Below are 144,179 nucleotides of genomic sequence, written 5' to 3'. Positions count from 1 at the left end.
TTCCTTTTACTACACACGCACACACCCCTTCTTATTACCCTTCCTTGTATCACATTAGAAAAAGGGCTCCTTGTTTTTTGGATGTATTGTAATAATTTGAGATTCTTGAAGTCATCCATTAAGGTTTGTTGGGTATCACTGCAATGAAAACCATCCATGCATACAAAAACAGAGGACAGAACTAATACTGCTTGAAGGGTGTATTCATTCTTTATCAGCCTGTTTCCTCCCTCCAGGCATCTGTATACTTTATTCCTATTAGCCTCAATGGAAATTATGTCTCTGCCGGCATGTGAGATGCCATTTCCCCTACTACAAAGTGTCCAAAAAGAATTATGCATGAGGCTGGGTTAGTGGCAGCAAGCTAAGTGTCACTGTAGTTTCAATGAGTTCATCATTATCGTTATCAGTCACTTTAGTCTCTTCCTCTAAAACGTTTTATTCAGGCTTTTTTTACACAAAGTTAAATTAAGTGCCAGGAAATACAACAGTCTTTTTTTGCAAGCTTTCCCTGTGCCCTTTGATTCTCAAATTGGACACTGGGCTATAGATAATTAGATCTCTCTCTGTGTGTGAATTTCAGAGGCATTTTGAATGCAGAAGCAAGTCCAGCTATAACTCCTTCTGATTTATGTGTGCAGAAGGAAAAAAATAAGCTATGGCACTACCAGAGCTTGGAAGTAATTCGTTACAAGTAATGAATTACTTGTAATGCATTACTTTTTTGAGGAAGGAGTGGGTAATTCATTTACTTTTTGATTGTAATAGAACAAGGAGTAATTTTATTACTTTAGTGGAGTAATTGTAATGTTTCCAGCATTACTTTGGGGCATTACTTGAGGGGGGAAGCAGGGGAAGTCGTCTGCTCCTCTGATTTGTGGATGAAAATCATGTGCCTCAAACTGGGTTTCTGTGCAGCTTCGCTCTTCCCTTGTCCTCTGTGGGTGGGTAGGAGGCGACGAGGGAGGAGGTGAAGAGTGAGGCACGGTGGAGTGGAGAAAACAATTGTTTAAAAAAATGGATGGTGGTGGCGAAGAAGAGCAGAGGGGGAAAGGAGCTGGAGGACAAGAACACAGATAAAGGAGGAGAAGGAGGCAGCAGTAGAATGGAGATAAAGAATTGTGGAGGTGACAGATGACAACGTGTGTGTGTGTGTGAATACTGTGTTTGCACTTGGCACACAAAGCGGCCTCCCTGGATACTTTGCTGCATTTGCAGTATTTTAACTTTTTTGCATCTCAGGGGAAAATGTTTGCTTGGGTGAGTGTCCCTTAGTTGGTGGCAGGGCAGGGTCTGGGAGGTGGTAAGTGAGAGAGATTATACCTGCTGGCTGAGGGGTGGTGGTGTTGCACTTGGTTTGACTTGCAAAGATCTGAGTAGTGGCCTCTGCATCCCTCCCCACCTCCCTTACCAGCGGAGAGACCACCATTGCTATCTTATGGATAAAAAGAATTATTCTACTATCTCTGTATGTGTGTGTTTATTTTTAATGTTGGTTTAGGCTATTTAGATGTGCAGCAGCCAAGGCCAGCCCCTTGTAGGCGTTTTTTTAAAAAAGTAACTGAAATTTAATTGTAGTGATTACTTTTGAGAAAAAGTAAAGTAACCAGTTACTTTCAGAGCAATTGTAATTGTAACAGTAATTACTACTTTTTTGGGCCATGTAATTGTAACTGTAATTTATTACTTTTTAAAAGTAATCTTCCAAGCTTTGGGCACTACTAAAAAAAAGACTACAATCTACTTCATCAGTGAGATATATACATATATAGTAATATATATGTTCCTTACTATTGGTGCCTGCTAATACCAGATAAAACCTGGCATCTATCCTCTCTATAGAGGGCAAATATTATTAGTGTTGTTTATGAATATAATCAATGAAAAAAAGCATTCATCAATGTGAAATATTGTTGGAGTGCATGCCATCTCATCTCTCCCTTATTCCAGACAAAATGAGCTTGCGCCCTTCGGTCCTGTAAGAAAAGGACAGTGTGATAAAGTGGTGTAAAAACTTTGGATGTATTCCAAAATGTTTCCATTTCCAAAATACAATTAAGAAATAGGATGGGCCTATAGGATGGAACAGATAAATAACCTGTTCTCAAGGTGGCTTACAATAAAAATAAAAACCATAATTTGGATCCAAAATGTTCATTCCATGAACAGAAAGAGCTTCTGTTTCAGGAGGAAGCGGTTTCCACAGGGTTCTTCCATGAACTGAACTCACTATAAGTTTGTGATGTTCATTGAATCCAGCCTTTTGGACACAACCCCTTAATATCCTGCTTTTAATTTTATGGTGGTTTTATTTATAAAGCATGATCACTATGTAAGTAGTGATTTACAGTGTGGTCCTATGCAAGTATTCAATTTGGATTGGTTAGGATCCAAAGAGCCTCCCATGTGAATTAAACACATGCGCACATGCGCACGACATGCAGATGGGGAGATATTGCTAATCCCCTCCCTAGATGTAGCCCTTGATGCAGAATGCTTCTGAGAAGCCCCCCTGACATTCAGGAGCAGCTTGTGGAGGAGTATAAAGGGCTGCAGGGGAGGAATAGATGGCCCAAACCGCCCCAGTACATTTGCAAGCACATCCTTTGAAACCTGGCCTCAAAATAAAAAGAAAAAATCAGGGTGGTATTAGATTCTAGTCCTACTCAGAGTAGAATCATTAAAATTAATAGACATTATTAACTTAGGTTCATTAATTTCAATGGGCCTACTCTAAATAGGACCTCATTGAATACAACCCTCAGGGTCCTACAAACAGAGTGAGTCAATCACTTTAGGCAGCATGGAAGGCAGCCCCCCAGCTTTTTTTTTTCTCTTGGCCTTTCCTCTGTGTCTGCCCTGTGTCCCCTGAACTAGTCTGCTGCCATCAGGTGCGATGGAGGATGCTGTCCCATCAGCAGTGTTGCAATAAGATTCAATTACCAGCCAGTTGGCTTCTGAAGATGGAATGGCAGGTAGCCACCATTGCTTCTAGCAGAAAAAAGAGGGGAAAGGCCATGCCTCTGTCGTAGAACAGCTGCCTTGCATGCAGAAGGTCCCAGGTTCAGTGCCTGGCATTTCCAGGTAGGACTGGGAAATCTGAAATCCTAGAGAGCTGCTGCTAGGCCCAGTAGTGAATCTATTTATAATCACCTGGCTGATAAGGCATTGAAACCATAGCCTAGGATGGATGCATAACGCTGGTGAAACTTTTGTCACTATATTTAGAAATATGCTAACAGGTGGAAATGGCATGTATCAATGGTGAAATTTTTGCTTTATTTATTATTATTATTGAATTTTGTGACATTTTAATTTTAAATTATTTTTTTGCAGAGATTTTGACTTTTTGCACTCTGTTTTTGTATTTAATCTTGTATAGGGCATTGATTTATTACCACCTGCAGAATTTTATGGCTGTATTCTGTTGTTGTTGTTGTTTTATATTTCATCTTATATGGGCATTGATTCAATACTACATGCAGCATTTTAGTAGTGAGTTTATGTTGGTTCTTTAATATTTGTACATTAAATATTTACAATACTTTATTTTGTGTTGTATATGTGCACCTTAACTCCTTTTGGAGCATGGTGTTTTTTTTGTTAAGGTAGATTTTAACTGTCCAATCCCTGTAGACAAATACTGAGCCAAGTGAATCAATGGTCTGACTTAGTATGCGGCGGCTTCCTACATTCCTGTTTTGTGCCACTTCTGCTAATGTTGAGCTTGTAATTTTGCCTTCTGCTCTTTAGTGATGAAAATGAAAACAATCATTTTAGGAGGTGAAATTTTAATATCCATAGTGAGTAGTCATTTTGGAGGTCCTGGCTTTCAGCATCCTACCTAGGTTGCTAGGTAGGATGCTGAAAGCCAGGACCTCCAAGGTGGTTTCTCTGAAATGCTACCGGTTCCACGCGCAGGACCAGCCAGACAGGCCCAGCTTCGCAGTCTCAATGCGTGGATGAGACGATGGTGTCGGGTGGAAGGGTTTGGATTTGTTAGGCACTGGGGAACATTTTGGGACAAGCCGGGCCTGTACAAAAGGGACGGGCTCCACTTGAACCAGAATGGAACCAGACTGCTGGCACTTAAAATTAAAAAGGTGGCAGAGCAGCTTTTAAACTGACTGAGGGGCGAAACCCAACAGGAGCTGAGAAAGGTCCGGTTCGGAATAAACCTCCCCCCTGGGATAAAAACCAAAGAAATGATGAAATTTTAAAAGGGGTAGGCCTAGAAGTAGGCATTGTGAGAGCAGGGGGACAGGATATAAATTCAGAAGAGCAAAATTACCACAGGCCTAACCACAAGTGCCAAAGACACTTGAAGAGAGACACTGCTTACAAGTGCCTGTACGCTAATGCTAGGAGCCTGCGAACCAAGATGGGAGAACTGGAGTGCTTGGTCTTAGAGGAGAGCATTGATATAGTGAGCATAACGGAGACCTGGTGGAATGGAGAAAACCAGTGGGATACGGTTATCCCTGGATATAAACTATATCGGAAGGACAGGGAAGGACGTATTGGTGGCGGAGTCGCTCTATACGTGAAAGAAGGCATTGAATCCAGCAAGCTTGAAACCCCAAAAGAGGCAGACTCCTCCACAGAATCGTTGTGGGTGGTGATACCATGCCCCAGGAGGGACTTAATACTGGGAACGATCTATCGTCCCCCTGATCAAAATGCTCAGGGAGACCTTGAGATGAGATATGAAATTGAGGAAGCATCCAAACTAGGAAAGGTGGTAGTAATGGGTGACTTCAACTACCCGGACATAGACTGGCTGCATATGTGTTCCAGTCATGACAAAGAAGCAAAGTTTCTAGATATTCTAAATGACTATTCCCTAGACCAGTTGGTCATGGAACCGACCAGAGGGACGGCAACCCTGGACTTAATCCTCAGTGGGGACCGGGACCTGGTGCAAGATGTAAGTGTTGTTGAACCGATTGGGAGCAGTGACCACAGTGCTATTAAATTAAACATACATGTAACTGGCCAATTGCCAAGAAAATCCAACACGGTCACATTTGACTTCAAAAGAGGAAACTTCACAAAAATGAGGGGATTGGTAAAAAGAAAGCTGAAAAACAAAGTCCAGAGGGTCACATCACTCGAAAATGCTTGGAAGTTGTTTAAAAACACTATATTAGAAGCTCAACTGGAGTGCATACCGCAGATCAGAAAAGGTACCGCCAGGGCCAAGAAGATGCCAGCATGGTTAACGAGCAAAATCAAGGAAGCTCTTAGAGGCAAAAAGTCTTCCTTCAAAAAATGGAAGTCTTGTCCAAATGAAGAAAATAAAAAAGAACACAAACTCTGGCAAAAGAAATGCAAGAAGACAATAAGGGATGCTAAAAAAGAATTTGAGGAGCACATTGCTAAGAACATAAAAACCAACAACAAAAAATTCTATAAATACATTCAAAGCAGGAGACCATCTAGGGAGACGATTGGACCCTTGGATGATAAGGGAGTCAAAGGTGTACTAAAGAACGATAAGGAGATTGCAGAGAAGCTAAATGAATTCTTTGCATCTGTCTTCACAGTGGAAGATATAGGGCAGATCCCTGAACCTGAACTAACATTTGCAAGAAGGGATTCTGAGGAACTGAGACAAATCGTGGTAACGAGAGAGGAAGTTCTAAGCTTAATGGACAATATAAAAACTGAGAAATCACCGGGCCCAGATGGCATCCACCCGAGAGTTCTCAAAGAACTCAAAGGTGAAATTGCTGATCTGCTAACTAAAATATGTAACTTGTCCCTTGGGTCCTCCTCCGTGCCTGAGGACTGGAAAGTGGCAAATGTAACGCCAATCTTCAAAAAGGGATCCAGAGGGGATCCCGGAAATTACAGGCCAGTTAGCTTAACTTCTGTCCCTGGAAAACTGGTAGAAAGTATGATTAAAGCTAGATTAACTAAGCACATAGAAGAACAAGCCTTGCTGAAGCAGAGCCAGCATGGCTTCTGCAAGGGAAAGTCCTGTCTCACTAACCTATTAGAATTCTTTGAGAGTGTCAACAAGCATATAGATAGAGGTGATCCAGTGGACATAGTGTACTTAGACTTTCAAAAAGCGTTTGACAAGGTACCTCACCAAAGGCTTCTGAGGAAGCTTAGCAGTCATGGAATAAGAGGAGAGGTCCTCTTGTGGATAAGAAATTGGTTAAGAAGCAGAAAGCAGAGAGTAGGAATAAACGGACAGTTCTCCCAATGGAGGGCTGTAGAAAGTGGAGTCCCTCAAGGATCGGTATTGGGACCTGTACTTTTCAACTTGTTCATTAATGACCTAGAATTAGGAGTGAGCAGTGAAGTGGCCAAGTTTGCTGATGACACTAAATTGTTCAGGGTTGTTAAAACAAAAAGGGATTGTGAAGAGCTCCCAAAAGACCTCTCCAAACTGAGTGGATGGGCAGAAAAATGGCAAATGCAATTCAATATAAACAAGTGTAAAATTATGCATATTGGAGCAAAAAATCTGAATTTCACATATACGCTCATGGGGTCTGAACTGGCGGTGACCGACCAGGAGAGAGACCTCGGGGTTGTAGTGGACAGCACGATGAAAATGTCGACCCAGTGTGCGGCAGCTGTGAAAAAGGCAAATTCCATGCTAGCGATAATTAGGAAAGGTATTGAAAATAAAACAGCCGATATCATAATGCCGTTGTATAAATCTATGGTGCGGCCGCATTTGGAATACTGTGTACAGTTCTGGTCGCCTCATCTCAAAAAGGATATTATAGAGTTGGAAAAGGTTCAGAAGAGGGCAACCAGAATGATCAAGGGGATGGAGCAACTCCCTTACGAGGAAAGGTTGCAGCATTTGGGGCTTTTTAGTTTAGAGAAAAGGTGGGTCAGAGGAGACATGATAGAAGTGTATAAAATTATGCATGGCATTGAGAAAGTGGATAGAGAAAAGTTCTTCTCCCTCTCTCATAATACTAGAACTCGTGGACATTCCAAGAAGCTGAATGTTGGAAGATTCAGGACAGACAAAAGGAAGTACTTCTTTACTCAGCGCATAGTTAAGCTATGGAATTTGCTCCCACAAGATGCAGTAATGGCCACCAGCTTGGACGGCTTTAAAAGAAGATTAGACAAATTCATGGAGGACAGGGCTATCAATGGCTACTAGCTGTGATGGCTGTGCTGTGCCACCCTAGTCAGAGGCAGCATGCTTCTGAAAACTAGTTGCCGGAAGCCTCAGGAGGGGAGAGTGTTCTTGCACTCGGGTCCTGCTTGCGGGCTTCCCCCAGGCACCTGGTTGGCCACTGCGAGAACAGGATGCTGGACTAGATGGGCCACTGGCCTGATCCAGCAGGCTCTTCTTATGTTCTTATGTTCTTATGGTATGGAGAAATAGTGTCCATACACTTACAGTGTATTTATTTTAAATAAATAAACGTTGCTAAGCTCAGCACTGTGGAATATTGAACTGAAACTCTTCATGCCTTTAAACCTCCTGAATGCCTGCAGACTTATTTATTTTTATTTATTATTTGATTTATATCCTGCCCTTCCTCCCGGCAGGAGCCCAGGGTGGCAGCAGCCCAGGGTGACTCCTCATAAACAGGAAGCTTGCCTGATCTAGCTCGATGGTATGCCAGTGGTGGAAATGGTGATAATTCCCAAAGATGTCTACTAAGCAGAATAAGAGGTCATTCTTGAAAGCAGAAAGTTTACCATAATTAATTCTGGCTGTGCCTTATATAGCTACTGTAATTTGGCAAAAGAAGGAAGGTTTTTGTACTTGGTTAATGAGTTCACATTGGCAGAAATGCAAGTTCATAAAAATATTTCTCATCCCAAGCATATTTTACTAATGAGCATTTTCCTCCTGGGATGGCTTCTATTGTGTGAAAAAAAAGGTCCATGAAATTCTGTCAACAATCGGCATCAACTGAACTTCTCCTTGTGCTGGTAATAAAGCATGACTAACCCCATTAGTCGGTGAACTAGGGATGGGTGAGAATTTTAAATGAGTTTGCATTTCAAGCCAAATCTATCAAATTCACACTTTCCAAAACAATATGAGAACTGAAACACAGCCATCCTTCAAAATTCACACTTACTCGAATATTGTGATGCACTTCGCCGACTAAACAATGTTTACAAAAATGCATATGTTAGGGGAAAGTGTGCATGAAAATGAATATATGAGTGAAAATATAAAATGCATTATATGGCAAGAAATGGCTTACAAAATGTGTACATTAGTCAAAACAGCTTACAAAAATGTGTTTATTAGGAGAAATTTATTCTAAAATGCAGGAGAATTTTTATGAGGATTTTTTTTTAAATCACAAACTGATTTGGAAATGTAAACTGAACTTAGAAAAATGAGAAACTGAGACAGCCAAAACTGACAGATCTTTCCATCCCTACTGTGAATTTAAAAACGAGTAAGTTTTGTAACAAATTTAGCAACTCAGATTGTCAACACTTGAACGTTGATCATTCACAGTGAGCTTCATTCTTATTGGAGCTATTCTGAATGTTACCTTTTAATGACATGTGTGCAGAAATGTAATTAAAAGGTGTGCACAGAGTGTGGCCCTATGTGTGTCTGTTCAGAAGTAAGCCTCACTGTGTTAATTAGGTCTTATTCCCAGGTAAGTATGTTTAGAATTGCAGCCTAAGTGTTGCTGCGTACACACCATGCCTTTAAAGCACATTCAAAGCACCCCTCAAGAATCCTGGGAATACCACTATAACTCCTATCCTTAACAAACTACGGTTCCCAGGATTCTTTGTGGGAGGGAAATGTGATTTGAATGTACTCTAAAGGCATAGTGTGTGTACTCAGCCTGTGCACAGCTATCGGAGAGGAAGAGGTTGACAGTGGCTAGATGAAATAATGTTCTGATTTAGAAGAAAGTATATTAAATTTCAATGAATATGCAAGGTTTTCCTGCATGTGTGCATATTGTATTTTTAGGGGGCAAGCTGCATATTTTTCTGCAGTTTCAAAATGTTCAGTAACACAAAGCACAGGCATGTGATTAAACATTTGGGCAAAAGAGTCACATTCTTCTCTTTTCATATCAGTCAACAGAAATCCAGGCCTGGCTTGTTTGGACAGGCAGACTAAACCTCCACCTTAGAGCAGCACCATTTGATTTTGAGGGACACCCATCATCTTGCTGGACACAACTAGCTCTTTACCCAAGCAGAGAGGACCCTCCCTCTGCCACTTTGCAGGAAGTTTCATGGCCATCTCAGTTTGTGCATAGACACATTTGACCTGCTGTTTGACTAGGGAAGCCCAAATAGGCACACAATAATTTCTGGGGTGCAGTGGGGTAGTTTCTTAGTTTCTTGCAACAAGGAATCTATATGTTTATCTAAGAGCATAGCACAGGGACAGCCCTTTTCGATCCAGCAAGGAAACACAAATAACATGTGCAAGTATTTGTAGGGATTGCTTGTCAATATTGTAACAAGCAGTTACTTTTCCATGATTACCACATTCCTTTTATCTCATTTTTTTCTCATTTTATTTTAAAAGCCAAGATATGTATTTAAGCTTTTACTAATAAAACAGCGTGCGTACAAGCCTAGCAAAAAAATACTTTAACTATACAATTCATTGATATAAAGAACTATAAGAAGACCCTGCTTGAGCAGGACAGTGGCCCATCTCGTCCACCATCCTGTTCTCAGAGTGGCCAAGCAGATGCCCATGGGAAGCCCGCAAGTAGAACCTGAGCGCAACAGCACTCTCCCCTCCTGCATTTCCCAGCAAGCAGTGTTCAGAGGCATATTGCCACCAACAGCAGAAGGAAACTATGTATTGTGACTAGTAGCCACTGAAAGCCTTGTCCTCTGTAAATTTGTCTAGTCCTCTTTTAAAACAACTCAGGTTGGCAGGCAACATTATTTATTTATTTAATTTATATACTTCCCCATAGCCGAAGTTCTCTGGGCGGTTTACAATAACTAAAAACATTAAAAACAAATATACAAATTTAAAAATACATCTTTTAAAAACAATTTAAAACACATGCTAAAATGCCTGGGAGAAGAGGAAAGTCTTGACCTGGCGCCGAAAAGATAACAGTGTTGGCGCCAGGGGCACCTCATCAACAAGATCATTTCATAATTTGGGGGGCACCACTGAGAAGGCCCTCTCCCTTGTTGCCAGACTCCCAGCTTCCCACGGAGTAGTCACCCGGAGGAGGGCCTTTGATGTGGAGTGTAGTGTACGGGTGGGTTCATGTCGGGAGAGGCGTTCCATCAGGTATTGTGGTCCCAAGCCATGTAAGGTTTTATAGGTTAAAGCCAGCACCTTGAATCGAGCTTGGAAACATACAGGCAGCCAATGCAAGCGGGCCAGAATCGGTTTTATATGTTCGGACCATCTGGTCCCTGTTACCAATCTGGCCGCTGCATTTTGCACAAGCTGCATTTTCCAAACCGTCTTCAAAGGCAGCCCCACATAGAGTGCATTGCAGTAATCTAACTTGGAGGTTACCAGAGCATGGACAACTGAAGCCAGGTTATCCCTGTCTAGTTAGGGGCATAGCTAGGCCGCCAACCGAAGTTGGTAGAAAGCAGTCCGTGCCACCAAGGCTACCTGAGCCTCAAGTGACAGAGATGGTTCTAGGAGAACCCCCAAGCTACAAACCTGCTCCTTCAGGGGGAGTGCGAACCCATCCAGGAAAGGTTGAACATCCACCATCCAGTCAGAAGAACCACCCACTAGCAGCATCTCAGTCTTGTCTGGATTGAGCCTCAGTTTATTAGCCCTCATCCCGTCCATTGTCGCAGCCAGGCACCGGTTCAGCACATTGACAGCCTCACCTGAAGAAGATGAAAAGGAGAAAAAGAGCTGCGTGTGATCAGCATACTGATGGCAACGCACTCCAAAGCTCCAGATGACCACACCCAACAGTTTCATTTAGATGTTGAACAGCATGGGGGACACAACTGACCCCTGCGGAACCCCATACTGGAGAACCCAGGGTGCCGAGCAATGTTCCCCAAGCACCACCTTCTGGAGGCAACCCTCCAAGTCGGAGCAGAACCACCTCCATGCACTCCCTCCCACTCCCAACTCAGCCAGTCTTCCCAGAAGGATACCATAGTCGATGGTATCGAAAGCCGCAGAGAGATCAAGGAGAATCAACAGAGTCACACTCCCCCTGTCTCTCTCCCGACAGAGGTCATCATACAGGGTGACCAAGGCTGTTTCCATGCCAAAACCAGGCCTGAAACCCGACTGAAATGGATCCAGATAATCGGTCTCATCCAAGAGTGTCTGGAGCTGGCCTGCAACCACTCATTCAAGGATCTTGCCCAGGAGTGGAACATTTGCCACCGGCCTATAGTTATTAAGATTTTCTGGGTCCAGGGAGGGTCTCTTCAGAAGTGGTCTCACTACCGCCTCTTTCAGGCAGCCAGGGACCACCCCCTCTCACAGAGAGGCATTAATCACTTCCCTGGCCCAGCCGGCTGTTCCATCCCTGCTAGCTTTTATTAGTCAAGAAGGGCAAAGATCCAGCACAGAAGTAGTTGCATGAACCTGTTCAAGCACCTTGTGAACGTCCTCAAGCTGTACCAACTGAAACTCATCCAAGAAATCAGGACAAGGCTGTGCTCTGGATACCTCGCTTGATTCACCTGCTATAACACTGGAGTATTAGTCCTGGTGGATGCTAGAGATTTTATCCTGGAAGTGTCTAGCAAATTCATTGCAGCAGGCCTCAGATGGTTCTACCATGTCCTTGGGGCCAGCGTGTAATAGCCCCCAGACAATTCTATAGAGCTCCGCTGGGCGGCAGATTGATGATTTGATAGTGGCAGCAAAATATTGTTTTTTTTGCTGCCCTCACTGCCCCTAATTACAACTTACCATAGGCACTTACCAGTGTGTAATTGCATCCACTAGGAGTTCGTCTCCATCTGCACTCAAGCTGTCTCCTATATTGTTTTATCGCTCTCAGCTCTGGGGTATACCATGGAGCCATACGAGTTCTACACAGGAGATGGCGCTCAGGAGCAATCATGTCAACCTCCCGGGTCATTTCTGTATTCCACAGTTCAACCAGGGTTTCAACAGGAGCGCCAGCCCTATCAGCCGGAAAACTCCTCAGAGCCCTTTGGAAACCATCTGGATCCATTAGTCTCTGGGGGTGGACCAACTTAATAGGTCCCCCACCCTTGCAGAGGGGAAATCTGTTGTAAGTCTAAACTTCGGCAAGCAGTGATCTGTCCATGACAGAGGGACTGATGTAAGGCCCCCCACATTCAGATCACCAACTCCATGTCCAGTTGCAAAAACCAAATCTAGAGTATGCCCTGCTACATGTGTTGGGCCAATGGCATATTGGGACAGTCCCATGGTTGTCATGGAGACCATGAAATCCTGAGCTGCCCCAGATAAGGTGGCCTCTGCATGGATGTTGACATCCCCCAGAACCAACAGTCTGGGGGATCTCAACAGTACACCCGAGACCACCTCCGTCAGCTCAGTTAGGGAGCCTGTTGGGCAGTGGGGTGGGCAGTACACCAACAGAATTCCCAGTCTGTCGCGCTAACCCACCATAAGGTGCAAACACCCCCAGACCAGTAGTCAAATGGACAGGGTGCTTTCAGAGGGAGATGGAGCTCCTATAGACCACAGCAACCCCCCCTCCTCAACCCTCAGGTCTACCCTGATGCTGAACCAGGTACCCTGGTGGACATAGGAGTGACTCCTTCCTGCTCACCCACCCAGGTCTCAGTTATACATGCCAGATCGGCTGCCTCATCCACAATTAAATCGGGAATGAGGGAGATCTTATTATGTACCGATCTGGCGTTTAGGAGCAGCATCCGGAGGTCTGAGAGCTGGCTGATAGGGCAACCAACAAACCTGCGGGTGTGGGGAGGACCAGAACAAGGCACAGCTGTTAACTGCCTGTGCCGTGTTCCCCTTACCTGGCCAGTCCTCCTCACAATGCCATATCTCCCTCTACCCGTCACTACACTAATTGGGGGCCCCTCAAGTCTCCTCACTTGGCTCTGAGTCCTCTCTCCCAGGCACATGACTCAAGACCCGCAAAAAGCCAGGCGATCTGCAAAGCAGGAGCCACCTCAACCCGCCAGCTAGCTTATGTACCCCCACCCCAGAGAAGGGACAGGTTGAAGAAATCAGCAATAGCTCGCTGAGTACCTGGGGCCTGGTCCTGCAAGGCGTGACACCTGCCGAGCAGAAGTCCAACAGGGAGAGGGTGGTGGTGGTGGTAGCCGAGCAGCAGCAGCAGCAAGCAGGCAGGCAGGCAGGCAGACAGCAGCAGCAAATGGCTCTCCTTCCTTGGACGGTGGTGGTCCCCTTCCTCCTGCAGGCACTGGATAGCAGCCAGCAATTGTCTTTTCAAATATGGGGATTCAGCTCTTGTCATATTTATTGTTCCCAGCAGGCCTTGGTGCAAACTGATACCTGATCAGCATCCCAAAAGTGTGCTTTTTTAGATGTCTGCTACAGCCCTTCCTCCCCCCATTCCATCAAGACTGTAGCCAGATGCAGCAGCTGGCTTTAGCTTTAGCAACCACAAACAGGTTTTTTTTAAATGCGTACACATACAGACAAACACACACCCTGCTCTGTTTACCATCTAGCCTAATCAAGAGTTCTGCAGTCTGTAAATTATTTTGGTTGGCCCAATATGGATATTGGAATCTGTCTTTTCCATGGCACATTAGGTGCTTAACCAGTTAAGGAGGGATAGCTGGATGTAACCCAGTTTATTCTCATGAAATTCGGGGTGCCTTCAGGCAGTTGGTATTTTGCGGGAGGGATTAAAATACAAACGGGGAAATTTAGGCTTGCGCAATTAAAGTGGATTAAAGCACTCTGTCACCCTAGCACAACAAATCCACTTTTTAAAAGAAATAGATGTTTTGGGGTGAGGAGAGTGGCACATATGGAACTACTGCCCTCCGGTACATGCTGCCCAAGGCAGTTGCCTCACTTTGCCTAATGGTAGGACCAGCCCTGGGCAGAGATGTTTGGGGCAGTGGCAAATTGGCCCAGTGTCAGCACCTGGGCCATCATGGGCATGCCAGGGCTCACTGGAGCCAACAGTAGTTTCTGAACCATCTTCTCTATTTTAAAAGACGTTTCATAGTTGTTTCATAGTCAAAGGATGACTGGCTGGACATGTACATGGTTATGTTTTATTATTTTTGCTTTAAATATATAATTATCCTTTTCTACATCAAAAAGATCCATGTTCACAAATATATGTGTTCAGCAGCAGGCAGCGGATCTTCCTTTATATTTATTTATTTATTAAATTTATATCCCGCCCTTCCTCCCAGAAGGAGCCCAAGGCAGCAAACGGACGATAAAACATGAAAAAAATATATAAATCATCTTAAAAAAATGTTCAAAACATATTTTAAAAAAACATTTAAAAACATATTTAAAAAGCAATCCCAACACAGATGCAGACCGTGATAAGGTCTCTGCTTAAAAGGCTTGTTGAAAGAGGAAGGTTAGTAGGTGCCAAAAAGACAACACAGACAGCACCTGTCTAATGTTTGAGAGTGAATTTCAGTATTCCTGTAGTCATGATGGGTACAATGATTTAAATGAGTTTTAAATGCAAAACTGCATGTGCTCAGAGTTGTTCTTTTTTTAATAGGGGTTGGCAAACTGTGGTTTTTTGGCACTATTTTCTTCTATATCTTCTCTAAGGAAAAAGGGAGAGTGCTGTTTATGAGACAAAGCCAGGAGACTGGGTGTTCCTAAAAAGGCTGGACTCATTACACTAGAGTAAAACCAGGTTCCTTACCCACTACATGGACCAGTACAATACAGACGGAAATCCCAGGACAAGCACCACGGCTACTCCTGCAGAAGACCACTGGAGGATTGAGTTAGAGGATTAAAACTGGACAGATAAGGAGAGATTTGAGACTTTACTAATTCCAGAATTAGATACTTGGAGTTCAGGGTGGGAATGGAAGGAAACTTGGGTTAGGACCCCGTGCCCACACGTATATCAGGCAGAATATTGCCAAAAGAAACAGCTAATAGTCTTGTGGGGTGAGGGGGACCGAGGATATTGGATAACATATCATAAAGGGCAAAACCTAGTCTTCCCCTTATATAATTTCAGGTGGGGACAAAAAGGTTGGGGTTGGCAGAGCATAGGAAAATTAGGAATAAGGGAACATCGAAATAGTTTAAAGTGTAATCAGTGTGAAAAGGAGTGGAATTTCACAGACAAACTACAAAATAGCTCCTGGACTCCAGAGGAAGAAGGGGGGAGGCAGCCGGCAGAAGCTTGGTGGGAGGTAGAGGGGCGAGATAGGGAGTTCCTGAAAAGATAGGGGGAGTCTAAATTGCAGTTTGATTAGGACGGTCCTATTCCGTGTATTTATATTCAAAATAGAGACAAGATATGGAGAAATAAAATGCCTGGGTAGGATGGGTAAAATATATAGTCGAACTGCTATGCTTGTGCAACAGGCAGGCTAATAGCACAAATAGCTCCCTCCTCTATAGAAGGACCAGACAGTACCACCAAAATAAGTTGCCTGTTGACTCTATACCAGCATGGGAATGCTTGGAACAATGAGACCTGTCAAGAGCTTTCCCACCAGTTCCCAGCATTAAAACCTAGAGACGTAAGGGCACCTCCAGTGTTCGCCAGAGTTTCAAGAAACCACCCAAAAGGTGGGAACTTTGGATGGTTGTACAGGGGATGGGTCAAGTAGTTCTTCTCACCTTCAAGTAGCACAGGCAGACTTATGATGGTATTGTGGAGGTGGAACATTACAGGCTATCATTCTTGAAGACTGGACAGAGACATGTGCTATAGCAAAATTGGCAAAACCATTTTACCCTGGCATTTGAACAAATTAAAATGTTTAGTAGAAGAAATAAAGGAGAGGCAATAGATTCCTCATTTGATAAAGGTATTTATATAGACTCTATCAGGTATAGAACTTACTGGGTGGTTGGAGTCCAAGTTTGGAAAATGGAAGGGATGGATTATATATATTTACCTCATGAATAGTAGTAGCAGGGGTATTGACTGCTGTAGGATGTTGCATCATACCATGTATACATGGGTTAGCACAAAGAGTAATAGGGACAGTTGTAATTAAAAAATGCCTTTGAAACCTCCTCTCTATAATGAAAATATGTTACTTTTAGCAGAACCAGAAGGAAGATTCTCTATCCTTCCAGGAAGCTCGATGTGAGACCATACAGAAACCTGAAGACTTAATGAAAAAGACAACAAAAAGAATGAAGTAAAAAGAGGAGGGATTGTGGGAAATGCATATAATATGTTGCTTTTTCAGAATATTCTAAGGATAAATAAAATATGTGATTTTATTGTTAAGAATAAGTGGTTAATAAATTGATAGACTGTTTGTAATAGATATTCTATAGAGGCTGAAGTTAACATAAGTAGAGAAAAAGGGGCTTTTTCTTAGAATAGGACATCTGTCTGAAGTTCAAATAAAAGCAGCCAGAACAGACAGTTTGTGGTCAAGTTCCACTTCAAAATAGAAAGGGGATTTACACTTGACTAATTCAGCTGATGTTTTTAGTCCTTCATTGCTTTGCTTGATGTAAAGGGAGTTTTTATGCTTAGTTAATGAGGAGGGGAGGGGCGCAATATACCATATATGGGAAATAATAAATAAGGGTATAAGGTAGCCTAAAACTGAGGAGTGGGAGATGTAAACAGGGGAGGAGTTTCATGTGACAGGGACAGGCGACTCTGATAGGCTGTGAACCCTGAAGTACTCTGTCCAATGAGGAAACAGGGGAGGGCATGAAGCGTCGGGCTAGAGGATAAAAGATTTGTACCAATGTCATTTGGGTGTGCCCATCCTGTGGACACCCGCTCTTGCAAGACGTTGCAAGAACGTATAATAAAGCTTTTGAAACTGCTTCACTAAAAATCTTGTCTTGGTCTCTTCAGAACCATTGTTTCTTACACAAGGAACTGCCGCTGGGGCGGGGCTGGCATCGGGCCACACGGAGGCACATTCCTCCTCGAGGGCCAGGCAGAGCTCCTTCAGCTCCAGGTTGTCCTTGGCCAGGTGCTCCTGGAGGCCTTCCAGGCTGGCCAGCTTGTGGAGGCAGGCGACCACCTCGTTGCACAGCACCTGCGCTGCATGGTGCCCAAAAAGCAGCCAGTGGCGCACCAGGCGCTTGGCCTTGAGCCGGTCCTATTACATTCTAGGGTGCCTCCACACTGTCAGTATTTTGTGGGAGGGTTTGACGTGCATACTGGAAATTTAGCTTTGTACAATTAAAGCACTCTGATGACTGAGTGCAAGTAATCCATTTTTTTAAAAAAAGCAGTCTTTTTGCAGTTAGGACAGTGACATGGAAATGCATTGAAAAGTGTGGAATGAACAAATTATTAACAGGAAGACATGTAAATATCCCATAAACAAATCAGAATGAATGCTTAAGAAAGACCAGATATCATCTGACTTCCGTGTAAGCGTGGTGCAAGCAAATCAGGATTCTCCTTGAGTGCTCGAGAAGCCATTACTCCCAGATAAGTATGCATAGTTTTGTTCACCTATATATTAGCACATGAACATCTTGTGCAACTCGGAAGCCTTTCCTCTTTTGGGGTGACAAGTAACAGCTGCCCTAACCTCTGTTCAAACTCCACCCCATCCAACTGCCTTGTTGCTGGCCCCATTTAATCTGGGGCTGGCATTAACCATGTCAAAGTGTGTTGTTTAACCAATGATCTTCCTCCGAGTCCAGTAAAAAGAAAAGAAAAAACTGTCTGTATGTCTGGTAAAGCATTAAAACAGTATATAGTTCTTGGGAGGGGAGAAAGAGGAGGTAAAAATGAGGAAAATCTTCCCAAATTTACACTTATCTTGAGAGGCATCTGGAATTTTCTATACATCCATGTGTCTGTGGGTTTTTCTTTCCTTTGGCAGGATACTATATTTTGAAACTACTTCCTCACTTGGTTTAAGGAAATCTGATACTTTTTGCAAGTACGTAGTTTCTCATCATCTGTCCAAGTTTCAATCATGTCTGCACGAGAGCTTCCTGTATTTAAGAAACCTAGAGATAAGGGAACTATGTCAGATAAATTTCTTCTAATTAAGGCTAGAGAACAGTAAAGAATACTTGAACTCATTAAGACCCTGTTGTGCATTTTCCTTGATTGGGAAATACAGGGAAACATGCTTTCCTTTGCAGCACTGACAAATTAAATTTTTGTGTTAAGCACCAATAAGTTTACAATGGCATTTCTTAATTATTACTTGCTTGCAGTTAGCATTCATTACAGCCTGCTTGTTGGACTTGCTGCAACGGAAGGCAACCAGTCTAGATTTGTGAGGTAATAGCTGTGTGATGGGACTATAAGAGCATAATCAAAAGAATTTGGGTTAGGCATTGCATCAGGTATTAAAGGACTGGCTTGAAATGTTAAAAGTGTGAAGCTAAACTTTGGGGAAATGAAAGTTATGATAGAATTTTTTTGTGAACTATGCAGAAGCTGACATGCACACGTGTAGTGTCTTATCAAAAGTACAACCTGGTTTGTTATGATTCTAGGAAGCACAGAGGGGTGAATATTCTCCAAAGGACCATATATGCCAACTATAGCTCAGCTCTGTATGAAGTTTACTTTAGTATTGCCAGAAGTATTTTATATCAACAAAGTAATTAAGTAATGTATGGGACCTGTGATTGGTAGACTATCTCATGTCTTTTAAACATCTGGAGGAGCACTAGTCATAGCATGTTACATTCAAAATATGGAAGAGACTCTCTTGCTTTTAAACTGCTATCTACATTTGAATTAATTTAAAGTCAAATAATTTGCAGTCATTATAAAACTGGGTGAAGTGTCATATGTATATGTATGTACACGCATACATAGTTTGCATGGTGGACTTTTATTTACAGGTTTTTGGTCAACTTTGCAATCATCCTCGGAGAATTAAGTTCAGGTTCTTCCTGTTTCCAAAAGAAACTAGCTATGGAGGGTGTTGATTGGTTAGCCCTTTTTTAACAACCATGAAGAAGTTTTGCAGAATGCTGATTGGTTGGCCCCTGTGGCAAACAAAAAGTCATTCCTTTGCAAATTTTAAGTAAAAGAAAGAAAGATTGCCTTTAAAATAAAAAATCTTGTGGGAAAAACAGAGCTGGATAAACCAGTCAGGCAAGAGGGGCATATATAAACACTGGATTCAGAGCCAGGGATGTATGTCATCAAAGGAGCAAAGGTGGAAGAAAGCAGAGCTTGCCCTGCAGCAAGACAAAATCCACGGGCTTCTGTAGGTAGGTAGATTATACACACCCATAGTTGTTTTGAGAATTATTTTATCCTCTGATTACTTTAATACCACAGGAAAACCACCTTATTCCACAAAGCCTTAAGAATGATATATCAAAAAGTTGCTGTTGCAATAGTAATCCTAAAAACAGGGTGGTGTTTTTAATTCTAAGGTGAATCTTTACCTGAAGTAGATTGTATTAAGTTTTGCCTTTGGCTGTTGAAAGAAAAGTTTAGTATGATGCTATTCTATTGTTTTCAGTAAACTTAAAGATGATGGGATATCAAGACTCACTTCATGACTCAGTTAAAAAAAATATACACATAAGTGTATTTGGCTCTGAAATTATAGATTTATGGGCCACCACATAGCATCCTGTTTGTAATTCACACAGGCATGTAAGGTAATGAATTGTGCTGGCCACTGTGTTCATGCCAATTGCTACATTTTTTCATTGGTTACTTTTTCTGTGTGACAGTAGCCAACAGGACTGCTTTGCTTGTGAGATATTAGAATGTATGAATGAGGGTGTGTTCTTATCTAGACTGTGGAAAAAATGATTAAAAGTCAACATCTGTAAAACTAATTCTTAATTGGTATATTTTCCGCACTTCAATGTGCACTCGTATTTATAACCCTTTTTCTTCTTCCCCTTCACCACACACTCACTGTCTTGAAAATACGCTGTATTTCAACACCGCCTATCTGCAGGAGACCCAGATTTGGACTTCAATAAGGTAACCAGTTTTTGTCTTTTACAGGACAAATGATTTCATCAGGCACAGAGTAGGAGCCAGCTTTCTGTCTTCACTATCTGATGTATCTACAGACTTCATATAAGAGCAAACAATGGCCAAGTAGTGAAGGTAAAGTGCAAAACTACAGCCATGGAAATAACAAAAGATGTGATTTATGTTTTAAACCTAATTTAGCTCTTCTTCATTAATGTATTGATAATTAATTTAGTTCTCTAGACAGCTGTGCCAAATAAAAATCCTAATGTCGTATCCAAATAAATGTAAATCTACCAGAACAGGTGTTTCAAGGCTGCTCAAGTTGAAGGTTTGCCACCCTGGGCTCCTGCTGGGAGGGCGGGCAGGATATAAATCAAATAATAAATAATAATAAATAAATAAGGTCTGTATATTACATATGGGATGTTTTTGTTGCAGTGTATCCTCACCTCCTAAGGATAGTGCTCCTTTTCTGGGTGCCAGCCAGTCATCTAGCCAAGCTCTCCTCCAGGACACTCCATTTCATTCCCTTTCCCCAGCTGTCCATTTTTTTTCTTTTGCAACTGACACTCAACATTCTGTAACTACTAAGCATGTTCAGTTGTCACTGAGTGTGTTTATTTTTGTTGTGGGGGGGATAGGATACCATAGGTATCCTAGTGCAAAGGAATTTGTTCTCAAATTACCATCTCCAAGGACATAAACCATCTTCAATTTTTGGGACATTATTGCAAGAGGCCTTATATAGCAACTGCTCACCAATATGTGTATTCAGCAGCAGAAATCACCTACTGCAGTCTTTCCCAACCTTTGGGTCCTCAGATGTTGCTGGACTACATATCCCATTATTCCTGACCACTGGCCATGCTGGCTGGAGCTGATGGGAGTTGTTATCCAACAACATCTGGGGACTCAAAGGTTGGGAAAGCTGATCTAGTGTGCTACCATCCATAAATTAAAATTAATCCCTGTGTTAGAGAACGTTTCCCTTGATAAACTTAATTAGAATAAATTTAATTGCCCTGATCCACCAAGGGAGAACTATGGGAACAGCTGGTTCATACATGTTGTGCAGGAATTAAACGATTCAACCATTATATGTTTGTTTTCAGTTAAAATAGTTGCTTTCTGTTGAGAGGCCTGCCAGGGAGTTCAGAAGGTCATAGATGGTACAACAGCATCTTCAGACTAAATCCTAAGGGGTGAGGAAACAATAAACCTAGTTTACTAACATAACTACTGCCTACAGTAATACAGTAGAACTACTGCAATTCTACTGCCCTTCTGATTAGCAAAGAGGCTGGGAGGGGGAGTTGGAAGAGCGTACAAATGGAAATCAGTAAAAAGTCAGGACAGAGCATATTAAGGAAGAACCAGGGCCCAGGGTAAAAAGAAGCTGAGTGGAAAGTAATGAGGTTAGAAGCTGCACTGCAAATGAACTAGAAACATGCATAAGGTTGTCTTGGCTAATATAGAGAAATACCAGGCTAGGCACATGAAGCCAGCACCCTGCAAGCAGGGTTAGGTCTGGTCAGTGCCTGGATGGGAGACTGCCTGGGAACCATCTGTAAGCTGCCTTGGGTTTCTATGATGAAAAGAAAGGCAGAGTATAAATGTAATCAATCAATACTTCACCTTAGTTGGCCTTGATTTTTGCCCCATGTCTGATTGTCTTACCGCACAATCCAGTGCTGAAGGTTGGCTGGGCCAGTAAGGAAGTCCACAAGAGACAATAAAACGATACAGGACAAAGGGAGCCCGATGGTAGAGGCTGCCAGGAAAACAAAAAGATGTTCCCTTGGCGGTAATCATGGCTGGGCTAAGCTAGCTGGTTTCCTCCCCTCCCTCCCATAAGTTCTGACACTGTAGGAGGGATCCCATGCCATCACACCTGCACTGCATTGAAGCTGGATGTGTCTGCTGCAGTTGGGGATGCACATTTCCATCCAGGGTATCCAGCCGCATACAGGAAAGCACAACTAGAGCTTCATAATCTAGTTGCACTCCTTTTATGCCAAATACATTGCTATGAGTTAATTTTGTCTGATCTAAGATGTAGTTGGTGTGTTGGCCTTAACGCAAATCCACATTCCCTTTGCTGGCATGACATAGTGGCTTTTTGCACTAACCGTGCCTGTAAGTTTGTGAGCTGCAATGCAGGTATCTCTCTTCTTCAAGAAATGGCTGTCATTGCTGTTTAGTTACTGGTGTCATGAGCCCCATGGAGCAATCCTGGAGTGATAAAGAAGATGAAGATACAGAATGGGATCCAGGGGAGGGTCCTAGCAATTTGCAACCAGGAAATGCTGAGACAGTAGGCTTCAGTCCTTTTGACAGTGACAGCTCCCCCCTCTTCACTCCAATTACAACAGAAGGAATGCTGGCTGATCCAGGGGCCCGTCCCTTCTCCTCTCCTCCACCCCCTCTTCTCCCAAGGTGCTGCTGCCCCCCCACTTCCTCTAGAGGAGGAGGATCTCAGTGTGGTGCCGCCACCCCCATCACTCCAGACACCGCAGACAACTGTGACAGCAGGCTCAACTGGCCCCCACTTTCCCACCTAGGAGGAGTGCTTGCATGCCCATGAGCACTGTGACACCTTCCTCATGCAAATAGGAAGAGCCCACCCAAACCTACTTAAGAGTTGTAAGGGGGGTGTCTAATTGCTGCAACAACTTCTTGGCTTTGAGTAGTCATGCCTGGTTATCCTGTGTAGAGAGATGCAGAAGTTTGTGTGACCTGTAAGCTGATCCATGAAGTGCTCTACACTGAATTTTTTCATTAAACATACTGGAGAAAAATAGAGTCTGAGAATGAGTCCAGTGGGCTTGGTCAGGACAACTGGGAGGCCCTCAATCTTCCTGCGCTGACCTTCTCAATGTGAAGTAACTGTCGTTTAGTGCATTCAGTATTACCCTCTTCCCTCGCGGTGTCATCTCAGATGTTCTCAGTCCACTTGTGGGCCCTCCAGACATGATTATTTATTTATTTTAATTCTGCAACATATCATTGATGTAACAATAGTACATTAGTGGTGGATTTATATTGTGCCATCCACACATCATTCCCCTTTGTTAGTTGTTCTGTAACGATCCCCTAATTTACCACATTATTGCTGGAGGGGCACTGTTGTGAAACATAATTGGGACAAAAGAATCTGGAATATTTGTGGTAAGTTATAGGATTTCAGCAGGAAGTTATGAGACTTGCACCAAGTGGAAACGAAACAGTATGTCCACCCCAAAACGTCTGCAGGCACAAACACTGTTGAAAGTGGGATTGCGTGTGACCGCCCCAATACCATCATAAGCACAAATAATCATGAATGCACACTAAAAAGGATATCTGGAGGAGCCCTGAATTCTACCCTCCTATTGCAGAACTGTTGCTAGACATGTTTTGCCTTTCATTGCTTAGCTATATATATGTGCTAAAAAAAAAACCCTGGAAGATAGGGTGTTTGGCTGATGGAAACATTAAGTACATATAAAGCAGGAATCCAGCATGTCTATTCTTGGCCAGGGAAACATAACTGAAACATTGCCTAAATAATAATTAATTTTAAAAAACAGAAACATATAAAAATTGGACAACAGATGGTTGGAGGCTTCCATGCTAGTTTCAATCCAGTGTTTTGTCCCCAGGCTCCTCTGCTGGTGTTTTATGGAGCCCCATGGAGCGATGGACTGGATAAAAGAGAGACTCTTGACCGAGCTTGAGACAACTAATGTGTGCCTTTTGGCAATGATTTTGTGAATAAATATTTGTAATTACAGAATGAAAAGCTGCAAACTTTTAATGATGCCCCTTATAAAAACCTCTGTTCTAAGAGCCGTTTCAGACATGACAAAAGTTCAGCATGAAAGCATTTCTGTGGCAGGAATTAAGCAAATTTATGGGGGGTTTCTTTTTGTTAAAAAAATACTGCTTAATATAATAAAAATCACTAAGTAATTCAATAAAATGTTCTAAAAACTAAGTACAAACGTAAGTTCCTTTATGGAAGAGCCTTATAAACTGACGGCAAATACATATGATGATCTCACACATGCTGGAAAGCCTTGCTTGCCCTTACCTTACCAATGCCATGGACCCTGTCTCCCTGATCCAGCTGGTACCTTACAGACCTCCTGGGGTTGTGCACTCCTTTATAAAAGGTAAAATCCTACCTGTCAGCTCTTTGGCAGGAAGCAGCCAATAGCTGGAGATTTAACACTTTTTTAAGAAGGACATTGGACATGCAATCCTGCCTGCTAGAATCAGAAATGAGGAGCCTCAGGCCCAGGGCCAAATGCAGCCCTCTCTGTCTGATCCTCAGGACTCTCCCTGGCCACACCCCTCACTGCTTTGTACCCTCCGTGAGTATTTGTGCCTGCCTGGAATGTATCCTTGAACTCCGATGTTGCCTCTCGCTTGCCCAGATGAAGGCCAGAGAGGTGTGTGTGTAAAAACTAGCTTACTGTTCACAGCTCCATCCGCTTCCGAATCTGACCCTGCCCACCACTGGCATGTGGCCGCTGGAATGTTACCCAGGAGGGAATGGTGTCCATGGGCTCAAAACCTCTGTGCTGGATCAGAGAGGGGAACCATATGTGCAGCACCTGATTGTACCATCCTGTTCACTATCTAGCTAGTGATATGCACATAGGAATCTCCTTTAGGTGTAGTGCCCGTAGCTAGATGGGGGTGAATGCACATATGCAGAGAAATATATTGGCATATGTGAATGATGGCTACTTGCGGTCATCCACATGTTGGCTATATGCTGTTTTTAGGGTTGCCAAGTTCAGGGCCTCTTACTCATAAGTCATATTCATGATCATCCAACATTTGTATGCAAGGTCAGCTGCACAAATAAGAAGAAATGCATTTATCCATTCTCCCATTTATGGTTGCCACCTAGGGTTGCCAGGTTCCTGGCCTGAGACTGATCCTGTATCTTTAGGAGAAAAGAAAGTCAGCCAAGTGCAGGTGTTCTTGCAACATTGTAATGAGAAAAACCACATGGTGGAATTCTCCCTTCCCCCTGCACAACTTTTAAAGATACAGAAGACCTCTTGGAGGCTGGGCCTGACAGTTTCATGGAGATGATGTTCATCAGGACCACCGCAGGGTGTGTGTGTGTGTGTGCATGTGTGTGCGTGTGTGTGTGAGAGAGAGAGAGAGAGAGAGAGAGAGAGTTAAACTCTCCTCCATCCCCTGTGGTCCCATTGCTACTTGCCCCCTCCCCGCATTTGCTATTCACGTTTTTTAAACAAACAAACATGCATATTAACTGGCATTCATGAAATTAACATTGCATCTAGCTTGGCCTTGAGATGTCTTTCACAACTGACATTGCAAAGTACTTTTTGGCTGTGGCACTCCACTGTGTTTTTCACATTAGAAAACAGACGAACACAGGAAGCAACCTCACACCTCATCTGACCGAATTGGCCCTTCCAGGTCAGCACTGTCTACATCCCCTGGCAGCGGCAATCCAGGCTTTCTGACAGGAAGTCTTCCCGACCCTACATGGAGATGTCAGGACCTGGGACCTTCTGTATACAAGGCAGATGCTCTACCACGGAGCTATGTTCCTTCTGGAACAACTGAACAGAAGCAGAATAGCCACTAGTAAAGTTTGAAGGATGGCCCCTAGTCAAGTGGGTACTTAATTTTAAGGGAACTGGTGTTCACGTATTGTCCTGCACCAGTGAACAGATGTGTTACTTATCTAGGTACATTCTCGTTCATTCTTCATTTTTTATCTGTCTGTCACTTTCCACACTGGTTTGGACTTGCCTGCCGGAGGCACATTATTTCCTACAATAAAATAGTGGGCCTGGCATTTCAAAGCATGCTCATTTAAGCATGAATTTTAAAAGCAGTGTCATGAAAATCAGTGTGATGTCATAGTGCACATATGGGAAATGAAATTAGTTTGTGCCTTTTGTGAAAGAGTCTTACGTTGCCCCTGGAACTGGCAAGAAAAGAAAAGAAAACAAACCCAACCCCCATCCTCTGCGAAAGGTGCAGTGCTTCTACCCACCATTTCCCATGCAGGCAATGCTGTCAGTGCACCAGCAAGGCATGTAACCCCCCCTGCAAATGTTAATATTTTTTGTTTTAATATATGTTAGATACATAGAACAAAATTAAATTGAAAATGGCATTTTAAATGTGTGTAATAAACCTTTTCAGAACCTTTCTCTTGACTGATTTCACTTCCTCAGTGTTTATTCATACAGAGAGCTCAAACATCTAACTCTAGCACATATAAATATATGTCATTATATAGCATTTACCGTCTCTATGAGCAGTACAACAATGGACCCAGTGACCTAGGGAGGTGGTGGGCTCTCCAACACTGGAGGCATTCAAGAGGCAGCTGGACAGCTATCTATCAGGTATACTTTAAGTTTTCTTGCATGGAGCCAGGGGGCTGGATTCAGTGGCCTTATCCCCCTCCCAACTCTGCTATTCTATGTTTCTGTGGTCCAACTTGGCATCCCATGTACAATATAGCTGTTCATTCTCCCCCCCACTATGCTCTGAAAGGGTGCCTGCAGAATAACGTGCAAGATTATGCGTATATTATATTTTCACCATTCAGAATAACCCCTAAAGCTACTGTTTTCTGAGAGAAGAGTCTGAGACTGCCACTCCTGCTGGTTTTCCCTCCTATGTATTGCATGCTGCTGCAGACTGCTATCTACTGGCTTCGAATCCTTGTCACCGTGTTACTACAGTAGCGTCCTGCTCATACAGCGGGTTACGTTCTGGACCCCCGTTGTAAAACGAAAACTCCTGTAAAGCGGATCCCATTGACTTACATTGACCCAAAATGGCACCTAGTGGCAAAAAAATGCCGTAAAAGCGGAACAAGCGCTGTAAAGCGGGGCCTTTCTACAATTCACAACCACTGTATTAGCGGAACGCTGTAAAGCGAAGCGCTGTAAAGCGGGGCCCTACTGTATGCATGCGTGAATGAATAAAAGGGGTCAAATTTGTACTTTAAAGAATTACACTGTGCCTAGCTGGAGCTGATGGGAGTTGTACTCCAAAAACTCTGGAAGGCACCAAGTAGGCCAAGGCTGCTAAACACTAGCCACTTGTTTATGTAAAGGCAATAATAAAAAAAATTCTGCTATTTCAGTGAAATGTATCTCACTGTACATTCAGCTGCCCTTTGAATGAGCACTTATTTATTTATTAATAAATGTCTATCTGAAAAAGACAAATAATTGGGTGTTAGAACAAATTAAACCAGAAATATCACTAGAAGCTAAAATGATGAAACTGAGGCTATCATACTTTGGTCACATAATGAGAAGACATGATTCATTAGAAAAGACCACAATGCTGGGAAAACCAGAAGGGAGTAGAAAAAGAGGAAGGCCAAACAAGAGAAAAGAAGCCACAGACCTGAACTTACAAGATCTGAACAGGGTGGTGCATGACAGTTGCTATTGGAGGTCGCCGATTCATAGGGTCACCATAAGTTGTAATTGACTTGAAGGCACATAAAAACAACAACAAATCCTGCCCTTCAAATAATAAATAATAATAATAACAACAACAACAATCTTCAGAATGGTTTATAATAGCATTCAATTAAAATAATATGCAACTTTGAAAAACTAAAATTAAAAACATACATTATTTATGGTTCTATTTTTATTTATTTATTATTAATTTTTTTACACAGACATCACACCTTTCCTCTGTCACAGAAGCCAAGGTGGCATACATGTGATTCTCTGGTAGCCACCACTCCAGACATTGAGCAGATCCAGATCCACCCAGCTTCAGCAAGGCGGTGGACTGATGTGCCTTCATATCATACACTGATACAGGGCAAAACCAGCTCAGATTCAGTATTTTTTTAAAAATACAAATCAAACTAAGCAAAGCAAACTAAAAACTAAAATAACTTCCATGCCAAGTAACTTGACCGTTTTTGTGTTTCTGTCTGTCATCAATCAGTATGTTCAAACCCATCATTATGCCTGTATTCTCGTGAAGCATCTTTGGAATTTTTCTGGCCTTAGGCGGGCTATCTCTGAGCTCCCTTAATTGACCTTTAACCCTTGCTTGCCATTCTGGGATTGAAAGTGCATTTTGTTTGAATATAATACAAATGGATAACTTTCAATGGTACCAAAGACAGTCAAATTACGGGTTACCTGAAGTGAGGGGAGCCATGAGATCTCTCCGGAAAATAACAATTAATCATGGAAATGAGGTAATTGTTTGATCAATGAAAAAGCAAGGGCTCCTCAGCCACCCTCCTTTTCCAGCTTTTGGATCCATCCAAGCTGTGAGGCCACAATACAATCTTGTGCTGGCCTAATAATACTCTGCCAAATAGGAATTTGTATTAGCTGGCATAGAGCTCTAATTTATTTATTTATTTATTAGATTTATATCCTGCCCTTTCTCCCAGTAGGAGCCCAGGGCAGCAAACAAAAGCACTAAGAACACTTTAAAACATCATAAAAATAGACTGTAAAATATATTAAAACAAAACAACCATTAAAATATATGTTTTAAAAAATCTTTTAAAACCTTTTAAAAAAAGCTTTAAAAACATTATTTTAAAAAAAGAAAAGAAAAGAAGGTTTAATATATATTAAAAAGCAATTCCAACACAGACTGGGACAAAGTCTCAAAAGGCTTGTTGAAAGAGGAACGTCTTCAGTAGCGCCGAAAAGAAACAGAGATGGCGCCTGTCTAATATTTAAGGGGAGGGAATTCCAAAGGGTAGGTACCACTACACTAAAGTTCCTTCTCCTATGTTGAGAATGGACCTCCTGATAACATGATATCTGCGGGAGGCCCTCAGCTGCAGAGCTCAGTGATCCACAGGGTATATAAAGGATAAGATAGTCTTTCAAGTATCCTGGTCCCACGCTATATAGGACTTTGTACACCAACATTGGAACCTTGGACTTAGCCCGGTAGCTAATAGGCAGCCATTGCAATTCTTTCAGCAGCAGGGTGACATGTTGGTGATACCCTGCCCCAGTGAGCAGTCTCACCACTGCATTTTGCACCAGCTGCAGCTTCCGGAGCAACCTCAAGGGTAGCCCTACATTGAGCACATTAGAGTAATCCAGCCTGGAGGTTATCAGTGCATTATTTATTTATTTGTTCCATTTTTAAACCGCCCATAGCGAATAGCTCTCTGGGCGGTGTACAAAAGATTAAAATACAAAATATCATAATAAAAACAGCCGAACAATAATAAACACAAACAGAAACCACAGAAATATAAAAGTAAACACATTAAAATGCCTGGGAGCATAGCCAGGTCTTAACCTGGCGCCGAAAAGATAGCAGCGTAGGCGCCAGGCGTATTTCTTCGGGGAGGCTATTCCACAATTCAGGGGCCACTACAGAAAAGGCCCTAGATCGTGTAACTGTCCTCCGGGCTTCCTGATGTGTTGGTACCCGGAGGAGGGCCTTAGCTGCTGAGCGAAGTGACCGGGTAGGTTCATAGTGGGACAGGCATTCCACAAGATATTGCGGTCCCACGCCGTGTAAGGCTTTATAGGTCATGACCAGCACCTTGAATCTGGCTCGGAAACAGATGGGTAGCCAGTGCAAATGGGCCAGAACAGGTGTTATATGTGCTGACCGGCTGGTCCTTGTCAGCAGTCTGGCTGCTGCATTTTGTACTAGCTGAAGTTTCCGAACTGTCTTCAGGGGCAGCCCAACATAGAGCGCATTACAGTAATCCAACCTAGAAGTTACCAGAGCATGAACAACTGAGGCGAGGTCATCTTTGTCAAGATAGGGGCGTAGCTGGGCTACCAACTGAAGGTGGTAGAACGCATTCCTTGCCACCGAGGCCACTTGCGCCTCAAGAGACAAGGAAGGATCGAAAAGCACCCCCAGACTACGAACCTGTTCCTTCAAGGGGAGTGTAACCCCATCTAGAACAGGGTAAACATCCACCATCTGAACAGGGAAGGCATTAACAACAGTGGTCATGCTATCCTGGTCCAGAAATGGCCACAGCCATCTTACCAACCAAAGCTGGTAAAAAGCATTCCTAGCCAAGGAGGTCACCTGGGCCTCTAGTGACAAAGATGGATCCAGGAGCACCCCCAGACTATGGACCTGCTCTTTCAGAGGTAGTACGACCCCATCCAAAGTAGGCAATTGACCAATTATCCAAACTCGGGAACCACCAACCCACAGCATCTCTGTCTTGCTAGGATTCAGCCCTCATCCAGCCCACCACCACATCCAGGCACCAGTCCAGGGTTTGCATGACCTCTTCCAATTCAGATGTTACACAGAAATAGAGATGGATATCATCAGTGTACTACTGTGTTGAGCCCCAGCTCTCCCAGGAGGATCAGGAAGGGGAGATGGTCGACCCCCAGCTTTTCCAGTTAGAGCAGGAAGAGGAATCAGAGGCAGATGAGGCTTTCGAGGACAATGGAGGGGGTGTAGAGACCGACGAGGACAATGAAAGAGAGGTTGTAGTTGACAGGCTGCCAGTTCCCACAGACGGTTCTCCCACTGAAGCCGACCTAGCTCCACCTACAGATGCCCCAACAGAGCCGTTGGGGGATGCCCTGGAGCACGCGCCAACTCCACCTCTTCAGGATTCCCCACCTGGCACTTCCAATGCTTCCCAGCCTCCAGATGCCAAGCCGGCACCTCTCGAGCCTGTGCTGTCAGATGAGCCGGTGGAGGCTCACCCCCCCTCACCCAGCATGAGACGCCACAAGAAGCGGGTCAGTCAGAAGGTGGAACTTCAGAGGAGTCAGAGATTACGGGCGAAGACCTTCCCTAATTAAGGCGGCACCCCCCTGATTGGGGTGCTGAGTCAACTTTCTTCACACGCTGCAGAGTATGCCTAGAAAGCTTAGTTAGGGCCAGTAGTGAATTAGCATAGTTAAGTCTATGAAGCGCACTGCCTTTGATGTAACCGTTACTTTAATAAAACAAGAATTAATTCCAGTCTCGCCTCCATCTCGTGTCTCGCACTCTGGGCAGGACAATTTGACTCAGCCACCATCCCTCTTCTCCGAGGACTCCATGACCGAGAACATGGAGGCTAGTGGCGGTGCCGAAGGGGGAATCCCAGTGACCCTCGAGACCTTGTACACTGAGCTCCAGAACCTCCATGCCGTGACCCAGAACCTCCAGCTTGAGAACCAGAACCTCTGCGCCTTGATTGCCCAGGGAGGCGCGGTGCCGCCAGCCACGGCACCCGCCAGAATCAAGTCTCCTGTGGGGATTCCCTCCCGCTACAGTGGCCAGTGACCAGTTTACCAAGTTCCGTGCCCAGTGTGAATTGTATATGCGTGTGCGAGACGCTGAGTTTCTGACGGAAGATTCAAAGGTGGCATTTCTCATCAGCCTAGAAGGAGAGGTGGCCAAGTGGGCCACCCCGTACCTGATCCGGAATGACCCTGCCCTGCGCCAATACTCTGCTTTTGTCGCTGCCATGGAAGAGATGTTTCAAGATCCACAACAGAAGGAGACGGTGGCCCGCCAGCTTGGAACCCTAAAGCAAGGAAGGGGGTCTGTGGGGGTCTACACTAACACCTTCCATGTCTTGGCCCAAGAGACTGAATACAATGACCCAGCACTGAGGTACCTTTATTGAAATGGTTTGAACCCCAAGGTGTTGGATGAACTGGCACGCACCTCCCCGCCAGGCACCTTGACCGAGCGAATCCAGTTGTGTCTGCAGATCAACCGTCGGCTCGAGGGCCGATGGTTAGAGTGCAGAGTAGAGCCGATCCGTTCCCAGGCACCTCTTCCTCTCCCCCGCATCTGTCAACCGCCTAGCGTGGGAACCTCGACCTTGTCAGGGGTGGAGCCCATGCAATTTGGTGGAGCCTGACCACGCTTGTCAGAGGAGGAGGAGGAGAATTGCAGGAGGGAGGGGCTATGCCTATACTGCGGGAAAGGTGGACATCTAGTCCAGGGATGCCCCTCCAAGACCAAGAAGACCCGGTGTCAGAAAACTCCAAATCCCAGCTCTCGTAGAGGCCGAAGAGCTGGGAGTCAAGCCAACAAAGTAGTCTCATCGACAGCCCCTGCCATCGCAACCTGCCTTGCTCATGCTGGTCCGATTGAACCTGCCCACAGGACAGAGCGTTCAAGTGAAGGCCATGATTGACAGCGGGGTGTCATCGAGTTTCATGGACTGTAATTTTGCTCACAAGCATGGCATCCCTATTCAGATGCTGGAGCAACCCTTGTCTGTCGAGACCATCGATGGGCAGCTGCTAAAGTTGGGAACTGTGACCAGAGTGACCAAGTTGCTGGGAATGGAGGTCCCGGGGCACGTGCTGGTGTTGCACCGAGTATCCAGGTGGGCAAAGCTGGGTCAGATCAACACCCCCCTTCTCACCAACCCAGGTCTCAGTAATGCACACTAAATCAGCATTTTTATCCATGATCAAATCACGGATGAGTGTGGTCTTATTGTGTACCAATCTGGCGTTAAACAACAGCACACACAGGCCAGTGGGCAAAGCAGATGAGCAACGAGGAACCCATCCATGAGAGGAGTGGGAGCGAAGAACAAGGCATAGATAGCCTTGTCCTTGTCTTCTATGGTAGTTTACCACCTACCCGTGGCTATACTTTCTTCTACTCATGATCACTGAAATTGGGGTGGCATCACCCATGTTCCTCCTTCCTAAGATTCCTTCTAAACACCTAATATGGACCCAACAACAGCCCACCAACAAACCTACCTGAACCAATTATTCCAGTGGACCTCTGAGAGAATTGGGAACAGTCAGATCCACCCAATACCTTTCACACAGGGCACATCTACTCCCCCCCTCATCTCACACCTAGGGAAGGCCAGCCTTCTGCCAGTTACAGTCTCACTCTGAAGGCATCTGGTGACTTTCTTTTATCGTTCAGTTCACTGCAGAGGCTCTCACTGCACAGGAACTACACATGCGCCATACACTCTCCCCACTACCAATCTCCTCTAGATTGGTTTTAAAAAAATAGAAGGGGGTAGCTCCCTTGGGACTTCCAGTTTGGCGTATTGGTTATTGTGTTGGACTATGACCTGGGAGACCTGGGTTCGAATCCCCACACAGCCATGAAGCTCACTGGGTGACCTTGGGCCAGTCACGGCCTCTCTGCCTCAGAGGAAGGCAATGGTAAACCACCTCTGAATACCGCTTACCCTGAAAACCCTATTCATAGGGTCGCCATAAGTCAGAATCGACTTGAAGGCAGTCCATTTCCATTTTCCATTTCAAAGGGCTCCCCAAGGGCAGCTGGGCTTTTATGCCCCCTGACCCAGCCGGAAGCTGATGCAAGAGGCTGCAAGATTGATAGCAGCCTCTTTCTGGAGTCAGGGTCAGGTAGGGAGTCCCAGTCCTTGCAGCACTTACCAAGGACTTCAGCTGTCTCAAGAGACAGCAACCCAGAGGATTGAGCAAGCAAGCACCCAGATGCTCAGACACTCACTCCCAGGGCAAGTCTTCTCCACTAACTCAGTGCTGCAGCTGTAGCTGCTGTTGTGCAGACAAAGAAGTTAATAGATCAGGTTTGCTTGTAAAGATGTGGATGCCTATGTCTGGATTGCTTTGCTACTTTCTAGGGTAAATTTCTCCTGTGTGAGGGGAGTGTACTGAGAATGTGCAGCTTGCGTGATATTTACAAATATTGCAATATTTACAAATATACACACTGAGCCTAGGGGAGCAACAGGGATAGGGAGAGATTCAATTCAGTTGGCATTTAAAGGCAAACTTCCCCAATTTGCACTTTCTGAATCTATATGTTAACTGAAACACAGCTATTCTTCAAAATATATACTACTCTGAATTTTGCAATGCAGTTCTCTGACCAAGTGTGCAAAATGCGTACACATTAGTGAAATTAACATACATATATTAGGGAAAATTGCACTGCGAAAATGTATATATTATTTATTTATTTGTTATTTTATTATTTGATTTATATCGTGCCCTTCCTCCCAGCAGGAGCCCAGGGCATATTAGGAGAAATTCATACTAAAATACTTCAGAATTTTCATGAGAACTTAAATAAAAAAATAAATCTCAAACTGAAGTGGAAATGTGGAGAACTGAATTTAAAAATGGAAAAATTAGAAACTTAAGAAAACTTAAATTGATAGATTTGCCTATCCCTAGGGATCAGGCAGATACCTATATATGTAATACTGTTCTGTAAAGCAGCAAGAGTTCACCAAAAGCCCTTCTTCTTTTCATCCAGCTTTAAAAGTCAGATTTCGCTTACACTATTTATTTATTAGAATGTTGATAGCCTGCCTTGCATCTCTTAGATGCCAGGGCGTGAATTCAAAATGCAACATACAAAATCACATAAAACACACTAATAAATCACACACACACCAAGAGAGAGTTTAATTAACAAGAGCATCTAAAACCAGAGAGCCGAATAACATATCACCAGTGAACTAGCACCCAGGTAATATCCTAAAAATGCCCGAGCAGCTCTTGCCAGCTACATCCCAATCTGGCAAAGCATTTCCTTCAGTCCCCAATCCATGCAGGTAAGGTTCCATATATCCAATAGGCAGCAATCACCCACATCGATTTTAATTTAGGCAAGCGATGGCCCACTCAATGGGGAGAAAAATATGGATTGTCATTTCATTGTTAATCCATGGTTCCTATTTACTTCTGTACCAAACCAAAACTGTTTTTAATGAAGGGAAATGAACTAAAACTATATATTTAATCTCATCCAGGAATAAAAACCCCACAAAGACAAATCAGAATTTCTTATACTCTAATCTGTCATTTGGAGAGGCAGGTTCTGTAAGGAGCACATGTGGACGGGATACATGGAATGACTGCATCTAACCTCCCCCAGCCCGATTTCTTTTGTTTGCTGGGTTTTTTAAAAAAACCTGATCTATTAAAAAACCCCAACAAAAAACAAAAGAGGTGAGGTTTTGCTGGATGATGATTAATGGAAGGTTCAATGCATGCTTGTTTCATGGTTTGTACAATAAGTATATTGAAATGTAGTTTCTTCTTCTGGAAGCTTTAAGAGCATCGCAATTACATTAAATTTGCTTGGCTCTGCCAGTAGCCTTTGAAGTGGAAATGAAAAGGAAGGTAGCAGTAGACATTGAAGTTGATAGAATCTGCGATATACCAGACAGCTCAATAGCTCTGTGGTCTGTCTTTTGGATGTTTTCAATATTCCCATTGTTACATTAGTGGTGGTAAATGCAAGAGGATAAAACAAATGGAAGACTACATTTCTAAAAACACAAACCCAAAACCATGGAGATATGATATGACCTTGCATCTGGCCATGACCAACAAAAGACATAATTCTGTATCATGAGTGATGGAATGATTTCTTCCTAAAAGAATACATTCTGCATAGCAGATGCATGATTATATGACATTATAGATTAAAATAAAACAGTATTTCTGTTGCCTTCTGCAACCTGGTGCCTTCCAGATGTTGCTGGACTACAACTCCCATCCTCCCTGAACATTGGCTGTGTTAGCCGGGGCTGGAGGGAGTTGGAATCCCACAACATCTGGAGGGTCACAGGTTGGGGAAGGTTAGGCCATAGCCTGCACTATGCAAGGGAAGAGAGGTGAGCACACCTGCTTCCTGAGCCTCCTATTTGCCCTTCCCCTCCTGTGGTCCCCACTGTTGCCACCACCAAGTGTTTTTGCTTTTCTGTCTGTCTCCACTAACACAGCCCATTATCCTTTTGTTGTCTCCTGTGGACTGATGTAGGGTGCTTCCAGACCATCACTATTTTCAGATGAGATGCAATCATATTGCCAAATTAAATTTGCACTTTTTCAGTCAGTTGGGAGGTCTTGCACAACAAACCCGGTTCCCCAAAAGATCAGACGTTTTGTGATATAGAAAGTGAGGGGAAATGCACTGGAAAGTATGGGATAACCCTTGTTTTGCCGCAGCTTCATCTAACTTCCCTTAGGTAGTTGACATGGGCTAATCTCTCTGCTCAATAAAAAAGTTGTCTGGAAGTGCTTTTCCTGTCCCAGCCAACTCACTGTGTCGTGTAGACTGGGAAGGCAATTGGGCATGGGATGAAAATCAAGGCATCAGACAAAGGTTAAACCAACAACAACAACAAAGGTTTTATTTGAAAAACAGCAATTAAATAATGCATGTGATATTTCTAAGGACCCCCCCCCCCAGAATTTTAAATTTGTTTAGGTATGAAGATAGCATGGGAAAATGCATCCGTGGAAACCTAGACAACAGTTTTCTTCCTTTAGCCAAGACCTTGAAATGGATTTATTGCTGTCAGGTCATCCTCCTAGCTGGAACATAAGAACATAGAAAGCTGCCTTATACCAAGTCAGACCAACATCTAGCTAAGTATTGCCTACACTGACTGGCAGTGGCTCTCCAGGGTTCCAGTCTGGGTTCTCTTCCAGCCCTACCTGGAGATGCTGGGGATTGAAGCTGGGACCTTCTGCAAACAAGGCAGATGCTCTCCCACTGAGCTGATCAACAAGCAGTGCAGTGTCCAGCCTTTTTGCTGTTCGCCCAGCCTCTTTTGTCCGTAGAGCAGAGGTTGGGAACATGTAGTCTTTCAGATGTTGTTTGACTCTAGCTCCCACCAGCCGCAGCCAGGGTAGCTAATTGTTGGAAATGATGTTGTATAACAACATCTGGAGGGCCACAGGTCCCCCACCACCACCACCATAAGAACATAACATATATTCTTCTTTAACATTCTTTGCCCTGATGTCTGTGGGTTGTATCCAATGCTGTCTGTGTGCAAGCAGAACAGACTTCCACTTGCACAATGGGCCTTCACCCTTTCTACTTCCCCCCAGAGTCTCCACACACTCTCACAATTTGCTCTAGAGGGTTAGAAGCCCTTCCAGAGGGCAACTGGGGGGCTACAGTGGGAGGAGAAAAGTCTCACACAATGTTGGATCCTGACCATTATCTGTTCAGGAGTAGAAGGGGATATCCTCAAACCCTACTGTGCTCACAGTTCCATGGAGAAAAAAATATGGCTTAATTTTTTTTTTAAATGGAGTCTTAAATGTATTTCTGTATATCAATGAGATTCACACACACTGCCAGTTTTCCACTTTAACAGTCAACAGAGTTTACACAATGCTTTCTTGATGCTATGAATATTCCATACTTTCTGACCTTGCAGTGACACATCCCTAACATGCATGGCCTCCATCCAACAATCCTTGTGTCAAACACATTATCCCAGTGCAATTTTTGTGTCTTTCTAGTGGCTAGTACGCACAAAAGCAGTTAGTGAGGCTGCATCTGCTGCTAGACAAGCAATCTGGCCTTCAGTCCAGGTAAGCATGTGAGTACATTTAAGCACATGAGCAGACCAGAGAATCCATGTGGCAACTGCAGATGTAGCTTTTGCATTTTTGTGTATGTGAAAGATGTGTAATATATGGTTACTCTGTGTCTTAATTTAATGTGTTTATTATTTTTCTGATTATTTAACCCACTGCCAAAACACAGGTTCTGTTAGTTTGCCTTACAATTAACTTCCCTTAAATGTATTGTTATGCTCACCGCAATTCACCATGTGGTGAGAACTCCAGGGCCACTATGTGTACCCAAGTTCCTTTAGAGGCTTGTGGCATTTTGGTGATAGATGTTCTATTTAAGAATACCGGGAAGGTTCACAGTATTAGTACTCCAACAGATCCTGGTTCCCCATTAGATTTCTAGGGGTGCCATCAGCACCATAGGATTCGCTCAGAGCAACTCAGTTTTTTGTGCCTCTTCTCACAGCTTGACTCAATCTGGTGGCTCCTCCAGATGATCCGTTTACTGAGCATTCATCCTAATTTGCTTGTACAAAACTTGTGCAGAGGTTAGACTGTGTCTGATTTCTATTGAGCATTCATTCTGATTTGTTTGCAGGCTGGTTATATGACAGGCATTCACCCTGCATTCATCCTGATTTGTTTGCACAGTGTTTATATGTGTTCCCATTAATAATCCACCCATCCAACAATCTTCAGAGCATTTCCCAGTCACTTTCCAAACTACAAAAAGTCCAGTTCTTTTTTAAAGTAGATTTGTTGCACATGCGTGAAAGAGCACTTTAATCCATTTTACCGTCTCTACCTAAACTTAAAGTTCTGATAGGCACTTGAATTCCTCCCATAAAATACTGGCAGTCTAGAGGCAACCTGAAGCACAACTGCAGGCTTAGCTTACCCTCTCCCCCTCGCCAGGATGAGTCATTCGCTTGCCTTTCTTACCTATTCACAAACGTAGCATCTGAGCTGATAACCATGCTTGGGCAAGATCTGACCAAACCAGTTCCCATACCCTTGCTCAGAGGTAGCAAACATAATGCCATCCAGATGTTGGACTACGACTCCCATCTTCCCTGACAATTGACCATGGTGAGGATGATGGCAGTTGGAGTCCAATAACATCTGGAGGGCACCACGCCCTGATAATGCTAAACCTGGATCTTTCAAAGTCAAAGTCACTGTATTTTGGGGTCTTGAGAGATCATTCAGACCAACCCCAATCTCATCAGTATAATCAGGTCTTTAATTATGGTTTAATTATAACTGCAAGGAATTTCCAACTAACAAAAGAGTCAGTTAAAACAAATAGCTGCTGTCAAGTACACCATGTCGATGAAGAGGCAATTTATTTATTGTGATACTTGATGAAATGGATAGAAAAAGCACTAGAACTATGATCTAAAAGAAATATGAGAAGTTGCTTTTCCTGCTCAACAGTAATAAATCTTTCCAAACATTTTTGATGAGAGAGATGAGATTAAAGGTAATAGGTTGCTATATGATTTCTTCCTGGAGCTCTAAAACCCAAAACATATTAATCACAATTAAGGATTTGCACTCATAATTATAACATCATTCATCCCAGGTTGTGAGAGCATATCATGAACAATAATTAGAAAATTAATTAACGAAATGTGCCCAGCAATGTCTAGCAGCCTTGGTTCTCTATGCTATTGCATGAGTTTATTTGCACATAGAAGTATTCTTCCAAGATGGGCATAGTGATTAGGACCTGACAGGTAGCATGGACTGTTGAGCTGTCACTCATGGATGCTGGAGCTGTAATGTGATTTAATGTTACAGTGCTCTTTCTTCTAAGGCATTCTGGGGGTGATAAATATTTCTATGACCTTATACATTCCTTGATTGCTATGACCGACCCTTTGGATTGAAAATTGAAATGCCAATCATAAAGTGTGTCACATTTGTAAACTTCCTTCCCCCTCGTCCATTTCAACCAAACCCTTCTTAACAGGAATTTTACTATTCCTCCTCTAGATGTGTAATGTACTCATGAATCCATCTCATTCTAGCTTCTGGCCTGGTTTGGACACAGAACCTGCTTTGATTGCCCTGGTAGACTACTTACTGAAGAAAGCCAGGGGGTCTTTTTTCTGTTGATTTTCTGTTTACACAGACAGAAGACCTGGGGGAGCAGCCAGAGTCTCCTGGAACCGACAATGAGGATCCTGTTGAGGAATCTTTCACAGGATAACCCACTGAATAACTCTTGGTGCTGTCAAAGACGTGGAGTCACCCCCAGCCCAGAAGAACACGGATGCCAAAAGGCCTGGGTCTGGGCTGAACAGCAATGACACCGTATGTATCTACAGATGCAGCCTGAGAGTAAGAGTACTCCTTGAGGGCAAGCAATCCCTGAAACACCAACAGCTGCTAAGTTGTGATCTAGAAGACCAGAGTACATCAGGCCTCCCTCCCTCTTGAGCTTTTCAGTTGCTGGCAACAACACAGTTCTCTGGTTCCATGCTTGACCATGGACTGGTGACTGACCTTGCCTCTGGACTGATTCCCTGTGCTTAACCTTGGTTTGTTTGGACTGTGATATACCATCTAAGCCTCCTACCCAGAATACTTTCCTTAGTGAGTGCTTTGGGTAGGAGGCTTAGATCTCCTGGGACTAAGATCCTAGCCCCTGTGGACACTTGCTAGAGTCTGGCACAGAATCCAAGTTGTATTTTTTTTTATTCTGAAGTTTTATTATAATATTGTATTGTGTGTTTATACCTATATTTCATTGCCTTGGCCTAGAAAGGCAGCTTGGGAACACTTAAAACAACATATCTTCCAGAACATAGAATAATAGAATCTCTACAATCCCATGCCTATAACACCCAACCCCAGAACCAGGCCACAAAGATGCCATAGCAACAGTAATGAAAGCCTCTGAAAGGTCTGGAACAGTGGTAGGAAAGCCTGTGACCCTCCAGATATGGTTGGACTACAACTCATAACCCTGAGTGTTGGCCAGGCTGGCTGCGGGAGGTGCTAGAGGTATAGCCTTTTCAGTGGTGGGCCCTTAGGCTTTTACTGACCACCGCTAAGGGCCTAACTTACACATTGCCTGGAAACACATGTAACAATGGTTCAAGAGCTATTTTTCCTAGTGGAAACAGTGTTGGGCTTTTAATTACATTTGTATTTCATTACATTCATGTAGCTCCGTGCTGAATACATAATCTAGTTGGTTTTTCAGCCTCAAAAAAGGGTCCTTTTTCAATGCTTTGTGTTGGTAGTAGAGCTATCACATGATCAAAGAAATCTTTGTTGAATAATTGCACATGTTTTAGTTGGTTGATTAATGTCTGTGTGAAGGCTTCCATGTGACTTGAAACTCTGTGTGATCTGGGGTTCCAAGTTGCATGGAGGACATCACATTTGTCGTACAGTACACCCAAAGGCCCCCTATTTGCAGATGTTAGCCACTGTGTGCATGGGAGGAACTACCTGGCATGTGCAATGTTGGGGGGAACTATCATCATGGCCCTGCTCCCTCTCACATGTTGATCTTTGCATGTGAGTATAATAAACAAACAAACAAACAAACACCTGAATAGGGCTGCTGCCAACACAACAACGAATAATGTTTGGCTGAGAGCTGAGCATTTGAGACATGAACAGTTATGAGGTGGGGTGGGGCTGGGATGGAGGAAAATGGAGATTGGGCAAAAAAGAGGGAACTTGCCTATTCTCCTGAATTTCATTTTTCATCCCCTGCTAAAGAGCTATAAACAGCTATAAAATTCTCAGGTTTGGAGCTAACATCCCTCTAATGCTACACAATACTAGCATTTCCCCCCTTGGTGGGGTGGAAAAAGTACAGTTGTTGTGGTGGTGGTGGTTGCTTAATAAATATTAATTTATATCCTACCTTTCTTCCAAGGAAGGTGGTGTACATAGTACTTCCCCCTTTTATCCTCACAACAGTCCTGGGAGGTAGGTTAGACCAAGTGATAGTGACTGGCCCAGAGTTACCCAATGAGCTTCATGGATGAGTGGGGATTTGCACTCTCGTCTCCTGGGCCCTCCTCATCCAACTACACCACACTGGCTACTTTATTCTCTCCCCACTCCCTGCCCAACTTTGTACCTGGAGCCCTAAACAAAAGCATTGCTTTTAGGGGTTGGAAGTGCACTACCATATTTTGTTGTAGGTAGGTCCCACATGTTGTTAGTATTAATTGCTTTATACGCTTTTTAATCATCATTATGTAGACTTTTTACCGTTTTATTAGCCTCAGCAGCAACAAAAATACTTCATTTTACCACTGAAAATAAAATGGGTTTAATAAGTTCTTCACTGTGATTGGACTGGCTAGTGTTTTCTTTTTCTGTTGAAACCTTTTTAGACACCCAAATGAGGATTGGGAACATTTTGATGTGATTCATATAACCAACCCCATATGCCACTGAAGCAACTGAACAATAATTTGTGCATACTTGGTGTGTGAACCTCTTACTGGCAATTGTTAATCAAAGCTAACTAGTGGGTCCTTTGGCATGATTGCTGTTCTGGATGGAAATCAGATAGGGTGAGCTAGAGTTTCATATGTGGGGCAGGAGGACGAGAGTGGCAAAATTTGTACCAGATATTTATTTTCCATTAATTACACGAGTGCTGGTCCCAATCCAGTCAGCGTCAGGAAGGATTAGCTCATGTGATAGAAAGATGGTGCTGTTTACCAGTTTGCTGTAGGCATTCTGGAGCCAGCGATAGACGCACTCCATTTCTCCTGCCTAAATTAACATAGGAAATGGGTGAAGTGTAAACTATTGAGCTGTAAAATATGATTCAGCACTGCCCATCCCTTTCTGTCTCATGGAGTAATTATTCGTCTTTCTATTTAACAATCATTTAAAGGTGAAATCAAGAAAACAAAGATGTAATCCTTGACCGACACCGTCTAATGAGATCTTTACATCGCTTCTGAAACTTCTCATTAATTTGCACCAATCACAGATTCTAGTTCTGCAAAAGACTTTCCTCCCACGGACTGCAGTGATCCTCGCTTAGAAATATTTTGCATTGTCTCCGTGTTTTCTGGCATGTTCCCAGAGCTGCTTCTTTTTGTGTGTGCTACAATCAATGGAAGAAAATAGAAGGAATTAAGTGCATTTCCCAAAAACAAAATAAGTCCTGTGTGGGCATTGAGAACTCACAAAATAAACCTTTTTTTTTTTTTTTTAAATAGGTTTAATGCATTAAAGAGATGGAAGAATATTGTTTTCTTTTTTAATTACTTTCTTAGTAGAAGGCTCTTTGGGATGAGTTTAGCTAAGTCATTGAGTCATACGGTTGTGGCCCAGCTTATCTGAAGGAGCGCCTCCAGCATCGACAGGGATGCCGCTCAACAAGATCAGCCTCAGAAGACCTTCTCTGGATCCCACCAGTCAAAACAGCTAGACTGGTGAGGACTCGAGAGAGGGCCTTCTCAATAATAGCCCCCACCCTATAGAATCTTCTCCCTAATGATCTACGCCACACCCCGTCTATCATGAGCTTCCGCCGGACCCTGAAGACCTGGTTTTTTAGGCAAGCTTTTGGGACGGATTAGTTTTTACTGTTTTTTTTAAATTTTTAACTGTTTATGTACTGTTTTATCTTGTACGTCGCCCAGAGTGGCTGGACAACCAGCCAGATGGGTGACTAATAAATTTAATAATAATAATAATAATAATAATAAGTGAGGCTACAATCCTAACTATGTCTACTCAGATGTAAGCTCTATTGGGCTCAGTGGGACTTACTTCCAGGTAATGTGTATTGGATTGCAGCCTAAGTGAGGTTAATCATGTCCATTCATTAACTTACCTGGATACAACCCTTTGTCTTTTAAAGTCAGTAACATCACAAGAGCCATATAGACCTTAATTCACATTCATTGTAGATGAGAGATTTCCAGCCAGTGGTGCGCTTAAATAATTTTAGATAGCAATATTATTACTTACTTGACATGGTTCTACACTAGGGGTGATCACCAGCCAAAAGATTCAACTTATATCTGTAGCTTTGGGAAGCAGTCCAATCTGTTTCTCAGGCACTCTGTTTCTTTCCAGTTTGAATTGTTGTTTGGGACTGAATTAAATCTGTTAAAAACAAAGCTCTGTTTCTCTATCCCCAAAACAGAATCTAAAAACAGCTATCACTTTTTTCCCTTTTCACAGAAGTGGATGAAATTTGCAGACATAGGAGCCCCTCCAGAATGGATTAAGCCTTCCACATTGATGGCAGTTATATCCAGGGGTTTCACGTCGGTCCCCTTTTAAAGTTTGATTTTTTAAAAAAGTCTCTTTTATTTTCTGCCAGAATTAGATGCAATCTGCCTGTCAAATTTCAGAATGATAGCTGCAGTGGTTCTCCCACAAGGACAGGCTTTACCATTTGGAGGTGCATATAATAGGAATCTTAGGTGTGACAGTGGAAAAAACAGCATGGATCCCCAGCAAAGACTGGGGTGGGGAAAATGTTGCCCCAAGAGGCATTGATGGGTGTGGGCTTCTGCCACCCATCATGAATGTTTGCGGGGGATACAGCCTCCTCTCTTCTGAGAAGAGAGATCTCACTATTGACTTGCATAGGGGAAGGAATGGTGCCATCGATCCACATGAAAAAAATAATTTAATATTTACTTCAACATCCCTTCCACAGATCACTGTGATGGGCATATCCTTGAAAAATAATTCACTGTGATTAAAACCTAGACATGTCTATCAAAATCAAAGTTTCCTCCCCCCTCTAGATTCCTCCCAATTGTACTCAGAGTGTTTCTCTAGTTGGCTTGGTTTTGCTTTTTAAAAAAATGCAGTGGGTGCCTTACAAATGCAGCATTTCAGGGTACCCAAGTCAACAGAGCAACTCAGGATTTCAGGGAGCCCTGATCTACTAAGTACTCTTAACTGTACAATCTGACTTAATCTGAATCACCCCTATTTGTGTCATAATACATGAAATACACAGAGCTGATGTACACCCGTCTTGCATTATCATCTGAAGGAGAGGGTGTAAGTGTCAAGTTCCCCTCCCCATGGCAGCTGATAATGTTTTGGTTTTTAAAAAAAAGTAGGAAGCTCAGAGAGTTTCTGAGAGTTGTTAGGAGACCCCTATTCTCCTCACAGAGTTCCCTGGGAAGAGGGATTGACTGTTAAACCACTCTGAGAACAGTAGCCCTGTGAGGGGAACAGGAATCTCCTAATAACTCTCCACACCCTTAATAAACAGCAACTCCCAGAATTCTTTGTGGGAAGCCATAACTGTTTAAAGTGGTATGCTTCTGCTTTAAATGTATAGTGCAGATGGGTCCAAAATGTGCTTTAGAGTTGGAGGCTTATATAATGCTAGCACCATGAAAAATGCAGAGTTGGGAGTAAAGAGGAAAAGATTAAGAAACCTCAGATTGCCAGGATTTGACTTGTCTAAAATATGATTTTCATTGCATATTGTGAGTGAATACTATTACCTGTTTGCATTGTGTTACAACCCCTGGAGATAGTGTTTTGGGGTTTATTTCTGGCTGTTCCAGGAGGCTGTAATGAAAAAACACAATGCCTCAAATCAAATTTCTCATTAGTTATTCTATTAGTTCTCATGCTAGTAAAAAGGCTCGTTAATGGCAGGCCAGCAGGGATTTGAGGGGGTGTGTGCTGTTAATTCTCTGCTGTCTGCTACAAACTGCATCTGGATAAAATGTCAAACCAAGAAAAGGGGGGCAAAACGACCCCAAGAATCATAAACGTGGTGTTCTGCTAAATCTTTTGAATCCTGACCTTCATGGTGGGAATGTTTTGTAGCTGATCCAGAACAGATTTTCTCTGTGGCGTGTTTCATTTTTGTGGAAAGGCTGTCTGGTTCAGGAATGGTTTCTGCCTCCAGCATTTTCATTTTTCTGGTGGTGATGGTCTCTCTTGATTGTGGACAATTGCATCTCAGTGGAAAATCTGAACCACAAATTACCATGGTCACTTTGCAGTTGTTGCAATAGTGATATTCTGCATACACACAAACAAATAAAAACAAATAAATTTAATAATAAATAAATACACATAAGCATGGAACAAAAGCAACAAAAAGTCTTGTGACACCTTCTAAATATACCTTTATTATGACATAAGAGCTTTCATGGGCCAGAGTCAATTTCATGAGATGCAGGTCCACTCTGGTCCATGAAAGCTGCCACCATAAAGGTGCCACATGTCTCTATTGCTGTTTTTGCTGCAACAGATTAACACACCTACTCCTAGGGAAATTAGCAGGTTCTACAACAAGCAAATCTCAGAAGGCAATGGAGAGCCAAAACCTGCCCTAGCATTGCTAAACATACAAGACATCATAAATGGGGAGCAGGTGATGAAAATCAAATTGTAAATGCAATGCAAACCAATATTGCACAACATACAACTGGAAAATTTTACAGTGCAGAGATAACATTAAACAGTTAATTGCACTTCAAGGAATTAGGAATGGAGCATCCAGATTTGTCCTGCCCTAATCTAAGTTGACTCAGAAGCAAGTCCCCTAGTGTCCTGTTGGTCTTACTCCCAAGGGAAGGCACATAGGCTGACCACTGTGGTGCAGCCCATTCCCTGTGCATAGTTGCAAGCAAAGAAAGGGATGTGACAGAGGTTTATAAAGCACTGCAAGATGTGGATAAATGGGAAGAGAGGGAAGCATTTCAATGAAAAATGCTTTAACCACAGATTGTAGAACAATTCAGTTTGTGTGGTGGTGGAAGCACAGAAAAAATGATTTCCCCTAAAGAATCCTGGCAATTGTAGTTTACCTCTCACAGAGCTATACTTCCCAGGACCCTTGACAAACTACATTTCCCAGGATTCTTTGGGGAAAATAATGTCTTTTAAGTGCGCTTTAAGTGTATATAGGAATACCCCGCATTAACGTACACAATGGGTCCAGAGCGAGTACGTAAACCGAAAATGTACTTAAAGTGAAGCACTACCTTTTTTCACTTATCAATGCATATACTGCACTGCAATCATCATATACGGACATAACTGATGTAAATAACTCATTTATAACTAAAATAAACACAGTGGGCCTTCCAAGTTTGTAGCTGGAAACTGATCAGGCGGTGGCATCATGCCGTTAAGTGTCCTTTCTTGCAAAGCGAGTGTACGTAAACAGGGGAATGGTGCTACTGTAAATATGTCGTACTCGTGAGTGTCCGTAAAGTGAAGGTCCGTATAAGTGGGGTATTCCTGTAGTGTGTAGGCAGTCACTGAGTCCTGTTGGCAGCTGGTATTCAGTGGGATTGTGAAAATCAAATGCTTTTGACTTGCAAGCCAAAGGATGGATGCACACACAGAGATGCATGCTAGGCTGTATGAAATGTGCCCAGCTGCACAAATGACTTTCTTGGTCACTCCACATTTTTTTCCAATTGGAAAAAGGAATCTTAATGAAGGAGGAGGAAGTAAAGAGAAAATGAGTTTTTAAAAAAGATGGATGCAAGATTTCTGTTTAGGGATTTCTGCTGAAATACGAAGTAGTATCTAAGTTAAATGAAGTTTGAAAGACGAGGATTAAAATACTGGGCAGTACAGAATAACACTTTGAATGGTAATAAACATTGTATGTTAAGCTAAGTAGAAAAAGAGTTACTGATAATTTTAACAAAAGTATTTCTCTATAAAACAGAAAGGAAACTAAGTTTTGGGTCAGTCTCAGTCCGTTGTCATTACTGGGCATCCTTCTTCTACAGCTGCTGCTGCCTGAGTTGATTTAAACTATTCTTTGTTTAGCAGCCACCATAGCCTTGAGGATTTTACAAAGGACATTTCATTAAAAACTTCAAACAGAATGAATAGAGTTGCCGCTCTCACCTAATAGGAAAAAGGCAGTTTAGCCAACAGAACTTTGCTTTTTTCCCATTGGCATGCAATGATGCTGTGTCCCTGTTTGATGGGAAATTAATCCAATTGTCCATTTGAGAAAACTTAGACAAAATTTGAAGCATTTCAAAGTCAGAACAACAAATGCAGGCAATAAAATAAGTTTAAATAAATGTTGCACAAGTATTAAAGCTGAAGTAAATAGTAGTTCCTGTTGATAATGGTTTGATTCACCGTTGTGCAAGTGAAATTCTGCTTTTGCATTGGGGGCACTGAAGCCCCCTGGAAAAACCTCTAGTGAGGGAAGGGATAGGAGGACTGCTGTGGACATAATATATCTCGACTTCAGCAAAGCTTTTGACAAAGTGCCCTATGATATTCTGATTAGCAAGCTAGCTAAATGTGGGCTGGATGGAACAACTATCAGGTGGATCCACAGTTGGCTCCAGAGTCGTACTCAAAGAGAGCTTATCAATGGTTCCTTCTCAAACTGGGCGGAAGTAACGAGTGGGGTACCACAGGGCTTGGTCCTAGGCCCAGTGCTCTTCAACATTTTTATTAATGACTTGGATGAGGAGGTACAGAGCATGCTTAATTGGGGGGCACAGCTAATACCGTGGAAGACAGAAACAAAATTCAAAAGGACCTTGATAGGCTGGAGCATTGGGCTGAAAACAACAGAATGAAATTCAACAGGGATAAATGTAAAGTTCTACACATAGGAAAAAGAAACCAAATGCAGAGTTATAAGATGGGGGACACTTGGCTCAGCCATACGATATGTGAGAAGGATCTTGGAATTGTCGTTGATCACAAGCTCAATATGAGCCAAGTGTGATGTGGTTGCAAAAAAGGCAAATGCTATATTAGGCTGCATTAACAGAAGTATAGTTTCCAAATCATGTGAAGTGTAGGTTCCCTTCTATTCAGCACTGGTTAGGCCTCATCTTGAATACTGCATCCAGTTCTGGTCTCCGCACTTCAAGAAGGATGCTGACAAACTGGAACAGGTTCAGAGTAGGGCAACAAGGATGATCAGGGGACTGGAAACAAAGCCCTGTGAGGAGAGACTGAAAGAACTGGGCATGTTTAGCCTGGAGAAGAGAAGACTGAGGGGAGATATGATAGCACTCTTCAAGTACATGAAAGGTTGTCACACAGTGAAGGGCCGGAATCTCTTCTCGATGGTCCCAGAGTGCAGGACACGGAATAATGGGCTCAAGCTGCAGGAAGCCAGATTTCGACTGAACGTCAGGAAAAACTTCCTAACTGTTAGAGCCATACGACAATGTAACCAATTCCCTAGAGAGGTAGTGGGCTCTCAGACACTGGAGGCATTCAAGAGGCAGCTGGACAGCCATCTGTCTGGAATGCTTTGATTTGGATTCCTGCATTGAGCAGGGGGTTGGACTTGATGGCCTTATAGGCCCCTTCCAACTCTAGTGTTCTATAATTCTATGATTCTATGAAGTCCTGGGGTGTGTGGCATGTGACTGTAATGGGATAACAGGGAAGGTTCTAAGCATGTTTAGCACAGATGGGGGTATTAAGGCTGGGCTGGTGTGCACACCCTCTCTCCACTTTGACATCTATGTTCTCTTTGAACATCTGAAAAGGGATAGTGTTAGAGAGGATTGGAGCCATAACACAGAAAATACTTTGTTGGTTATTTAGTAGCAGTGGATGTGGTGCAGTAGCGCTGCCCCCCCCAGTGTCTCTGCTTACCTGGCTGGGGCTGGGTGGTGGCAAGTTTGGGGCTGTGCAGATGCACTAGCTAGAAAGTGCCAATCTGGCGGTCCCACTGCTTCACCCACATGACATCAGCTTCAGCAATGACCCTCCCCAGCCAGTTGAGCAGCAGCAACACTGGGGTCAGGAGGGTGGCTCCGCCACACCGCACATGACTCTGACATTCTGTGATTTGGGCATCACGCTGGTGGGACTTTTATGATAAGGAAGAGTAGTTTGGTCTTGATTTTGTGACTTACAGGTGAACCCATGGCATGCGACTATTTACCAGCTGGTTTTCTGTAGGATCTACCCATGTGATCAGAACTTTAACCTGCCCTTGACCAGAAGAAGATGTCTGGTGAAATTCTTACAAGCAGTTGGCACAGATGACCATTTTGCCAAATGGTGTAGGGCACACTACTTGGCAAATAGTTGCCCACCTTCACCCCAAGCTTTTAAAGCAGTGGATCTTTCTACTACGAAGATTATATCTTAAATTTAGAGACACAGAGTTGTGTCCAATGTTGATCCTACTCAGAGTAGGCACATTGAAATGAGTCAACAATTCATGTAAGTCTATTAATTTCAATGGGCTTACTCTTGAGTAGAACTATTAGATACAACTTACACAAAATACTCCTATGTTAAGTCAAGCTTTAAGAGCAGTGTACATTGTGTCAGAAAAGAAAGGAAACCGACAGATTTATAAAAGTGCTGTGTTTATTGACCTGTGCTATAAAGAATTGCATGTCAGGGTGTGGCTCTGGTTGTTTATCATGTTTTAAAAAAGTAACTGAGTTTTTCATAAAGTATGTGTGTAGGGAGGAGGAACAGGCAACTATTATTAAAATCTTATATTCTGTATTCATTTGTTTACAGAATAATACATCTGATTCATGTTATTCATAAACAATTTCATATCACTTTCCTATCTACAAAGATAATCAAAGGAGATACCAATATTAAAAATCCCAGTAATAAAACCCAGTCCAAACACAAGATAAAACTGATTAACAGTGCAATGCTACCTTAAAACATGTCAATAAAAAAGCAAAAAGCTCACTGGGGGAAAATAGGCCCATATTCAAATAAATGGTTGCGTCAGTTAACATTGCCTGCTGGAAAGCAAGTAAAAATGGTGGATTTCCCTTGGAAGGGTATTCTGGCATCAGAATAGAAAAGGCACTGGCTCTCTTGTGAACAGAAAAGGCACTAGACTTCAGATGGTGAAAGAACGCAGAGCAAGGCCTCAGGTTTCGATCTCAAGTGCTTGGGGACGTTCATATGGGAGAAGTATTCTGGTTCCAGATTATTTAGGGCAGAGGTTGGGAACCTCAGGCCCAGTGGCTAAATATTTATTTATTCAATTTATATCCCACCCTTCTTCGCAAAAGAGCCCAGGTCAGCAAAAGCATAAATAATAAAACAAAATTTTTAAAAGCATTTAAAAAACCTTCTCTCAACCAGTGATCTCCGGGTTGCCAGGAACAGTGTATTTTAGCCATCAAATGTCTGGGTAAACAAGAATGGTTTTTAAATTCATCCTGAAAGTCAATAATGAGGAAGGCACACACCTCATCAGGGAGGGCATTCCACAAATGGGGAACCACCACTGAAAAGGCCTGGTCACAGGCCAATGCCAACTGGGCAGCCCCCAGTGGTGACTAGGGTTGCCAGGTTCAATCCCTGAGACTGATCCTGTATCTTTAGGAGAAGAGAAAGTCAGCCAAGTGCAGGTGTTCTTGCAACACTGTAATGAGAAAAACCACAAGGTGGAATTCTCCCTTCCCCCTACACAATTTTTAAAGATATAGAAAACCTCTGGGAGGCTGGGCCTGGCAACCAAGAGGTCTTCTGTATCTTTAAAAGTTGTGCAGGGGGAAGGGAGAATTCCACCTTGTGGTTTTTCCCATTACCGGGTTGCAAGAAGACCTGCACTTGGCTGACTTTCTTTTCTCCTAAAGATACAGGATCAGTCTCAGGGATTAAACCTGGCAGCCCTAGTGGTGACACCACTACCAAGATTTTCAGATTCAGCAGGCACCTTCTGTTCTGACCTTTAAATGGCTGCTGACATAAAAACACATTTTCTATGCCACCAGGCCTATTCAGACAATTGAGAACATATATTTCTGCAGTAGTTAGTTAATGATTTCTGATTTTAAATTTTTATATGGCTTGATCTTGTGTTTATATGTTGTAAACTGCTTTGATTTTTTAATGACTAGCAGCATATAGTTTTACAAATAAATAAATAAATAAATAAAGCCTTACTAGTATGACCTGGGAGACCAGGGTTTGAATCCCCACATAGCCATGAAGCTCGCTGGGTGACCTGGGGCCAGTCACTGCCTCTCAGCCTCATGAAAACCCTCTTCATAGGGTCGCCATAAGTCAGAATTGACCTGAAGGCAGTACATTTACATTTAGCCAATCATAGGTTTTTAAATGGCTCTCAGTTCCTCTCTATTCAGCCCTCAGGACTCTTCCCCAGGCCACACTCCTCTCTGGCCCTGCTCTGTGCCCTCCTTGACTGCTGGCTGGAATGAGTCCTTGATGCTTACCTGGATGGAGAGGTGTATGTGTGGAAACCTCTGACTCTTGCAAACCTGGAATGTAGCCTACTGTCAAACCTAAGTGTCACATCCATTGCTCTACCCACTTTTTGCTGCTGGATCCATCCTCCTTTGCCTCTTGCCATGCCCACAACTGGCATGTGGCCCCTGGAAAGTTGCGTACAAAGGAATGGGCCCTTGGGCTGAAAAAGGCTCCTCATCCTGATTTATGGCTTTGAGAGATATAATCATCACTTGAATTGAACCCCAAAATAAACCAGAAGCGAATGAAGATGAACCTACTGGCCCTATGTGAAACCAAGTGAAATATATATACAGTAGGGCCCCACTCATACAGCGGGTTACATTCCGGACCCCTGCTGTAAAGCGAAAACCGCTGTAAAGCAGAACGCATTGAAGGTAATGGTGCGCATTGCGCGAAAATGACACAAAAATGGCGCACGATGAGCAAAAACAGCCGTAAAAGCGGAAGAAGCGCCGTAGGAGAGGGGCCTTTCTGCAATTGACAACCGCTGTATTAGCGGAATGCTGTAAAGCGAAGCGCTGTAAAGAGGGGCCCCACTGTATAGGAAAACTCTGAATATAACAGACTTTTCCTTCAGGTGAACCAAGACTGAACAACAAGCACTCTGCCAAAGACCTCGTCTCATTTTGTGTCCAATTTAATTAATATTTATGGAAGTACGAAGTAAAGTAAACAATGAGCAAGACTTTATCCTAATTTCCTCTTACTTGTCGGCTCCACATTCTGCAACATGCTGGAGATCTGTGACTTCATTTGTGGGAGGAAACTAGAGAAATCCCTCTGGCCTAGTGAAAACTGGCTAGCTTCCTGTCTTGATTTATTCAACATGAATTGTTCACACTCTGACCCACTGTCTGGATTGAATTATATATACTGCTAAATATACATAGCCGAACATTCTGGTTATTTAGGGTTGCTTCTTGTGAGTTATCTATCAGTTTTTGGAGACTTAAATATTTCAGTCATGATAAATGTGAAAATATAGCTGTCAGGGCTATAAGTTGTTCCATGAGATGGCCCCAGATATTTTGATGTTCAAGGCAAAAAAGTCCAAATGCTCCCCCTCCTGTACCAGTGGTGGTAAAATATAATACCATGCCAAAATAATTGAAAGCCTTTAGTGGCCTGTTGCTTCAGCCCACCTTCATCACAGGAACTCAGGAAGCTGCCTTATACTGAGTCAGACCATTGGTCCATCTAGCTTGGTATTGTCTACATTGATAGGCAGAAGCTCGCCAGGATTTCAGCTCAGAATATCTCCCAACCCTACCTTGAGATGCCGGGAATTGAACCAATGGAAACTCCCTTCCCAGAACTAATAGCAGCCATGATATTTTTTTTTTGTCAGGACTGTGACGGTACAGTAAAGAATTAACCATATCTCCCTGTGACCTACAGTTCCAAGGAAAACCACCCCTCCATGCATCTGTTATTGTTAAGAACAAAAAAGATGCAGTAACAAGCATTGGAATTAGTGTCATGTTTAGCTTGGCCCAACAAACCACTCCTTCATAGGTTGCAGTCCTCTGGCCCCAGGGAAGGTGGTGTTTATGACTCTTATAAGTCCTTGAATTTGGCTGGGTAGCAAATTTGCATCCAGTGCAATTCTTTCAAAATCAGTGTAATATCACCCCAGGGAGCTGAAATACTAACAGTATGGCTGCTGTATTTTGCACTAGCTGCAGCTTCTGAACCTCCTTGGTGACAGTCCCACAGAGTGCACTATAGTCATCCCATCAGGAAGTTACCAGCAAATGGGTCACAGTGACCATCATGCTGTTCCTGTCCAGGAATGGCTGCAGATAGCAAGCCAGCTGGAGCTGGGAAAAAGCACTCCTAGGTGGTGAGCCAACTTGTGCCTCCAGCGCCAATGCTGGATCAAGGAGTATCTCCCGACTACACTCCTATTCTTTCAAGGGGAGTGCAACCCCATCAAGAACAGGTTGTTTGCCTGTTTCCCAGACATGGGAATTATCAACCTAGAAAACTTATTTCTTGCCAGGATTCACCTTCAGAATCTTGGCCCTCATCCAGCCTAATATCAGGGCCAGACATTGACCCAGGGCTTGTTCATTACCTGGTCCAGATGTCAAAGGGAACAGAGCTGGTGTCATCTGCATATTGGTGACACTTTGCTCCAAAGCCCCTGATGGTGTCTTCCAGAGGCTTCACATAGTTATTGAACAGCATGTTCCTAATGGGAGGGAGTCATTAGTATTAATAATGATCATAATAATAATGGTCTGAAAAAGGACAAAGGTGTAAAAGAAGTATACAAATCCTCTAAATAAATAAATAAATACTCTTGCAGACATTGGCATTTGGACAACTGGTGCTATTGTTGCTGCCACTAATGAGGTGGGGGGCAGAACTTCCCAGGGGCCCCTTGTCTGGTGAGGGTGGTGACTCCTTCTTCTGAGGAAAAGCTGGTAGAGGGTGGGACTGCTGGGTTTTCCTGAGGCACTGGGGCCTTGACAATGACCAGATGGTTCTGAGACCTAACACTAGCCCTGTTTTGAAGAATTGCAGCATTCTTTTTAGGTTGTGTAGGTGCTATCTGTTCTTCATGTCACTGGTATATCATAGAAGCATCTCTTAGGATCTGCAGGTGGATGGTGCACCATCCTAGGGATGGTATGAGCAAGGGAAGGAATTTGACTTCTTATGATGGAAAAAAAAGGAGAAGGGGGAAATACTTAGAATGGGGAAGACCCTAAAGTAGTGTTTCTCAACCTGTGTGCCTCCAGATGTTGTTGGACCACAATTCCCATCTTTCCTGACCATTGGCAATGCTGTCTGAGGCTGATGGGAGTTGTGGTCCAACAACATCTGTAGGCACACCAGTTGAGAAACACTGCCCTAGAAACAACAGGTGAAGCTGCCCATGGGGCAGCATCAGAAGATAGGAATGAAGGCAGCGGCAAGAAATGATGCCAAGAAGGATGCCCACTTATTTCTTGAGATCCGTTGGCTGTAGGATCCCATGGTTTGTCACCGTTGGCCCGTCAGATAAGGGGCTCTTGCCTCTCATTTTGCCACAGTTTGAGGTGGTGGCAGCGGCTTCTTTTCTCAACCAGTGGAGAAGTAGACTAGCATTGGGGTTAGGCGCGCCTCCTGCATTCAAACTACATTGTCCACCATGGTGGCGTCGGGAGAGGGTTTGGGCCGTCGTTCTAGTCTGGAGTGGGAGGTGGGGGGAAGAGAAAAAGGCTTCAGCGACTGGGAAAGTCTGGGAAGGGGGGCTCCGCAGCTTTTGGGCTGGATAGAGGCCACAAACCCGCAGGAATGTAAGGAGGGGAACACTTCCATGGATTCTGTGAAGCGGAACGCCAGAGTGGGTATTAGATATAACGGGGTGATATCTTTAGCCCCAGTTAACTATGAAGGAGCCCACAGTCCTGGAAGCGGGTCATGCGCCGTCTCCCGAAGCCATTCCATGCAGAGACCAGCTCTGCTTTCTCTCTCTCTGTTTAAACACGGGCGACAAGCCCTGCAGCTTGTCTCAACACTCAGATCAGCCATGCCATGCTAATTGACTGGCCAATGGCGAAGCAACCCAAGAATTTAGCGCGTCTTTCCGCGTCCTCATTGGCTGGCTGGAGTGTCTGGGAGGCTGAGCGTTCCATAGGAGGACTGCAGTGCACGCCGCCAGCCTCGGTCACTGCATTGTGAGCTTGTGGGATGGGGCGGGTGGCCGGAGGCAGGGGTCTGGTCACTGAACCGGTGAGTAAAGGCTTCTGTCCGGGGTTTTTTTTTTAAGCGAGCACAAAAGGGAAAGGAGGGTCAAGTGTAGAGGATGAGGCAAAAAGCTGTCTGAGAGAGCGAGCGGAGCCTCAGATGAGGCTTTTGTTGCCTGCCTGGTTCCAAACGCTGTGATCTGCAGCAACAGATGAAATGTTTGGGGAATTGATTGGCGCGTTCAAGTGTACGCTCAAGAGCGCGATCGTTTCCCCGTTCTATGTCTGATGGTATTTACTTAATCGACTTGGAGGCACATAACAACAACAACAAGCAACAGTGTCATTGTCAGTCAATGGCCCAAGGTGTTGATCAAAAGCAGGCGAGCTTTAAAGAGCAGGAATGGAAATAGCTCTCTGGGGGAAGTTTGAAGTTGGCGATATACAAACGAATTCGAGAGGCAATTCCACCCATGAAAGATTGTTTGGTTTCATGTTAAATAAAGTGAGATTTCTTTTTCTTTTAAAACTTTTCCCCAGTGATGGCAAAATATTTTGCAGCCTGATGGTTAACTAATTCAGAGCAAAAGCTTAAAAGAATTATAAACGTGGGTCTTTGTGGTATTTAAATTCAAGCTACATCCTAGTTTTGAGTATTATAGCAGACACTCTAATGAGGAACAAACCAGGTCTGTGGCTGAATGTGTTAAATGTAAGATTTGAAATTCATTGGGTGATAGGTAAGGATGCAAAGCTGTATAAACTCTTTTTTATACATAAGAGACACTTTTGGGCCCAATTTTTTTTTTAGTAATGTGATGTTTGCCCAAAGTTAATGTGCCTCTCTCAAATATTCAGATGATATGTGTACTGTATGTATATCTTTCTGTGAATTCCTCAAGTTGCTCCCCACAGTTCAGTTTGAAGCTTAGGGTGATGCTGTTTTCATTGAAAAATAGACTTATGTCCAAGATGCTGAGAACTGATAGATAAAACCAGTACTTACTGAAAAGTGATTCTTTAAGGAAAGATGAGAGTCTAAACACAGTGTAATCTTATGCATGTTTACTCATTAAGTGTGTTTAGAATTGCAGTCTCTAGTTGTAATATTCTGCACACTTACTGCACAGTGGGACTTACTTCTGAGTAAGCATATGCAGGATTGTTCTCTTAGACTTTGATCATATCTACATCTACTAGTGGTTTGTATTGGTAATGCAAGTGGAGTGATTTCACACTTTTTTTTCTAATGTGGAAGTCTAGATAATATTGTACGTTCTGTCCTGAATAGTATCTTGACATGTAAAAATGATTAACTGTTTCAGTCCTGAGGGATTTTTAAAATGATTGTGAACTTCAAAAGTCTCTGCATAAATTTTCCTTTGGAACTGTTTGCTTGCCACAAAACCTGGTTACTGATAGATAAATGAATAAAATAAATTGCCATTTTTCTTCGAAGTGTGTCATTTTACACATTTGGTAGTATAACTTTTTTTGAAGTAACTTTTTGATTTCAAAATTGGTCTCATTGAAGTCTATTTAGAACAATGGTGTTGGAGTGGGAGTTAGGTTATAAAGTGGGGATTTAGTGTGATATAAAAGGAGATCAGTGAGGTGTGTTAGCACAATATTGTTTGACACTCTGCATTCAATTAGGCTTTCTTAAAAGTGTGCCCTGGATCGCAGCCTTAAGACTGCTTTGAGTAAATATCAAGGTGATAAAATGGGTTGCAGTAGTGGTTCAGGAGAGCCCACTGACTGACTTCAAAGTTAACATGCATAGCATCAGGATGCACGGATGATTTCATCTAGGCGTGTTCATCACTTGATGAGTACAACATCAAATAATTGACACATGGGAATGAAAAGAGGTGAGGATTTACCTTAAACTGGTTTCTCACAAATACATTGATGCTTATAAATTGTCCGATGTTTCAGTAAAATATTGGGGCAAATAATATTGATGTGTCTTTGGCAAAGTAACTAGAACAACTTCCTCAGGGTTATTTCTTCAGGAAATATTTTCAATTGTTCTCTCTCTCTTATTTAAATCTCTCTCTCTCTCTGCTGCTCTCCCTCTCATTTGAATGAGCTATTACAAATCTGTTATTACAAATAAAAGGTCTTATCTTGTAACAGCATCTCAGGTTATAATATTCAGTGACGGCAATACACATGTCAGATTTGAAGTCATGCAATGAGATACGAATTTAAGCATATGTACGAGATGAATCTATCTTAAATTCACCTTAAGTCCAAGTAGTATGGCCTTACAGAGCTTTCTTGAAGAAATAAATGTATAGTCCAGTTCTAGTAAACAAGATTTAGTTCCCAGAACTGCTTTGGTATTTTAGATTTTATTATCATGCTGATGGAAAACCATTAATCGGATGTCAGAAGTCCAGAAACCCAGACTGTTGTAGTCTCAGGTGTGGTCTTTTTGGCAATATTTATTGTTACTGAATATGTGTGGTATTGAATATGATTATGCTTCTGATAGAATTGGCTATTCTTTGAGAATATGTTTAAGCAACTACACTTCAATGATTAAAAAACAAAACAAATAAAAGTGTTTTATGTTTACTGTTGCCATAGCTTACATTGCAGCTCATTCATCAAACAGTCTAGACCTGTTGTGAATCAAGTTTTTTTGTGTGTATGTGAATCTGAGATATAGATTGTATCTAGTGGTGGCCTTGTACTAGCGGAAAGCACTTCCACTTGGGCTAGGCAGGGCACCCAATGTTTGCCAACCTCCCCAATCATTGCATCCCCCCCTGAACCCCTTAAAAGCTGCTCTTGAGGGTTGGGGACCCTCTGAAAAAGTATGGAATATAGCAATTATTAATTAGAAGGGACTGGTGTAAATTGAGTGCCTCATCTTGTGCAAGCAGATGTGCTTTCTGCTATCACAAAGACAACATTGGGGCATAATCTGTGGATTGTAAATGTAACCCCAGACTGATTTCTGCTCCACATAATTGATTTCAATAACCAATAATCTACTAATTTTAAAAGAGGTAGTATTGTGGGATATTTATGAACCATGTTGACAAAGCCAACATTCCTCAAGCTTCAGTATCTATAATTTAAATGGGAAATGCTACAGGGTTCTTTTGGAGTTGATAAGCTATGGCTTGCACAAATAGGATGCTCAGTTGTCCTGTTAGTTTGTACATTTTTTCCCTTGAATAATTAAATGTTTCGGCTTTTAAGAGGGAAATACTTAACTCATGTAATTTTGAGCATGTGTACAACTATTGTGCATCTATTAAATTCAAACTATTCATTTAGTATGTGTTTCTGTAGCAAATCTGTGATTATATTCACTAATAGGCAAAAAACCTTGAGGTTTAAGAATGTACCTATAGCCAAGACATATTTCTATCAAACTTTAAAAAGCAGGGAAATTGGGCAGCTATAGCGAGTGCACCGGGGAGCAGGAGACCAGACCTCCTCTCTGAGATATTGTATTGCCCTACAAATTTGTCAAACTGCAAACACAATTTGGGTTTGTCTTTCACAGTTCAATCCACTTGCTGTGTAGCTTGGAAGAATTTGGTAACATGGAGAAGGGGGAGGGTGGGTTTGATCAGTTGCGTACTTTTTGAGTTCAGTGGGATTTATTTCTGTGCAATCATGTTTGAAAATGGAAATGGACTGTCTTCAAGTTGATCCAGACTTATGACGACCCTATGAATAGGGTTTTCATGGTAAATGGTATTCAGAGGTGGTTTTACCATTGCCTTCCTCTGAGGTTGAGAGACAGTGACTGGCCCAAGGTCTTCCTAATATCTAATCCTAATCTTCATGGAATGAGCAGATGCAACCATGGCAGCACTCCTGTTTTCAATGAGAGGTGCAGTACCATCATGAGTGTTTCTCATACAAGTCTCTCATTTAGACTTTTGTTGAGCAGCTGGGCAAGGCCCTGGCAATCACATTGGCCTGGTAACATTAACTGGCTCTCCTGTGTACCATAAGCAGTATGCAGTTTTGTTTTGAGAGTTGAAATATAAATGGGCAGTGCTTAGCACTCTGATACAATAAAATCAGTGGGAGTATCTGCAAGCTAAAGAATTTGTGCTAGTTGCATTTTGGTTCACTTTCATTTATTTGATTGGTAAATTATGCAAACTAATATACCTGAGCACTGTGAATTATAAGGCTTTGGCAATGGTCACAACTATTCATAGGTAGTCAACCGTTATATCACATAAAAGAATACAGCAACTAGAGAGATGTGAATAACCTGTTCCTTCATTTCTGCAGATATTTCTTTGTTGTAGTCTGGTATTGTTTTCTAGGATGCTATCTAGAAATAGCATTGCATACTCTATTTTTGCAGTACAGATCTAAATCATTTGCTTTTTATATGCATCCACTTGCTGCTCTCCACCCCCACCCCACAGCCTACTGATGATATTTTCAGATTTGTTACTTTTAGTGCATATTCTCCGTAAAAGTAAATCTGCAATTTTTGCATTGGAAGTGGAAAATCAGATTTGTGGCATCCCCAATGCAAACTGATTTAAGAAGAACAATTTTGTATGTCGTCTGAGAACAGTTGAATTGTACTATAATAAAATATAAGATTCTGTGCTTTCTTACAACCAGGGTTTTTTTTGTGACAGTACTCACTGGTACAGACTACTAGCACCTCATCTAAATATACCTCGTTAAACTTTTAATGTGTTAACATCTATCACTAACTGCTCTTTCTTTCTTTCTTTTGTATACAACCCCATAGCCGATGCTCTCTGGGCGGTTTGCAACAGTTAAAAACATTAAAAACAAATATACAAATTTAAAAGCACATTTTTAAAAAGCAATTTAAAAACACATGCTAAAATTCTTGATTGTTCTGTGGCTGTGAGTTCTTGGTTTTAATTCTGTGGCTTATAACTACTTCTCATAGGCATCTGGTTGGCCACTGTGTGAACAGGATCCTGGACTAGATGGACCTTTGGCCTGATGCAGTATGCGGGGGTTCTTATATTATTAATTTTGTGAGCTGCCTGGTAAGGAAAATTTTCCTAAAAAGTAGGGGTATAAATCCATTAGAAAAGTAAACAGTTCACAGCATTTCTTTCTTTTTTTAACTGCATCTGGAATCTTAACATAATTGCAAGATGATAATGATGATAATGATGATAATAATAATGATAATAATGATAATAATAATGTTTTTAGTGCAGAATGGTTTAAGGGTAGCTTAAACATATCTCCTGACTGAAACTCATTTACACTCTATAGCCTTTTGTTGTTTAGCCTGAGGCAATGGTACACACACAGCACTATGTTCGTGAAACTCCTGAAGTCCCCAAGGGTTTGTTTGTTTTAAATCAGAATTAAACTTTGTCTGGACTAGCAGCTGAAAGGAAACCAAGGCAGCTCTTGGAGTGCTTTAAAGTCCCACTGAAGAGAGCCTGGGAGCAAGACAGAGATGTGCAAATCATTTTTGCCCTATTTTCCACCTGCATGCTGTCCAGCACAGGCAGAGGTGGGCCATAGAGGCCCTCCATGTTTTACAAATTGAGCCCCAAATTCATCCATTATCTCCTGTGGTGCAGCTGCCATTGCAGAAACATTTATCTGTGTCTGCCTTAAGTAATATTATCCACTTAAATGGGGTCCCCACTTCCAGACAGTCTTCCATCCAGACACTGACAAGGCAGTGTTCTGCTTAGCTTTAATAGGAGACAGCATCTTGGTCCAGATCACATGACCAGCACCATGTAGTTACTTACCCTGTAAACAGACCTAAAGTTTAGATAATTTATAGTTGTATAAAGTTAATAGGCGTTGTATTGGATAAGGCACAGATGGCTATTCAGGTATCTGTTTCAAGATAAATTGACTTTTTTTTGTAAGTAATGTGCCTTGCTATTTGGCTGTTGCATCTTGGAAGAACAGCTTCTTTTTAAACCTCTGCAAGTCAAATTTGTCTGAATGTATCTTCATTTCTCTTTATCAGAAATTTGACATCTTGGAGTTATTTATGGATTGTGAATAGTTTTTGTAAACAGTTGCTTTGAGTGACTTACAAAACTTGGTCACAGCACCTTTTAAAAAATAAAGTAAGAAATCATAGGATTGTATCCAGCATTATACAATATACTGACAGGCCATCTGTTTTGGGTACTATTAAGGCCTGCGTTTAACTGAAGTGGAATTTCTTATGGTTGCTTACTGTAGCTTTAGGATATTCTAAAGCTTTCTTTTTTGGCAAGAATATACAGTTTGCTTGTTATAACTCTTAGAAATGGCCAGCTTGTGTACTCTACACATTTATTCTAAAACTCATACAATGCCATATTAATATTTATTTGCTGCTGCTGAAAATGTAACTTCAGGACAAGTTGACAACCATTCTGCTTTGTGGCTCATATGTGATAAGTATCATAATCATTCCATGGGGATGCACTTGGCACCACAATGGATGTGTGTGTGTGTGTGTATGTGTGTGTGTGTGAAAAGAGGACTTCTAAGAGGGTTCCTTTCCTTGCAGAAAAGTGTTTGTGGACCAGACTATCCTCTTCTTTCCTTTCCAAATCCAGTAGGAGAAAGCTGTGTATGTGCATGACTGTGTGCAGTTTTCTGGAGCATAGCTATAATTGTACATTTTCACTCCTTCCTTCAGCACCCTTGCCAAAAAACCAAAATGTGCAATTGATTTGTTTTCTTCCCCCTGCCCCATCAACAGCTTCAAACTGTTGACTGAAGCTGTTTTTACCCAATGAGATCACTTATGCCAAGGTATGCATACAGGCCAATGATCCTTTTTATGGGAGGCAGGGGATTCTTGATACATAGTGGGACTTCTGTCCACATTTTTGAAACAGCCGTTCACTTGGGTGGGGGGGGGGAGTTCTTAGCTGTTCCTGGTGTGGGATGAGGGTATAGTTCGGTTTGGAAACAGACGGTTAATTTTCAAAATGGCAATGATCATATTGGCACATGCCTCATAAATATAAAAACTGATATGCTATCAGATAGCATAACAACCTTCTGCGACACAAGATTCCCTGCAAGATTCTCAGACCTCTATAAGAAATGTAAGATCCTGTGCCTTGGGATGTCCTGATGAGTTTTTTTAACTTTAAATTGAGCTCTGGCTTTAAGTCTGGGATCCAAAGAGTCTGGTGCATGCTTGCCTTGATTGCCTATGCTCACATTTGGATGGGGTGGTTGATTTCCTGTTCTGCCTGCAGCCTTGTGCCATATTGAACTGCTTTTTAGTGCTCTATGATGGACATGATGGGTCTGAAAAGTCCTGGTGTGAATGTGGAATACCTGTTGGGTCTCTATCTATTTGAGGTGCTGTTCACAACAGTAATACATTTAATGTAATTTATGTAGTGGAACGTTTTCATTTCTCCTCTTTTTATTCTTAACACATTTTTCTAGCTGGAATTTTAAAGAATAACTAATGAGGAAACGTTAAAATCAGTGCAGAATGCTTTGTCTGCTTTAGACTCTGATAGCTCTTTCTGATAAAGCTTAATTCTCTTTGTTTTTACTATTCATGCATAGTACCATTGGAGCTTATGGTACTTTGTAGACAAATAGAAAAACACACATAAGAATAATCAATTATAGGCTTGGCCAAGGACCAGGCCGCTTAGGAACATACCATAATTGTCGACAAACTACAGTCTTCTTCAGGTGCTACAAAGAGGGCTATGTAAACACCTGAGGAGGGCAATGGGGATGAGATCACTAGCTCTGTTCTCCCACCCTGTCACAGATTTTAGAACTCAAATATTATCTCCACTAATATAAGATCCCCTTCTTTAGACTGTCATGTTCCACAAGTTGGAAGGTGAGAAACAATAAGTGTGTTGGAGGAGGGGGTCAAAGCTTGTGTGCTTTGTCTTCTACATGTGTTTACCTTCAGCTTGTTTTCAGTTCAGATCTCAGTAAATTAGAATGTACCCAGAATTTGCTGGGCAAATTGGAGACTGGGGTGGTTTATTGCCTTAGAAATTGAAACTGAAAATTTATCTTTGTGTTACATTGAAGTGTTAAATTATATTTTGATAGAGCAGGTAGCTCAACCAAAACTTCAACGAATGGGGATTGCCCAAAACTTTAGATTTGATAAGCCCAAGTTTAGCATAGTTTTGGGGTATGCCGTGTTGTTTTTCTTACAGCAAGAAAAAGTACTGTAATGTTTGTGTTTTGATTCTTATATCGTGAAAATTATGTGCATTTTAGTACTTCTGTTGTGGATCTATAGGGAGCTTTTTAAGTATGGCTAAACCAGTAAGATTTTTATCATAACATTGAGGGTAAATAGATGGGGACCATAATTGTTCTATTTAGAATGCATTCTTAGTACTATTGTTCAGATCCTTGGCATGGGTGCAGAATAAAGCTTTGATTGTATTTAACAAGTTTACATATGTCGTTCTCTTTCATGTGGCAAACACTTAGAATCAGTTGAGTAAGCTTATAGTTGTGTTTCAGAGCACATTAGAGAATATGTATCCCATCCTGCTGAATAAATGCTTGAGCTAAAACAGCATTAATGTAATGGTTAGATATTCTATTATGTTTCCAGAACACCTTGCTTCACCCAAAGAGTTCTAATGTTTTATGAAATCTTGGGATACCTAAACAAAAACATTGTACTGTCCCCACAACCCAGCTGAAATATTATTAGATCATTTAAGACCGTGACAAATACCTGAATATATAATATTCCACAGCCTTGAGCTATTTGAGATGAGAATGGAAGTGGGTGGCCTGAATTTGTTTGGACGGGGAGAAAATAAGGAACAAGTTTGACCTATATCAGGAATGGGTTATCCTTGAAGCTGTTTACAGACACCAAAAAGTTGACCTGGACAACCCTTGTGTGGGACCTGCACTGGTCTATAAAATTTGTAGATGAAAGCTGTACATACTTTTAAAGCATCAAAGTCATAAAATCATGGAATAGTAGAGTTTGAAGGGGGCTATAAGGCCATCAAGTCCAACCCCCTGCTCAATGCAGGAATCCAAATCAAAGCATTCCTGACAGATGGCTGTCCAGCTGCCTCTTGAATGCCTCCTGTGCTGGAGAGCCCACTACCTCTCTAGGTAATTGGTTCCATTGTCGTATGGCTCTAACAGTTAGGAAGTTTTTCCTGACATTCAGTTGAAATCTGGCTTCCTGCAACTTAAGCCCATTATTCCATATCCTGCACTCTGGCACGATTGAGAAGAGATCCTGGCCCTCCTCTGTGTGACAGCCTTTCATGTCCTTGAAGAGTGCCATCATATCTCCCCTCAGTCTTCTCTTCTCCAGGCTAAAAATGCCCAGTTCTTCCAGTCTCTCCTCATAGGGCTTTGTTTCCAGTCACCTGATCATCCTTGTGTTCCAGTTTATCTGCATCCTTCTTGAAGTGTGGAGACAGCACTCAGGATGAGGTCTAACCAGTGCTGAATAGAGGGGAACTAATACTTCACGCGATTTGGAAACTATGCTTCTTTTAATGCAGCCTAATATAGCATTTGCCTTTTTTGCAGCCACATCCCACTGTTGGCTCATATTCAGCTTGTGATCAACGACAATTCCAAGATCCTTCTCACATGTCGTATGGCTGAGCCAAGTGTCCTCCATCTTGTAACTGTGCATTTGGTTTCTTTTTCCTAAATGTAGAACATTGCATTTATCCCTGTTGAATTTCATTCTGTTGTTTTCAGCCCAGTGCTCCAGCCTATCAAGGTCCCTTTGTATTTTGTTTCTGTCTTCCACAGTATTAGCTGTGCCCCCCAATTAAACATGCTCTGTACCTCCTCATCCAAGTCGTTAATAAAAATGTTGAAGAGCACTGGGTCCAGGACCAAGCCCTGTGGTACCCCACTCGTTACTTCCACCCAGTTTGAGAAGGAACCATTGATAAGCACTCTTTGAGTATGATTCTGGAGCCAGCTGTGGATCCACCTGATAGTTCCATCCAGCCCACATTTAGCTAGCTTGCTAATCAGAATATCATAGGGCACCTTGTCAAAAGCTTTGCAGAAGCCAAGATATATTATGTCAACAGCATTCCCACAGTCTACAAGGGAGGTTACCCCCCCCAAAAATGAGATAAAATTAGTTTGGCAGGATTTGTTCTTCATAAATCCATGTTGGCTCCTAGTAATCATTGCATTGTTTGCAAGGTGCTTACGGATTGACTGCTTTAAAATCTGCTCCAGAGTTTTTCCAGGGATTGATCTTAGGCTGACTGGTCTGTAGTTCCCTGGTTCCTCCTTTTTGCCTTTTTTGAAGATAGGGACAACATTAGCTCTCCTCCAGTCATCTGGCACTTCACCAGTCCTCCATGATTTCACAAAGATAATGGACAGTGGTTCTGAGAGTTCTTCAGCCAGTTCCTTCAATACTCTATATGCAATTTATCGGGTCCTGCCGATTTGAACTTGTTCAAAGTGATTAGGTATTCCTTGAAATTGATTAGGTATTCCTTCGTATTCCTCCTTGGCTATACTGTATTTGTAAAGAGAGCAAAGGTGATTGATTGCAAAAGAGAAAAGTGTGATAAACAAAGGTACTGCTTTTTTATTGTTCGGGGGAAAAATTATTTCATAAAGTTACCTTTCTTATAAATTCCCTTTTCAAACATAATCTTATTATGCTGGGGACATGTTATTGCTCCCCCCTCCTCATGTCCATACAGAGCAACTGTTTTGTTGCATATCTTCTGAGAGCTTCACTTATCCTGTCTTGCACCTCACTGGCTTTCTGGGACATTCAATTTCCTAAATGAACATTATCAAGTACTTTATATTTTCAGCCAATTAGCTTCAGTTGTAAGCAACACAATTAACAGCTTTATTGCTTAAACAGTAAACCAGCACAGAATTTCAATCTTGCTCAAAAAAGGATGAATAAGTAATAGGAAAATGAGATTTTTAAGGATACCTTTTTTATCATTGGCTTTTAAAAATTATTTGAAATTCAGGGTGCCTTGTCAAAAAGCTTTTCAGTTCTGTATTCTTCAGTCAAGAGTTCATTATGGGGCAAACACACACTAGTTCATGGAGTTGTAATGTACTTTCTCTGGTCTTGAATTGGCAGGATATGTAACACCTTAATCCTGAATATAATGATGTGGAAGTAAGTGTCTCTAGTTACAAAAGAACTTAATTTTAAAATCTTACAGATCACAGTACGTTAGTCTAGGCACCATATTTATTATGGATCTAGGGCTAATTTGAATTATCTATAGATATCCATCATTGCGGAAAACATCTTGGTTGCTTAGAAACAGTATAATCCTATGTCTCTGGTTCCAAGATCAGGAACTTGAAGGCTGTGGGAACCTATAAAAGTTATTAAGCTGCAGGTGCTGGAGCCAGTAATGACACATGGCTGAAGTGGGGCTGGGATTAAGGGAGTTTAGCACCAAAATGTCAGTCCAGAAGAAAAGGCCATAGGTGAAATTCAAACGTTTGGTAACCAGTGTCCTACATGCCTTCTCACGGCTCAAAGGACAATTTTTATTTATGTTCCCTTTATCTGAGCTGGGGCTGGGGAACCTGTGGTCTTCCAGATGTGGCTGAACTACAACATCCATTGGCCCAGCCAGCATGGTCAGTGGTCAGGAATTATGGGAACTGTAGTCCAACAGCATCTGGAGGGCCACAGGCTCCCCTGCCCTGATTTAAGTTACATTTTGGAAGAGAAGTTTCTGTTAGGGGATTTGCAAGATACCATTATTTTGTCACTAGTTTTTTGCTTCAGGCCTGTGTATTATTACACTGCAATAACAGCATACAGAGAGTAGTGCTGAATACATACACTTTGCAGGTGTCACTGGAAACACAGCTACTTTTGCTCATCAGAGACAATTTTGTACTGGCATTGACTTCAAGGGCAGCACTTAAAATGGAATGAAATCCTCCACTTGGATCAGGAGGCTCATTATGTTTTAGGCTTGCACTCCTGAAACTGGCATAGAATTTATACGACATCAAATAGCTGGCAAAATAATAACTCTGCTCCAGGCTTAATGGAAACAAAACCCATTTATAAATAACTAATGTAAAGCCCCCCTTTTAGTTGAATAAGAGGAATATTAACTTTTATCAATGGGTAGTAAGTGGTCATCCTGGAAAATAATTAGCTTCATACATTTTCCTGTAGCCCTTTTCCATTTGTGGAGTAAGCTTTTTCCTTTGCAGAGAATGAAATTTCTATCTCTTTCATTTTCAAAATAGTGCTGCTGCTCCAGGAGTAATAAGTGGAAAGTGGTTTTGAGAACTGTACCATTGGTAGGCCTTTTCAGATGAGGAATGTGAGTAATGGTTTTTTTTGTCCCTGATCTAAATGAATTTACCTCAGTGTCTGAAGAGACCTTTCAGTAAATCAATAGGAGTGTTGTCATAGATATCAGTTGTGATAAACCTCTATCAGGCCATGAATTAGACCCTTAAGATATGAGCTACAACTATTTTCTTGGAGCAATAAAATTTGTCCTCTTTTAATCTAGAACAGCCTTTCCCAACCAGTGTGCCTCCAGATGTTGTTGGATGACGATTCCCATCTTTCCTGACCATTGGCAATGCTGTCTGAGGCTGATGGGAGTTGTGGTCCAACAACATCTGGAGGCACACTGGTTGGGAAAGGCTGATCTAGAGGGCAAAAAGTGATAGGCAGCAAATAAGGCTCTCGTCACTTATCTTAGAGCTAAGACAGATTGAAGATCACTTGACTCTGGCTTTTCTGGTCTCGGTTCATCAATTCTTGTTTAAATCTCGGTGTTGCTATTTGTATTTTTTACCATATTTTCCTTCTACAGCTACAATCCTTGGGTGAACTGGGTTCAAATCCCCACTCAACCATGAAGTTCACTGGGTGAACTTGGGCCAGTCACTATCTCTCAGCTTTACCTACTTTGCAGAGTTGGTATATAGAACCGTAACCACCATCTTTAGTTCAGACAAAACAGTAGTACTGTTGGTGGATGGGCCATCTGACTCAGGTTTGAATTTACTGTTTGTCCTGGATGGGGTTGCATTCCCCCTGAAAGACCAGGTTTGTCGCTTGGGGGTGTTCCTTGACATGGCACTCCTGCTAAGATGCATTTGTGGTGATGGATTCCTTTTCCCAGCTTCAGCTGGTTCACTAAGAACCTTCCTTACCACTGTCATTTATGCCCTAGAGACCTCCAGATTAGATTACTGGAACATGCTCTGTGTAGGGCTGCCCTCCTTTACATAGTTCAGAAATGGCAGCTGGTGTGAAGAGCAGTTAGGATCCTGGCAGGTGTTATGTACTTTAAGTCTGTTATGCCAGTTTTGCGAGATCTATCTTGGCTGCTAGTCTGTGTGTGGGATCGACTCAAAGTGCTGGCGTTAAACCTTTTAAAAGCCTTAAGTACCTTGGGATCTGCATACCTTGAGGACCACTTCCTTCTATATGAGCCTCCCCATATCATTCAGTGATTCTCTGATGCCCTTCTCTAGGTCCTTTAATCCTATTAAACCTGTTTGTTGGTGGTGAGGGCTATGACCTATTATCTAGTGGCACCCACCCTGTGCAATGCCTTGCCAAGTGAGTTGCATTGGGCTCCATCACTGGATATGCGTGTTTTAAGATGCCAGTCAGAATAATTCCTCTTTCTGGAATTTTGATATTTTAATTCTGATAGCTGTCTTGGCATTGTTTTCTTAGGTATTATACTAATCTTTTGCTTTCTTATTTGCCTGAACTATTGATTGTTTTATAATTGTTTGTGTTTTTTTTTGCTGGTCGCATTGAATTCCATCTGGAAAAAGGGCAGGATGTACTCTTTTTAATGTAAAAAACAACAACAACAAAACCGATCCTGAGCTCCTTGGAAGAAGAATAGAGTAAAAATGGAATAAATAAAATTTAAGCACAGTTAGTGGAAAATATAAATCCAATGAACTAAATGGATCCTTACTCTGAGTAAATATGCACAAGAAAACACTGTTAGGTTGCAATCCTAAACACACTTACTAGTGAGCAAGCCCCATTGCACATGAGTAAATATGCATAGAGTTGTGTTAAGCATTCATGTCTGTATTGCTATGGTTTTTGTTTAATCCTTCTATATGTGAACTTGGGAGTCTGTTTATCACCAGATTTTTTCATATCCTTAGTTTTCTGTGCAGTGTTCTTATTCCACATCCATAGCATTTGCCTTGCTACCTCACTCTTTGCTTGCTGTGGTTTTTAATTTTTTTAAAATAAACATTTCAGTGCACCATAAAGACCAGTTCCGTACAGCAGAACAGACACATTCAAGTATATGTTTTCTCTGCTGTTTTGCAAACGGTGCTGTAGCAGAAGGAGGGGACATGATAAGCCTTAGAACAACTGCACAGAAAGCTGCACTCTAATTAATCCCTGGCACCTTTAACACTGTGGTCTAATTTGGTAAGAAGTTCAAAGGGATACGGTTTCACCTCTAGGCTCCTGGGCTGTCACTATATAGCCCTATAGATGACATTGTTGAAACCCGTATCTTGTGTCAACTGAAGGGAGCTCAAGACCACAACTTAACAGTGGGGAACTTCTTCTGTGCTGAGGGACCATGCCAACATTAAGACATTTCGGCACCACTTCAAATTTGGTCCTGGTCTTTACATAAACAATATAAAATGTGTCTTCTAGAATCCATCTGCTGATACTAGAATAAAGCTTGTTCTTTGGACAGCTATTTTGTAGAAAAGGTTATGTTTTGCTTGAAATTATGTTGGGACTCCTCTATAAATACTTTTGTACATAGTTATGGGTTTTTCTTGTTTCCACTTTGTATCTCCTTCTACCAGTGTTAAATGCCAGATCTGCTTTGTTTATGCACAGTGCCAAAAAGTGTTTGAATATCTTTTTTTCTGTACAACTCTCTAGTGGGCTTCACTCTGCAGCCTTCCTGCGTGTCCAGGTTTCCTGAAGAACCCATGATGTCCTCAGGTGAGCTTTTCTGTAAGCACAGGAAGCTGGGGAGGTTGCCTACTGTGTGCCTGACAGCTGTTAATTGTTTTTATTTTTAAAGAAATCAGTGGAGAAATACACCCACCAAAATTCTGAATAAATTCAAAAGCTTCCTGAGAATGCAGGAGAACAGAAGCTTCCTTTGCAGGGGTATTTTGTGTGTGTGGAGAACAGTTTTCACCATTACAGTCTCTAAGGCAGGGGTGAGGGAACTCTAGCTTGCAAGTCTAATTAGGCCCAACACAGGTCCCAATTTGGCCTGTGAGGCCATTCCGCACAAACTATACTCACCTGCCCTGCACCAGACATGGGGCAGGTATGGCTGTTCTGAGATCGTGTGTCTGTGAAAAGATCTAGCAGATATTCTTCAACTGCAATTCTAAATATATTTATTGGGGAGTATACCCACTGAACACAGTAGGACTTGCTTCCAAGTAAGCATGATAGAATTGTGCTGCTAAGCGTGGTTAATCAAATAAACTTTGTGAAACACATTGACATGATCACTAGAAACAACTTTTGTGTTACAGGTAAATTGAAAGTGGCAGGCAATAATAAACTGTTTGAGACAAGTTTGATATTTGAGGCTTGGTGGTGATACCTGAACTATGGACCATTGCTGAACAATCATAGTCCTGGGTTTCTGATAATCCTTGTATGCATAGGCACTAGAAATGGTTTTAATATAGAACTAATAGTGCCTATATTACTTGATGCGGCTTATTGGGGTCCCTTTAAGGCCTGTTCAACAGTACTGAAAAATTACCATATAGAAAATGAAATAATCCTTTACTCAAATATTCTGTATGATATTGTGGGAATTCTTGAGGATTTGGAAGTTGGGCTCATGTCAACAATGTCTGTGAGAGTTCTGAAAGCTCTTGATGTGTGTCTTGTTGAAATGCTTTTAACGTCGCAAGGAATATTTTTTTTTGTAGATGCCAAAGATGCATAGTTGAGAGATTTCTATTTTGTCAGCATTTACAGTGAATATCCAAAATATGATATTGCCAATTCTGCATGCATATAGTTAAAATACACAGAAAATATAATAGAACTGTGAATGCTGACTGGACAAATCCTCTCATTGTCATTGTTGGCATTCACTAATTTAAGGGAGCAATTCTAACTCTGGGAAGCCAACATAATTTATACCGGCTTAAATACACCAGATCCAACCTCATTCAGGAGTGAGGCTATTGCTGGCTAAGCTGGCCAAAACCTGGCTGAAGGAAAATGAGCCTTTAAAATAGTTGGACTTACACCATCCTTTTTGCTGGTGTAAGTTCGCCAGGTTGCTAGGTCATGTGACTGAGCGGAATGGAGTTAGGATATAGCTTAACCCCCCCCCGCCATGCTCCTGAAACATCCCTTTTGGGGGGACTTATGCTGGCTTTGGTTGAGCTGGGATGAGGGACTTAAGGTCAGTGTATCTCCAACTGAGCAGGGGTAAGGGACTTAAGCCAGCTGAGGTGAAGATCTGCCAGATCCTCACACTCATCCTGGCAGTTTGGATTGCTCCCTTACTCCGTAATTTTTAGGCATTCACCAGATATGCTCTCTTGTGGCTATCAATAGTCTCTGCATTTTTGAAATTCATTGCAACTTAAATGAAATATGTCCATATTTTAAACCTTTCAACTATGAGCGAGAGTATATAGTCGAAGGTATCAAGGCTCTGCCAATAATGTGCTTTCATTTTTAGGATACGGCCATGGAACATGTTAAGTAAAAAAACACCACTCTGTAAAACCTCATTTTTCTCATCATTGTATTAACCATAATCAAACTCCACACATTTGGAATTGGGTAATGTAGAATAGTGGAATGGGATACATCCAGTCCAAGTATCGATATTGTGGGTGTCCTTGGGCAAGGTACCATAATGGGCCCTCTTAACCTTACAGCGATAGGGTGGTGGAATTTGAGAATTCTCTGATGGTGTGTCTGGCCTTGCTTAATGGCCTTTGCAAAGTGAGAATTGGGGGGGGTTACTTGGCAGTTTCCTGGTGTTGGGAGGAGAAGCAAATACCTTCTTGACATCTTCCACAACTGGTTCAGTGTATCTATCTACATTACAGACTCAATAATAATTCCCTCCTCCCAGTAAACCATAGCCAGGGAGGCAGGATGCAGTAGGCATCTCTACCAGAGAGAATTCTCAAAATGGAAATGGACTGCCTTCAAGTCGATTCCATCTTATGGCAACCCTATTAATCGGGTTTTCAAGGTAAACAGTATTCAGAGGTGGTTTGCCATTGCCATCCTCTGAGGCTGAGAGGCAGTGACTGGCCCAAGGTAACCCCATGCGCTTTGTGGCTGTGTCGGGATTCATACCCTGGTCTCCCAGGTCGTAGTCTCAACACACTCACTAAGCTTTCAGTTCTCAGAATTCATTCTGGTTAGTCTGTGATGGTTGAACTTCTGAGCAGGTTTTCTTGGCAACTCACCTGTCTTGAAACAATCCAGCTGGCTTTGTGAATTTTCTGAACATAGAGGGAGCATAGTTGCCCCCAGGAGACACACACTGTATATTTGTTGAGCCTTTACAACATGGGCAAAAAAAAACTCATAATGTTTCATATTGGTTGATTATTTCTTGGCACCCTTCCTCTTCAAATACCTTTTTGAATTTTAATGAATAATCACAGAAAGAGGTATTTATTATTGCCATGCAACACATGGGATTCTGAAGAGGAGACACTGATTTACTACATTAATTGTTTTCACCAGACTACTAACGATAATCAGGATTAGATTTGAGACGTTGACATCTTGTCAGACTTCCCTACCACCACCACCACCACCATAAAAGGTGTGGCTACTTATCCTTGCTCTTTACTAGAGCTCATTCTGGCTAATGGGGGTTTTCTGTTTGGGGTGAAGATACTTTTATTGTGATGGATGGGACTATAAATTAACTTTGCTCTCATTTACAAATTAATGGCTTAGGTCCCAGAATAAAAGTGGAACGTCAAATTAAGTGGAGTTGGTCATCACTGTTGCCAAGACCTGTTCAACTTCTTTGCTTCTTTTCCATTCCTCTTTCTTTCCCTTCTTCCAAGTCCAATGTGCCTCTGCAAGTGTTGCAAAGTAAGGAGACAGGTCAGTTTGTGAAATCAGAGGCAGGGGGATGGTGGCAAAACTGCTCTCAATTCCAGGGTTCTTTTAGTGAAGAAGTGATCTTCTGGATTCTGGGGGCCTTATGGGAATCAAACAAAAAGCCAACCACCGATTATCTTTTAAAACAATTGCTGAATTTAAAGCCCTCTTTGTGTGTAGTAGTAGGAAATGAAGGAAATGAAAATTCAGCACCTAGTATGGTGGCCCACTTACGCATTGGCAAAAAAATAAAATAATAAAACCTCACAAAAGAGGGCTTGTATAAAATGTACATACATTAATTTTTATGCATAGATGCACATTTACGAAGAATTACTAAAATTTAAATAGAAATGCCATAGTGGAGAACACTAACCAGATGGCCTGCTTGCCTGTTCAGTCTGCTGTAGGTACTAATTGTGGATAGACAACTTGAAGGCAGATCTCGCTCCTTAAGGTTCTTCTATCTTTTAAACCAGACTTGGACTGGACAGCCCTTCAAATAGAGGACTGGAAAGTAGACACAGCCATCTTGGCACCTTCTTAAACTTATGTTTCCTTCAGTGAACTTCCTTAAGTTTTCCTGTCTCTCTTCCCCACTTCCCTCCCCAAAGCTTCCCTGGAGGCTAAGGCTCTACTGAACAGTGTGGGATGGAGTGGGGGGAGTCTTCTTCCATAAACTGCCTTAACCTCCCCTAGGATCTAAAACATTATTTTGAACTTTACATGTTCCAGGCCTTAGACCTGGCATTAAAAACAGCCCCGTCCTCAAACAGGATTGCTAGTTTCTATGTTGAAATGGTTTGAGGCATGAAGCTGCCTGCTGCCTTGGTTCCCCATCATTCCTCTCACATACTATTGTCTCCCTCACTAGCGATCCCTCCCTGCTCATGTGCTGCGGGGTGAAATGTGAAGTCCTACACTTCACTTTACATCAAGGAGGAGAGGGTGGTGCGTGAGGAAGTGGATGGAGGAAGGGACAGCAGCTCCATTCTCTCAAAGCCTTTTCTTGGCACTTTTAAAAGGTAGAAGCACTGCCTCTCTGTCAGTCCCTGGCAACCACACTTATTTATTTATATCCCACCCTTCCTCCCAGCAGGAGCCCAGGGCGGAAAACAAAAGCACTAAAAACATAAAAACAGACCTTAAAATAGATTAAAACAAAACAACTTTAAAAAACATTTTTTTAAAAAAGCTTTAAAAACATCTTAAATAAAAAGGGTTAAAAAAACATATTGTTTAGAAAAAAAAGTTTTAAAAAATGTATTAAAAAGCAATTCCAACACAGACGCAGACTGGGATAGGTCTTAACTTAAAAGGCTTGTTGAAAGAGGAAAGTCTTCAAAAGGTGCCGAAAAGATAACAGAGATGGCGCCTGCCTAATATTTAAGGGGAGGGAATTCCACAGGGTAGGTGCTGCTACACAAAAGGTCCGTTTCCTATGTTGTGCAGAACAGACCTCCTGATAAGATGATATCTGCAGGAGGCCCTCACCTGCAGAGCGCAGTGATCGACTGGGTATATAAGGGGTAAGACGGTCTTTCAGGTATCCTGGTCCCGAGCTGTATAGGGCTTTCTACACCAAAACTAGAACCTTGAACTTTGCCCGGTAGCAAATGGGCATCCAGTGCAATTCTTTCAGCAGTGGGGTGACATGTTGGTGATACCCTGCCCCAGTAAGCAGTCTTGCCGCCACATTTTGCACCAGCTGCAACTTCTGGACCAACCTCAAGGGCAGCCTCACATAGAGCGCATTACAGTAATCCAGCCTGGAGGTTACCAGTGCATGGACAACAGTGGTCAGGCTATCCTGGTCCAGAAACGGCCACAGCTGTCTTACCAGCCGAAGCAGGTAAAAGGCACTCCTATCCACTGAGGTCACCTGGGCCTCTAGCGACAAATATGGATCCAGGAGCACCCCCTCTTTCAGAGGGAGTACAACCCCATCCAAAGCAGGCAACTGGCCAATTATCCAAACTCGGGAACCACCAACCCACAGTGCCTCCGTCTTGCTAGGATTCAGGCTCAGTTTATTGGCCCTCATCCAGCCCACCACCGAGTCCAGGCAGCAGTCCAGGTCTTGCACAGCCTCTCCCAACTCAGATGTCATGGAGAAATAGAGCTGGGTATCATCAGCATACTGCTGACATCTTACCCCAAATCTCCTGATGACTGTTCCCAAGGGCTTCATATAAATGTTAAACAGCATTGGGGACAAGATGGTACCCTGCAGCACTCCACAGCACAACTGCCAGGAGGCCTAAAGACAGTCACCCAATGCTATTCTCTGAGAGCAACCTTGAAGATAAGATCGGAACCACTGTAAAACAGTGCCTCCAATACCCAGCTCACCAAGTCAGTCAAGAAGGATACCATGATCAATGGTATCAAAATCTGCTGAGAGATCAAGTAAGAATAACAGGGTCGCACTCCCCCTGTCCTTCTCCCGATAAAGGTCATCCATCAGGCAACCAAGGCCGATTCAGTCCCATAACCAGGCCTGAACCCAGACTGGTATGGGTCAAGAGTACTTGCAATTGCTGCACCACAATCCTCTCAATCACTTTCCCTAAGAAGGGGGTATTTGCAACCGGTCGGTAGTTGTCACAAACCAATGGGTCCAGGGTGGGCCTCTTTCAAGGTGGCTGGAACCAATGATGCTTTGACCACACCCTGGAACCACTCGGTGAAACCCCCTCGGCAAGCTTTAATAAGCCAAGAAGGGCAAGGGTGGAGAGGACATGTTGTTGGCCGCATCATCGCAAGCACCTTCTGAATGTGTAAAGACCTTGCTACTTTAAGGGTTGTGGAGCAGGAAAACATTCTACTAACTTGACCCCTTTCATGGAGGAGCTTTTAAATCATTGATTTAAATCACCAAGAGAAAGCCTTGATTTAAATCAAGATAAAGTTTCTAAACTTCTTTGGCTCCGGCTCTGTATGATGTTGCTGCCTTGGTGGTGGGGACCACCTAGAGCTGGGATGGGAAACCTGTGGCCCCTTATATGTCGCTGGACTCCAACTCTTATTGTCCCTGCCCATGTGGCCCTGCTAGCTGGGAGTTACAATATTTGGAGAGCCACAGTTCCCAACCACTGTCCAAGAGGCAGTGCCTTGGATTATCTAGGATATTGGATATTCTGTCCTTTGCCTTTCCTCTGCAAACCTTTTCTAGTCTCTGTCACAGTGCAATGAAGCAGAAATATGCACAGCTCCTTCTGTGTACAAAATTCTGTAGCCTTTGCAATGTTAACTGGAGTTATTAATCTGACCACCTGAAATGTCATTCTTGCTTTTAACTGTACACATCTGTTTCACTCATTTCTCAGAATTTTTCAGAAACAAAATAGCCCCCAGTTTTCTTAGTTTTAAAAAACCATCATTGATTTTTTGAAAGATATTAAATATTTCCTACGTTGTCTACAAATAATACTGTTAAAGTATTTCTTCCAGATTTTATTCTGCAGAATGTGGTATAAGTAATTTTTAGTACTGCTGATATTGAGTGCTTATTGTTGGGCAACACATCAAGTAATGTAGGGGCCAGAGAATCTTGTCGTTCAACCAGAGCTGCACAGTGACCCATTGGATGAAATGTCTTCATTTGGGCACCCTGTTGCGCACTCCAAACAGCAGGGCTTCCACCAAAACAAACAAGCTTTTCATAATAGTAAAAGGTTCTAGTGTTTTGACAGCTTTGTTCAGACATCACATTACACTATACTGAAAATGGAAGCATTTGAACTGATGAGAGGGCAGGAATATGGTGTTCAGTTATTGACCCAGAGCTTCATGGTTTACATTTCAGTTAGGTGAATCCCTGAACTCTTTCTGACTCAATCTCCTCTGTCATTGTTTGATGTGCATAGTATATTATGCAAATCCTTTAGCACTTAATGGTTCCCTGCTAGGCATCTTACAGAATCTCTGAGGTTTTAAAGTGAAGTACCAATTGCAGGTGGGATCTTTGTTCTGCTTCGCTGCAGTAAAAAACAAGACACAAGTATGTGTCATGGAACAGACCCTTAATACCTTTTGAATCATTGGAAGAATAACACACTATGGAGAACTGAAGGTGTGAGAAAAGGATAAGACTGTGAGTTCTCTTTTCTTGTTTCTCCCTTTCTGTCCTCCCCCCACAAGTTAAACAACTTTTTTTAAAAAAGGATGTATAGCCCACCTTTTAACTGATTGATTTTTAATAGTTACTAATGACAAATAATAATCATAAAAAAGATATACAAAAACAGTGAAGAATAAAAATGACCTAGACCAGAAACGAACATATCAGCTGACCTTTTTTTCCTAACCCAGATCACTGGATCTCCCAAAGTCACTTTAAAAAGAAAAAATGGATTTTGGTTCTGCTCCAGAAAGCGGATTAGGCTGCAATCTAATACATGTCTGCTCAGAAGTAGGCTCCATTGGGTTCAATTGGACTTACTCCCAGGTAAGTGTGTATTAGATTGCAGCCTAAAGCTGCGGTCCTAAGTCCCATTGAATTCAATAGGACTGACTTCTGAGTAGACAAGGTAACTAATAGATATTTTTCACTCTTTGGAATTAGTGTGTCATGCCTCGGCTCTGTCTTAAGTCCTTAGACATGCTACCTTTGATGGCGTTCTTACTATGGAGCACGGTCATTGTTGATGCATTGGTTTGGGTGATAAATCACAATTTTGTATTCTACAGGGCTGCTTCGTTATCGAAACAAATGTCCAAATGCAAGCTTTGGTGCAGCACAAGCAGCAACCCACTCCTAGAGCCTTACTTTAGGCCGCCATTCCTAAATTCTTCTGTATCTGGTAGGAGTGTGCCAAGTTTCAACCTGCTTGATTGTGGCCTCCAAGCTGAGTGGGGCTGAAGTACAAGCGTGCAAGCTTGGAACATCTTCATGTGTTTGGGGGTGGGGAGGGAAGCTTGGACTTTCTTATTAGCAGCAAGTTATGCCAGCTGGCAGAAATTCCCACAATCCACATGAAATGGGGTTAGGCTTGCTGCAGATAAGGCAAAGAGCTGACTTGCTGCACTGTAAAAGCCTGTTTTACTGCTTCAGTTAAGGAGTAATCCAGGAGATGTGCACACTTGCACTGGAGGGAAAGAGCACACATTCTTCTGGGACAATAAGTAAAGCATGTGGAGACCTGTGAAAATATATAAGGGGGATTGACTTGGAGGGTCCATTTCCTCTGAGCTCAATTCCTCCTTTCATCCCATCTTTTTGGTAAGAGACAGCCTCCCTCTCAAAGAACTTAAGGGGAACTGCTTAAAGGACCATGGGAAGTTGGTGCTTTATCCCAGGCTCTCTCAGGATGTAGGGATGACCTCTTCTGGTGTTCCACCTGATAGTGTGTTGGTGCCCTGTTTGATGGAGAATGTGAGCACTTACCTTGATCTATCTGTTTCACCCCATCTACTACTGGAAACAAACCTTTGTGGAAAAAGTGAGAATACATGTTAATAATAAAATGTCTTAGCATAAGGGATTTGTGCATGCACAACTCTCATTAAAGGCTGGTTTGAGAGCTGGGGGCTGTTCACCCTCTGATACTTTTCTTGGTAGACAGCCCACCCTGCAGACTGTTTCTGTCCACAATCTGTCCACTTGCAGATACTGCGGTGCATATGTGAAATTAAGACTCTCAGAATAGTGTGTTCTTGTGAACAGGTCCTTCTGTTATGGTGCGAGGTACCCAATATTTCTTCCAGCAAAAGTGGAGTAACAGAGGACAAAAATCTAATTAAGAATGTGACATATTTGCACAGTCAGTTAATTGTTCAGAGGATATGAAGGTTGGGTATTTTTTAGAAAAGTTTTCATTTAAACAGCTTTTGTTAGTGACAAATCTGTTTCCTGAAGTTTTTTGTATTTGTTTAATGGGAAAATAATGCTTCTAATTTATCAGTAATGTCCTGGGGACCTAAAATACTTTCTGTAAATGTTTATTTGCAGTATATTAATGTTTGTTTATGAGAAGGTCACACTGCTCTGTAACTTGTTCTGATTGTTTCCAGCTTTCTGTGATGGAATAAATTGTACATTACAGTGAACCAAATGTGGGTTTTTTTCCTGAATATAGAGTCTGATCCAGTTCAGTCATTTGAGCACCCCTAAAGTATCCACTTTAAGATGCTTTTAAAAGTTTCATTTCTTCTAGTGTACTACTAGTGTACAAATCAAGTGTATTCAATGTGCCAGATTGCAATAAACGTACCATGGGTGGGGAACCTGTGGCCCTCCAAATGTTGCTATAAGTCCATGGTCGAAGTCAGTATGCTTCTGAATATCAGTTGCTGGAAACTGTAGGAGGGGAGTGTTATTGTGCTCAGGTCCGGCTTTCCATAGGCATCTGCTTGGCCACTGTGAAAACAGGGTGCAGGACTAGATGGGCCAGTGGCCTGATCCAGTAGGATCTTCTTATGTTCTTAATTCCCATCAGACCTAGCAGTATGGCCTGTAGTCAGGGGTGATGGGAATTGTACTCCAGTAACATCTGTAGGGCTCAGGTTCCCCATCCCTGAAATATACCAAAAAAAATCTTGGCAAAGGGGTTCCTTATTTTTTGTAATGTAACTGTGGGGTACTCCAAGTTGGCTAATAATTAGATTTTTGTCACTTTCCTCAGGGCTATTGTAATGACTGGTTACATCAGTAGATAATGGGTGGGAGAATATTTAAGGTATTTTATCTTGCCAGAAATGACAATAAGGAGCAACTGTACAGTAAAAATAAAGTTTTGCTTAATATCAGCAGGTGTAATTAAGAAAACTAGGTTCAATAGTAGTAAACATCCTACAAAACTTTGTTGTTATGGCAATTACTCTGGAAGTGCTAATTTTAAATTTCATGAAGGACTGAACTCTTGCTCCCCCTCCCCACCCCTAGCAAGGGAACTGTGGTTAGTCCAAGCAGGTTATCTTTTGTGAAGTTTATCTTCTTCTGCTGCTATTTTTATTTAAGTAGGATTGATCAAGAGATTGGTCTGAATTGAAATGTTTGAGGAAGTACTTCTGATTAAACTTACTTGGAGGGGAACCCCCCCAAAACTAGGAGATGATAGGGAAGGTTGGAAAGGGTGTAAAGCAGGGATGGGAGAACCTCAGGGCCTCAGAGATTTGGGCTAGGTTTTTGTGGGGCCTTGTCATTCATTTCTCTGCCCACGTGCCTTGGAGCACAGGCCTTTCTGCAGGTTGTGGTCATTCACCTGGAAGGGAATGACCTTGGTTTGCTTAAGGGCAAGTCCCTCAGTTTTGCATGCATGTGAGGACATACAGTTGGTGAGGCAATGTTGGCCTATGATTTGTCTGATGTGGTCAGACATGATCCCTCGCGATATGCAGTTTGTGAGGCAGCATTGGCCTATGGTTCGTCAGATGGGTCAGACATTCTCCTACGCAGGGTCTGGTGTGGTTTGGGGGACCTGAGGGTGATAGATGGGGCACATAAGGTTAATCGGCAGATTCGGTTGGCTTTTCTGGCACACGGAAGGTTGGCTTTACATCACCTCCATATTCAGCACTCTAGGGTTGAACTTTATAGGGCTGATGGAGTTCACCTGACAGATGCAGGGAACAACATCTTTCTACAGGACCTGCAGAGGTGTCTGCAAGAGGTGCTTCTTGGCAGTGGGGTAAAGGGGGACTAAATAGAGATTTGTCCCCCTTTTGTGGTGGCAAGGTGTGGGAAGGGAAGTAGGTAAGGACAGCTAGGTGGCCCCCTTAGGCACCTTTGGAGGTGATTGGTGGCTCTGGAGGCCTGCAAGTCAGGGCTTTATGGCCCGAGGGCAGGATATGGGCTGCCTTTGGGGCCAACTTACTTCATCTACCTGGAGTTGTATGGCCCCGGGGGGTGGTGATATAAGAAGGCCCCTCTGGTCACCTACATGGTGTGGCGGGGATAAGGGGTAAGCAGAATGGCTTGCCCTTGCCCCAGTAGGGATTGGTCGTCCAAGAGCTGTATAGCAATCTGCCTGCTTATAGACTGTTCCCACACCTAGGTTTCCCCTCTGCAGGTTAATTTAAGGGGTTTTGTTATAACGTTGGCCCTTGGTTAAACCAAACTTGCTGTGTCCATGTCTTATTTTGACTCTCAGCTGCAAGTCCATACTTCCAGGAACAGCACTAGAAAGATCAGCTCAGCTGAAGTTGCTGTTGCTTGCTGCCTGTGTGAACCTGTTGTTTCAAAGGTTTCTGAATCAGGGGGCATGGCCTGTTCTCTCTCCTCCCCTTTTTGCTCCAGGGCTATGTTAACAAGTATAAAATATACATTGGATTCCTGCTTTCTGGTTATTAAGCTCTGAAATTATTAATGTGATAGGAACAGAATCAAGTAAGAAAAAGAAAGAAAATGTAGGCTCAGGAAAACCCCTGGACACAATATTGTCTTGTAAATGTTTTTTTATCCCAATATTTGTGTACACTAAACACGTCTCTGAGGCCCCATGCACATGTTAAAGCTTGCCATGTGGAGATCTTAATTCACTGTTGTTGTTGTTTTAGCTATCAAGGAGATTATTTTATAATTGCAAAGACATAATAAATTTAGAGCAGCATTGGGGAAGTCTGTGATGCCTCTGTAAACATAATACTGTAAATATGGTAAGTGTGGGTTTATTAGAGTATATGTGGTAAGTAGACTGAGTGAAAGGGGGGGTACATGGGTTGGAATGTTGAAGAATGTTGTGTGATGATTGGCTGAGCGTCTGGGTGTCTGAAAGTATAAATGAGAGGATGACAGTTGTTCTGGGTTAGAGTTCTGAGGGGTTTTTGGAGAGGGTTGTTGGGCGGATTGGATTTAGGTGGGTAGTGAGGCAGGTTATCTATGACTAAGAAATATAAAGAGTAACACATCTTATGAAACCACACACTTGTTGACTGAACCTTTAAGTAATCTTGTTATTCCCTGTGTAAATAAATAAATAGTTCTTGGTTTACCAAAACGCCTGATCCTTGGCCGGGTTTCACAGACCAGAAGGGTGGGGAAACTATCAATGGTAGCAGTGGTGAAGAGATAGTGTAACATCAGGAGGTATCCAGGGCTGTAATCTTTAGAGGCACAAAGATACAGGGGGGGGTTGTGGGCTGCAAGTGCACCCAGACACAACGTAGCAATAGGCCAGGAGGATACTAAGGCACAGTCTCAAGGCAATGTTGTTTATAGAGAATGTCAGGTGGTGGTGCCTAGCAGTGGGGTCTTGAGAGATCTGTGCTAGGGCCTGTGAAAGAACTGTTTTGAGAGCAGGACCCTGAGGTGGGACTGTGACAGGGTGGTGACCACAGGAGGGGTCCTGACAAACTCTGCCCTGAAAGATGTTGTTATAGCCGGCCCTTCAACATCAGAAATTTATTGTACTAGCCATTGGCCTTGACAATGTTAAAATATACTCCAATGTATATTTAATTTTATTATTGTATTATGTAAAACCTTTGATACAATACAGTAAAACCCAATTTAAGCTGAAATTCACTGGGTACCCTCTTAAAACTCTTGAAAGTGATCAGCTACTTTTCACTAGTTCTTTTTGCTCAGAGTTCCCTTGCAGCTAAAGCACATAGTGCTGTTCTATGTTAAATCATTTGGGAGAATCCTGTCTTTGGATTTGGTTGCCCCAACCCATTATTGGCTTGCATTGTGGGAATATTCTTTCTGACCTAGTAAATATTTTGATATGGGGATGATTTTCAGATGTTTTTGTGTGTGTTCCCCAAACAGTGCCTACTCTTGATTTTGGTTCAGTTACATCTCTGTCCTATAATGGTTAGCCTTGTGATCCTCCCTCCTTGCACATTTCCCATCCTTTTCACTTTCAGAACCCAACCATGGTTATTATCACATCTGCCCCAGACACTTTTGCTATCTGGTGGATTTGCAGGCTTTGTTAAATTTGTGGAAATGCCAGGGACGTTGTAGTATACCTTTCTGTGTTTTAGGCTCCAAAAAATGAAAGGGGGGGATTTATGTGTTGCTGGATGATCAGGCAGTGTATCCACACTGTTCTGTAGTCTCTGTATGATAGCTGTACTGCCTCATTATTCAAGTTCTTGTTGAGTTTTATGTACTTGGAAATATATTCAGATGAACTCTTGAGTTAATTGTGCTCTCATGATGAATCAGTAGCAAATGGCATTGTTCTTAACTGCCACATTAAGAAAGTATTAAATTGCCGTGGAATGGTCCTTCCTGGTGGCTTATATGTATGTCTTGGGATACCATTTTAATGTTGTTGCAAATAGTGCATTGCAATATCAATCTGCAATCAGCTCAGCCATTTAATTCTTGTTTCAGATTACCACCAGCTGCAACAGATTTGATATTGTGGTTCCATATCTTTCTTTGTTCTGCTATTTTGCTTTCCCTCTCAGAAAACTGTGTCTATCCCAAGGATGAATATTGCTTGTAAAGAGATTTACTTCCAAGTAGGAGAGCTGTAGCTTATAGCCTGCCATGTTGTGACAAGTTGGATTACTCGTTATTTGTAGGTCGCTTGGCAGTGAAAAGCTCCGGTGTTCACATGGTAGGCTGTGAATGCTATTAACAAGTAGATTCACTTGGAAGGGAAAGGCAGCAGTCTCCTCTCCTCCCAGTGGAATCATTTGCAGCCTGGAACTCCTCCCAGCAGCACATCTACTTGGGAGAAACTGCCCCAGTTTCCTTCTGTGGGTATCACTTTCCCTCTTCCCATTTCCCAAAACCTGAAGATATTCTGTACAAAGTCACAGGGAGCAAAAGGTCTCTTAAATGGCAGGAGAAATTATTGATCGAAAAATAACCATCCCTAGGGATGGACGAGAGCCAGTGTGGTGTAGTGGTTAGTGTGCTGGACTACGACCTGGGAGACCAGGGTTCGAATCCCCACACAGCCATGAAGCTCACTGGGTGACCTTGGGCCAGTCACTGCCTCTCAGCCTCAGAGGAAGGCAATGGTAAACCCTCTCTGAATACCGCTTACCGTGAAAACCCTATTCATAGGGTCGCCATGAGTCAGAATCGACTTAAAGGTAGTCCATTTCATTACAGGGCTGGACAGATCAGTCTTTCTCCAGTCCATGCCAGTTTTGTAGGCATTCATCCATAAATCCATCACATCCCATTTCCACAATTATCTGTGATTTGTTTTTTTAAAAAATAAACATGAAAATGCTTGTTGAAATTTATGCATTTTAATATAAATGGCATAGTGAAAGCTGCATTTTCACTCAATTAACACCTTTCTAAGTGTCTTTCATCATAAAATAGACATTTTATGCCCTTTGGTATACTTTTTGAGTGAGGAACTGCATCGCAAAATTCAGAGAAGTGCAAAATCTGAAAAATAATTATGGTTCAATCCACACATTAGTCTGTATAGTGCGAATTGGGTCAATTCCCATCAGAAATTTGCAGCAACTAAATTCTTCAAGTATCTCTCTACCCATAACAAAACAAGACAGGAGTGGGGAACCTCAGGCCTGGGGGCCAAATGCAGCCCTCCAAGCATCTCTGTTTGGCCCTCAGGACTTTGTGGCAAGACTTTCCTTGCGCTACAACCTCCCTATGCCACTCCACTTCTCCTAGGGTCAGGCAATGTCCTTCATAGATCCTGCTTCACACACCCCTTGAGTGCATTTCCTACCTGGAATGTGTTCTTGAACTCTGATCATGTTGCTTCCTTTGATGGAGGAGAGAGTCTGAGAGTGTGTGTAGAAACCCACCTACTGTAAAGATGTAACATCTAAATTTGTTGCTTTGCCCACGTTTGTCTCTGGCCCCACCCAGCATGGGCATGTGGACTCTGGAGGAGCCTCCAGAGGGAAAGACAGCCCTCAGATTGAAAAAGCTTCCCCACTACCCCTAATAAAAGAAGAGCCCTGCTGGATCTTCACCCCTGATGAAGAGCCCTGAAACTTTGAATTGGGCTCTAGATCTTGGTGGGAGCAGAGGAATTAAGTTTCTAGAAGCCAGTACTTGGAACTCTTCGAGTTGGTGACTTTAAAGAGGCCGTTCTACTTGAAGTTAAGTCTTGTAATTATTAAAATTTGTATTTGCTTTCATATATTTGGATTACAAAAAGGTGTTATGTTGGTGAATGTTGGAGTTCTGCAAAAGCTACACACAAATCTTTTGGAGGATGTTAATAACACATAAGTGGTTGATTATGCAAATAGGACTCATCACTTCGTTTTGACAGACTAATCTGGACCAGATTACCTGAAAACCTGTCTTCCCTTCCACTGCCTGGCAAGGGCATTAAGGTCAACAAATGGAACCTGGTTAGTTTTGCCACAGTCTGATATCGACTTGTTACCACAAGGAGGTGGGATTTTCACAGTTAGCACTAGTGTTCAGGACTGGCGCCAGGCATGACTTGGCCCTTGAGCACCAGCCTGCCCAGCCTGCAGAGCTGTACAACCAACATTCCCTCCCGATACAGGCAGCGTGGGGCACACCACGCACACCTGCCATCAACCAAGATGACAGTGGGGACGTCAACTCTTTAGGGATGCCCCTACCAACATCTTGGGTGATGGCAGGAATGTGTGTGGAGTGCATGAGGCATGCTAACTCATGCTAAAGTGACAGATAGGTGGGACAGACAGTTTTATTGATGCTCACACTGCCTGTATTATGTGTATGTGTGTGCGTGGGAGCTCCTGGTCTGCAGCAGCATCGGGTCACTTGACTCTGTACTGCTGAAGGTTGCAGAGCAGGAACACCACTTTCCTGTCTTAAGGAGGACACCCTCAGGGGCCCCTCTGGGTTGCAGTGGCCCTCAGCCAGGGCCCAACCTGGCCACACACTGGCACCAGGCCTGCCAGTGTTGTAGAATGTTTTTTTTATTGAAATATAAGAGGCCCTATCTGTATTGGCATTCTGCTGTCTCTTGAAGACACATCTGTTTAGGCAAGCATTCCCCTGAACTTGAACTTCTAGTCCAACTGTTTTAATTGCTTTTTAAACTTTTTAATGGTTATGCTTGTTTTGTTGTACATTTTAAATATGGGTGTTTTTAATGTTTTGATGGCATTGTTTTATTGTGCATTTTAATAATGTATGGATTTTATAATTTTATGCTGGTAAACAGTTTAGAAGCCATTACAGCATGTAAGTGTATACAAATCTAATAATGAAAATAATAATGATAATAATAATTACTACTACTACTATATTAATAACCATAACCAAACACACACCTGGCTATCAAGTTAAACTGGGAACAAGGCTTTTTCTGTGGTGATGCTACGTCTCTAGAGAGAGGTCTGCTTGGTTCTGTTGTTGCTCAGGTACCGATGGAATGCCATGTTATTTTGGGGGGCCTTAAAAGACCCACTTTAACCAATTATTATTATTACAACTCCTGTTTTTACTTTTTGCTGCTGATTTATTGATGATGGCTCTTATAAAAAAATACACATCATGAAATAAGTTGCTTTGAATCACTAAAGGAGGAAATATGACATTGTAAGGAGAACTTGCCAGGTAAGGGGAACGCAGCCCAGGCAGTTAATGACTGTGCCTTGTTCCGGTCCTCCCCACACCTGAAGGTTTGTTGGTTGCCCTATCAGCCAGCTCTCAGACCTCCGGATGCTGCTCCTAAATGCCAGATTGGTGCACAATAAGGTCCCTCATTCACGATTTAATTGTGGATGAGGCAGCCGATCTGGCATGTATAACCGAGACCTGGGTGGGTGAACAGGGAGGAGTCAGCCTCTCCCAGCTGTGCCCACCAGGGCACCAGGTTCAGCATCAGGGTAGACCTGAGGGCCAGGGAGAGGGGTTTGCTGTGGTCTGTAGGAACTCCATCTCCCTCTGCAAGCACCCTGTCCATGTGACTACTGTCTGGAGTGTTAGCACCTTGTGTTGGGTCAGCGGGACAGACTGGGTATTCTCTTCAGAGCACAGCCTTGTCCTGATTTCTTGGATGAGTTTCAGTTGGTACAGCTTGAGGACGTTGACAAGGTGTTTGAACAGGTTCATGCAACCACTTCTGTGCTGGATCCTTGCCCTTCTTGGCTAATAAAAGCTAGCAGGGATGGAACAGCCCCAGGGAAGTGATTAATGCCTCTCTGCGAGAGGGGGTGGTCCCTGGCTGCCTGAAGGAGGCAGTAGTGAGACCACTTCTGAAGAGACCCTCCCTGGACTCAGGAAATCGTAATAATTATAGGCCGGTGGCAAATGTTCCATTCCTGGGCAAGGTCTTTGAACGAGTGGTGGCAGGCCAGCTCCAGACACTCTTGGATGAGACCGATTATCTGGATCCATTTCAGTCGGGTTTCAGGCCTGGTTTTGGCATGGAAACAGCCTTGGTCGCCCTGTATGATGACCTCTGTCGGGAGAGACACAGGGAGAGTGTGACTCTGTTGATTCTCCTTGATCTCTCTGTGGCTTTTGATACCATCGACTATGGTATCCTTCTGGAAAGACTGGCTGAGTTGGGAGTGGGAGGGTTTGCATGGCTGTGGTTCCGCTCCTAATTGGTGGGTCGGCTCTGGAAGGTGGTGCTTGGGGAGCATTGCTTGGCTCCCTGGACTCTCCAGTATGGGGTTCCGCAGGGATCAGTTCTGTCCCCCATGCTGTTCAACATCTACATGAAACCATTGGGTGTGGTCAGTATGCTGATGATACACAGCTCTATTTCTCCTTTTCATCTTCTTCAAGTGAGGCTGTCAATGTGCTGAACCAGTGCCTGGCTGCGACAATGGACTGGATAAGGGCTAATTCACTGAGAATCCAGACAAGACTGAGATGCTGCTAGTGGGTGGTTCTTCTGACCAGATGGTGGATGTTCAACCTGTCCTGGATGGGGTTGCACTCCCCCTGAAGGAGCAGATTTGTATTTTGGGGGTTCTCCTAGAACTATCTCTGTCACTTGAGGCTCAGGTAGCCTTGGTGGTACAGTGTGCTTTCTACCAACTTTGGTTGGTGGCCCAGCTATGCCCCTATCAGGACAGGGATAACCTGGCTTCAGTTGTCCATGCTCCGGTAACCTCCAGATTAGATTACTGCAATGCACGCTACGTGGGGCTGCCTTTGAAGACGGTTTGGAAAATGCAGTTTGTGCAAAATGCAGCGGCCAGATTGGTAAAAGGGACCAGACGGTTTGAACATATAGAACCGATTCTGGCCTGCTTGCATTGGCTGCCTGTGTTTCTGAGCTGGATTCAAAGTGCTGGTTTTTAACCTATAAAGCCTTATATGGCTTGGGAGCACAATACCTGATGGAACTCCTCTCCCGACATGAACCCACCCGTACACTACGCTCCACATCAAAGGCCCTCTTCTGGGTGCCTACTCCGAGGGAAGCACAGAGGATAGCAACAAGGGATAGGGCTTTCTCAGTGGTGGCCCCCAAATTATGGAATGATCTTTCTGATGAGGTGTGCCTGGCACCAACACTGTCATCTTTTCGGTGCCAGGTCAAGACTTGCCTCTTCTCCCAGGCATTTTAGCATGTGTTTTAAATTGTTTTTTTTTAAAGTGTTTTTAAATTTGTATATTTGTATGTATGTTTTTAATGTTTTTAATTGTAAACCACCCAGAGAGCTTCGGCTATGGGGCGGTATACAAATGTAATTAATTAATTAATAATAAAAAGTGGAATATAAATATAAACTTGTTTAGGTTTTAAAGAGAGACCGCATTCATGTGGCACTTTAAAATGTCCTGGCTTTTCTAGCTCCATGAACTCCTCTTGTAACTTGTTAATTAGCAGCAAGACTAGGTGGTCTGTTTTTTTCCAGAGAGTAATTAGTACACTAATTGTTTTTGACGGTTTGACCATACTTGCCTGCTGTAATTGAGGTAGGATGGTGAACTTCACCATGTCTGCTCCAGGTCTTAACCAATGACTATGTGAGATAATGAAGCTTGCATAGACGTCACACCTAGCTAGAATGTATTTGATGTTTCCCAAGGCTTGGAAAAGAGAAGCAAAATTGGAAAATAAAAAATGAATGGAAGTGTTGGTGAGGGAGACTTGTAGATGAGAGCGAGAGAGAGAGAGACTGACTTGAAACATAGAACAAATTTTGGCTGTTGGTTTAAAATGTCTGTCGGCCAGCCAGGCCTGGAGACAAAGTGAGAATGTGCTTGAACACTAAGAGCATATAATGGACCCCCCACACACCCATAATAGTGCAGTGCTACACATGTTTACTAACACGTAAGCCCCACTGAATTCAGTTGGGCATAATCCTAAGTAAGTGTGCAACCTTAAGCTTCAGGAGAGCTGTGGGATCTAACATCACTATTGGGATATTCTATCAATCCCTTGGTTTTCAAAGAGTAGCTTGGAAGTCATAAGTGGGCCGCACCCTAACCGAAGTTGAGTCACAGCAGTAGTATTGCTGTCCCCCTTTAATGAAAGGCAAAGGGAAGGTGACCAGGGACAAAAGGTGATGCACTTCCAGTATATTTTCAATAAGTATGTAGGAAAGGGAATTTCAGCAGACATACCCCTATTGCATCAAGTTGGTATGATAAGCTGGTTTGACGTCTTATGGGAGGGCCATAGCTCAGTGGTAGAGCGTCTGCTTTGAATTCAGGGCTAGGAGAGACTCCTGCTTGAAACCCTGGAGATTTGCTGCCAGTCTGTGTAGACAGTACTGAGGAAGATGGTCTGATGGTCTGACTCTGTATAAGGCAGCTTATGTTCCTAAGATGTACCAGCATTCCATCTCTTGCACAGCAATTAAGGTACAGTAGGGGTGGATAACCTTTTTGGCTCTATCAGCTAATTCCTTACCAGGATCTGCCTCTAGGCCAAATTTGATTGGTGGGTAGGGTTGCTTACCTGTCAATCACATGGTGTCACTATGACATCACATGATTGGCAGGCAGGTGAGGGCACCACCTTTCAAAATCCCTTGTGCTTTCCTTACATTTCTTCACTTGGTAGCATGGGAAGACTTGGAAAAGACTTTAAGACAGCCTTCTGTACTCCTGTTTGAGAAAACAGGATCACAGGAACTGTCTTAAAGCCTCTTTGAATTGGCTCGTCTGACATCTTGCTATGTGAGATCTAGGCAGATAGACATATATGGTTAAAACTCCTTGTTTTGTTTGTTTTAGAAGATTTATAAACTACTTGATCAAAAACAGCTGTTCAAGTGCTATACAAGTAAAATTGGAGGTAAAACTTAGCTAAAATCCACAGCCAATTAAAAATATACAAAAACCCATCATAATTAAAAACAAAACATCCACTAAGGATGCTAAGTATGATTGGTACTTCAAATATTTCTGTATTAAACATCTGGAAAAGCTCTCCCTATTCAAGTGCTGTACAAATAAAATTGGAGATAAAACATAGCTAAAATCCACAGCCAATTAAAAACAAATATACATAAAACCAACATAATTAAAAACAAATATGTTGTAGTTGAAAGCTAGCTATCAACAATGACCCCTTGCATCCTTTTTTTGTACTACTGGTTGGCAGGTGGACATTTTTCAAGTAATTATTATGGTTTGGTGGTTTTTACGCAATGGGATTCAGGGCCTTGCCTTTATCTCTATAAAATTTCATCCAATTTATTCCTGGCTGTTGCTCTGTAATTTGTTCATGCTTGCCCTTAACGTTGGGGAAAATAAAATGAAACCCTTCCAAATACAACAGTAACAGGAAAAGTCTTAGTACTGCATTATGAGAAACTGCACCATGTGATTATTATGGAGCTTTTTTGTCTCACTGTTTTCTCTAGTTATGGTGATTATGCAACAGGGTGAAATGAAAAGTGAGATCGTGAGAAATGATAAGGGAGCATGAATGTTGAATTATTGTTTGGGGAACAGTTGCTTCCATTGCATTGCAGCACTCCATCACAGCAATTTGTGGCTCCTGCACACAAAATCAAATTTGAATCTGGATCGGTACATCCAAAATAATGTTGGCTGTTGCCTAACAGGAGTGAAGCAGAGATTACAAACCCTCTTCTTAAATTCTTTACTGTTAATATCCATAGTTGTTGCATGACAGGTGACAGTGATGAAGGGAAAGTATTCTGCACTATGCTTGGATGCCTTGTCATTGCTCCATAATGCTTTGTTATTGTAAACATGTTTTATTTATTTATTTATTTAATTTAATTTTTATACTGCCCATAGCAAGGCTCTCTGGGCGGTGTACATCAAATATAATATATACAATCAATTTTAAAACCACCTAATCATCAAGACAGCAATTTAGACATACTACAAAGACAAAATCAGTATGCCGGGCAGCTTGGGGTCAACTACGTCTCATCCGGAGGCTGCAACCCTACCTTCCTGTCCACCAGCTCCCACTCGTAGTACATGAGCTGGTCACCTCTCGTTTAGACTATTGCAATGCGCTCTACGTGGGGTTACCCTTGAAAACAGTCCGGAGATTACAACTGGTACAAAACACGGCGGCCCGTTTACTTACGAATAGCCGCCGTTATGATCATATTACCCCAGTGTTATACAATCTTCACTGGCTTCCAGTTGTATTCCGGGCTCAATTCAAGGTGTTGGTATTAACCTTTAAATCCCTATACGGTTCCGGCCCAGTATACCTGAAGGAGCGCCTCCAACGTCATAAAGTATGCCGCCCTACAAGATCTGCCACTCAGGGCCTTCTCTCAGTTCCGCCGACTAAGGTAGTTAGGTTGGTGAGGACTCGGGAGAGGGCTTTTTCTGTGGCGGCCCCCACGATTTGGAACTCCCTCCCAATAGATCTTCGACATGCCCCTTCCCTAGACATATTTCGCCGGGGCCTGAAAACGTGGCTTTTTCATCAGGCCTTTACGATCCTTGAGACTTCCAAGATGAATTAATTCTGGAACTGTAATACGAACAATCTACTAAATACTGTAATTCTTACTGTACTGTACTGGCTATATTGTTATTGTATTTTATTACGTTTTATTGTACGCCGCCTAGAGTGGCCATTGACTAGATAGGCGGCCTATAAATTAAAGTTTATTATTATTATTATTATAAAATAACATAATAACCCATATTAAATACAAATCAAATTTAGATTAAAAAAAAAGATAAAACATATAACTATCATTTACAACATTAATACAAATACTCAAATACTAAAAGATTAAAATATTAAAATGCCTGGGAAAAGAGGAAGGTTTTCACCTGGCACCGAAAAGATAGTAAAGTAGGCACCAGGCGTACCTCGTCAGGAAGGGTGTTCCATAGTTCGGGGGCCACTACCGAGAAGGCCCTCTTTCTTGTAGTCGCCTTCCGGGCGTCTTTCTGAGTAGGCACCCAGAGGAGGGCCTTCGATGTTGAGCGTAGTGTACGGGTAGGTTCATATCGGGAGAGACGCTCCATCAGGTATTGTGGGCCCGTGCCGTGTAAGGCTTTATAGGTTAAAACCAGCACCTTGAATCGGGTCCAGAAACATATAGGCAGCTAGTGCAAGCGGGCCAAACTGTTCCAGGGCAAAACTGGCTGAAGCTTGATTATACAGCCACAAGAGTGGCTGTATACTATAGTTGCATGGATTTTTCTCTTTCCACAATGTTAAATTGAAAATAAACCCCATGCCATTCTGATGCTTCCTGTAAGCTCATTTCCAAACAAAACCTTACAAAACTTATAGTCCTGAACTTAGAAACGCTTAACAACCCCCTAAATTTTCATGGTGAAACACAATACTGTCAGAGAGAATTGAGAGTTCAAAGTGTAAAAAGAGAGGGAGAAAAACCAGGCCCCTTTTGGACTTTTTTCTGTCAGAGTTCTCATAATCTGTTGAAATTAATTAAAAATCAGCCATGTTCACAGAGTACTTGTAATCCTGTTACTGACCTTGCCCCATACTCTGACCTTCATCTTCTGCAGTTTAAAAGTTACAAAACATGCCTGGGCAATTTTTAATTAATTTAAGAAATTTAGCACTGAAATCAGTGATAAGCCAGGGCATGCTCAGTAAGAACTAACTGTCAAGTGTTCTAAAAGCCAGACACAGCTGCTGGGCTTGGCTAATCAGAGGGCCACACCCATGCCAGACCTTTATTTCACTTTAGACAGTCATGGCTTCCCCCAAAGAATCACCATATACTCAGAGGCACATGTTACCAAATTCTTCCAAGCTACACAGGAAGTAGATTGGATTGTGAAACACCAACCCAAATTGTGTTTGCGTTTTTACAAATTTGTAGGGCAGTACAATATCTCAGAGAGGTCAGGTCTCTTGCTCCCCTGGTGCATTCACTATAGCTGCCCACTTTCCCTGCTTTTTAAAGTTTGATAGGAATATCTGTTGTCTATGGATACATTCTTAAACCGCAAGGTTTTTTGCTTATTAGTGTACATCCAAATGGCATAGCAGTGGTGGTGAGAAATTTGACCTACCTGGAGCCTGTTCCGCTTGACAAAGTGTGTGTCATATAGTTTGCCTGGTGGCTTTGGTTCACTACCCCATACCTAAAACAATATTTTTCAAAGGTTTATGGAAAAAGCTCCACTATAAGTGATTAGTATTCTAGTGTTGCAGATTATGCCCTCATTGGAACTAAACTATTTGGGGAAAATGAATAGTGGGATGCAAAATAGTTGTACACAAGATCCCAAGACATTTAAATATACCCAAAATGGTTAAGGCAATAACATGAATAATGTCGCTTGATCTTCAGGCTTGGGAGGGGGGGGGCTCTGAGACTGCTCTCCATATTGGATTGTAAAGTCTGATGTATATGGTATGTCTGCCATGTAAAGAAGGCTGGGCAATTAAAGCAAGGCACCAGCTAAGAATTAGAGTGAGTGTTAAAACTTGGGCAAATCATCCAAATACGTTATTTTCTTTTCTTTTTTTTATCATTAATTTTATTCAAATTTTCAAACACAAAACAAAATAAAACAAAAAAGAAACAGATTAAACAATAAAATAAAATGTTGACTTCCGATTTGTCGCAGATCAGTTATAGGTCTATGATATATAACAAACCTGTCTCTTAATATATTACAAAATCACTTTCCTCCAGTAGTTATCTTAATTAATCATCAAATCTCATTAACATCACTTTATTCTTTCCTCAAAAAGTCAAAGAGAGGTTTCCACTCCTTGAGAAATATATCCATCGATTTTTCTCCAAATAAACATGTCAATCCATCTCATCAAGTCTGCTAGGTCCAGTAATTTCAATAGCCATTTTTCCATTATCAGTGTTAATTCCATCTTCCAACTTCCATCCTTGCACCCATAATAATCTTGCTGTCATAGTCATAGTCATATAGTAAGAGTCTGATGGGAATTTCCTTCATCACAAATATTTCCTTGCCGTCAATTCTGAATGTGTTGCTGAAATATTGTTGTAAAGTCATATCTCTGTTCCTCTTTTTTACAAAATGCACTAGCACATCTCTTGAGAGTTTTTCCATTGTCACATATCTGGAATTAATTCTATAAATTTTCTCTTTTTCAAGTTCCATCAAATCATTCCAGTCCAGAAATTCCATCGAAGCATTGATAACTTTATCTCTGATATCTTCATCAATTTCTCCAGGGACAACGCCGAATTCCAAACAGTAATCTTTATCTCCAGGATCCACAAACTCCAAATATTTTTCCAGTTCCACACTTGATATATCTGTTCCAATCTCCAGGACTTGCATCCTCCCTTTAATTTTTGCCATAAAGTCCAAATCTTTTTCCAATTCCACATTTAATATATCTGATCCAATCTCCAGAATTTGCTCCTTCCCTTTAATTTCTTTTTCATCTTCTATTGCTTGTCCATCTGCTCCTTTTCTCATATAATCCTTTATTTCTTTCAACTCCTGTTTCACTTTACCAAATTCAGTTGCCATCTCTCGTCTACTCTGTCCCAGTTCTTGTTTCGTTATCTTAATCTCATCCATTATCTTCTGAAACATATCCAGAGGGGAGAACCCTTCCAGGGATACATCCAGGGTCTCTGCCACTTCTTTGATTGTCATTCTTAAAGCCGAAGAAAAAACCCTTCAAATTTCCAATATAGCCACAATTCCCAAGCAAAGAGTAATTTGCTTCTTTTTCCAGCAATAAGGGGGTTAATATTCCAGGCCTGTTGACATCATCTGGCCAGCACAGTTCTTATCTCCCGCACGTCCAAGAATGCAAAACAAATTTGGTTCACAACGCCGAACAATTAGTAACATACACAAACAGCAGATTCGTCTAAAGAAAGTAGTCCAAGAAAAAGTAGTCCCAGACATATATCAATCAAATAATCATCTAGATCAGGTTTTCTCTTCGGGTAAGTTGCCCCTCATCCGTTTTAATCTTTATAGTTTCCAAATTCAGGCCAGCTTTTTGCCATAAAAAATAAGATAAGCTTTTTAAATTTTCTTTCCTCCTCCTTAATTCCTTGTATAAAAGAGAGAAGTGTAACTCACCCAGGTATCTTGATTTCTGATTCTTAAACAAATCTCTTTTACTGTAGTAATTTAAGCCAAATGATAAGATTAGACAGAAGGAAGCTTGCCCGTTGTGGATCGTTTAAAAGAAAAAAAGTCTCGCTTTTTTCAGCCCAGCTTGCTGGAAGTCCTAACTCCGTCCTCGGCTGCTAGGTATGCCTTCTTTTCCCAGGGAATTCCTGATCGATTCCAGCCACCGACAGCCTAACGAAGTTTCTGTGGATAATCTTCGATTCACCCTTGCCTGGGAGAACATTTATACCAGTCAAAGTTCCCTTTTGACTGATTTTAAACTGAAAAAAGCTTCCTCTGAGACAGAGCTTATCTCAGAGGCAGCCACAGGCGGAGCAATCCTTCCGGGAAGTCCAAATATGTTATTTTCCAGCATTTCAGAATGTAGCAACTTGTGACTTGGTTACTTGAGGATCCTTTCACAATACCACATGATTGGTTTTCTTGACTTCCTTTTTAAAAGGATATCCTCCTACTTACGCTTCTTGTGAAAGGGTTAGTTTTAACTTTTTTAATAGGTTGAAATTGAATGTTTGAGAGTTCCTTGCAAACCAGGTACCTTGGCTGTGCTTGAATATATAATGCTAAGCCCAGGGGCAGCCAACATGATGTCCTCTAGATATTGTTTGACTCTAGCTCTCATTAGTTCCGGTCAGCACGGCCAATGATCAGGGCTTTTCATGTTAGTTATTCAAAACCGCCCTTGCATGAAAAATATATCAAGGCAGTGTACAGCAGTGTATACAAATACAAAAGGGCATAAAATACCATAAAATGATACAAATACAAATGATGGGAATTGTAGACCAATATTACCAGGATGGCTTCATGTTGGCTACTCTTATGCTAAACCATGATTAGCATTACAAGGAAAAACCAAGTGGGCTTGTGTGCTTGCCCCCCTTCTCGCATGGCTGCAAGATGGTGTTTGAAAGCCTTTACTTTATTTTCGATCATAGCTTGTTGTGATATCTGAATCCAGACAAAATGTAATTAGTCTTAACTATGGTTTACTAAAATAAGCCAACTTCAAACTGTGGTTTATGAATCTGGCTTGCTACAATAAACAGTAGTTAAGATTAATGGCAGTTTTAGTTCAGATGTGATGCTAAACTGTGGTAAATTGAAAATGGAAGCTTCCGATCATCTTGCTGGAGGAGTGGGAAGGGGGAGCATGCAAGCCTTCGGATCCTCTTCATAATGGTTTAGCATTACATGTTTATTATTGTTTGTTTCATTTATAAATCTCTTCCTAGGAGGCAACCCGTAGCAATTTATAATATGACATATAAAACAGTTACATATATAAAAAGTTACAGTGGCTATACTGTATTCATATTTTTTTATTTCACTTTGATAAAATGGTTTTGTATCATAATACTTTATACAAAGCCTTGGCTTTTGTTTTTATAAATGAATTGCAGTTTCTGGACCCAACTATGTGTTGAAAACAAAGGATGTAACTGAGTCCTAAATGTATTTTTTTTTTTAAGAAAGAATTTGAGTGAAGAAGCAGTAGATAATGAGAAGAAACTGCTTAAATTGGATGAAGAATTTCTGGCCTTCCAGATGACGTTGGAGGACTCCAGTTCCCAACAGGCCCAGCTAGCAAGATCAGTGGTCAGGGATGATGGGAGTTGTTTAACCCACAGCTTCAATCTTCTATCCACCTACTCTTTTTCCACTTGAGATTGCCTTCCCCACTTCCCCCTCCCCCCAGTGGGGTTTGAAATGCATGTTTACAAACAAGATGTTGCTACTTTGGCGTATATTTCTTATCTTTTGTGTCCTGCTGCTTTGATAACCCAGCAGTCATGGACCATAGAAATGTTATTAAATCACCAAAACATATGGAAAATAAACCACATAGGAATGATAATGTCAATATAGGTCTGACATCAGCGGATTGATGGATTAATGTTGTTTAGTTTAAATAACTATTGCAGCATCTTGATGCACCTTTTTTATTTTGAGGATGCTAAATGAGCTGGTTCTGTCAAATAAAAATATTTTTCCCCCATACAAAAAGTCATATGTTTACCTGGAAATCTGCTTGCACCATGCACAGCACTGCCACTAGCAAGAAATGTTCTTTCACAGGCTTAAAGATGCACATTTTATGTGATTAATTATTGGATTGGATAAACTAATTATTACCTTAAAGCCTAAAATGAGGTATTTTTAGGCAGACTGAGGTAATTGCTGATCGGAAAGGTGTTGCTTATATACATTGGAACCTTTTCTTGCAATCCTGAAATCCTTAATGCATTTTGTGGAAAGTGACTCCGTATGTAAAATAAATGTAAGTCGTGGAAACGGAGCAATCCAATACTTAATCATGACACTACATGTCTCCATGTAATGTGAGTGAAGTATGCTTGGGATGGGACAACAATATAGTTTAAAATGGAAACTTATTCAAGTTGGATATGTACTTGCTAATTACATCTGCCCTTAAACTTTCAAATAGGGGTCCCCAGCCTTTTTTGGGCCTGGGGTCACATTTGTAAATCTAAAACTGGACACCACAACATACCCATTTAACAAAAGGAAAACTGCCATTTCTCAGAACTACTCCCTCACCCCCATAAAAAAAGCCAAGAGGCGAAACAGCTTACACCCTCACACAAAACATACAAAAGCAGGCAGGACCCTCCAAAAACATGGACCTCCCAACCAAGCAAAAAATATCTGTTTTTTAAAAAGAAAACTGGGCAGGGTGGCTTGTTGGAGGCCAAGGGAGCTGCCTGAAAGCACTGTGTGCTAGAATGCTCCCATTTCTGCAAGTGGTACTCCATTTAGCTAGCTTGTGGGCCTGAGTTATCAGCAAACGGCCATTTGAGTGTAACAGATCAAAGGCCGGTGCTGGGGATGGGACAGAGAAAGTGCCACGATAGGATACTCAGTTAATCCTGTCCAACGTTCAAGAGGATTAAAAGCTTCATTGCAGTGGATGGTGTTACTGCAGTTTATGAAGAAGTCCGTGCTACAGTTTATTATCCCCAGCCTATTGTTTCCTGGACTGTGGATAGCAAAGACAACATGTCGCCATCTTAATCAGATGTGACAAATGGACAATTGTGTTGCTGCTTGGCAAATTTGTTGGGTAACTTCAGTAACTCCATTTTGGAGCAAAAGGCCAGGGAGGGGAACAGCCCTGCTGAAGTTACGAAAGGTGTGTTGCTGCTTGCTGTAAGCTGGATAAGACTGAGGGAATTTCAGGTTTGCCAGGATTTTGTGCCATGAGTGTATAGGCTGAATGAGCTAAACACTTTTTTGTTTTCTTTTTAAAACTACTCAAGGTGAATTGATAATCTCTCCCTAAGATACCTCACTTACTAGAACCATTTGATTATATAATGATTGATTGACTTAAAAACTTGTATAAACCACTTAATATTTTATAAATCTTGTAAAGTGTTGTAAAGTATAAAAGAAAAATATCATTAAAAAATATGATGCAATCATAAACCAGTAGAATAAAACAAATGAAACAGGAGTTCAGGGAATTCAAACATATAAAACAGTGTCTGACATGATGGGTCAGGGAAAGTCTACAACTAAATGGATTCTTTGTGATGAAGATACCATTGGCTTGGTGTATTTTTGTATGCCCCAATGGACTAAGGATGTATAAACATAAGCATTTTGGCTCTCTAGATGGAAGGCTAGATGACCTTCCTTTCCTGTTTAGCTACAAAGTCACCCTTAATGATGCTGTACAATGGGGTAGCTAACCTGTGGTTCTCCAGATGTTGATGAATTCCCATTAGTCCTAGCCATGGACAAATGTTGTAGTCCAACAATGTGGAAGGCTGAGCTGTCAAAGGGGAGGGGGCTGGGAAGCCCTGTTTGTCCACCCTGCTGCCTGCCCCCTCACCGGGCTCCCAGTCCATCTCCTCATCATTTGTTTTGCCCTCGTCTATCTGCCCCCTCCCTGCAAGGCTCATGAAACTCTCCTTCCCCTCCCCCCATCTTTGGAGATGTAGTCCTGATTGCAGGTGTTGCCACCACTTACTATATGTTCAGAGGCACATGTTACCAAATTCTTCCAAGCTACACAGGAAGTGGATTGGACTGTGAAAGACCAACCCAAATGGTGTTTGCATTTTGACAAATTTGTAGGGCAGTACAATATCTCAGAGAGGAGGTCAGGTCTCCTGCAGTCCTGGCGCATTTGTTATAGCTGCCCAATTGCCCTGCTTTCTAAAGTTTGATAAAAATATCTGTTGGCTATAGGTACATTTTTAAACCTCAGGGTTTTTTCTTGCCTATTAGTGAATTTCTCTGCTTTTTAATTTGGGAGGTAAGAAATGTGATCCTGTGCATGTTTGCTGAGAATGGATTGATCATTTGCATGCTTATTCCTGTGCATGTTTGCTGAGAATGGATTGATCATTTGCGTGCTTATTGAGTTCAATGGGATTTACTTCTCTGCAATCATGCTTAGGATAGGTGAAACTGGCCACAGAGGAGGGGAGGGAGGGAGGGCTGAAGTGGGCAGGGGAGGAGGAGGGGAGAGGAGAGATTTTGTTGGGGGGAGGGGAAGGAGAATGTCATGATCCATGCAGGGAGGGGGCGGATAGATGAAGGCGAAACAGATGATGGGGACTTGGACTGGGAGCCTGGGGAGGGGGCAGGCAGTGGGGTGGACTCACAGGGCTTCCTAGCCCCCCCTTTGACAGCTGAGCCCCCTCAGCTCCTTAACCCCCCTGTGGAAGCATCACCTGACTTGTCAGACACTCTCCAATTGGACATGCCACTGCTGCCTGCACCAGAGACTCAGCCTTGCACATTTCCCAGCTGAGTGCTGCCCAGCTTCCCATGCCCGAACTGACAGTTAGCAGCCCTCCTCTGTCGGAGAGGGAAGTTGAGATCAAACCACCTTCATCCAGTGCTTGGAGGTGCTTGAGGTGGGAGTTCCACAGTCAGAGCTGAGGTGGAGTCTTCGTTTGTGTGCGCAATCCAAGCCTACTTTAGCTGACTCGGGGGAGGGAACCCAGTTGCTGATTCAATGTCTTAGAGTCACAAAGTCATGCTTAAGTCAGTGCTAGAGCAGAGCTGAGTTACTAGAAAGAGTAGCTAGGTTAATGATGCGAACTGCTTTGGATGTAACTATTACTTTAATAAAAAGAGAAAAAGCCACAGCTGAGTCCGAGTCTGAATCCCTTGACTTCAGGCAGGACGGAGAGAAAGGGAAGGAGAGAGGGGGAAGAAGAGGAGAGGGGGGAGGGGAAAGGCAGGTCTGATCATTTGCATGCTTATTGAGTCCAGTGGGATTTACTCCTGTGCAATCATGCTTAGGATATGTGAAACTGACCACGGGGGAGGAGGAGAAGGGGGAGGAGGAGAAGGGGGAGGGGGGAGAAGGGGAAAAGGGATTAGAAGGGGGAGGGGGGAGGAGGCGGGAGGGTGAAGGAAGGGGGAGGGAAGGGGCAAGAAAGAAGGGAGGGCAGGTTTGATCATTTGCATGCTTTTTGAGTTGAGTGGGATTTATTCCTGTGCAATCATGCTTAGGATAGGTGAAACTGACCTGGAGGAAGGAGAAGGGGAGAAAAGGGGATGAAGGGTAGGGATAGGGAGGGAGGGAGGGGAGGGGATTGGGTGCATGGGTACTAGGCAGAGGGAAAGCCCCTTTCCTTTCCAAAAGGAAAACATTGTGAACAATATCATTGTTTCTCAGGGTTTCCCCCACCTTTCTGTTCTACTGCAGGCACCTGTAGTCTCCCACCCAAATTTAAACCAAAGTTGTTCCTAGCCACATCCACACCAGGCTGTTATTTTACTTTAGACTCTTCCCCCAAAGAATCCTGGGAAGAGTAGTTCCCTATTCCCTTCACAGAGCTACAATCCCCAGAAGAGGAGCTGACTGTTAAATCTCTCTGGCCACTGGAGTTCTGTCAGGGTAATAGGAGTCTTCACAAGCACCCTTCACAAACTACACTTCCCAGGATTCTTTGGGAGAAGCCATGACTGTCTAAAGTGAAAAAAAGGTCTGGTGTGGGTGTGGACCCCTGATTAGCAAAGCCGAACGACTGTGAGTCTGGCTTTTAGAATCCTGACAGTTGGTTCTTACTGAGCATGCCCGGGCTTATCATTGATGTCAATGTTAACTTTCTTAAATTAATTAAAAATCAGCCATGCATTTTTTTTAACTTTTAAACTGTAGAAGATGGTCAGAGTATGGGGCAAGGTCAGTAATAGGATTACAGGTACTCTGTGAACATGGCTGATTTTTAATTAATTTCAACAATTTATTTATTTATTTATTGCATTTCTATACCACCTCATATTATGAGACCACTGACAGAAAAAAAGTCCAACAGGAGTCTGGATTTGTGTATTTTGTGTAACGCCATGAAAACCTGGAGGATTAAGCAATTGTTTCTGAGTTCAGGACTATTAAGTTTTGTAAGGTTTTGTTTTGAAATGAGCTTATGGGAAGCAGCAGAATGACATGAAGGGTATTTTCAATTTAACATTGCGGAATGTGAAATATCCATCCTGGCTATAGTACACAGCCACTCTCATGGCTGTATAATAATAAGCAGCACTTTAGGCTGGTAGGAGAGGCTTAAGCATAAAAGGAAAAAAAGAGTAAAAGTTTGTTAGAGAAGTGATTCTAGCTATAGTGATCAACTGAAAATGGCAAGACTTGACAAGAATGTGAATATACGGAGGGGGGAAGAATGATAGTAAATATGAATTTGAGCAGTCTCAGCTAATTGAAAAGAGTGAAAAACAGGTTGGAGAGGATCAATAACAGAATTGTTAGAAAAGCAAATGAGACACAGAGAATACCACACCCAAGAACTTTTGGACAGAAAAGAAAGGAACGACAAGAGATGAGGACAAAGGATCAGAAGACAAGTTTGTAAAAACAGAATAGGTGTTACATAAGGGAGCACACAACAAAGGAAGAAGGGAAAGAACCAGGAAATGGTTACAAATATGGAATAAAGGAGGAAGAATTCAAGGGGCTCTAGATCTCCAAAAATCTGTGCTGGTTGGGGCTGATGGGAGCTGTAGTCCAAAACACCTGGAGGGCACCAGGCTGCCCTAGTGTAATACCTGTGTGACTAGTGGAAATGTAAGGTTGATTGTAAGAAGTGTTATGCCAGGGTTTTGGATGACTAGAAAAATGTAAACACTCAGAGTTCTGAAGAGTCCACCTCTTCCCTCAGTCTGGCTATTGGCTGCAATGGGCACCCGTTGAAAACACAGTCTGAGCTTTTAAAATTCTTAATGGTTAACTTGGGGTTGGTCTGGAATGGGTACAAGCTCGTTTAGGACAGGACAGGCTGTCCACACACCTATCTTTTTGCCTACCATTTTCTTGATAAACCATTATTTCAGCAAACACTATTATTGAAGCACTGGTGGTGTGCTTATGCTTATGGCACTGCATAAGACGACATGCGCTTTCCAGCAACACTTTACCTCAACAAAATATCTGAATCGTATCCAATGAAAAGCTGGCATTTCCTAGCCTGTTCTTTTTCTTTTGTCTGCTTTGTTGACTTCATCAAAGGAACCATCTCACAAATATGAATTGCAAATAGATAACCCTCCAAAGTTAAGTATGTAAATGTGCTTTCCACTATGAAAGCAGCTGTGACTAAGACCCAAATGACTTGTCTGCTTAGGCTTCCGGAGTTGATGGCAATATGCATACAGTATCTTAGAGTAGCTGTGCCCTAGGGCAGTTTTAGTGTATTCACAGTTTCCTATTCTCTCCCTTGAGAGGTTGTAGCTTGCTCTTTTGATCTGTCTTTTATCTCTCCAGTTTAAGGATTAGGGACTTTCAAGCTTTCTACAACAGAGCTGTAAAGAGGGACTTGGTGGCCAAGGTGCTAGTCATATCCATTTGACATACACATGCACACACCAGCTTTGATGGGTCAGAGATATCCCAGAACAGAGACATGTTTTGCATCAGATAATGTAAGAATTAACTTCAACAGTTAAAATTAACTTCAGCAATAAAGTTAGGGAGTAGGATTGTCAGCTGGCCACGCCCTAATGCTGATTTATGTGGCTTCTCCATATGAGTTGGAACTCTGCATCAGTGTAGCCACCAGGGAACTTTGCCCACGGCTACGTGAGATGGGATGTTTTGATGATTTTGAGGTGTGACTATAATGATGTCAATTGTACAATAGTAATCCCGGCTGCATTTTCTCGTAAGAGACTGGGGCACTGCAAGGTACTTAAAGAATCCAAAGCACAAGCCCACAATGCAGATTTGCATAAAAATAAAGAACATCTCTGAACAAGATTGTGGGTGGCTGGGATCTCACTGGCACTGCATATTGCGGCATATCTAGGTACCCTGTAAGCAACTTTAAAAAAAAAATTTAAAAGGAGGAAGTGGCAAGATCTGGGGCTCTACCCTCCCCCAGATCACCTCATAATAATGCCCATGCAAGAGACATTAGACATAGATTTAAGCACTTCATATTGTTTCAGAAATTACTGTTGAGAATTGCTTTGATATCACAGTAACACTAAATGTAATAATACATAGGATGCTTTAAAAATTTTGTGTGTGTGTGTGTAAATCTACACCTAGCATTACTTCACTCTCTTGAACGCATGATGAGGAATGTGCAGAGTTTGGAAAAAATGGTGGGAGCGGTGAAATAATTTCATTATCAAAATGAGTATTCAGGGATCACCATTTAGACCAACTATTTATTTCATTTTATTTTCAAAATTGCCTAAACATAATTGCTTGCAACACCTATAAGTGATGGCATCCCACCCAATCATAATAGCAAATTATTTCATTTTACAGTGAAGGGTGACTTGGGATAACAAAGTGATCTCACCCATCCTGTGTTTGTTTTAAAAGTTGGTAGGATAATGTGCCTGTAATATATGGAAGGCATCTTTCACTGAATTACTTTTGCTTGTTTTGAAGAATATACAAGCAACAAGTTACACATTTATTTAATAAGGAACTGGAACAACTTTCTAAATACACCACCTCACAAATTGACCTGAGCATATGCTTACTTGATGATATTTTCTTCAGTTCACTTTAAATAAAAATGTGAATATTTACTATTGAATAACCTCTGCAGAGCTTTTAATATAGCATAGCTTCGTGATCATCAGTGCTTGAGTAACATCTGAATATTGCTGTTTTCATGTTCAACGTGATAGGGGTGATTTTAGAGAGCTACTCTGTGTCTTTTCAGGAATAAAAATTGGGTGGGAAATATGTTGCTAAAATTGCCTGCTACAGATAATCTAAACAGCAGTAGCTGTACCAAAATATTTGCTCCTGTTATGTCTGTGGTCAAGCTAGATTTTTTTGACTTTACAAAAAGCTTACACAAGTGGACATACCTAGACGCCATCTCTTATGTGTGGCACCTCTTCAAGCCACCTCATCCCCTTTAATTAATGCAAAAGCAATTGGTTTGTTGGTTCAGGGGAAAAGGATGGACATAACTATCTCAGTTTGAAAATCTGTTTCACACTACAAAATTTGTGAGGTGAATCAGGTCATGTACTTCAACATAACTGCATAGGGAGAGCATTCGGATGGTTTCGTACTGTCCTGAGGAGCTCTACCGGAACCCACTTATGAATTGAGGTGAAGTGTATTAAGATTTTTGATAAATCACTTTAAAAAACAAACAAAGGTGTTTAACTCTTAATGGGACTTGGTGACAGTGAACCTGAAGGGGCACATATTTTGTTGTAAACTTCTAGGGCTGTATTCAACTAACTCATTGTGCTAGTGGAAGCCATTGCAAAATTCCTGCTAGTGCAATGGGACTTCCCCCATCTCCTCCCCCCACATGCCCTCTGTGCCCTCCCCACATCTGCTCTGGAGGGTTGGGAGAGCCCCCAAATTGGCAGGAGCAGAGGGAAGATCTTTCCGTCAGGCAAGCAGAAGTGCTTGCACTGACAGAATGATCATCTCAGCAGCTGAATACAACCCCTGGTTGTTACAGCATATTAAGCATCTTGGTATGCTGAACCTTACAGTTTCAAAAGGTGTCTGAGACCACACACTGTTAATAATAATGCAGGATTTAATCTTCATCTTCCTTAGCTTTCACCGGCAGCTGCCCAGTACTCTCATGATAGGATCTCACTATAACAATTCCTCTTATTTTTTAAAAAATAAATTGTCGCTAGTATTTTAAAGGTGATAGCTCTCAGTGGACTCAGAATCCTGCTTAATAAATAAAAGGTCATATGAAATTTAACCAAGTGTTCTAAGCTTACATCTTTTTGCCACTTTCCCAGTGCTAAGTTTTTGGATTCAGTCCAGTTCCAAGTCCTGAGTCAGGCTTGTGCTTTGAGCATTTGGGGGCATTGTTTTTATATAACTGCATGGCCAGAACATAGGTAGTCATACTGATTTTATTCTAATGAAATAAAAGTGTCCCAATTTCATTGAAGCCCAGATAGCCCTTGTGTTACCTTCCAAGATTTCCCTTAGATGCATGTACATGGGTACCGGGGCAGGGGAACCTTGCACATACTATTACTGCATGTATATGCAGTATCTACTGCAAATGGCAGCTTCCCACTAGATGTTCATATGGTAAAATGAATCTACACAGTCATCAGATGTGAAGACATATACATAATGATGTACACGGGGAAAACGTATGGTGGCTTGAATCAGAGCAATGGTCCGTCACTTCTAGTACTGTGTCTACCCTTTCTGAGTAGCAGCTCAGGATCTTGGGCATAAAGCCTTAACTGAAGAAGCAAGGGATTGGATCTGGGAAAGCCACATGCCTCCTCTCTATCTTTTAAGAAATAAATTTGGGCCATAGTCCCAATGTGTCTTGGCAGTCCAGTTCTGGAGTACAAGGTATGGCAGAGATCCAAAATTCTTAGTGTTCTGATATGGTTAGCAGTCCTTGCCTGGGAATAACAACTTTTACATTTTAATCTTGCAGATGTGTAGTTTTGTTGGGCTTATTCACCCATGTTGTGTGTCTTTTCTTCCTGTGCTTCCAGGTGCCTATCTCTTCCAGATACAAGAAGAACTTACTCCCGAGAAATCCGCATGTTTGAGGTGCCCCCTCTGCAATGGCATCTTGGCCTGTGCTGGCCTGGGTCCTGCTCATGAGCTTCGTTGCTGACTGCCTGAAAGGAATTCAAGCCCGAGACTTTACAGTGAAAGATATTGTCTATCTTCATCCTTCAAGTAAGACTTGTAGACCAGCTTATTATATTAAGATGCTCAAGGTCTGTGAAAAGGGGAAACAAGCTAACACTTCAGAGAGCAGAAGTAGAAGATGGTATGAATAGGCTAGCCTTTTGTAGAGAACGATTGACTTCCTAAAAATGAAAAGTGTTTAGGGGGCTGACTTTTTGTTAGGTCAGTGATGGCTGGGATTCTCCAAAAATGTGGATGCTCAAAGATCTATCCTATGCAGTGCCCACACATTCAAAGATAACTGAAATGAATTTTGATGGAGCTTAGCTGTGCCATCAGCACAGAATCCAGTATCCAAAATGATAAGGCAAGGTATGAGCAAGGTTTTTGTCTGCACAAGGAGGCTCTTCACTCCACCCTTTGTGGAGTGCAGCAGTAGTTTATGTGTACTGGTTTCAGGACAGGCTGATAGGAAAAAGCACACTCTCTTATTTAATTATTTATTTAAAAGTTTCTGAATTGCATTTTCATCCACACTTGGATTTACTTATAATTGCATTTATATCCCGCCTTTCCTCCAAGGAGCTCAAGGTGGCATACATAGTTCTCCTCTTCATTTGGAAAGGCAGTGTATATAAAAATACAAATGTCCTATACAATATTAAAACAAACAAAAGCAACATAATAAAATCTAAAATAATAAATCAGAAACTATTCAATGAGCTAAAATAAAGTTTTAGGAGAGTTAAAAGTCTGAGCAAATTAAAAACATTTTAACCAGGCACTGAAAAGAGTGCAATTTCACCACTGGCTTTGCTTCCTTTGGGCACCCCTGCCACGAAGGTCATGGCACGACCAAAGCTGGTAACCACAGTTTCTCAGTTTGGACAAAATTTGAAATTGTAGCAAATTAGAGATTACCTTGTGTAATTGTGGCTTGTGCAAAAGGATTGCATGCATAGGGAAAAGGCCAAAATATATATAATCACCCAAACACAGCCAGTACCTTTGATCTGATCTAGTCAGACAGTTCTTATATTCCTAGTGGACATTTACAACAGAAAATGCTGGCACAGTATCTCTTGACTTTCAGCCTTCCCATTTCTCTCCACTAGAAAAAATAAAATAAAATAGACCTTTTTAAAAAATAGGAAAAAAATAAAGAAGCCACAACTAAAAATGCAATACTAACTATATTTGCTGACATTTAAATGTCTTATATGAACAAATAAAATGCTTCCTGTCTAGGCTTCTCTCTCCCAAACGAAATAGACCATATCCAAAACAACTTTTAAAAACATCCTGTAAATAACAATTAAATAGATCTTGTAAACAAAAAATGTTTGTGCTAGAATTGCTCTAATATAGCCTCCTCTACCCCCTCCCTTCTGCATGGCCTGGTTCAGACATAAAGCCGAACCATGATGTAGAGTTATGGTGCAGCAAACTCCACTTTCCTTCTCTTGCATGTCCGCTTTCAATGAGATGTTTGGAAGCATCTGTTTTACTTTAAACTAACCCATGTTTCCAGTTCAGAGGTATAAACAAGCCATGACTTGACCGTGACTTGTTACAATAAATACATAGTTTAAGCTAACTACAGTCTGTCTTTTTGGAAGTAACTATAAACTGTGGTTCATTAAAAACAGTCTATTTATTTATTTATCACACTTTCCCTAGATACATGCATTCAAAGCAGCTTACAGAAAGTAAACAGCTGAAATACAACCATACAATAACCATAAGGCTTCTGCTGGAAGGGCGGGATATAAATAAATAAATAAATATAATCGAAATTATCGTATCACTATAACACTAACAAATCCTGGTTAACGATTCATGTAAAATGTGTGTTTTAAAAACTTGAGAGCATAAAGCTTACCAATCAGTTAAGAATATCCTAGCAGCCCCCCCTTTTATACCTACTCAAAAGACCAGAAACATATGTCTGACATGTCTGAGTCCTTTTGTTAGCAGCTCTCTTATGAAGGCTCCTGAAGCAGGAAGTGGATGTTTCCAATGTCCTCCCTGCAGCCCTGTTGAGGAAGATAGCAGAGAGCAAAGTGTGCGATCCTAGCCTGAGGCTCATTCATGTAGTGCTAAATTATGATTTAGTATTGTGTCCAAATATTCCTGTATGTGAATTGGGGAAGTGGGAAATTTGGCTGTGGCTTGTGTCCTTCTGCCCTCTTCCCCCCCCTCCGATTTTTCTTTAGTTTTCCTAATTGCATAAATCCATTGCTTGAGCTCAGTCTGCATATTGCAGAAATAATAAATAAGAAGTCCAGAAGTGCTTCTTTAAAGCGAGTCATAGAAGAGCACACTGGGGGAAATCAAAACCTTGGGAGTAAATGTCCAACCTTATCCATATTCTTGGGAGCGGGGAGCATGCCATAAATGGGCAGAATGAACTTCTAATCCAGGAGGAACAGTCAAAGCAAATTGCTGGGCCACTATTACAAATGCTGTAGTGTATGTAATACTGCTGCCACCTGTGGTGTCTTGTCTTTCCTTCTTGTCTCTATCTGCACTCACCTTGCCCTTCTACCTATTCTTCTCTGGTCACGTGTCTTCATCCTGCTTTTACAGGTATCCTAAACTCTTCCATGTGACTCCAGATATTTTTTCCTACCATTTCTGATTTGGCAACCTAGGTAGTTGCTCTGTTCTAACTGTGTTAAATTGCTTTTATAGTATTGCATTGTTTGCATTGTTTGCTCTGCATTCTGTTGTACGCTGCTTATGACTAAGTGGACTAGAACTATCATAAATAAATAAAATGCACACTTTAAGGGAGTTTTCATCTTCAGGTGGTTTTTAAAATATAGTTTGCACAACTTCAATCAGTTTCTTTCCCCCCACCTCCTTTTTTTAGTTGTGACTTGATGATTTAAAAACAAAGACACAAAGGAGAAAAGATTTTTTTCTGCTATTTTCTTACACTCTGGCGTTATCAGGTGCATTACTGTTGACCAAGAGAGTTAATTGCAAGATATCGTTACAGGCAAATTCTGGGCACTGGGCAGTTGCTTTTCATTTCCTTTAGAATAGTCCTCTTAAGGGACTGGGGCTTTTTGCTCTGAACCGCAGTCTATCAGGCTTATTAACTTCTCTGATCGTGAGCCAAAGAAGAGTCTCTCACACAGCTGTGGCTACCATTTTTTGAAGTTCTTTCAGTACAAGAAACTTAAAAAAATATATAGCAGTGAAGAAAGTACCAGGCACCTCCTGGGAGGTTTTGCAATCTCTCAGCTTTAGTGTGTCTCTTGCCTGTAGTGGATAGGAGGTGTAGCATCAAGGAGTCATAACAGTGAAGATTATCTTGCTTGTGAATACAGGAGAGGTATAGTCCCCTTTCTGCCTCTGAGTGGAATTAAGTTAGCTCTCCTTAACATGCACCTGGCATAATTCAAATATAATTGAAAAGCTGAAGACTGCAGAAGCTGTGCTGTCAGACTGGGTCCTTGAATAGGGTTTCTGCATTCCAGGTGCATTAGTGCACTTGCTATTATTTTTTATATAGATATGAGATTGAGACCACATCACACTATACATTTAAAGCAGTGTCATATCACTTTAAATAGGCATGGCTTCCCTCAAAGAATCTTGGGAACTGCAGTTTGGTGAGGATGCTGAGAGTTTTTAGGAGACCCTATTCCCCTCACAGAGCTACAAATCAATCCCTCGACCCAGGGAATTCTGGGAATTGTAACTCTCTAAGGTTTGCATAGTGGTTAGAGTGTTGGACTATGACCTGGGAGACCAGGGTTCGAATCCCCACACAGCCATGAAGCTCACTGGGTGACCTTGGGCCAGTCACTGCCTCTCAGCCTCATGAAAACCCTATTCATAGGGTCGCCATAAGTCGGAATCGACTTGAAGGCAGTACATTTACATTTAAGGTTTGATTTCAATAGGAGATCTTTACAAACATGGGATACTTGGGATTCCAGTGCTACCTCTTCCGCTGTGATGGGGGAAGGAGACTGAAACCTCTGCTGCCCACCGCTTCCATGGTTCTTGTGATCAAATATTGTAAGACATCTTATTCCGTTCCTCTGGATGAATGGAGAATTCACCGTATCCAGAGTATCCTGTTACTTCATTCAGAAGGGGAAAAATATGATAACCTGGGGAACCAAATTATACAGAGCTGGTATAAAAAGGGTTTCAACTATCCTGGCACTAAAATCCTAGTCCTTGGCATCATACCTGTAGGTGCTTGGGCATTGGGGACTTTTTTCAGCCCTCGTGTAACTCATAAAGGCTTCTTTTCTTTCTTTTGTAAAATATTGGTTCATTTTCGAAATGGGACTGAACTGTAGGAGTGTGAGTGTTCCAAAGCCCAAGGCACCTTTTGTGAGCCAGCAATGGTAGTATGATACATTAAGTTGATATAGGCTGCTTGCCAGTGTACAATTCACTATAACAAGTTTTCATTTTTCCCAGAAGGAAGAAAGTAATTTCTCTTGTGACAGCTTCCAGAGAATACAGCAGCGAAAGTCCTAAGTTTTCATTCAGGCCCTTTTGGGAGAGGGGGCATAATATGCCAATGGCTATATAGTGAACAGTGTTCCTGAAAAGCCGAGATTAACTTTGATGCTTGTGTTGATCAAGATGTTGACAAGATGTTGAGAAGCAAATTTTATATTTTGCTATATCACCCTTTTTTTTGAAATCAAACATAGCTCACATCTGCACAACAATTTCTTCTCCAAATCCCAGTCCCGAAATCTCTATTCGCTATTACAAATGTTACAGTAATAAGTTTATATTTCTCTTTTTTGTTCCTTGGAATGCTGTTTATTTGCCTCAGTTGAGCTGAAGCGAGAGTTTTGCAGGGTTAATGCAGAGGATTCACTGTAGATATATCCTTAGCACCAAGAAGGCATTCATTAACAACATATATCTTTTATATCAGTTTTAACTTGTCTGTCATCTTTCCCAAAGACTCCTGGCGCTGTGAGAACAGAATCCTGAAGCAGATGGGCCTGATGCAGTGCTGCTCTGATGTTTTTAATTGGAGATGGTGAAGGCGTTGATGATTTTATTCCCATGGAGAAGAAGTTACTATTGAACCAGTGTAAGGCTGCGCTCCTATGCACATCTGCTTGGGAGCAAGCCTCTTTGAGTTCTCAGCCTGCACAGGATTATGCTGCATGTCTGTAAGGTAGATATGCGCAGAGAGTGAAATTTCGCTTTTTGTTTAAAAGGGCTGGTCAGAGTCAGGAACAAGATGTGTTGATCCTACAGATAGGCACTAGCATTCATTTCAGCTGCACTGTTCTTTTGCTTAATCCAGGGACTCCTCAAGTGTGTTGCATTGAGGAGAGGTATTCTGATCTGCTGCTTTTTTGTGTAGATCATTACATTTGCTATCATTAAGTCCATCATGTCAGTGGATATTTGAAAGGTTCTAAATCCAAAAGATTGGATCTACACAAGCGGAATTCCACTCACAGAACATTCCTGCTGAAGAAAGGGTGGGGAAGGCAATTTTTGACTATTCCCCCTGTGCTTTCTGGAAATCTGTTCTGGAGGTCAGGAGGTGCTCAGGAAAAGCATGAGAAGGAGACTGCAGGGGAAGGAGGGAATTGCCTCTTGTCTTTCACCAGTGAGAGTCTCTGCTGGATCTCAGTCCCTTTTGCAAACAAAAGAAAGGAGTTCTGGACCTAACCAACCCTCACTCGCTTATATAACTTAGGTGGGGATGAGACCATAGTGTATCGGGGAGAACCATGCCCACAGCTCAGGACCTCTTTAATGTTTCTACTAGAGTTGCTTATGCTTATGTTGATTTAAATGTTGCCGTTTGAGGTTCTGGTTTGAAAAAGTTCAAGACTACTCTGATAAGCTATTTGAAGTTAGAGAAGTAGTGATCATAAGTGACGCATTTTGGGATAAACACTGTTTGTTGTGTTCAGTCTTTCTCTTCACCCTTGTTTCTTTGTTGGTTTCTTTACAAACAAAGGAAACAGAAGGTGGTGCTACTGGTGTGATCCTACTTAGTTAAATCTGTCTTGAAATATTTGGGCTGGTTTTGATGTTACCTGGAAGGGCCAGTCCAGCTCTATATCTTGAGTGAGATCAGAACTTTCTGGCTTTCTGAAGCACAACCCCTCTATGCAGGGATAGCCAATATGTTGCCATCCATGTGGTAGTATTCACAGCTCCCATCATTTCTGAGTCCCCTGCCCATGCTAACTGGGGCAAATGAGAAGGCACCATGTTGGCTACCCTGATAGCATTTCAGTTTGTTTTAAGTTCTTCTTGTTTTGGTAGATGTTTTCTTTCATCTTAAGTCTTTGAGTTTAAATGGAGAGAGAAAACCTAACACTCCAGCTCACATCTCCAATAATGTTCAACTTTTGTCTAAATCCTGTACAAACAGTTTATCCTATCTCTTTCTATCCATTTATTCCTCCCACTTTTTTAAAAAAACTTAAATGTTCCAGTTGGATTAACTATGTTAATGTAATTGCTGTTTTTTCGTTGTTCAGCCACTCCATACCCTGGGGGATTCAAATGTTTCACCTGTGAAGAAGCAGAAGACAACTATGACTGCAACCAGTGGGCTCCAGACATCTATTGTCCAAGAGGTAAATGTGCTGTATGTTTCCAGTAAAGTCGCTTTCAGAATGTGTATCCATTTCAGAGGTGGTTGAAACTACTGTATAACTTCTTTTAATAGAGTTGGCCTTCCTACTCCCCCAAGGAATCATTTAGAGGACAGGAGATTGCCCACCTGTCAGTCACCTGACCTCATGATGAGATCAGGTGACCCACTTTTGCTTGCAGCAGAGAAAGGCACAGCCCACAAGCCTGACATTCAGCTCATTGTCATGTCTTTCAGAGCACTATGTAAGGCTCCATAGATCAGCTGATCATCAGAGCTTGTACAGGTGCACAGGGCTTTGCAGGCACTGCCAATCAGCTGATCAACAGTTCCTGCAAAACCATTTTAGGCTCAGCTGTGTTGTTATCTGCCCCATTCCTGACATCATATACGAGGTAGGTGGATGTGGCTTGCTGAAATGGCCTGGCAGGCCTAGTAAGGCCCACAGACCAGAGTTTCCCATCCCTGCATTAGGAGGGACCTTTTTGGAAGCTGACCCCCTAAGATCATTTTTGGGGCCTTTTATGGTGCTGGATGAAGACCTTTCCATCCAACTGGGCCTTTTAAATAATGTATTTTTTGTAGTCTGGACTACTTGTGTCTCTGTTTGTTTAAATTAATTTGTCATATTTATTTATATTTGTTATATGACTTTTTGTTTTGTTTTGCTTTGAGAGCTGCCCAGAAGTCCTGTTATGGACTGGCTAACTATGTGCATTAAATAAATGGATTAAATCTGAGGGGAGTTCTCCCTTCAATCTTCTTTAGTCTTCTGGAACTTGGCCAGCAGCATCTACAGTCAATTCTGGACTGGTGTAGAACTTTAATATAGATCCTTCCAGCATGTATGTGAAGACCGTACAAAACGTGGTACTGCTGACTATGATGACACTATAGTGAAGAAGATAGTTTATGGGCTTCTGGAGCATTTCATTTCAATTGAATATAAATGCATAGGCCTGTCTCATATACAGTGACCTGGTACAGACAGAGCAATTAAAACAATGTCAGATATGTTTGGTCAGATAAATGTCAATTCCCAATGGTTTATTTCGGTCCTGCTCAGAGTGTGGCTAGAACCAGTTGGGACCAACTGGAACCAGGCCAATGCCCTGGGAACCTTGTTGGAAGAGAGAAAGGGAAAGTAGGCACCATGGTTTGCTTCAGCTGTGAAGGAAGCATGGAAGAAGGATGTGCTCTGCCAGGTTGCTTGAAAACGAAGCTGCCCAAGAGAAGTTAGATTGGATGCTCTAAGCGTCCAGCTCACTTTACTGGGCAGAGTGAGGAGGCAAAGGGGTTGAAGTGAGCAGAGACTGGGATGGGGAGGGAGTTGACAATGAAGATGGAAGAGAGTTGAAGGACTGGAGTCCTCCCCCGCCCCCAAACTGAATATCCTGTGCATGGCACTTAACTGAGCCTTTACTTAAGATTGCAGCCAATTTACATTATTCTGCTGGGGGGGAGGGAACAATAATTTGTAGGTAGCAGCAATACTCTGATGAAAGCCATATTACAAGGTGCTTTTCAATAAAATACAACAAAGTGAGCAGCAGCGCTGACTCCTGAAAACATTGCCCAACTTCAAAGAGGCATGATTTGGGACATTAAAGGAAAGTGGCTAATTAGGCTGCAGGACAGCTTACATTTTCGGACTCATGTTTCCATTACTCCCCTGAATTCATTAGTGTAGTTTGTAAGCTGCCTGCTTTTGATGATCTAGCTGAGATATACTTGCCATAGTTTGGCTTATACGAAAGTTCTTTTGTGTTACCTACTTTAAAAGATACCAGGAGCTTTTTACATCTTGTCACAGCGGTACTGCTGTATATCTCCAAAATATGGGATTTGGAGTGTGGAATCAACTAGGTGGAAGATTTAAGCCATTTTTTATTTACTGCAAAGACTTCAATCTGCTTAAACTCACAGCTATTTTATTCTATTATTCTTTTTATTTTTATTATTTTATTCTTTTTATTTTATTCCTTTTTATTTTATTCCTTGTTTTATTCCTTTTTATTCCTTTTTATTCACATAGTACAGCTAATTTAGCCAAACAACAATCAAAATGCATGACAAACAATATACATGGCAGCTAGATGTTAGAATCGGGTTCCCTTATTTCTTGGAGGCAGAGAGAAGGCTATTGTGATCCCCTCCTGACTCAAAGATATTGAGAGACAATGTATCATAATGCAAGGCTGAACAGCAAGCCCGAAGGCATCAGATTTCACAGTCTCACTGCCTGTGTTTCCAAAATAAATATCTAGTGGATGAAAGTATAAGACTAGAGTTTCAGTAATTTTCCAAAGGAAGGGATGTGAGGAGATGTGCAACTGACGAAGGCAGAAGCGCTGAACTGTACAACTGGATGTTCTTTTGGAAACTTCCCAAGACACCTGTTTGCACTCCAATGCTAAAATGGAAGTGTGGGTATAAGATATATCTGGGAAAAGAAATGTGACATGGAGATTTTGCATGACAGTAGTGTTCCTTCCATCGATGAACTGTGTAGCCCACAGGTGGAACACCTTTGGCCCATAGGCCAAATCTAGCTCACCAGGCCTCTGAATCAAGCCATGCCATCTCTCCCCAGTTTCTGTCCATCACCAACCCTGATCTGCCAATCAGCTGTCAAGCAGGCAAACCTGCGCACTCTCTCACTCTTTAGCGGTCCCAATTTGTTCTGTGCTGGCCACTGAGGAAATGAAGCCACTTCCTCCATGGCCAGTGCAGAAGTTGAATTAGGCTCGTAAAGCCTCATATGTGGCCCACAAACCCCATATAACATCTTCTGTATGAATGGCTGAGGGACCGGTATGTGCTGTACACCAGTTCTGTATGGTTTATAAGGATTGCAGAATAAGCGCACTAGAGATATGTAAAACAAGCAAAGCAATTTACAAGCAGCGGTGCTCTAAGACAGGTATAATTACACCTCTTTTATGTGACCAATTTTTTTTACTGGTGTAATCCTGTGTGAAAATTTTGAGAAAATGAACAGAGAAATGTTTCTTGCACATATTACAACGTGAGCCTATCCAAATAAATTATTGGTTGTTTCAGGAGAGATAATATGAAACATTCCTTCTTACAATGCACAACTAACTTTTAATTGAAGGTGCTGCCCCAGAGTGCATTGAAGATGCATGCTGCTTAGTGCTTTGAAGATTACATGCTGTGGCTTTTAGGGAAGGGAAGAGGTCATCTGGCTTGTGCATAATCTCAGTAAGAGAAGAACCTAAAGTAACCAGATGATGGGGATGGAGGAGAAATTCAATTCAGATTGCACTGAAAGCCAAATCTACAAAATTTTGTACTTCCGGCAGCAATACGTGAACTGAACACAGAAATCTTTTGAAATTCTCAGTTCTCCAAATTTTGCAATGGCATGCCTTCAGCCAAATACTGTGTACAAAAATGTGTATATTGGGGGAAAATGTACATGAAATGTATACATTATTGAAAAAGCTAAGATATATATTAGGGAAATTTGCTTGCAAAGGATGTCCAGAGAAATTAGCACTAAAACACTGATGAATTTTCATGAGGACTGTTTTTTTCAAAATCGCAAACTGATGCAGAAAATATAAGATTTGAAAAAAATGAGACACTGAGAGAAATCGAAAGATTTTGCCCACCTCTACCAGATGATCACAGTGTTGTCTGCCTGTGAATGATATAATCTTCCATGTTGCTCCATGAAGCTTCTTACAACAGGAACAGTCCAAACTCAATTTTCTGTCTCTCTTGGTAGCTACAAGATATTGCTACACCCAACATACACTGGAAGCCAATGGAAAGAGTGTATCTGTTACTAAGCGCTGTGTGCCACTGGAGGATTGTTTGTCTACAGGATGCATAGATCTCCAGCATAAAGGGCTGAAGGTAAGAAGTGAAACTGGTGTCCTTTGGTGCAAGCTAGCTCCAAGGCATAGCAGTTCTCTGTTACCCAACATGTACATCTCTTGCACAAAATGGTGATGTTGCCATTTTTATTTGCAATTATTTATTTTTGTGGCTTTGTTTCGTATTCTAATAGGCTTCAGTTATTAAGCAGTGAATAAAAGAAGGAATTAAGGTGAGGAACTAAACAAATGTGTTTACTACTAACACTGGATGATTGAGGGTGACCATATAACAACGGGAAATTTGGAGAAATAGAAATTCTTGACTAATAGTCTGATCCCACAGAGTTTACCATCCATGGTATGGATGTTACCAAGATGGTACGCACATAATGGTGAGTTAAGGTCTAGAAGTGGTTGCCTGCAATCATCCATTGGGTTCATTTAAAACATGGTAATATTGTAGATACCTATAAATTTTTTCATGGGGTTCTTGAATGGTTCTCTGCTTTCTCTAAAGTTCACAACAGTTGGCTTTTCTTTTTGCATTCCTTTCAAAATATGGCAATAAAGAGGAGAACAGATGAGGACTTTTTCCTTATTAGTTTCTTAACACAAGAAAATTCTGTAATATATGATCAGTCAAATTGACTTCTTCATGCAACACTATGGCTGGGCTTCAAAAAACCTTCAGGCATGGTAGCAACTTCCAGAGGGGTAACACTTTCCACTTCAGATTGGTAATGGGGATTGTCTACAATTGTATTTTCTCCCACCCCAAAAAAGATCTTTGATACATGCAATGGGATTTTTAAAAACTTAAAAAAACAAGAAACCCTTCAAACAATAGACCACAGTACAATCTGCTTTGATCCTCTCAGCTTCAAAAGTGGCTTTGCCATGAGACAAAGGAGGCTTTTGGAACCCTGTGATGTGGATGGATAAAAGATGGAACAGCATATAGATAAAGCAGTGCCTCCATTCCCTGCAATTCTGTACTCTAAATTTTCATTTTTTATTTTAAAAAGCCACATTGGAACTAGGAGTGTAATATGTAGTTAGCATCATATGATGGTTTCTTCAAATATAGAACAGTTTTCTTATTTTTTTTCCTTTTTCTAGGTCTGCACTTCCTGTTGTGAGGGAAACATCTGTAATTTGCCATTACCCAGAAATTCAAGCGATGCCATCTTTGCAACGACAACTCCCATAAATCACGTACAGAGACATTTGCAAAGTGCATCAGTCATAATGTCATGTCTCCTGTTAGTCTTTGCTATGTAGATGTACTAGGATAAAGTGCCAGTTACTCATTGAATGCTTTTCTCAAGGATGGAAATATTTATGAATACATATGACTTTAATATATGTTTTTTAAACCTTTTTTTTAAAGTGACATTTCTAAACTTACCGTCTTGAATTCCTTTAGCCTTGGCTGATTAAAAAGCCTTAGTTTCTGATCTGGGTCTTTAAAAAAAAAAAAAATGACAGGAGGGGGAGTCTGTTGTAAGTCTAATACTTTGAAGGAAAATGTTAGTAATCAAAAGATTTTGGTCACTGAAATACTTGATGGAAAGTGTATATTTGTTTCTAAATTGTTGCTCTCTGCTTATATCTATAATCTTGTACATAACAGTAATACCAATAGAAGATCATGGCTCCCCATTAAACTAACTCTACTATGCAAAAAAGGCTTTTGATTGAACAACTGACAGTGCTAAAGAAATATTAGTTGATTGATCATTCTAGTTTTAATCAGCTGCGTACATTTCCATATGAACGAAACAATCATTTTGAAGAAAAAAGCATTCTTTGTTCATGTGTGCATGTAGAACGGATGCCATCTTCAAAGATGGTTCCTGCAATCTATGCTTCTTTTGGTAAGTATTAGCATTTTTAAAATATGTAGCATTTTCTTCAATCTATTGCCCAGTTAATTTGGGTCATCCTTTTAATCTGTCAAGAAGCTATTGATTAGTTAAACTTAACCAATTAAATAGACATAAGGCTATAGTCCTGTACAGACGTACCTGAGACTAAAGTCTCATTGAGGCTTTGAGTAGAGATATATAAGATTGCTCTGTAAGGTTTGATACCCTGTGCACACTTACCTGAGAATAAGTCCCATTTGGACTGAGTGGAACTTACCTCTGAGTAAACATGCCTAGAAATACTTTTGGCACATGAGATGGTTTATTTTACTTACTAGACCACAATATTTATTTTTGTATGACATGATCAGAATTGGTGGCGTGTTGTACAATGTTCCATTCTGAAGCAACTACTGGCAGTGCTACTGTTAATGCACAGGCTGTATTTGCATGTCATGATAAACCATGGCTAATTATTTACTGTGAAGGGACAGATGGCTCCCAGTTGTTTCCTCTCCACTAGTGAGTGGAAGAAATGAGCTGTGTTCCTTGGCTTAGTACTACATCTGAACTGGGGTTCATGATTTGTATGGAACGAAAGTTATTCCTGGTTCATGTGACATGCTAAGTCAGCGCTTAGTGATTGGTTTCTGCTGCTTGTGCTTTCAGAGTGATGTGGAACCTGTCTGTGTATTCATGAAATGGAAATGGACTGCCTTCAAGTCAATCCTGACTTATGGCGACCCTATGAATTGGGTTTTCATGGTAAGCGGTATTCAGAGGGGGTTTACTATTGCCTCCCTCTGAGGCTGAAAGGCAGTGACTGGTCCAAGGTTACCCAGTGAGCTTCATGGCTGTGTGGGGATTCATAGTAAACAATTAACCATGAGTTATCATGATCTCTGTTTGCAGCCTATATGTATATTTTGTGATAAATGACTTTTTTTAAATTAGTGCTGGCAGGGAAAAGTAAAGTTGAAGTAAATTCAAATATGTGTCACTGGCTTATGGAAGCATAAACACTTAATAGAAGTTTATATACAATGAACAGCCATGTAATCATGCATTATTGTGATTTTTATGAGTTGTTTTCAGGTTATTGTTTTGTTTGATTAATGCTGATCTGGAGGAACTGGCACTTTACCAAATTATAATATAGATTCATGCTATAAACCTGGTGACGGGGGAGAGAGAGAAAAGGAGGAGGAACTGTATGATCAAATAAGGAAGAAAACTTTACTAAATCCTAAGTGCTCCACAAACATCTCTGTCCAAAGCAAACAAACAAGCCATTCACCAGCCTCATATTGTGTGTGTGTGCATGCAAGGATATCCAAATCCTAAAATATTTGTAATTTAGCCACTTTGTGATGACATGAGCCATCATATTAATTGCAACAAAGAAAGCAGGAGTTTGTGTAAATGTAAATATATTGCCCCTATTAAAAGTAAAGGTATAAACCATATATACACAGCCATCTGAACTGGAGACAATTATCTAGAAGATATTTTCACTATTTTTTTCAGTAGATGCTATTTCCACATAATAATGTACTCTGCACTTAATGGATCGGGGAATTATTTGGGAGTAAGATCCACTGACAATTTGAGTCATGGTTAGGTAAAGTTAGTCATAAAATCACATTGTAAGCAATGAGATTTATTTAGTTGTGTGACTAACTTATGTTCTTCTGCTTTCAATAGGATTTAATCATTACTAACACCCTGAAATATATTCAGGTCACAGGGTGCCCCTATGCAGTTTCCCCTTCCTGTTGCACGTATTCCATTCCAGAAGACTCCTTAACCCGCAGGAGTGACTTTTTGGGGGTGTAGGGCAACAAGAAAATCCTCTCCCTCTTCCTGTTCTTAGGACCCAAGCCAGTTATATCCCTGTGCAAGCAATGGCTTGTTTTTTGAGTTATTTTCTTCACGACACACGTCATGCACATTTTAATCCACAACACCCTATTTCATACACAGCTGATCTGACATACTCTTTTCCTGAGACCCTGAGCATAAACTGGTTTCAGTAAAATTACAAATCAAAGGGATGCAACCTTGAAAATTGGGACAATACATCCACTGTTGTTGGCATATCACTAAAATGACTGGTACTGGACAACGGGTATGACTTCAGACAGCCTTTTGTCTTCCTCACTACTGAGCTCATTTCATAGCATACCCTTAAACTTACTAAAGTCTTTACTGGGACTGAAACTATGTGCCAAAAATGTTTGATTTGTATGCTCTTAAAGTCGTGATGCATCAGTAATTTGGAAAGTCCTTTCCACACTGTAGAAAATACTACAGGGCACCTAAGTTATCTACACGCTAGTCCATTCACCACATGGAGGCAATTAGAAGTGGCATCCCTATGTGCGCTCTCCAAAGCACTACTGTAATGTGTAAACACGGCTCCTTGTGGTTTTAGGTCATATGGAGAGTTTCTGTACTAATATTGTCAGTTCATGGTGGTGGCTGGTGATGTGGGGAAAAAGTGAAATGTGTGATTAGCTTTTTTTTTTACAAGTTACAGTGCAGAGAAGACATAATGGGAATGTTGTTTTAAACTGTCTCCATGTGATAGGGCTAGTCTACATATTAATCACTAAGAAATCTTTTTTACACTGTTTATTCCTTACCAAGTAATGTGTTGCATACATTGTGATCTCTGAAAAGGTTGGTTGTTGAATGTTCTAGCCATATGGTTTAGCCCTTCTCATTCATAAGGAGGAACGACTGAATTGTCCTGTCTGTGAAAGATGTTATGAATGTAATACAGTGTCACTCAGGAAAGTCATATACTACTCTGTAACAGTTGAATTGGAATGCACTTTGAAATCTTAATTTTAAAATTTTACAGTCCAAGCATGATGATGTGCTAAATTTGTATTTCCACATTTGTATTTCAATCTGAATTTTAGATTTTTAGGCTGTGAAAAATGATCCACCCTCCAATTTCATTATGAAAATGTGTATATGTTAGGAGCATGATAATCTAAAGCCATATTTGTGCAAAGTTCCTGGTTAGTCTCCTTTCTACTGTTTTTGTATCCTTCTGTCAATGTATTCCCATGTAAATAATACTCCAAATTGTTAATGTTGTATATTTTGTACATTCTATAAATGTTTTAAACATGACATGTTTGATCTTTCTCTAGTCTGTGTGATTTCTGACAGTTTTTGTACTTAGCTCTGAAAAAGGGATGTTATATACCAAGCATTCTCTTTATTGTACATACAGAGTATCAATTGAGGCCTGGTTCACATGTTGCTTGAAACCAAACTATGACTCAGTGGGACTGCTGGAGAGGGGCTTGTAGCTGCTTTGCTCCACCCTGGTCCTTCTAGCTTCTGAATTGAGCTAAGCCATGATATGGCTTAGTGTATCATCTGGACTAGGGTTTGCGGTTGAGCAATCTTCTCACTAACCATGAGTTGCAGCCAAATTTTGCTGCTGCTATTATTTATTTATTTATTTTATTTGTATCCCGCCCTTCCTCCCAGCAGGAGCCCAGGCGGCAAACAAAGCGCTAAAAACACTTTAAAACATCATAAAAACAGATCTTAAAATACATTAAAACAAAACAGCGATAAAAACATTTTTAAAAAAACAACTTTAAAAAAGGGGCAAAAACATTATTAAAAAAACATATTAAGCAATTCTAACAGACGCAGACTGCTACTAGTGCAGTTCGTGGTTCATCCATGGACAGGGAAAAGACTTCCTTTTTCTAATTACGGTGCTCTTACTATGTATTGTTATGGCCTGAAGAGAGGGATTTCAACCTAGTCCAAAGGATTACTGTTGATCCCAAATAAAAAGAAATTCTGGTTGGAAAATGCTGCAGATACAGGGGAAGAGTGTGGTCTTCACAGAAAGAGTTCTCTACTCAGAAATGTATTTTTGGAAGAGAACGTATTAGACTTTCCTTCTCTCTTTGTAGCTGATTGGTGAAATTCTACAAGAAATATATTTTGGTTGGCATCCAAAAACTCCAGATAGATCACAAAGCAGCTCAACCTGCATAAAGTATTCCTCTCTCCCTGGATTGTAGAGTTAATGCATAACGCTGGGAAAACTTATAATGCCAAAAGCATGTGAAATTGATCAATGTCTGCCCTTGCCTTAATTTGGCATTGCAACATGAGGCCATAAAAGGGAGGGAGGTATCCCAGAACTAGTCCAGAATTGTTAATGAATTGTGCACCATAAGTAAAATGGACAGACTATTAAATAAACCATGTAGTTAATGAAAGCAGTCTACCTACCTCATACCCACACCCAGAATAGATGCCTTATTTTTGGTATTTCCCATGTTACCCAACATTGTTAGGCAAGAGCCCACTGTTTTCATAGATGCACAACACTAAGGCTATTCGTCTGTCTGGCTGTTGAGGGTTTCAATTGCTTGTTTGTTCCTGATTGTACACCCTAGTACAGAGGTAGGGAACCTCAGGCCTGGGGGCCAAATTTTGTAAAATTCCTAAGATTAACCTTTAAAATAATGAAAACAGCAGCTAAGTGGGAAGAGTAACTATAGCATATGCAGATTATACACGGAAAGGCATTAAAGGTCAGCCTGGTGCCTCAAGCTCACCAAGTAGGGTGGCAGGAAGGCTCTCCGGGGAAAGTGTTTCACAATCAGGGAGCCGCCACACACAAGCCTTTCTTGCAGGGTTGCCACTGGGATCAGGCTTATGGGATCTGCCTTGATTTTCATCATGAGAGCCACCAACCAGTGCTTGGTGCAAGAGAAAGACACTCCGAATTAAAGAATTCTGAGCCCAGGAACCGAGTATCAGAAGTGAAGTGAGTTCACAGTCCTTCCACACACACAAATCTTAAGAACACAAGAACAGCTTGCTGGATCAGGCTAGTGGCCCATCTTGTCTAGCATCCTGTTCTTATAGTGGTCAATGAAACGCCTATGGGAAGCATACTAACTGGACCAGAGCACAATAGTACTCTTCCCTACTGCAGTTTCTGGCAATTGGTATTTAGAAGCATAATGCCCGATAGGGTTAGTAGCTGCTGATAGCCTTATCTTCCATGAATTTGTCTCATCTTTTAAAGTTGGTGGCCATCACTGCCTCTTGTGGGAGTGAATTCCATAGTTTATTCCCTGTGAAGAAGTACTTTCCGCTGTTTGTTCTGAATCCACTCTTGATTACCCCAAGGTTTCTTCATTTCAGCAATATAATTTAGGACAACAGGTCATTTTGTTACTGCTGCTGTTAAACAACTGGGAGTTCCAAACCTTTGCTGATCTACTACAAATCATCCAGAGATCCAGTAGATCTATCGTATACCCAATGGTGCTCTGTTTCCTATGACGTAGGAACTCTGGATGTGTGAACTGGTGCTCCTGTGCCCAGGGACCACATCATATGTATTTGTCAGTGTGTGTGCATGTATGCATACACACACACACACACACATATACACACATATACACACACAATTTTTTAAAACTGAACACTTAATGAAAGCATGAATGCAACAAACAGGTGTTTCATAATGTGGATCATACAACTACAGACAGGCTGCGGCTGCCTTTTGGCGTGTGCAAAACTGGGATGGTGGTTGTGTAGTGTGTATGTGCAGAATGGTTCTTAGGTGCATTGAACTCAGTAGGATTTAAGTACATAGTCAAGCCATTAAATCCAACTGATTTCAAAGACCCTTCATCATATCTAACTTTTTTTTTAGATTGCACCCATAGACAACATCAATGTCTGGAAATTATACTCATCCCCAAACATTGCAAAGATTGTAGCCTTCAAGTTCCAGAAATTTCTCAAAAAGATAAGTGCAAGACAGCTGGAAGCCTTGCTTCAGCATGTCTCATTGCTGCCCTGGGCATTCCTGGTCATGTATTTTTATTATTATTATTTTACAAGTAGAAAGAAAAAAGTGTCTTTTTACTAAATGGACTGGATGGTAAAAAATTCTCTAGAAGTTTTGTTGTTAAATGAAGGAAGCTTTGTATTGATGGCCTCTGCAAAAACGTTTGCTCAAAGACAAAGGGGGCTCAGAGCACGGTGTGGCAGAACTGAAAATATATTATCAAATTTTTACTTTATTTATTGAGATTTATATTAATGTTTTATGCAAGGAAAGAAAACAGATTGGTAAAAGCAATGGCTAATTGACGAAGAATGAACTCGAATCAATACCGGCCTGTTAGATCAATGGAATGCTTTCAAACAGACACCCGCCAATGGATCCCATCCCTACTAGGAACACAGAATCATTAATGCAGTCACTCCCAAAAATGCAATCATGGAAAACAAAATAATGAAATTATTTAAAATCCTTGGAAATATGTGTATGTTATCAACCAACTGAAATTTGGACGTTGAGAAAATTCCCTGTTTTCTAAGTTGTCATCTTTGCTGCAATTTTAAGCATGTATTCTTGAAAGTATATCCTCCTGGAACTGTAAGCAGCTGGTATAGCACAGTGGGGAGGAGAGCCTGGCTAGGAGTCCAAAGTCTGTGAGTTCAAATCCCTGCTCGTGTCCTGGGTGTCAAGAGCCAGCTAAAGATCACCCCACAGTGAGTGGCTCAGGGGTTACGTGCCCTGCCACCTGGCAGCCATGGGTAAGCTGCATAGTCCCAAGCAGCTCAGTTGCCCCCCAGCTGGCAGTTGCAGACAAGGAAGGGGCTGGCTTGTGCAGCTGTGGCAAGCTGAGCAGGCCCTAGCCAGCTGGGGAGGACTAGCCTCAGAGGGAGGCAATGGTAAACCACCTCTGAATACCGCTTACCATGAAATCCCTATTCCTAGGGTCTATGCTTCCATATCTCTGGACTAGGCTTGGAACATGTGGAAAAGAGATATGTTCCATTTGTATCTTATTAAATTAACGAAGGCAATTATTTAATTTAGTTATTACAACTGGCAACAGACATTGTATGTCCAACATCAATCCCTTTGGTGGAACAGTGAAGTGTGCTTTCAGTTTTATTTCAGAAAAGAATAATGTGCTCAAGTAAGGAAAGTTTTGAGAAACATTGTGTGAGCCTAGGCAGACAGATACATGCTACTAAACCATGACACAGTACCCAGGGGAGAGGTCCTGATAAATGAGAGTTACTTAACTCTTATTGCCTTGGGAAAGAGACTTGATCTGATTTATATAATAGTGAGAATGTTTTGGTTTCTCTGAAACATCTAATCTTACAACCCTGTCCACATTCCATACACCTACTGTACACTTTTTCTTCTAGACTCTTACAGTATCTTATGCAGCAAATCAATCTTATGTCAAACCTGACGCAGACAACTTGGTCACATCAGCATGCACAAAGCTTGCTCTTGCATGCAAGACTCTTTGGAGAGAAGACATAATGCCAAAAGAAGGGTCTTGCTGGAACAGACCAAAAGTCTATCTAGTCCATCATCCTACTTGACACAGTGGCCCACCAGATGCCTCTGGAAGTCCACAAGCAGGACTCAAAGATAACAACCTCCTCCCACTGTTGTTCCCCAGTAACTGATATTAGGATGAATGGAGGGACTGCTCTTCTGCATTGGCATCTTTACCATCAACCAATCAGAGTCCACTTGTAGCTTCTGGAGGAAGGAACCTGGCTGATAATGATGACAGCTGCCAGGGACCAAGGAAGAAACTGGCCTTACATTCATCTATGTATTATATCTCAATTTCTTGTTAATTAAGTTTTAATTGTTGCAAGCAATTTTGGCTGAAAGATTAGGGTACAAAAGTAATACACGAAAATAAAACTTTCAAACATTCTGTCTCTAAACATTAGCCATTGATGGACCTAACCTCCAAGAATATCAGTTCTCCATTTATATCAGTTCTCCATTTAAAGCCATCTAAGCTAGTGGCCATCATATCTTGCAACAGTGAGTTCCATAACTAAAATATAGTCTTAAGTCCAATTGAAGTTAGTCATGCTTTTAAAGACATCACCATCCAACATGTTTGTTCACAGTTTCAAGATTATAAAAACACCTGCATGTCATGCATTAGCAGGGGTGGGGAACCTGTGGCTCTCCAGATGCTGCTGGACTAAAACTCCCATAAGAAGAACATAAGAAGATCCTGCTGGATAAGGCCAGCATCCTGTTCATACCAGATGCCCATGGGAAGCCCACAAGCAAGAACTGTGTGCAAGAGCACTCTTCCCTCTCCTGCGGTTTCCAGCAATGGGTATTCAGAAACATACTGCCTCTGACTACGGAGGCAGAGAATAGCCATCATGACTAGTAGCCCTTACCATTGGCATGCTAGCTGGGGCTGATGGGATTCACTACATCTGACGTATAGCAAGGAAGATCACCTACCTCTATTTCAGCCCATACATTAAAACAGCCTTTTCCAACCTGGTGCCTTCCAAATGTGTTGGATTACAACTTCCATCAACTACCGCCAGCATGGTCAATGAACAAGAATGGTTGGAGCTGTAGTCTAACATATCTGGAGACTCCGAAGTTGATGAAGTCTTCAGTAAGAATGAAATTGGAGGCTCTTCTACCTTTCCAAATATAGAATGTCCATCATCCAGGAGACTCACCTTGGACCTACTAGGCAAAGTAGGTCATTGTCCCAGGTTTTTTAAGAACTAAAACAAAGATGTTTTGGTTTGGGATTTGATCTGCTTTTCTGCTGTTACATTTTTCATGTTGTGATTTTGTATTTTGTTTTAAAAATTTGGACTTTTGTAAGCCACCCCAATAACACAAATAAATATGTACAAATTTAAAAAATCAGAAAAAAGCGAAATGGTAACCAACATCAGTCTGTTATCAAAGCATGTCAGACAAGACATGCCTATACAATCATAGATGGCAGCTTCAAAGCTTTTAACAAAATATATTGCTAAGTCAGTCACAAATATATACCATAAATACACTTCAATTTCTCCAGAGTATTGTGTTCCTCTTCTGAAATTTCTGCATGTATAAAGAAAGGGAACTAAACTTGTGAGGAATGAGTCATACTTATCCTGGGACTTTGCCTCTCAAACCTTGTTTCCCAGGTCATGCTAAACTGACATTGGAATGAATGGGACAAGTTAGTCATAACTGTCCCATTAATTTAGTTTGGTTTTAAGTATGAATTAAGACAGGGGCCCTCTGTCATGTAATCTGAAAGCACAGAAATTCAAGTATTCAAGAACCCACTCCCCCCCCAGTTCTTTTCAGGTTCTTGTAACCAATGGGAGTCTTAGCCCTTCAAAGTATGGCTTTGCTCTCTGTATAACTGTTATGACTGAGGCTGTGAACGCATCAGTTGCTTACAGCAAAGTGTTTCCATTGGCCACACCAAGAGGGGCAATGAGTTGATCTGCCAATCAGTTGTGAAATCTGTTTGAAGCTGAATTTAAAAAAATGCACTCAAGCTGTTCCCACCAGATTTTACAGTAAAAAAGGGTGGGGTTTGACTAGCGTCAAAGAGCCAGTGTGGCATAGTGGTTTGAGTGTTGGACTACGACCTGGGAGACCAGGGTATGAATCCTCACACAGTGATGAAGCTGACTGGGTGACCTTGGGCCAGTCACTGCCTCTTAGCCTCAGAGGAAGGCAATGGTAAACCACCTCTGAATACTGCTTACCATGAAAACCCTATTCATAGGGTCGCCATAAGTCGGGATCAACTTGAAGGCAGTCCATTATTATTATTATTGACTAGCGTGTTTATTTTCAGAAGAGAGAGGTGGAGACGTGCTGGAACTGGCAGAACAGTGAGTGTGTCTCTACCCTAATACTCTGGTTTAACTGAGTGATGGCTCAAGCTGCTCAGACATTATTTCCAATTTACAAAAATGTGAAGAGTGCAATCCACACAATTTTCTTCCCAAATGCCTTCCATATATTTCAGCAGAGAATGCTTGTTTCTCCCTCAATAGACACCCCTTTCTCTTTGACGTGGAAGATGATAACTCACTTTGGGATATGAGAGACTTCATAATGTCAGATATGCCCAATTCATGAAAAATGTTTTTCACTTTTATTGTGGTAATCTATTGTGGTGTAGTGGTTAATGTGTTGGACTATGACCTGGGAGACCAGGGTTCGAATCCCCAAATAACCATGAAGCTCACTGGGTGACCTTGGGCCAGTCACTGCCTCTCAGCCTCAGAGGGAGGCAATTGTAAACCCCCTTTGAATACAGCTTACCGTGAAAACCCTATTCATAGGGTCGCCATAAGTCAGAATCGACTTGAAGGCCGTCTATTCCCATTGTGGATTTGGGTAAAAAGAGAAAAGTGTTCCAATGTATGACATGTAAATCAGTAACTGTAAGGAAAGCAACCCACCCACCCACGGCTTTGAGATGTCAAGATAAATTGGGACTATGCTAATCCCATATGCCATTGATTGCAATCACTATACAGGAAAAAGTGTGCACTCGGTAAGATTTTTAAAAGCACCATGAGCAATGTATATAGGAACATAGAAAGCTGTCTTGCATCAAGTCAGGCCATCAGTCCATCTAGCCCAGTATTGCCTACACTGACTGGCAACAGCTTTCCAGGATTTCAGACTGGGGTCTTTCTCTGCCCTAACTGGAGATGCCAGGGAATAAACGTGGGACCTTCTGCATGAAAAGCCAGGCCTCTGCCATAGAGCTACAGCCTTTCTATATGTGTGTATTTTCCTCACTGTGTGCCTACACTAAGCGGATAGCAGATATGCTCAGCTGAAGTTATGCTGAAACACAGTACAGATTTTTTAAATTTCATGTTACGTATATATAGTTAAGTATAAATTTGAAGAATACATTTTACATCTTGTCATTTCTTTCTATAAAACAGATGCCCAGGACAGTCAGAGAAAACGTTGCTCATACCAAATGCTGGATTATGAGTGACACTTAAACAGTTCTTGATAGTCAGGTAATATCCTGAGTAGCTTTTTGGTGGCTTAAAGTAGACCAAAGGGTGTAACTGGGGCTGGGGGCTGGGTTTAATTTGTTAATGGTTTTGATCCTCATTTTACATTAGAACATTTAGATTTGAGGGGAAAATGCAGTTGCAGCTATAACTATAAATGTACATATTCCAGTTTAACTGGTTGGTGGATTGTGACGAAACAACAATACTGAAGTGAATATATGACTTTTAACAACCCACTTGGCTTGAATTTTTTTTTGACAGAAATGGAGCTCAGTGCACATACAGCGTTCTCCCTTGCTGCTGAGCCAGTTCAGTGTGAAGGACAGCTCTGTGTGCACAAAGGATTGTATATGTGGGGCATTTAGTTAAATGGGAAAGTTATTCCATGGGGACAGAGGAACACACAGGGAGCTGGAGAATGGGATCAGTGGCTTTTATGAGACTTATAAACCTTTGAGCAACTTTTTCAAGCAACACAGAAAACAGCAAAATCCATCCATTCAAGGTAACTGTATCCACTCCTAAGGCTGAGACAGTGCACCAACTAGCTTGGGCCAACACTGCTTGCAAGTGAACAGATGCATCTCCACTGTAACCTGTCAAAACAGCTTTCTCCCATCTCTCAGGTGGATAGGGCTGCATAGGCTGATGCAGCGGATTCCCTTTTGGAAGCTCCATACATGAGCTAATTCCATTTCAGCCTCTGTCACACCTTTCTTCTACAACATCACTCTTCTAATAGCAAACACTGGTGGTGAATGCTGACAAAAATGGAGCTGAAACAAGAGAAAAGGTATCAGCATGCTCAAGGAACCCCTTTGCAAAGGTACAAAAACACTTTTTAAAAAAGACTCAGGGAACAACCTCTCTCCAAACAAAAAACAAAACAAACAAACAGTCCGATGAGGACTGCACATGTTCACTAGCCATAGAAGATTGAGTGTCAGTTGGAAAATTAAAGCACACTGCCATTAGTCAATGAGGAATCACTATGGCCAAATTCACACTGCACATTTATTCCACTGTCATTCCACTTTAAACAGTCAAACAATCCTGGGAAGGGTAGTTTGTGAAGGGTGCTGAGCATTGTTAGGAAACTCCTGTTCTCCTCACAGAGCTGCAATTCTGCGAGTGGTTTAACAGTCCCTCTTCCAAGGGAACTCTGAGAATTGCAGCTTTATGAATAGAGGTCTCCTCTCACCACCCTTCATAAACTGTACTTCCCAGGATTTTTTCGGGAAGCTGTGACTATTTAAAGGGGAATTATAGTGGAATAAATTTATGGTGTGAATGTGGCCTACAACAAGGATGGAGAGCCTGTGATCCTCTAGATATTGTTGGCCTCCAACTTCCACATCACCAGCCAGCATGACCAATGGTCATAGACAATGGGAGCTGTAGTCCAACAACATCTGTAGGGCTACAGACTCCCCGTCCCTGCACTACAAGCTTTTGTTGCAGATCCCACTTTCGTGATTGTTGCCAAAACATTTTCATCCTGTCTTTATACCAAATCGGTCACAAAAAAATAAAATACAGATTAATACAAGTTAAATCAGTAATCAATGAAAAATTTAGCAGACATAAGAACCAGCCATCAGAAAATTAAAAACAGGAAAATATGCACCTAATTAACAAGGCAGATTTTAAAAAGCTACCTAGAAAGGCCAACACAAACACTACTCCTCAGACAGATAATCAGAGGCTCTTTGAAGAAGATCCACCTGTGTATAGTATTCAAAATTCAAGAGCAAAAGGGCATAATAAACCTCACTGGGAACAGTTCCACAACATTTACTACTGCCAAAAAAGCCCTGTTCCAGGAAACCAACCATTGTACTTTAGATGGCTCAGGCACTACAGGGCCTGAAAGTGCATGCAGGTAAATATGTGAGAAAACAGTCCTTCTAAGCCCAGAGCATTTAGAGCTTTAAAGATCAAAAACAGCACTTTGAATTGGTCCTGGACACTAACTAGCAACTAATGTAATTGTTTCAAAATAGGTGTCACTTGTTCCGTTTTCCACTCTAGACAGCACACTGGCAGCCACATTCTAAACCAGTTGTATTTTGGAGAACTCTTCAAAGGCATATAGAGCACCTTATGGAGTACATAGACCACATGACAGTAGTAATCTAATCTGGATATCACTAAGGCATGTATTACCATGGCCAGGAGGTACACCATTGCACCAGTAGAATTATGACGGATTGGCTTAGAAGTTATTTGAAGGATTGTCTGCACCTATACCAGCCTGTCCACATTTTGAGATCCATGATGGAGACCCTTCTCATCTGCCCACCTCAAGAGTAGTTAAGATGGTAGGTACAAAGGAAAGAACATTCTCTGTAGTAGTCCAACCACCCTCAAACGTGTCACTGACTGAGCTCTGTCAGATGACAGCACTTCAGGCCTTTAGGAGAGATTTTCAGACTTCCGGGAAGGGTGACTTAGCCTGTGCCTGCTTTTGAGACGGGCTCCTGCCTCAAAAGAAGCTTATTCAGATATATCAGTCAGATTTTTTCTTTTTTTGACTGATTAAACTTCTCCCGGGTAGGGAGAAACGAAGAGATTAACCTCAAAGCCTATTTTTGTTGGGACGACCAGATCTCATTAATTTATGGGACGAGGTCCAGCCGACGAAGGTGGGACGGATTTTTAACAACAAGCTCTATCTGGAAAAGCGAACGTTCATCTTATCTTCTAAGAGAGAACGCACTAACAGGCAAGCACCCTTCTTTCTATATTTTTCTTTTACTTGACTTAAATTGTTGCTGTTTAAAAAGAGATTTGCCAGATTGATCGGTTTTTGACATCTCACTGGGGAGCCATAACTTCTCTCTGCTACTCACTAATTAATAGCTTATCTCTGTTTTTGTTGCAAAAAGCTGTCCTGGATTTGCATTCTAAAGATATACACAGAAGAGGGATTTCTATTCCAGATTTTTATTTTGAAGAATATTATATTGTCTGAGACTACTCTCTTTTTGGTCTATTTTATTTTGACGAATCTGTTTTCTGACGACCGCCATTAATTGTTTCGATCCTGGGAACTGCATTTTGTTTACTTAAGCATGGAGAGATAAGGCTGTCTGCTCTGTTTATACTGTGATGTCACCAAGTTTGGAGTATTAACCCAATTGTTGCTGAAATAAGAAGTGGTTTTCCTATATTTTTCTTTTAAAATGGCAATTAAGAAAGTGGCTGAGAAGCTGGAAATAACTATGTTTCAGAAAATAATGGATGAGATTGAGATAACGAAACAAAACCTGCGACAGGGTTGTAAGGAGCTGAAAATTGAATTGAGTAAAATGAAGCAGGAGATTAAAGATATAGGGGTCCCTGTGAGAGAGGTGACCCTGGAAGGGGTCCCTGTGAGAGAGGAGACCCCGGAGATTGGAACAAACGTGGAACAGGAAAAAGATTTGGAGTCTATGGACTTTAGAAACAAAATCTATTGTTTGGAGATACAGGAGATTAAAGACATAGGGGTCCTTGTGAGAGAGGAGACCCTGGAGACTGGAACAGGGGTCCCTGTGAGAGAGGAGACCCTGGAGACTGGAACAGGGGTCCCTGTGAGAGAGGAGATCCCGGAGATTGGAACAAACGTGGAACAGGAACAAGATTTGGAGTCTATGGACTTTAGAAATAAAATCTATTGTTTGGAACTCAATGTTATCTCTGAAGAAATTAATGAAGATTCTAGAGATAAAGTTATTAATGGCATGGATAATCTTCTGGACTGGAATGATGTGATGGAGCCCAATATAGAGAAAATCTATGGAATTAACTGCAGCCATGTGACAATGGAAAAACTTTCAAGAGATGACCCAGTGTATTTTGAAAAAAAGAACAGAGATATGATTTTACAGCAGTATTTCAGCAACCTATTCAGAATGGATGGCAAGAAAATATTTGGGATAGAGGTAATTCCCATCAGACTCCTATTATATGACTATGGCTTTGACAGCAAGATTATTATGGAATACTGATAATGGAAGATTGGATACTGAAATTACTGGACTTAACAAGACTACTGAAGATGGAAGATGGAAAATGGAACTAATAGGGATAATAGAACAATGGCTACTGAAATTACTGAACCTAACAGATTCTGATGTGATGGATTAATTGAAATGTTTATTTTGACTATGGTTATGACAATAAGATTATCATAATTAGTAATGAGATGGATTAATCGATATGCTTATCTGGAAAAAAAAATTGATAGATATATTTCTTAAAGAATTGAAACCTCTCTTTGACTTTTTGTGGAAAGAATAAAGTAATGTTTATGAGATTTGATGATTAAGTAAGATAACTACTGGAGGAAAGTGATTTTATAATATGACTTAAGAGACAGGATTGTTATATATTATAGACTTATAACTGATTTGATCTTTGACAAATGGGAAGTCAATATTTTACTCTTTATTTTTTATTTTTGTTTTTTTTTTCTTTTTTCTTTTTTTCTTTTTGTTTAACTATTTTTGATTTTGTTTTTTGTCTTTGAATGTTTTATGATTTTGTCTTGTATGTTTTATGAAAATCTGAATAAAAATTATTGAAAAAAAAAAAAAGGAGAGATTTTCACTGGCTTGTCCTTGAGCGGCATTTGTTTTGTTTGCTGTGCTATCTTGCTGATGTTGGCTTTGATTGTATGTATGTTTTAGTTCTGGGCTAGATGTTGGTCGGTTTTATTATTGCTGATGTTGTATATTGTTTTTTTCCTGGAAGCATTCTTAATGGAAGCATTTCTGGAAGCATTCTTAAGAAAACCAAGTGGCATATAAATAAGTAAAATTCTAGGACAATGACACAGATTTGCATTGTTGTGCAGTTGTTGCTATAAATAAATACTACATCTTTATTTGTCACTACAGCAGATAGTCTGTAGACATAGACCAGGTGTGGGGAACTCTTGGCCTTCCAGATGTTGCTGAACGGCTACTCTCATCAGCCTCAGCAAGCATGGGCAAAGACCAGAAATGATGGGAGTTGTAGTTCAGCAACTTCTGAAGGACCAAAGGTTCCCCACACCTGCCATAGACCTAGGCACTTGCTAGCTTAATAAATGACATTGTATTTTTATGTTCTCTAATGCAAACATGTTCTTAGTGGGGAAGATCCAATGTAGCATTAGTGATCCAATATAGCACTCATGCGGAAGGACTTCTCTTTCCTCTCCTCCCCGCTGCAACTCCCCATGCCGCACCCTAAATCTGCTCCCAAGGTTTGGGTGAGGAGAAGAGAAACTTGAAGTCCCACTGCACAAGTGGGTATCTATTGCGCAAGCAGGCGAACACCATTGAATGTTGTCATTACATTCCAGCTTTCTGCAGATTTCCTTTATTGTAATGTGAAATAGCATTAAACAGTCAGCCAAAAATGCACTGTGAAGTAAAACACAACAGTCCTCCCGCCCAAAACACACTGTTGAGCTCTATGGTTTGAGGTTACCTTCTTCATGAGACATAACACACTGGAAATGTCATTCTGTTAATCCTGTAAGCAACTCTCTGTAAGGATTCATAGTGATTAAAGCCTTGTGTGCATGAAACTAGATGGTCGAATTTTAAACAATTCTCAAACTTAAAAAGTGGGTAATCTCTGAGAGAAAAAAGTTTGCACAAAAAGGAATTTCATTATTTAAATTAACATAAGAAACACAATTTGAATGAAATAAACTACCCAAGGCCTATCACCAACAGAAAATCAAGCAAACACCTTGGGTACTGCATAGACCAGGTCTAGGGGACCTTTAACTCTCCAGATGTTGCTGGATCCCATCATCCCTGGCCATTAGCCATGCTGGATCTATAAAGCCATGCCACATCTGGTCAGCCAAAAGGTCCCCACACCTGCCATATACAATTCCTATTTTTCATGCAATACAAGTTCAAAATGTTTTTTTCAGTGCAATGGTTTTCTGAATTATGAGCTAGATGAAAACACATTTCGATGCCAGCAGCTGGGTGTCTCAGTTTGATGTCATCCCTGCTGAACAGTCTTAAAACCAAGCCTAGATGATTTACAAGGTATGTAGCTAGCTATCTTTTGTCAGCTTATGATTTTAGCTGTGGTTCTGAGAAGTGTGTTTAGGGCTAAGAAGGAAGAAAGGGAAATTCCTGCCCACTTTCCCATGAAGTGCATTTCCAGAGTCCTTGAAGAGAATGAGAGAGAAGAAAACTCATTACCAGTATTTAGGACTATTAAATATTCTAAGTTCGGAGAGTAACTTTCAGAAGTGGGATGTGGGGGCCAAAGCATTAAAACAGAGAGTTATATCCCACATTATCACCATAGATCAAAAGTAGGCAACTAGGTGCTCTCCAGTTGTTGTTGGACTTCAGATCTCATCAACTCCAGCCAGTGTGGGTAATAGAGAGGAATGATGTGCGTGTTAGTCCAAGAACATCTGGAAGGCATCACATTGGCCATAGATAAATAAAACAGGCATGATGAGGTTTCTGATCCCCAATACAGAAAAAAAGCCAACACACTGTGGTTAATGTAGTCTGTCTTTCATTCACATGCACACACATACTTCCTATTTTATGGGTTGGGTAGTGTTCCAAATTGGAATGGATTTAGAGAAGGACAACAAAGATGGTAAGGGGTAAAACAAGTCCCATGAAGAAAGGTAAAAGGAACTGGGTATATCCTGGAAAAGGGAAGACAGGAGAAGAGAAAAAATACCCAAAGGGCTGTTGCCCAATTGAGGGCAAACACTTGTTCTCTGCTGCCTTAAAGGGCAAGACAAGATCTAATGGGATTAAGTTACAAAAGAATTGGTAGATTTGGGTTGAACATCTGGGAAAACCTAAAAGTAAAATCAATTTGATGATGGAATCAATTCCTAGAGGGGAAGAGCTTTCTGTAACTGGAGATCTTCAAGCAGAGGATGGGGATGTTCTAACTCTATATTTCCTGGACTGAGCAGGGGTTTGGACTAGATGGGCCTTCCAACTCTATGATTCCATGAGTATCACTCACTCACTCACTCACTCACTCACGATAACCTGATCAGTGTAAGACACATGTAGCAGTAGCCTTTTTAAGAACAAAGTTCAAAAAGTTTTTCTTCTGATGACATTACAGAAGGGTTTCTTTGGGGGGAAGGGGTCATAGTTCTTGAAAGTCAAGAGATTTGAGTGAGCATGTGAGGAACGAGAATACAGGGAGTGGAGTCCCTGCCAACTTCCTTCTGATTCACTAATTTTCAAGCACATTTTGGATACGTTGTAAAACTTGTTGGTAGTCAGGGTTTTTTTGTGTGTGTGTGTGTTAATTGACCCAAACCATAAAACAGGAAGGAAGCTAGATATAAACATACATTTCCTTGGCTGCTCCTTAAAATCCACAAAAGCAGAGGAATATAAAAACATACACAGCCAAAGATTTGCAGGGCTGTATCAGTGATACTGGTTACATGCCCACACTGATGTTTTCTTATCTTTGCTTGGGTAGCACTTCCTCTTGAGCATCCTGCCATTTCCTTTGGTCAGACAGGAAAAGTTAGGTTCTCAAATAAACATGCTACACGACTAAACTATATTGAACTCTGATATATCTGACTGAGATCTAGGCTAAAGTGTAATCTTCATTACTGTTCTGAAAGAAAGGGGGATAAATTATGGCTATTGGGTGGGGAAGCACTTGACTCCAAGGCCAACGTCCAGACTGAAAGGGATGAAATTCACTGGTTGGTTAATTAGGGACTTGTAACATAGAAAGCTGCCTTATACTGAGACAGACCATTGGTCCGTCTGGCTCAGTATTGCCTATACTGGAGATGCCGGGAATTGGACCAGAGACCTTCTGTATGCAAAGCAGATGTTCTACAACTAAGCTATAGCCCCTTCCCTAGATTTGACTCTAGATTAAAGGAAGTTGGAGGACATGAGAGTGGGGTGATAGCACATGCTTGGTCTTTCTCTGGGAAACAGGAGTGGCAGCTTGAAAGGTGATGAACTTGGAAGAAATATCACCCCTCTCCTTGCACTTGCCCCATATGAAATTAGTTCGTTACATTTCTTTTCTGGTTCCCCCATTGGATTTTATACAACCCTTGTAAAAAGACCCTAACAACTTTGGTAGCAATCTGATTAAGCTGCCAAGGTAGACTAATCTCAAAATGACTATATCAGTTGAACACAGAGCTCGTTATTCTTTGCCTTGTTGTTTCTGGCAGCTAGTCGGTGTGAGCTTTCCATTCCACTTTCCTCCCCGCCCTGCTCCTTTTTATATAATGGTCTTGAATTTCTACCAGGATCAGCCTGTTATAATTGCGGTTTTGTTTGCTACAAAATGGTAAATGCAATGAGAGCATTGTGGCCAGGCTGGAAAAGTCGCCCAGGTATAAATATGCGATGAGTCTTAATCTCATTCCACCACAGGTGTAGTGCATACTTTAACAAGATTAACTGAAAGCGCCATGGCCGTGTGGATCTATAAAGAGTAAAACCTTTGCCCTGATGGGCAAATCCAGATACATTTTTAATCAAATTCCCGAGAAGCTACAAATCATTGGCAACATTAGATGAGAATTCCACAAAGGGAAAGACTCGCTTCAGTGAAATGACTCCATACTTATTACTTATGCAATGCAATCAACTCATGTTACTGGGCAATTACAAGCATTCCAATCTATTTTAGAAACAACTATTCAGAATGAGTGTATGCTTGCTTGCTGACCAAATACTCCCTATTCATTCTTTTCCATAATGAGCTCACTCGTGATAGATTAGGCCCATTTATGAGATGTTGACTCTGCTATGCTACAGATGTTGCACTGAGATGGGCTTATGAAGGAAATCTCAGACCTTGTCATAGCAAGCCTCTCTCTCAATCAAAAATCAAATCACAAGCCGGTTGAGCGTTCTCCCATATAGCTAAGGGAAAACAAAACTTACTTGGCTAGTAGTGCTTATTGTTATCCCAGGCATGGTGCCAAGCATCTCAGTGGAAAAGAAACAGAGCATGGCACGGTTTAAGGGCTCTATGGGAAGCACTCCAGGGAACCAAAACAAATATCCTGGACATAATAGAGGGTTAATTCACTGGTTTTTCAGAACTGGCAGTTAGTACAAGTGAGGATACATAGTGGTGTCTGGTATATTGATTGTGGCATTTGAATGTGTGTGCACGAGTGTGTCAGTATGCTACCTCCTGATCTAGTCAAATGGACTCAACATTTGCATTGCTGGTCAACAAAATTTCCACCATGATTAGCAACTGTTCCTACCCTTATGTGGTCCACCTTGCACCTTCAGAAACCTGTTATTAGGCAGATCAACCATTTTACTTACAACAACCTGTTTGAAAATATGGGCAAACATACAAGGAGTGTTTAAGTTTGGGTGGATTCTACATTAATACAGGAAGGTAGATTACATGATCTGTGAAAACACTTGCCAATCCTACAAATTTTACTATGATCATCCATTGCCCATTTGCTTTTGCAGTTAAACTGAAAACAACAAATATAGCACTGAAATTTAGCTGCTCAGAACCAATTACATTTAATCATTAGTGTAGTTCAGGGGAAGCCAGTGTGGTGCCCTCCAGATGTTGCTGGACTCCAACTCCCATCAGAACAGCCAGTGGACAGGGATTATGGTGGTTGTAGTACAGCAATATATGGAGGGCACCACATTGACTACTCCTGGTATAGCTGAACTTGCCACCATAGCAGCATTGCTGACCTATGCACTTATTGCTCAGATATAATCCCAGAATGCAATGGATGCATTCCTGCTCCCAGGCTACTTTGTCAGATTGCTCTCCACACACACCCTGCCCTCCCTTGTAGACCTTTCGACACATTAACTGTGAATTCAATTTACATTTGGTATTACCATCTACATTGCGAAAGTTGAAAATAAAGTAAAAGACTGCAGGAAGCACATTTGAAAACAAACATATCGGCATTCCCAAAGTCACAACAAAGATAAAAACTACCAATGTGTGGATATTCCAGGCCAATTAAGGTTACCTTCTGGTTAAAATACCTGATTCTCCCAACATGCAACCAGGAGAGTGGAGACCCAGCTCTTTAATATCTGAAAAACTCATGAATCGTTAGAGGAAAACATTGGTGATTTGGCATTAAATAGCCTGCAGTTAGCAGGAGCAGTGATATGTCAGTGGACATCCAAATGCAAACAGATTTGAATTTCATTACCGTTCACAAATGTCAGTGTCTGACTCTATTCATCTCCTGACGCTCCTAGATCTTGTCTGAGACTATAGGCTATGCCTGACAGGAGAAAAGGAGACTATGAATTAGATGGTTAAGAAGCACACACACAAAAGCTTGTATATCATGTTTCACCTCAGGAAAATAAAAAACAAACTACCTTACTGCTGAGGACTACAACATTTTAAATACTAAGAATTAGGTTATTTAAAAGAACTTCCGAATGTTTGGTAAGCTTCATGGCGGGCCAGCCCTACCATTAGGCAATGTGAGACAATTGCCTCAGATGTCAGATGCTGTGGTACAGCCGTGACAGCTCCCTGGCTGTCCCTCCCAGTCTCAGTTAGATGAGGAGAGACCTGCGTATGCTACATAGCCTGACTTGGCCTTCCTAAACTAGTCTATTGCCTCAGGTACCACAGAGGACACTGTCTCATAGTGTTGAAATGTGATTAAACAAACAGTCCAGTCAGCTTCTGTACATGGAATGGGTAGGGAGTATCATGTCCTTTGTATCAGGCAGCAAAATGTATTAGGTCAGCCCTGCTTACCCGCAACCCAGAATTTAAACGAACTCAGCCAGAACCGAGAGCCAGTGTGGTGCAGTGGTTAAGGTGCTGGACTACGACCTGGGAGACTAGGGTTCGAATCCTCACATAGCCATGAAGCTCATTGGGTGACCTTGGGCCAGTCACTGCCTCTCAACCTCATGAAGACCCTATTTATAGAGTCATCATAAGTCAGAATCGACATGAAGGCAGTACATTTTTTTTCAGGCAGAACCAGTAAACTAAGGTGTACTGGTTCCTCAAGAAATTATGGGTTGGATTCAGTTCTAATCTAGAGTAGACCCATTGAAGTTTGTGAACATGACTAACTTAGGTTAATTAATTTCAATTGGTCTACTCTGAGTAGAATTTGACTATGACAGTCTTTCTTATTTATTTATTATTTGATTTATATCCCACCCTTACTCCCAACAGGAGCCCAGGGCAGCAAACAGAAGCGCTGAAAACACATCAAAACATCATAAAAACAGACCCTAAAATACACTAAAACAAAACAACTTTAAAAACTTTTTTTACAAAAGGTTTTAAAACATCTTTAAAAAAGGGCTAAAAACATTAAAAAAAAAAATTAAAAAGCAATTCCAACACAGAGGCAGACTGGGATAGGTCTCAACTTAAAAGGCTTGTTGAAAGAGGAAAGTCTTCAAAAGGCACCAAAAGATAACAGGGATGACAGGGATGACAGGGGAGGAAATTCCACAGGGTAGGTGCCGCAACACTAAAGGTCCATTTCCTATGTTGTGCAGAACGGACCTCCTGATAAAATGGTATCTGCAGGAGGCCCTCACCTGCAGAGCACAGAGATCGACTGGGTATATCAGGGGTAAGACGGTCTTTCAGGTATCCTGGTCCCAAGCTGTATAGGGCTTTGTACACTAAAACTAGAACCTTGAACTTGGCCTGGTAGCAAATGGGCAGCCAGTGCAATTCTTTCAGCAGCAGGGTGACATGTTGGTGATACCCTGATCCAGTGAGCAGTCTTGCCACTGCATTTTGCACCAGCTGCAGCTTCCGGACCAGCCTCAAGGGCAGCCCCACATAGACAGCGTTACAGTAATCCAGCCCGGAGGTTACCAGTGCGTGGACAACAGTGGTCAGGCTATCCCGGTGCAGAAATGGCCGCAGCTGTCTTATCAGCCAAAGCTGGTAAAAGGCACTCCTGGCCACGGAGGTCACCTGGGCCTCTAGCGACAAAGTCGGATCCAGGAGCACCCCCAGGCTACGGACCTGCTCTTTCAGAGGGAGTATGACCCCGTCCAAAGCAGGCAACAGATCAATCATTCGAACTCGGGAAGCGCTAACCTATAGTGCCTCCATCTTTCTAGGATTCAGACTCAGTTTATTGGCCCTCATCCAACCCACCACTGAGTCCAGGCAGCAGTCCAGGGTTTGCACAGCCTCTCCTGATTCAGATGTTACGGAGAAATGGAGCTGGGTATTGTCAGCATACTGCTGACACCTCGCCCCAAAGCTCCTGATGACCACTCCCAAGAGTTTCATATACATGTTAAACAACATGGGGGACAAGATGGTCCCCTGCGGCACCCCACAGCACAACTGCCCGGGAGCCGAAAGACAGTCACCCAATGGTATTCTCTGAGAGTGACCTTGGAGATAGGATTGGAACCACTGTAAAACAGTGCCTCCAATACCCATCTCACCAAGTTGGCTCACAAGGATACCATGGTCAATGGTATCAAAATCTGCTGAGAGATCAAGTAAGAATAACAGGGTCGCAATTCCCCTGTCCTTCTCCCGATAAAGGTCATCCATCAGGGCGACCAAGGCTGATTTGGTCCCATAACCAGGCCTGAACCCAGACTGGGATTGGTCAAGATAATCTGTTTCATCCAGGAGTACCTGCAACTGCTGCGCCACAACCCTCTCAATCACCTTTCCTAAAAATGGGGTATTTGCAACCAGTCGGTAGTAGTCACAAACCAATGCGTACAGGGTGGGCTTTTCCAGGAGTGGTTGGATCACCACCTCTTTCAAGGCGGCTACGGAGGCAAGCAAGTTTATCCTCAAAGTGCCTTGCAAACAATTCACAGTGGTCCACCAAAGGATCTAAAACTCCATTTCCTGGAGTTAATGTCAACAGACCCCAGACAATACGGAATAGCTGTACTAGATGGCTACTTGAGGATGCGATTGAGGAAGAGAAGTGGGCCTTCTTCGTCGCCCTCACCGCCACACAGTAGGCACGGTTATGATGTTTTACTCGTGCCCAATCAGCCTCATAGCACGTCTTTCACCACTTGTGCTCTAGCTGTCCTCCAGCCTGTTCATTGCCCTTAGCTCACTGGTGTACCAAGGTGCAAACTGGGCTCCACAATGCTGAAGAGGGCGCTCGGGGGAAACTGTGCCAAGAGCCTGACGTGCCTTGCTGTTCCATAATGTGACAAGGGCTTCAACAGGGTCACTTGCTCTATCTACTGGGAATTCCCCCAGGGCATTCAGGAATCCTGTGGATTCCATTAGGCTCTGGGGGCGGACCATCTTAATCTGTCCACCACCCCTGCAAGGAAGGATCGGAGCCATAAGTCTAAACTTCACCAAGAAGTGATCTGACCATGACATCCCCCACCCCCATCCCCAGACCACCCCTTCCTCCATCTGGAGCAAAAACCAAATCGAGGGTGTGCCCTGCCCTATGTGTTGGGCCATTCACAACTTGAGACAGCCCCATGGTCGTCATGGAGTCCCGAGCCAGAACACTAGAGGCAGCCTCCACATGGACATTGAAATCACCCAGGACTATCATTCTGGGCTCCTCCAATACCACAGCTGAGATGGCCTACACCAGCAAGAGAAGATGCCGTGCAGCAGGGTGGACGGTACACCAGCAGCAACCCTTGTTTATTATTGTCTCCTCGCCCCGACACCAGGTGCAGGCCCTCACAGCCAGCTCCAAGACAGAGTGGTTTCCTGGTGACAGAGATGGAAGTTCTATAGACCACAGCAACTCTTCCCCCCGGTCCCTGCAGCCTGTGCTGGTGTTGCAGCGAGTATCCAGGTGGGCAAAGCTGGGTCAGATCAACTCCTCCCAGCTCACCCACCCAGGTCTCAGTAATGCACATCAAATCGGCACCTTCATCCATAATCAAATCATGGATGAGAGTGGTCTTATTGTGTACCAATCTGGCATTAAACAAGACACACAGGCCAGTGGGCATAGCAGATGAGCAATGAGGAACCCATCCATGAGAGGAGTGGCAGCAAGGAACAAGGGGCAGATAGCCTTGCCCTCATCTTCTATGGTAATTCACCACATCCCCATGCCTGTATTTCCCTCTACCCGTGATCACAGAAATTGGGGTGGCATCACCCATGTTCCTCCGTACTAAGACTCCTCCTAAACACCTAATATGGACCCAACAAGCACCCACCAACAAAACCTGTTGGAGCCAATTATTCCAGTAGGCCTCTGCGAGGATTGGGAACAGTCATGCCCATTCCAACTTTTTCACACAGGGC

At 41.9% G+C, this 144,179-nt stretch overlaps 1 protein-coding gene across 2 annotated transcripts; it reads left to right on the top strand.

Moving 5' to 3' along the window:
* The first annotated feature begins 55,122 nt into the window (after positions 1-55,122).
* On the top strand, positions 55,123-122,114 carry LYPD6 (LY6/PLAUR domain containing 6). 2 transcript variants are annotated; one of them, XM_061608831.1, is made up of 6 exons: positions 55,123-55,213; positions 70,040-70,102; positions 106,584-106,773; positions 113,226-113,324; positions 117,096-117,226; positions 118,309-122,114. In XM_061608831.1, exons 3-6 carry the CDS (start codon positions 106,656-106,658, stop codon positions 118,468-118,470), a joined length of 510 nt encoding a protein of 169 aa, XP_061464815.1. In that variant the 5' UTR covers positions 55,123-55,213; positions 70,040-70,102; positions 106,584-106,655; the 3' UTR covers positions 118,471-122,114. The 2 variants fall into 2 exon arrangements, with proteins under 2 accessions (XP_061464815.1, XP_061464816.1); XM_061608832.1 differs by lacking the exon at positions 70,040-70,102.
* Positions 122,115-144,179: the final 22,065 nt, after the last annotated feature.

The sequence above is a fragment of the Rhineura floridana genome, chromosome 2 (genome assembly GCF_030035675.1).
Source record: "Rhineura floridana isolate rRhiFlo1 chromosome 2, rRhiFlo1.hap2, whole genome shotgun sequence".
NCBI classification, from domain to species: Eukaryota; Metazoa; Chordata; class Lepidosauria; order Squamata; family Rhineuridae; genus Rhineura; species Rhineura floridana.
The sequence above is the reverse complement of the archived record's forward strand: the minus strand, read 5'-3'. Positions and strand labels throughout refer to the sequence as shown.

Bases quoted from the DNA above. Each gene is read 5' to 3' on its own strand.
- LYPD6 (XM_061608832.1), top strand. From the start codon at position 106,656: ATGGCATCTTGGCCTGTGCTGGCCTGGGTCCTGCTCATGAGCTTCGTT. The intron at 106,774-113,225 runs GTAAGACTTGTA...TTCGTTGTTCAG, and splicing joins TGTCTATCTTCATCCTTCAA to CCACTCCATACCCTGGGGGA. The intron at 117,227-118,308 runs GTAAGAAGTGAA...TCCTTTTTCTAG, and splicing joins TCCAGCATAAAGGGCTGAAG to GTCTGCACTTCCTGTTGTGA.